The 132,233-nt window shown below is 42.4% G+C and overlaps 2 protein-coding genes across 6 annotated transcripts in view; both read right to left on the bottom strand.

The window, feature by feature from the left end:
- The window catches only part of LOC116839210 (putative ferric-chelate reductase 1), a 44,840-nt gene extending 10,593 nt beyond the window's left edge, over positions 1 to 34,247 (bottom strand). For 3 of the 4 annotated variants that reach the window (XM_032804972.2, XM_032804974.2, XM_032804975.2), the window contains exons 1-10: positions 33,929 to 34,247; positions 26,965 to 27,163; positions 25,899 to 26,035; positions 24,069 to 24,160; positions 23,531 to 23,615; positions 15,929 to 16,114; positions 13,347 to 13,448; positions 12,115 to 12,256; positions 9,656 to 9,769; positions 3,873 to 3,985 (exon numbers count right to left, since the gene is read on the bottom strand). In XM_032804972.2, the coding sequence (XP_032660863.1) occupies positions 3,873 to 3,985; positions 9,656 to 9,769; positions 12,115 to 12,256; positions 13,347 to 13,448; positions 15,929 to 16,114; positions 23,531 to 23,615; positions 24,069 to 24,160; positions 25,899 to 26,035; positions 26,965 to 27,163 (1,170 nt within the window). In that variant the 5' untranslated portion in view covers positions 33,929 to 34,247. Of the gene's footprint in view, positions 1 to 3,872; positions 3,986 to 9,655; positions 9,770 to 12,114; positions 12,257 to 13,346; positions 13,449 to 15,928; positions 16,115 to 23,530; positions 23,616 to 24,068; positions 24,161 to 25,898; positions 26,036 to 26,964; positions 27,164 to 33,910 lie in introns of all 4 variants that reach the window. The other variant, XM_032804973.2, reaches the window with a different exon arrangement.
- Positions 34,248 to 47,868: 13,621 nt separating this feature from the next.
- AGL (amylo-alpha-1,6-glucosidase and 4-alpha-glucanotransferase) lies at positions 47,869 to 115,325 on the bottom strand. Of its 2 annotated transcripts, none has more exons than XM_032804970.2 (34): positions 115,212 to 115,325; positions 114,741 to 114,890; positions 110,759 to 110,969; positions 109,396 to 109,562; positions 108,049 to 108,252; positions 102,090 to 102,271; positions 101,746 to 101,857; positions 100,727 to 100,847; positions 100,395 to 100,497; positions 100,195 to 100,292; positions 98,934 to 99,073; positions 96,222 to 96,409; positions 93,821 to 93,944; positions 92,549 to 92,712; positions 91,847 to 91,948; positions 91,414 to 91,569; positions 91,188 to 91,338; positions 89,427 to 89,551; positions 89,214 to 89,326; positions 88,918 to 89,052; positions 87,970 to 88,100; positions 85,718 to 85,854; positions 80,829 to 80,962; positions 79,382 to 79,557; positions 77,034 to 77,136; positions 75,302 to 75,527; positions 74,326 to 74,437; positions 73,885 to 74,020; positions 67,433 to 67,545; positions 56,469 to 56,680; positions 55,852 to 55,949; positions 50,884 to 50,971; positions 50,654 to 50,787; positions 47,869 to 48,652 (listed from the first exon to the last, which is right to left on the bottom strand). In XM_032804970.2, exons 2-34 carry the CDS (start codon positions 114,820 to 114,822, stop codon positions 48,535 to 48,537), a joined length of 4,596 nt encoding a protein of 1,531 aa, XP_032660861.1. In that variant the 5' UTR covers positions 114,823 to 114,890; positions 115,212 to 115,325; the 3' UTR covers positions 47,869 to 48,534. The 2 variants fall into 2 exon arrangements, with proteins under 2 accessions (XP_032660861.1, XP_074923925.1); XM_075067824.1 differs by lacking the exon at positions 93,821 to 93,944 and adding an exon at positions 93,331 to 93,454 and having other exon boundaries at positions 48,435 to 48,652.
- Between the last annotated feature and the right edge of the window lie 16,908 nt (positions 115,326 to 132,233).

The following is a 132,233-nucleotide window of genomic DNA, read 5'->3' as shown; positions in this document are numbered from 1 at the left end:
CAGATCCAGACTAACACGGCTACCCCTCTGAAAGTTGATTAAGGTTCACTTAAAGTGGTTAAAATATTGTTCTACTTTTGCCTTTCATTATCCATTGATTCATGCAGCTTCACATATCTGTGTGTCTTGTCTGAACATAGAATTTCTTTCATTTTTTTAATGGCACCACCAGAAGACAGTTTACTGGTTAGTGTTTGACAACTAGCTTCTTTATAAACAGTTTGCAAACTATCTGCAGGTCAGTGAATTAACTCCTTTTATTGTCAATATCTGAATTTCTAGAAAACTCCCATACAGCAGGTCACATGATTAAGTAGCAGAAATGGAATTCTTGGGTTCACCAGCCTATCCCAAACTATCAAAATAGCTGTAACTAGTATACTTATCAAACCAAGGGCTTACATTCAGTTAAGTAATAGTTTCAGAAATCTACATAAGGCAAAAGGAGAGAATTTTGCCTCTGAGGAGGAAGTAAAGACACCAAAAATGGTCAGCCTACTTTCTATGGAGACTTCCATTACGAGCAAAGGGGAAAAGAGAAAATAAAATGCTATGCTGTGGAGTATGTTACATTCAAAACTAAGGTCAACATTTTCATATCAATGGGAGTTGTGGAAGATCAATTTTGAACCTCTGAAAATTGGGTCAGTAATTATGCAATAGATCCCTAGCTGGTGTAAATTGTAGCAACTCCTTTGATTACAGTGGAGTGCTAATAATTTTCACCAGCTGAAGAACTGCCCCAAGATGTCCAACTTTGGGTACCAAAGGGCTCCAAGGATTGTATACCCTTATGCCGAAGTCACTGGGACCATCTGGGTTGGTGCTTTCCTGGGTGAGTAAGGGTTGTACAATCTAGCCCCAAATTAGAACATTTTGCTTTAAGTGATCTCTGTGAAACTAAAAACTTTAGAAACCAAACAGCTTAGTCCAGCTGGTGGGAAGATAATTCCCAGCTGCTGGGAGACAGGGAGGAATGGGGTACAGTTCAGCTACTATGGTACTTTTTGTAAATTTAATATATTCTCGGTCTCCATCTGCTGGTAGCACTACGTAACATCATTATCCTTGGTTAGCATATCAGGTTCTGAGGCAATTCAGTCTACTCAGCAAAAAACATAATTAATGACACTATACCTCAGGGGCGGGCAAACTTTTTGGCCTGAGGGCCACATCGGGTTTTGAAAATTGTATGGAGGGCCGGTTAAAGGAGGCAGTGCCTCCCCCAACAGCCAGGCGTGGCCTGCTCCCTGCCCCTTATCCCTCCCCCCATGCTTCTTGCCCCCTGAGGTATAGTCTCATGCCACCCCCCCCCACTCCCTGTTCCCTGACCGCCCTTGGAACCCTACCCCTGACTGCCCTGCGATCCAACCCTGCCCCCCCCGGGACCCCTGCCCCCATTCAACTCCCCTGGTCCCCGCTCTCTGACCACCCTGACCCATATCCACACCCCAAACTCCTCTGCCTCTATCCAATCCCCCTGTTCCCTGCCCCCTTACTGTGCTGCCTGGAGCACCGGTAGCTGGCGGCGCTACAGCCATACCACCTGGTTGGAGCCAGCCATACCACAGCGCAGCACAGAGCACTGGGTCAGGCTGGGCTCTCCAGCTGTGCTGCCCGGCCGCCCAGAGCATTGTGCTGGTGGTGCGGCAGGCTGAGGTTACAGGGGAGGGGAAACAGCGGGGGAGGAGCCGGAGGCTAGCCTCCCGGGCCAGGAACTCAGGGGCCGGGGAGGAGAGTCCCGCGGGCACGCCGTAGTTTGCCCACCTCTGCTATACAATGTTCAAATTATCATCTTCATTTCCCTGTTCATACCATGTCATACATATATACCCCAAGCAATGCACTGGGCACCTTTATGGTTTCAAGATGTGTATGGTTTTCTAACCAGAGAAACGCTTTTTGACTGCTATGTCAACTGCACGAAAATAAGTGTATTTCTGTCTGAGCCATTTTCCAAAAAAGGGAAAAATCTGGCTCCAATACACAGTAATAGCATGTAGAATGGGAGTGTCAAATTCATTATACAAAGAAAGCTGACTCATGTTTAACTGTGCTCCACAGCAAAAGCGTACAAATTTAGGGTGATATATTGGCTTTGACTCATGGCAGATCTCTCACTGATGACAACTGACCAACGGGGTGTGCAATCGCTCAATTTCTATGACAATCATGGTAACTACATGTCCAAATTAGGCATGAGATGGCATGGCTACATTTGAAAAACATAGCCCTTAAGTGCCATTATTAAGCTTCAGAATCATCATAAGTTAAATAAATAAGGCAGTTCATGCCTCTCTTAGCTGCCATTTCAGGCTGACTAGAACAGCACTACATTGTTCTGCATTGGAAAGGCTATCTTCTCAACCACATGGACTTGGGCTGGGACTTCCATAGATTCTTTTGAAAAATCCTAGGTTAGGAACTTTTTTTTTTTTAATGAAAGCTTCTATTCTCAGGAATCCGAATCTACCATGAACATCAAATAAATATATTAAATGGTGAAGAGTCTGAACAACACCCCTGGTATTAAGAGATCCTCCAGGATAACAGCTTCTTGTGAATCATGTAAGTAAATGCATCACTCTGAACACTCCAGGCAGCACAGTCACTGTGTATTAATTTTACTACACAGAGGTCTATTGCACTGAGGAGGATACTTTCAATAAGACTTCCCATAGAACTGTGTGACAATCTTTTGATAGCAGTACCTTCCATTGAACAGTTGTGAATAACTATAACTTAGACACATGGAATACAAAAGAACTTATAACAATTCAGCTAATAACTGTGGTTGAACCACTAAATTAAGGCAATAAATTCAGAGCTTGTTCTTAACTTCCATGCTTGTGATGAGACATTACAAGTCATGTGGTGTCTAAGATGACCCTCTTTAATTTCTTTAGTAATAGTGTGGAAATTCAAACAAAGTTTTCATTAACAGTGATTATTTTACAACTTCTTAGAGCCAAGCTTGGCACCACTGCAGGAAGGGGAGGCAAAGGTGGTTCTAAGCTACCTGTTATACCTTCTCTGACCCTGAGAGCATATGGGTGCAAAAATGGATCCCCAGCAAAAATTAGAGCAGCCATAGAGATGCTAGAGTGCACTGTCATCCAGCTCTATCCCCTCACACTATTGACATGCCTCTTCCTTACCCTACAAAAAGAGGAGAGCAAGAGGTATAAACTGGCATTCTTACATCATGCAAGAACTTTCCTATGTTGGCCTTTTATTTCCTAAAGTGTATTGATCTCATTTTCTCCTTCTTGTTGTTAACCAAAACAATGTCATTCATGATTGTGATGTTTTGTAGTATTCAACATTGTTTAAATACTCTCTTCAAACGTTAGAACTGGTCAAACTATTCATAATGAATCATATTTGCTACACATCTAGTCTTTTTGTAGGGTAGTGAATCATTCTATTTTGTTTTGGGTGTTACCAACCCTGTTTTTTGTTAATATAGTCATTGTTCATAACCATTTACTGAATATAAAAGTTCCAGATGTTTTTTCTAATAAATGGGATGACCTATGCATCTTGTGAGTGTGTGTGTACACATACTTCCCTTTGATCAGTTATTGTTTAGAAATGGGTTCTCCATTTCCACTGCAAAATCATAGAAGAAATAGAGAAAACAATCTTACCAAAGTTTTTCTTTTCACTCGTTCACCCATTGTATCATTTCATTTTGCCAGTGATGCTGTTATAGTCATTGATAAAAACAATGAGGTGTCCTTGTGGCACCTTAGACAAATTTATTTGGGCATAAGCTTTCGTGGGCTAGAACCCACTTCATCAGATGAATGAAGTGAAAAATACACTCTGAAACTAGTAATTGATAGTTTTTGTTCCATTTATTTACATACCTGAAACCAAATATCTTTGCCAAGGAGAGTTTTTCGGATAGCATTCTTCAAATACCTAGCAAATATCATTCCTATACTTCCTGTGGTCATCCAGGCTATAAGCATCAGGGCCCCTTATGAAAAACCAAGGCAATGAATAGATGATATGTTCAAATTCTAAACAGTAATTTCAGTCTACTCCTAATTTAAAAAAAATCAAAATCACGCCTTCAGGCAGTACTAAGCAAGCAGAAAACATGGGCAAGTGTATTTGTGTTTGCAAAACAATAATGCTGCACTTCAAGCTTGATCCTACAAGGTGCTGAGCACTCTGGCCACAATCCAGCAAAGCACGCAGGGTACATCTACACTACGGGATTATTCCGATTTTACATAAACCGGTTTTGTAAAACAGATTGTATAACGTCGAGTGCACGCAGCCACACTAAGCACATTAATTTGGTGGTGTGCGTCCATGTACCAAGGCTAGCGTCAATTTTGGACGTTGCCACTGGGGTACTATCCGTAGCTATCCATAGTTCCCATCTTCTCCCTCTCATTTGGAATCGTGGTTGATGATCCCAATGCATGATGGATGAAATGGATTTCGCGTGGTGATTCTGGAAATTTTATTCGTCATTCCTTTCCTCCATGAAGAACGGCACACAATCATTTCGCTGCTTCGTCAGGCAACGTCATAGCATGCAACCATGGAGCCTGTTTTGCCTTTTGTCACTGTCAGCGTATGTACTGGATGCCGCTGACGAGGCGGTTACTGTGCTACACAGCAGCATTCATTTGCCTTTGCAAGATAGCAGAGACGGTTATCAGTTGTTCTGTACCATCTGCCATGCCATTGTCAACTGGCGATGAGATGATGGTTATCAATCGTTCAATACCGTCTGCTGCTGTCATGGATGCTCCCGGCTGAGGTCGGCGGGGCGCAAAGACAAAATGACCTAAAATAGAGTCAGTCCTGCCTAGAATACGGGGCAAGTGTGCTAGAGAACCAGTGTTTAGAACGCACAGCCGCTCCCGTGTCAGATCCCGCAGAAATGATGAGCTGCATGCTATTACAGGGTGCCCCTGCAACAACACCACCTGTTGCTTCCCTGCTCCCCAACCCTCCTGAGCTACCGTTGCAGTGTCCCCCCCCATTTGCGTGATGATAAGTAATAAGAATGCAGGAATAAGAAAACACTGACTTGTTAGTGAGATAAAATGAGGGGAGGCAGCTCCTATGATAGTCCAGGCAGGACATTAAACGTGCAGGGGAGAGGAGCCAGCATCCCGCTGCTATGATAGTCCAGGTGGTACAGAATCTTTCTTTAGACATGAAAGAGGGGGCTGATGGAGCTCAGCCCAGTTGCTATGATGAAGACGGTTACCAGCCGTCTGTACCATCTATTTTCACCAGGAGCCCCTGGCCGACCTCACCTGAGGGCAGCCAGGAGCACTCACGGGCTGATGATGACGATGGATAGCAGTTATTGTACCATCTGCCATGGGGAGGGAGGGAGAGTGCTGCTGTTCAGTGTCGCAGCATCGCGTCTACCAGCAGCATGCAGTTAGACATAGCGGTGACATATAAAAGTCAAAAATGATTTTTTTCCCTTTTCTTTCACCGTGTGTTGTGTGGGTAAATTGACGAGCTATACCCTGAACCACGCCCGGACAGCATTGGAGCTCAGCATAATGCAATGCTTTCGGGGACTGTGGGATAGCTGGAGCCTCAGTACCCCTCCCTCCGTCCATGAGCATCCATTTGATTCTTTGGCTTCGTTACGCTTGTCACGCAGTACTATGCTGAGTCCCTGCTGTGGGCTCTGTCTGGAGATTTTTTTCAAATGCTTTGCATTTCGTCTTCTGGAATGGAGCTCTGATAGAACAGATTTGCCTCCCCATACAGCGATCAGATCCAGTATCTCCCGTACGGTCCATGCTGTGAGCTTTTTTGGATTTGGGACTGCATCGCCACCGTGCGATCAGAGCTCCACACTAGGCAATCAGGAAATGAAATTCAAAAGTTTGGGGCTTTTCCTGTCTACCTGGCCACTGCATCCGAGTTCTGAGGTTCGGTCATAATGGTGCACTTGGTTACCGCCCGCGAGGCAATACCTTATTGTTTGCCGGCACACTAACCTAAGTCAATATGGTAATACCATTTGGCCATTAGCCTGCTCGGTCGGGTGTGATTTGTCAGTCTAAAGAGCCCTTTATATCGATATAAAGGGCCTCGTTGTGTGGATGGGTGCAGCGTTAAATCGGTTTAATGCTGCTAAAATCGGTATAAACACGTAGTGTGGACCAGGCCTCAAGAACATGCTTAACTAGAAGCATGTGGGTAATTCGATTGACTTCAATGAGACTGATCAAGTGTTTCAAGTGCTTTGTTGGATAGAGGCCAGACTACTCAGGTCTTTCCAGGATTGATTCTTTCTTTTATTGTAATTAAGCTAGTGTGCTAACATTCCCTCTCGCTCTTTCTTTCAAACTAAATAATAAACACTTGTTTTTAATTGCTAAGAGGGAAGTTCCACATTTCTCTTTCTTCAAGCAATAACATGACAGTATCATGAAGGCTGTTAGAGAGAGGTGTGTAACAGAACAAATTTTATTTTAAATGTTAATAATATTCCTTTAACACTGAAACTCTCACACTAAGCATTGTCTACATAAACAATTAGACTTCAGAAAGCTGTGGTTTGATTCTAGCCCTCACTAATCTGCTACAGTGTAACTTTGTGTACCCTGGGGATGCATGTTAACAATTTGTTAGAGTACTTTGATCCAGTCTTCTTTGAAACGGGACTAAATCAAAGCACATAAGCAGACTGTTAGTTCACATCAGCAGCGTGCACGCAAACAGTTGCACTGCAGCAGGCTAGTGCAGCTAATGGCTCACCCCAGCTTAGAATGAACTAAACATTCGCATAGACAAGCCCGAGGTCAGAGGCAGATAAAAATGAGGCTTTACAAATTGTCAAAAACTCTAGATCTTTTAGGCTGCACTTGTAGCCAAATGGCTTATTTTGAAAAGGTGGAAACATGATTGGTCTCTAGAAATTAGAGACTGGTATAAAATTTATCAGAAATTGCAGCCCTTGAAAAACTCATACAAATAATGGCAAGAACTCAAAAAGTTGCAGGATTGATGCACTTTCTTTTAGTTATAGACTTTGCTATGTAATTGTATTTCATATACAAATCTTTACTCCTGGGGGAACTATGCGCCACTGCGCAATGCAGATTTTTTCAGAAATTAACACTGTGTGTGCAGAATTTCCTTTCCCCCACAGAAATAGGCTGCAGTGCTGCTGGCTGCCACTAGGGGACCCAGCAGACCCCAGCTCACACATAGAAGACAGTGCTGGGGAGAGGGGGAGGGAGCTAGAGGGTTCCTGGCAGCTGCAGTTCCTAGCACACCATGAGGGAAGGACACCGTGGTGTGCAGGAAACTCTGTGCAAGCCTGGGACTGAGCATCAGGCTGTTTCTCCCTCTGGATTCCTGGGCTCTGGAGGGTGGTGGTGAGGAGGGCGAGTGTCTGGGCAAGGGGGGGCATGGCTGGGCTCTGAGGGGGGAGAGGGTATGGGTATCTGGCCTGGGAGGCCCCCACTGCTGGGCTCTGGATGGGGAGGGGTTCGGGCGCAGGACCGGCTTTAGGATGTGCAGGGCCCAATTCGAAAGAGCTGCCACTGAAATGCCGCCAAAGACAGCAGCAGAGATTGAGCTGCCGCTGAAGATAGTGATGGCAATGTCGCTGTTTCTGGAGGCACTTCAGCGAAGAGTCCTTTCTCGGCAGCAGTTGTCTTCCAGGGCCTTACCTTGTGAGGCCCCTCTTCCGGACACTGCAGGGCCCTCTTAGGCGCAGGGCCCGATTCACAGGAATTGGGGGAATCGGCCTAAAGCCAGCCCTGTTCAGGTGTATTGGCTGGGGAAGAGGGGGTGTCCATGGCTGGGCTCTGGGGGGGAGGAGCTGTAGGTGTCTGGCCCCCTAGATGGGCTCTAGGGGTGGGGGTGGGATGAAGGGGGCAGAGAAACAGGAGTTGTCATAGGGGTTTCTTTAACTTACTACTCCTAGGGCAATTTTTGTGTGTTTCTGTATTGTTACAGACATACTTGTTGATAGGTATTTTGAAATAATTTACCAAGATAAATATTATGTAGCATTATTTTGAGAAATAAAATTTGCAGAATTTTAAATTTTTTGGCACAGAACTTTTAATTTTTTGGTGCAGAATGCCCCCAGGAGTAACAAGTGTAGTTGATAAAGTCACTCACTGAGTCATTATACATTTCTAACCTCTCTCTCTCGCACTCTCTCTCAGTTCTTTTCTCTAATCCTGTTTCTGAGCCTGAGTCTCTGTAGCGGGATCTCTCTCCTCTCCCTGGTACTCTCTTGTTTTCTAAGCCTCTCTCTTTATAGCCATCTTTTTTCCTACACTAGACACACACAGCAGTGATTTTTAACTTGACAATGTTACAAAATGTGTCTCTTTGTTACTCTGTAAAAATGGAGAGAGATTTAATAACAAAAATCTAGGTGATTAATATGACCAGATATATTATCATGAAAGAACCATGTACTTTTCCTGAATGTTAATCCAGCTGTACAATTAGTGTCTAGAACTGTGCCATTCCTAGGAAACAGTTAGATATCCTTTGTTGTAAATCTGTTATTGTCAATATTAACATACTGAAAATATTCTGTAAAGAAATCACAGTTGTCAAGATCAAAGCTCTCTGTGGAGCATAAACCAGAAAAAGCAAATGTTCAAACATAAGGATTTTAGATATTCCAAAATCTATTTCTATTCTGTATCTTTTAGTTAAAGATTAATCTTCTTTTTAGCTTTGATGATTGCAACTGATCTTCCTTGAAACAGACTGGAAGTGTATTATATACACCCTTTAAAAACTACTGTGATCTATATTACAAAATACTTCTCCTGGAACTAAAACTATCATATTATTTTCGAAAGATCACACAAGATAGATAAGATTATGAATGAGATCTGGAAAATTAAAGGTAATCTGTTGTGTTGTAGAAAATAAAATTTTTAATTTTTCTAGATCACTGTAAAATAACTCATAATTGATACAGAGGATTATCAACTGTATAATATGAATTCTCGTCTCTAAGTTTCTTGTATGAGTTCCTGCTCAACTTTATTTTATTATTATTTAGCCTTTTTTTACTGTGTCAGTTACAGAAGATAATTACTTCACATAATACAGACACAGACCTTCAATAAAGCCATACTGATTTACATCTGCTGAGGATCTGGTTCACTACATATGTGTGTGTGTGAAGTTTACACCCCTCCACCCCAAAACATGTGGAGATAAATACCCATGTGATAAATTAAAGAATCATATGTTCAGTTGCAGAACAATAAAATAAATAAATGCATCATGCACCTTTGGCTTCCTCTCCTTTCCCCTTCCTCCCAACTCAGTAATCTGTCTACTCTAGGACTTATTCTAGTAGTCCAATCCACTGAGCAACTTTAAAAAATGGCAGCTATTTGATGTCTTCCTTCTCCCAAATGTGGAATTTTCCCCTCCCACCCCTCTAAGATGGGTAAAATTTAGTGCAGTACCAGTGACCAATTTTCTATACAGGAAAAAAATGACTTTAAAGTCCAATATGATTTGAATCTGCAGGACTAGAAATAGAATCCTTATTTCATAAGAAAAGGATGCGAGTGTGAGCATATCTATAAAAACCATACACTTTCCCCCTTATAAGGAAGTAATGGATAGTTGATTCACCCAATTACTTTCTTTAAAATATTCTTACCGTGAGCCTTAATAATAGAAGGTGTAGAACTGGTGCTACCAATGGCTTCATAACTTGAAATGTTCACTTTCTGAGGAGTGATAAAGGGTGTCATAGGATGCTTCTGTATCTTTCCTGAAAACATTAAGCAACCATTATTCAAGCTATTGGGCTCTTTAAAACAAATAAAGAAATAAAAAAAAAAGATTATTCATTGGCCAAGAGTAAGCAGTAAGTATTGAATTTGCCACAATACACGCTGGCACATCCCAGGAACCAAGAACGTGTGGCACAACAGCAGCTTAATATTTTTGTTTTGGCATGTCTCCTACAATAGCTACCTCAGGATGAGGCTTTTTGTTTCAGGTTTAGATTTTCTTTTGAATGTTTGTCCACAGAATGCTAGGAGAGCCAGAAATCAGTTTCACGTCTACGGGTTCACCTCAGATGTGCTACTTCCAAAAAATAATAATTATTCAGACACTTACCATCATCTCTGGCATTTGCACAATATGGTGTCAGAATTGTTAAAACATTTTATCATTTGTTCTTTGCATATAGAGCACTTACACCAACATTTACAAACTTGGATGCTTAAAGTTAGGCTTCTAAATCCATATTTATGGAATTAAACAAATAGCTTAATTTACAGAGGTGCTGAGCCCCTGAAAATACCATTGTAGACTAGGGCACCGGCCACCCTGCAGGATCAGACCTTATATTCATATTCAAACTAAAGTACTTTGGACTGGATTTAATGTTGATTTAGGATGGCCAAATAAATGTCTATAGTAATCTTTTGGATTCACTGAGTCACAGTTTCTACCGCAAATGCAATGTCATTTGTTCTAATTTGTCACTATTTCTTGGGGTTTAACTACAAAATTACTTTTTATTTTAATACAAAAAGTAGAGATTTAATAGGACTACAGGAAGGCGAAAGGATCGATGTTGGCTGATTCACTTGCAGAGTTGGAATCTTAGGGCGCATCTACATGATGGGGTAACGTGCACTACAGGGGTGTGATTTCTGAAGCGCACTAATGTGTTGGGCATTAATTTGTCCACATAGTCTCTGCTGGTGTACACTGAATGGTCCCTATGGCACTTTGTGTTTCAAACAGCACTATGTTAAAGTGCATTACGAAACTTTTAGTGCACACCAGAAGGGTCTACACAGACAAGTGAGTGTGCAACATGTTAGTATGCTTTAGAAATCACACCCCCTGAAGTGCACATCACTGCACCAAATAGACAAGTGCACAGTGGCAAAGCTTAAACAGACTGTAACAAACCTTTTTCCAGTCCTCAGCACAAATATTTTAACAGGCTGTATTAATCATGATGGGAATAGAATGAGCCAAATCCTGGGCCATGCCAGAGCTGAATTTAGCACAGCTCGAGAAGGTGGGCACAAAAGGTGCCATAAAGCCTCCTTTACATCCCCTATTTCTGTCCTGTCCTGGTGCCAGGTTGTCACCTCAACACAGCAGCCTCCAAGCTGTTTTAAATTACACCTATCTTTGCAGGGTCTCAAAGGGGCATTCTATTATCTGTGCTAATAGAAGTGCAGGGCTCCTTTCCCCAGCCATGACCCTTATATGCCAAGGGGTAAAGAGGAAGGGAGCATAGAGTTACTATGGGAGCTCTAACCCACCTGGGGATTTTCCTGTACCCAAGAGGATTGCTGAGTGGAACCAGCTAAGCCAGCCTTCCAATTGCTTTGCGTTGCCTGAATGGCACAAGGTTGCTGGAGTGTAGGACAGGGTTGGGACAATATTTCTTTGTATTTTTGTAAGTATTTTAACTCAGTAGCATGACCCAGTATGTATGGCCATGGAATGGGACTTGAGAGTCCTGGGTTCTATTCCTAGCTCTGCCACTGATTTGCTGCATGACCTTTGGTAAGCTACCAACTTCTACTTCCTCTCCCAGCCTTTGTCTTGTTTATTTAGACTTAGGGTGACCAGACAGCAAATGTGAAAAATCAGGACAGGGGGTGGGGGATAATAGGAGCCTATATAAGAAAAAGGCCCCAAAATCGGAACTGTTCCTATAAAATCAGGACATCTGGTCACCTTATTTAGACTGTAAGCTTTTTGGTGCAGAGACTGTCTGTATGATGCCTATCACCATGGGGGCCTCATCTTGGAGGTGGCCTCTTTGTGTTGCTTGTACACAAGGAATAATAATAATAATAAAAAAATACACTTGGAAAGAAAAATATTCTTTCCAATAGCATAAGATTCACATGTATCAAGCTGCTGCCATCACATCAGCATGTTATCTTCTCAGACCAAAAAAGATCTGTTATCCTGATCACATTTCAAACCTCTCATTCTTTGTGCCGCCTCTCCTCCGCAAAATATATGTGTGTGTTTGTGTGCGCGCTCGCACACACACATATGTATGTATATATGCACACACCTCTGCAATTGTTAGTCTTCCATTTGGACCTTGCATGATAAGGTAACACTCACCAGCTGACGATGGCCCCTGGGCCAGAAATATGAAGTACAAATTGCTGGCAGCTTTTGACTGAGTCGATATGGGATTTCTTGAAATGAAAGAGCAGTTGATGATTCCATTGTTAAAGGAAGTCATTATGGTCTGAACATTACTCTAAAACAGAATATCTGTAATTATTATTACATAGAACATTCATCATACAGCAACAAACAAACAGTATTCTTGCCAGCAAGCTAAAGACGTATGGGCTGGATGAATGGACTATAAGGTGGATAGAAAGCTGGCTAGATCATCAGGCTCAATGGGTAGTGATCAATTGCTCCATGGGTTCCCAGCCAATGGGAGCTGCGGGAAGTGGCGTGGGCTGCAGGGAAATGCTGGTTACTGCTTCCCGCAGCTCCCATTGGCTGTGAATGGTGAACCGTGGCAAGTGGGAGCTGCGGGTGGCCAATGTAAACACACTGTCTCATGGCCCACTAGCAGATTACCATGACGGGCCATGTGCGGCCCATGGGCTGCCCACCACTGGCTTAAAGTCTCATTCCCCTGGACACTCATATCAATGTAAATAAGTAGTAACTAGAATGAAGTCAGTGGGGTCAACTAGAGTATAGTTAATAGTAGATATTCATAACTGATAGACAAAAGCACGAAATCTCTGATGTAGCATATTCCAGAAAATATATTGATTATTCCTTTACTAATAATTTTTTTTCTGATACAAGTACTAAAAAAGTAAAACCAACATGTATATACTTGTCTTAATTTTTTTTAAATGTACTTTTTCCCCCACTCTGCTGCAGGAGGTATAAACAACATGATTCTGTTTACTAGGCTTACATTTTTGATTGGTTAAATGTTTAGCAGCACATTACTTGATATAAGTTTTACTGCATAAATCAATGGCTGATCCACTTTTTTCCCTCTCCTGTCTATCTTGGTCTCTGTCTAGCTATTAGTCTTTGCTAATACCAACTTAGAGCAGAGCCAGGAGAAAAGCTAATATGGATGAAAATATGTAGATGGTCCAAATCAATTTTAAGGGATAAACTCTGTTCACAGCAAAGTTACACAGCTAGCTTTTGATACAATAGTTCACAGTTTGGTGCTCTTATCATTCTGTCTGGAATTCAGCACTGATACTGTAGCTCAGCAACAACCCTGGAATAAAAAGCATGCAACAGTAAAAAATACTAAAGTGTTATTCTACACATACGTACAACGTAATGTGGAATTAAATTACCAGAGTTAAAATGTTGGGACTAGTTCGTCCAGTAGAAAAGGCACGTTGAACTTCTATTTGTCCTGTTGCATTCTTACCACAGATATAAATGTCGTCATTCCCCTGGAAAAGCACAGATTTGCCCATGTCAGTGGTGACTGAGTAAAGCTGCATGCAGATCTTACAAAGGAAAATCTCACACAAACTTTGACTGGAGTTTCAGGTGCACCAGGACTATGGAACTGAACACCATAATAGTAATAAAATCAAAACTCAACTGATATTTGAGGGTACCGCTACATTAGAGACAATTGGCATATTGTCCAGTAACTTTGCACCTTAAATATAATCTTCCATTCAGTTTCTTGCAAAGGAGCAATAGTTAGAGCATGCGTATAGCATGTGCCACTCTCATCACACAAACCTTTTTTCCGCTGTAGCTCTAAAGAAGCCACTGCAACAACAATCTCCTTTTACAAATAACCTTTCATTCCAATCTAAGGCACCTATGCTTTAAAAGATCTCTGTAACTAAAGTAAGTCAGTGTACCTGGAGGAACTACATCATCAGCTTTTCATTTTGGGGAAAAAATGCCTAAAAGATGTTTTTATATTTTTTTCCACCACTTTTCACACATCTGTGCTAAAAATGCAATTTATTGATCAAGGCCAGATTTAACACCATGAGAGCTTAAAGTTAGGTTACTAAATCCATATGTTGGTACTTGTATAAATGGCTAAGCACTCAATAAATTCAATGGGAGGCAGCTCAGAACTTCTGAAAATTTGTCTACTCAGAACATGATTCAGCAAAACACTTGAGCATGTTAACTTAAGTGCTTTGCTAAATTGGAGTCATATTTAGGTGCGTAGCTTTAGACTTCTATTTTTGAAATCTTGTCCTGCAGCTGTTTGAGTTGCAGATGTCCATAACACTATACTTTAACAAAAAAAGGAAAAAAAAAGATTACTGAGATGTATCACTTAAAGGATGTAGTGCTACACAAAACACGACAAGCACAATGGTAATCCAGTTCCCTATTGGTAAAATATGAGTTATGTTTAAAGGCCAAATTCTGTATTGACTCAGACTGATACCCCATTCAAATTGACTTCAGAGTGTAAGTGCTGAATTGGGTGATAGAAAAAATATCAAGAAAAATGAAATCTCATAAACAATGCAAATTAACTGGAATTTGAATCTGGGTTGCACAGAACTGTAATATTATACCAGTGTTTGTTATTCAGGTAATGTGCTACGGTGCTTCATGATTTCTTAGAATTTTGAAATATTATAGATGACAACTTCCTAACTCAAAAAAAGTGATGCATCCAACATGGGGGAATTCTATACTAGACCTTATAATGACACCTAAAGAGGAATTGATCACAGATTTAAAAATTAATGGTATCATAGGTACAAATGATCATAAGTTGATCACATTAATAATGTGTAAAAAGAATAAAGTACAGACCAATAATATATACACTTGGTACTTTAAAAATGCCAATTTCACAAAGTTGAAAGCAAATATGGGCCAAATCAGCTAGGAGGAAGAATGTTATCAGAAAAAGGTAAATGATAATTGGGAATTATCTGGGTTAGAGGGGAAGTGAAGGCAGCTATAAGATCTAAAACAAATGGAAGAAAGGAGAAGTTGATAGCAATGCATATAAATCAGAAGCAAGGAATTACACAACACTGAAAAGAGAAACAAAGGGACACAAAGAAATATGTAGCCATTAGAGTTAAGGATAATAAGGTGTTCTGTAAGTGAATTAGGAACAAAAAGAATCCTAACAATGATATTTTCCCATTGCTAGATGGAAATGGTAGAATTATTATTAATAATGCAGAAAAGACAGAAGTATTCAATAAGTATTTCTGTTCTGTATTTGGGGAAAGAATAGAGGATGCAGTTATATTAGATGATGATGATGATAACAATAACACAATTTCCATTCCATTGAGGATGCTAACAGCAGCTACTAAAGTTATACATTTTAAAATCAGCATGCCCAGATAACTCGAACCCAAGAGTTTTAAAAGAGATGGCTGATTTTAATGTTGATTTTCAATAAGTCTTGGATCACTGGGAAGTTCCAGAAGACTGGACAAAAGCTGATGTTGTGCTAATATTTAAAAAATATAAATAGTATACTCCAGTAATTATAGGTCTTATCAGTCTGACGCAATCCAATGGCTGGAAGTTGAAGACTGGAAATAAAGTGTAAATTTTAGGTTAATTAACCACTGGAACAATTTACCAAGTGTCATGGCGGATCCTTCATCATTGACATCTTTTAAATCAAGATGGAATGTTTTTCTAAATGATAAGCTCTAGGAATTAATTTAAGGAAGTTCTATGGCCTGTGTTATACAGGAAGTCAGAAGAGATGATCAGGTAGGTCCATTTTGGCCTTGAAATCTGTGAATAATCAACACTCATACTAGCTTTGCTAAACATAGTGGAACTCTCCTGCCCTACAGGTCTCCCCTTTCTCTCCACTGTAATCACTGAATAGTTTCTTGTCAAGTTTCCGCAGTCTGCAAAACAGAACTTTGTTCTTGTTCCAGTAGTGTATTCAGTGATAGTATCTTACCATTTGTGTATCATCAGAAAAGCCAATGGCTATATATCCATCAGAAAGGCCACTCATTTCAAATTTAAAAGCGTCACCACCTAGTGACTCAGAAGACATGAAATAACAATTTGGATCATCCAGATTACACCCAGTGGGACTGATGAAACAAAACTTCTGTGTGCCACAGCCTTCACGTCCAGAGGTCTGTAATTTACAACAGCATGAAAAACTATTAGATAGTAAGTTAATTTACCAATATAAATTAGGCAATATTATCTAAATGAAGCAACAGTCTCCTATTTACCAAACAAAACCTCACTTTCAACTCTTTAGCTGTTAGGAGAAAGAAAATACATGGATCTATATGTAGAACTGTTGCCACCTTAAAGAACATTAAATACTAACATATCTCCCTATGCTTAGAATAGGGAGTAACTGTGTAGGTCAAATAATTTGTTATTGTAACTCTGGGGAGATGCTGGCTTCTGAATTGCCAGCAAGTCTGCAGCTGTTTAGAACATTTTCCTCTTTTTTATCCTCTTCTTCTTCCTTGCCACTTCCTTATTCAGGGTTGGCGTGACCATATCTACTGGACAAGCTCCATATGTTTTATGGAAATATATTTATGAGTGTGAATATAATGTAACTGGAATATGCTTTATGCAAAAGGTATCTTGTAAGGTATGATTACAAAGCTTATAATCTACCAAGTGTGTTCATCCTATTGGTAATTACGTATCATTCTTGTATCTGAAGCTAGAAATATGAAGTATAACTCTGAGTTCTATTGTAATCATGTAAAGTGTGGGCCATTAACGGTGGTTTGGAAGCTTGATAGCTCCCATTGACTAAGACAACTGGTTGTAAATGGCTCTGTTTACTTGCAAACCTCCCTGGGTATGTGGGGGCCAGCCCTGGAAGAATGAGATCTCACAGGATATGTGACCAGGTCACAGGATACCAGAAACCATCTTAAACCTGGTCCTTTTCCATTTAGAAGGAGTGGCAGGGATCCAGAGAAACAAAGGGTTCCTGCCTTGGGCCTCTCATAAACAGCTGGTTAAGGGTTAATGCCTCTTACCTGTAAAGGGTTAAAAAGTTCACCTAGCCTAGCTAACATCTGACTAGAGGAACCAATGGGGAAACAAGATGTTTCAAAAGGAAGGAGGGAAGTTTTTCCTTTGTTTGAGTTTCCAGTTTCCGCCGGAGTGAAAAGAGATAAGGACAGCCTACTGATCATAGTAGTAAGTTTTAGAAAGGGATAAATAGGTTTATGTTTATTTTTTTGTAACTTGTCTTGGCATTGGTTAACGCGAATTATAAAATTGGGTGTTTGGGTATTTTTTCTTTGTGTAACTAATTGTGCCCGGGGAACATCCTCCGTGTTTTGAATCTGTTGTCTGTGAGAGTAGCTGGTATGCTAATCTCTCCCAGAGGGTTTTCTTTCACCTTTCTTTTCTTTAATTAAAAGCTTTTTTTTCTTAATACCTGACTGATTTTTTCCTTGTTTTTTTTTTTTGATCCAAAGGGATTGGATCTGGACTCACCAGGGATTGGTGGGGGGGAAAGGAGAGGGGATGGTTAATTTCTCCTTGTTTTAAGATCCAAGGGGTTTGGATCAGTGTTTACCAGAGAATTGGTAAAGTCCCTCAAGGCAACCCAGGGAGGGGAAAGTTTTGGGGGGACAGAGAGTGCTCCAGACACTGAAATTCTGGATGGTGGCAGTGTTACCAGATCTAAGCTTAATTACAAGCTTAGAAGTGTCCATGCAGGTCCCCACATCTGTACCCTAAAGTTCAGAGTGGGGAAAGAACCTTGACAGGGCCAAAGCTATAAAAGGGGGTAGAGCAGAACAAGGGGGGCTGCCAGTCATGAGGAAACCCCCTAGTGATCACCTGAGCTGTAACTAACAAGGCCTGTACTGGGGAAAGAATTGGGCCCAGACAAGAAAGGGGTCTAGTCTGTGAAAGAAGCTTATTGGACCATGTCTGAGGGTGGGATTTACCTGTAACCAGTTTCTTAATGTATTAGTCTTAGACTTGCGTGTTTTTGCTTTATTTTGCTTGTGACTTACTTTGTTCTGTCTGTTATTACTTGAACCATTTAAATTCTACTTTTTATACTTAATAAAATAACTTTTGTTTATTAATTAACCCAGAGTAAGTGATAAATACCTAGGGGAGCAAACAGCTGTGCATATCTCTCTATCAGTGCTATAGAGGGTGGACAATTTATGAGTTTACTCTGTATAACTTTATACAGAGTAAAACAGATTTATTTGGGGTTAGATCCCATGGGGAACTGCGTGCCTGGGTGCTAGAGATAGGTGACCTGCTGAGCAGTTTTTATTTAAAGTCTTCAGTTTTGGGTGCATGGACTAGACCTGGATCTGTGTTGCAGCAGGCTAGTGTGTCTGGCTCAACAAGGCAGGTTTCCGGAGTCCCAAGCTGGCAGGGGAAACAGGCTCAGAGGTAACTTCAGCATGACAGGTGACAGTCCCAAGGGAGTCTCTGTACTGAATCCGTCACACAACTGTATCTTCCTATGCTTAGAACAGGGAGTAACTGTGTATCTCAGATATTTTGTTGTTGTAACTCTGGGGCGAGGCTGGCTTTTGGATTGCCTGCAACTCTGCAGCTGTTTGGAACATTTTCCTCTTTTTTATCCTCTTCTTCTTCCTTGCCACTTCCTCATTCAGGGTTGATATGACCATATCTATTGGACAAGCTTTCCAGGTTGGCTGTTCAAGCCTGACACCCTTGGTTTGAAACTGGAGTTTCCCTGCTCCTAGGTGAGCTGCCTACCGAATTCCACTTGCCCCAGCAAGACTTGTTTTCAGGCAGTCTTCATTTGCCTTGATGTCTTCATCATGGGGCCTCTGTGGCACTTTATAGAGGCAACGACGGCACCAGCCACCCCACCACACCCTGTTCAGAGATGCTGCCAGTTGGTCTGCAACTGCTTATTGGATATTTGCAGCTGTCCTGCATCTACAGGATGTTCCCCTAACTGCTACCTGGGGACATGTCTGATGGGAGATGATTGCTCCTTCACAGGTTCCTATATTCTATCCGTAGCCCACAAATTCTTGTCTAAAAATTATTTGTTTTAACACATGAGAAGTGGTTTTGATACACCTTTTAGTTTATGCTATAGATTTCAGTCTTGGCAAGGGGCAGACGTGTCAGAAGCAGGCTGTCACAGCCTGCCAAAGAGCAATGGAGGCTCAAGAGCACCTCTATGCCCAACACCTGCAGGATGGAAGGGTTTCCTGAAATAGAAGGCAGAGCCTACAGACCAGCTGCTAAGCCAGGCTCCATCTTCTGGAACCCATCTACCTCCTGCCCTGGTAGAGGGGATGGTTCTAGCCCTTCTTTAAAGGAGGAAGGCTAATGGTTCCAGGAGAGATGGTTCCTCGCCTCCCTTCTTTAATTTTTATTTTTTATTTTAAAAAGTATAAACATAAAAAGTTGTTAAATGGTAATGTGAATATTCACATTAGTTCTATTTGTCTGTTGTTCTTTAGGGCCTACAGTATTGCTAATCCCATATGTTCAAAAATCATGAGTCAGGCTCATCAAAAATCATGAGATTGGCTTTAAAATTACATGATTACATAAAATGATAGATTTGGAGTTCTTTTTATTTTCCTTCCCCTTTTTGAGTCTTTAGGGTGCACTGGGATCACATTTCTCCCTAGCCAAAAGAGCTAGAAGCTTACTTTTTCTTTAAGAATGAAGGCTGAAATCATCAGAGCTGGGGCTTTAAAGAAAATAATTATCATGAGACTTACGAAAAAATCTTGAGAGTTGGCAACATGGGGCCTAGAACACCATCTCCAACATAATTTCCCTCCATTACCAGAGTATGAAGATGGCTCTTAGCCACACACATTACAGCTCTGTGTGGCTTCCATGTATAAACAACATTGACGCCACATGGCTCATTTAGCGTCCTGCAGGGGCCTCCTTTCTGCTCCCTAACACTGTGTGATGATGCTGCTGACTCCTGACTACATACAGTATTCACTTGCATTGTGTGTGTGATATTACTCACACCATCAACTGTTACACTTTTCTTAGAGTCTTTTTCTCCTCCTTTGGCACATGGGTGCAGGTGTTCCCAATCCCTGCTCATCACTCCTTCATTATGCCCCCAAAACAACTTAATGAAACTGTTCTAGAGCCAGCCTGTCATTTTAAACACACTTTTGTTTTGTTTAGGAAACTAATTGCTAAAACAACAAATGGGAAATTTCAACCATAAATTCCACTATTGATCATGGGATCGTACAGGTGATCCCAAATCCTCCCAGTACACTCCACCCACCTACTCTGGGGTTTCTACCCTGAAATCAGTGCCAGACCAGATGAGAAAGAAATTAAAAAAAGATGTGCTGACTTGTTCTATGACATGCACTCACTGACGAATTAACAACTCTAATCTAGCGGGACCCCACCCATGCGTGGTTTTCACATTCACTTTGTTTTTTAAATACTGTGAAGTGGAGGAAAAGGAGCGTTTGCTCACACACTACCCCAACCCCCCAAAAAGGTCTTTTTTAAATTGCCCATAAACGATATAACAAAGGAAGAGACGATCAGAGAGGTACAGCAGACATAGGTGCGAGAAGTAGGAGTGCTGCAGTATCCCTAGGTTTTGCGCCCAGTGTCCTGGCTACTGGCCCTGAACCCCTGACACTGGCTGTGCACCCCTGCCACCCAGGGTTCCAGTCGCTGGCCCTGCTGCTGTCCGGGGCTCTGCAGCTGGCCTTGGATCCCGCTTGGCTGCAGGCCCTGGAGTCCCGCTCAGATGCTGGTCATACACCCAGGGGCTCCGCTGCTGGCTCCAGGGTCCCAGCTGCCGGCCCCATGCCTGGGGCTCCACACCCCCCCACCAGCTGTGGCTCCAGCCTCGCCACCTTATCCCTATCCACGTCTCCGCTCCTGGCCCCAGCTCTAGGGGGCGGTGAGGAGTGCAGACAGGTGTAAGGGGGGTGCAGCTCAGCATCCCTACTCCAAAAACTGTTCCAGCACCACTGACAGCAGGTGCTCTACAAGCACACTTCCCCCGAGACTCTCGATACAAACTGTCTCTCATTCCTGTACACATACAGCTGGCAGGCTGTTCCCTCTCTCTTTCTCTGTGAGGGTGCAGTGTGTAAAATAAATGACATTCCACATGATGGTACCAAGACTGGTGTCTGACTGTGTTGTTATCAAGTGCCCATTTGTGAGTCCCAACATAGACACTGAGGTAAGTCCCTCCACTTGCAGCATTTCACAAAGGAAGGGTCTAGGTTGGGTTCTCAGCAGTGTCCCCTCCTCTCCTGTTGTGGCCCCAGGGTCTTCCCATCAGGATGTGCTTCTGGGGAAGCCAGTTTCTATTCACTTGGATGTGCTTCTGGGGAAGTCAATTTCTATTCACTTAGATGAATGATAGTCTCTCCTCATTGCCTGTGGAGAGTCGTGTACTTGTCAGAGACTATACTGCCCAGTGCACTAAAGAGGTGCTCTAAATGCTGGCATATTGGTGGATAGGAGAGGTGGGCAACAGACAGCTGATGCAATGCTGGTTGCACATCCCTCTTCAACTGCCAGCAGTGAAGCGTGTCTGAGCATTCTGGTGGGGATGATGCTGTGGCCTATGTTTTGGAGAGCCACAAGCAATGACTTCAGCCACCATGCTTCCCAGCTGATTTTTAAAGTAGGTTATGGTTGCCTCAGCATCCCTGTTATCTGAGATGAAGGAAGCCATGGTGCTTTCAGATCAGGGGTTGAGACATGTTGCCATCAAATAGTGCTTCTTCTCCTTGATGGCTTGGAGAAGGCAATTACCTAGAAGAGCAGACAGCACGACTCCCCAGTGCTTTCGCTCTGTTGATGGAAGAGGGTCTCCATGTGTCAGTTCTCTCTCCGGCAGGCACAGCAATGGAATTTCTTGGCTGATTCCCACATCATTCTTTCTGACCAGCTTTATAGCCTCACGAAAATGCCATTGGATGCTGATTAGCTTCTACAGCAGTCAGCGGAAGGGTGACAAGTGGAGGCTGGTGTCTGTCTATGCTTGTGTGGTCCCATGGATGTACAACACTTGCACAGCTTCTCAGTGCTTAAAAGTTGGGGGAGGCCACAAGGGGTCAGTCCCTCGGCCAAAAATAAATAGGTAAATACAAATTGAGCCAGGCCACTTGAAGCACTGTCTTACCAAAACTGCTGCTCCCAGATTGTGATGACTCCCCACTTTTAGCATGGCTTTTCTCTCAGCCCATACAGACATTCCAACATGTAAAAGACAGAGTTCCATCTGGTCACCATCTCCTGCTTCATCTGGTGGCCTGGCAGAAAGAGTGAGCCTGTGGCTGTGTAAGGTTGTGTCACACTTCCCAGAATCGGTGGATGTGGCTGCAGATCTTCCTGGTTGTTGACAGCAATGCCTGGACTGGGCATCCCCTTTCAGAAATTCCCTTACAAATCAGACTGAGGCAGAGAGCAAGGCAAGGAACATGCTGGAAACCACAATTATGCACTGCCTTTGTGATATTTAATACACTGTTTGCTGTCACACCTTCAGCAGAGAGATCCAGGGGCCTAAGCCACTCCTCTGAGAGAGCACACAGGTTCTCCATGTCCCTGCAAGCGTGTGGCTGTTCAAAATCGCCCCCTTACAGTGAGGTATGCTGCTGACTGAAGGCATACCTGTTGCCTGTGCTGCTGCTGCTTTTGCTAACATAATCAGTTGCCTGAACACCGGTCCACATATCAATGGTGAGATGCAACCCCCTACGTTCAGAATTACTCAGGACATGCTGCACTAAAAAAAACCAATGGAGACAGATAACTTGTAGCTTTACAATTCAGATGGTGTGACTATATGGTCACACTAGGTCCTGTATGTTTAATTGCCTTCCAAGGATTAGATATAGAGCAGAGACAGAAGAGCCTTTAGCAGGGCCCACTAATCTAGTTCTGTATTGAATGGATGGCATTGGTAGAAATGGACTGGAGGTTCCGCACATCAGCTCCGAGTATTAAGGCAGCAGTTTAAAGAATAGACCCTCCAAGGTACTTTCCCTGGAAACACCATCAGTGCCACTCCTAGGCAGGTGGACTGTGACAGCAACAGAAATCTGAGGGAATGCCATGAGTGTAGACAGGAGGGTTTCTGTACATGAAAAGCTAATTTAATTGGTTTGAGATAGGTCTGGTTCAGACAGAGGCTATACAATCTTTCCCCATGTAGCTCTATCAAATCACCTCAATCCTGGCCTATAACATCTTTGCTATTCCCCTTCTCAGCCTCTCTTAAATTAAGACGGACAATTGCAGATTTTGCCCAAGAGGCAACTGCTATAATAGTTATATTTACAATCAAGTAAAACTACCATCACTATCATAAAGGTATTTAAAATGGACTAAAAGCAAATTAAACATCCAAATTTAAATTTAATTTACAGTATTTGATTAGAAAACATAATAATCATGGAAGGAATTTAGCTCTAATAAAACCTCTCACCAAAAGTTTCCTGGAAAAATTGTCCCAAATTCATTCATATGATTCACTGTTACGTATATTTGTGAAACAATATATTCACAATCATGTCAAAATGAAACAACTCACTGAGTCAACAGAGGAGCTGGAAGACACAAGAGTTTGACTTCTGACATCAGCCCAGAATACACTCACATTCTGAACAACAGTTGCTCTGGAAACAAAACAAAATGAATACCACAAACATCATTTTGAAGCATTATTTGGGGAAATGTTCTGATAAGGCACCGGGAATGTTTCTAGATATATGGTAGACATCTTGCTGGCAGTAATCAATACTGACTTTTTCAAATAGATAGAGGCATTTACCTTCAGAGATCAAAGTGGGATTTAATTTTAAGGGTGTCCATTGTTCGGGAAAACATTGTTCAGTAACTACTTATGATAAGGCAAAACTAAAAATGAAACCTCATCTTGACAGCATATCTTAAAAGTATTAGAAATGAAACATAAAGGCCAGGAGGTACTAAAAATGATGGGCAAATCTCAAATCACTGTCAGTACAATATTGCTAAGGGTAAGTCCTTTGCAAAATGTAACAGATTTTATTCCTTCTGCAAATTAATTTCTTTATGAAATGTTAGTATATTAGGAATCAAAAATGTACCTGAATTGTACATTTCCTGTGCCTGATGGTGCTACCCAAATTGCTGTTACATTTTGCTTGCTGTTGCGATTTGTGTGACTCGCTGAAGAATTCTGCAATTAAAAACCCAGGCAAATGCTCAAATGAAAGAAAGTAATGCACTTTTCCCCCTGAAATATCATGAGGCCTTCCTCTCATTGAAGCAGTGATCCAGGATATTAACTGGTTCAAGCTGGCTGACTTTTAGAGCTTCCACTCATCCTTTCATTCTGAGCCAACTATTCCCTTTGAACAATACAGCATTCTTCCCATAGGGTGACCAGACAGCAAGTCGATGGGTGGGGGTTGGGGGGAGGAGAGGAGGAAATAGGAGCCTATATAAGAAAAATACCCCAAAATTGGGACTGTCCCTATAAAATCAGGTCATCTGGTCACCCTATCTTCCCAGTCATCACCAGCAGCAAAGATAATTTCAATTACCCTGGAAATGAAAGTGCAGGCAGTTTCCTCTGACACCATTATATTTCTGAGTGACCAGCAACTATTGTGCTGGAAATAAAAATACAAAGTCCCCTGTCCAGTGGCTAGAGGGGCAAGAATCCTACAGTGGCTCCCAAACATTTACATGCGAGTCTCATCTTACGTGGGGGTTCCATTCTGCGGTTAGTGCGTAAAGCAAAAACTGCATATAGTCAAAATTACTTTGAGTTGAATGGCAGGCGGAATTGCCCGCACTACAGGTACAGTATTAAAATTGTTATTTTTTTTCTTTTTTGTTTTTGTTTTTGCCAACCGCGTAAAGCTGAAATGACGCATGTTAAATGCACCTAAGATGCGACAGACCTGTATCTCCTCCCTTGACAGCAAAACCATCTAACCCAAACTGCCTTCTCCTTGAAGATAATCCTTAAACTCTTTCAATTGCCTTTACCTGGTAGCTAAGTTCAAAGAAGCACTTTGAATCTGAATGGCCGTCATAGTCCTAGAAAACAAGACTAGCTACCTACCTAGTAATTGTGTTTTTTCAAAGAAATAGGAAATAACATGCATGATTTTAATATGCAATTGTTTACGCTCACTCTGAAACATGCCAAAAAAATACTCCACTTGGTTCTCTGGGCCCAGATGATTTGCAAAGTTGGCTGTTAGAACAAACTAGGCACATTTGAAGCGGAAATCACTGAGGCACAAATCTGGATCCCAAAGATGCAGTTCTCAGGGCATGTCTATATATGGAGTAATTATTCCTGAAAAACTCCATGGGTCAAGTTTTTTCAACAATGACAAAAGGCTTTTCAAAGGCAAATACCAAAAGAATTTTTTGATTAAATAAAAAAAATAGTTTTGTTTAAAATCAAATAATTTTTTACTTTGGTTTCATTTTTAACCCTCCCTCCATCAGTTTTTTTGTTAGTTTGTTTTCTCCCCTGTCCCCTTTTTTCCTCTTATAGGGGAACAACAAAGGGGGAGGGGGAACCAAAAAGAGGAGTGGGGGGCACTCAAACCCAGAAACTTTTCTGCTTTTCAAAAACTGATTTCTGTTTTAAAATTTTGAAATATTTTGAAAACGCTTAAAAAGTATTTCCCACAAAAACTGTTACCTTTGCCAACCTGCCCTATTTGTTATTACTTTCACAGACAGTCTGCCTCACAGAAAAACTAGCTTACATCTTTTATTTTTAGAGTGATTTTAGCACAATTCTAAACACTTTTTAGAAAACATGAAGCTGCCTCCAGATCACATTTAGTGTCACCTCTAATCCAAAAAGAAAATATTTATCATGCCTTTTACACAATGCAAGGCAAATAACTTATGAGTTCAACAAACTAGTTTAAAATGTGATCACATACCTGAACTTGGTTACACAAAAGACCTTGCGTGTTTGGATCTATGATTTGAAAAGTACCAACAATACCATCTCCACTAACTGCTCGGGCCTGCAGTAAAAATCTTTTAAAAGTAGAACCGTCAATTCCTTGTAGAGTCACTGAGGAAAGAAGATATGGAAGTTACTTAAAACAGTCAATTTAAATATTAGCTACTTGTCACTCACTCTCTTTCATGTCATTGTCTAATAATGATGATGACCTGAAGAAGAACTCTGTGTAAACTCAAAAGCATGTCTCTCTCACCAACAGAAATTGATCCAAAGATATTACCTCACCAACCTCGCCTTTCTAATATCGTGGGGCTGACATGGCTACAACAACAATGCATACAACATAAGAGAGTGACAGTAATAACCACTTATAGCATCGTTCAGCTTTGTATCACCTTTCTAAGAAATAGTATGGCTTTCTTCCACACCTCTTACCAGACAGACAGATGGTTTGATTCTAGCTGAATTGTGTATTGTTTGTGAAAATGTGTATTGCATTCTGAACATATGAACCTTGATAATGACGGAAATAAGAATTGAAGACTGAGGATTGGACTCCTTAATTCTGTATTATTAGTTACATACAATACCAGATTTCCTGCAAACAGAATGTTTGTAATTTTGTGATCCACAAATACAAATAACTATATATAAGAGCCAAGAGGGAGCTATGTGCTTTTACACCTAAAGACCACGAAAGGCACATTTTAAACCTATCTAAAACCAAAAGCAATAAGATAGGACACATGGCTAAATCAAACAGAGATTAACTAGAAGCTTGCAGGAGGTTGTTCCCCTGTGAACAGGACTCAGTCTTGTCTTATGCTGTTGGAATTCTGAAGGCTAGACTACTGGGGGAGAGCACGAGACGTTGTAAAAACTACAGTGGTATTCTGGTTCTGTACAGCACAATGTAATATCACTGAAATGGCCACAGTCAGTGAGCTGAAATAACGAGCCTCTGATATTTCTTTAAAAAAAATACGTTCATTTAAATCCCATTCAGACACTCCAAATTATTCAAAGTTCTAATTTACCTGTGATCTTGTTTCCTGGGTCAAATGAAGTACTGGATATGGAGATCCTGTAAGGTGCTGAGGTAGTTTGTGAAACAAAGTTACCATGATTAGGTAACATAGAATCACAAGCTGCACTGATTTTTCCATCTGGAAAACCAAGGACTCTTGCAGAAAACACCGCACAAAAAAAAGAGAGACAGTAAACCCAGTCTTCCATCTGTAGGGAAGAAGTAAACAATTAAAAAAAAACCCCACAGGTACTTGCTGAAAATCTATTTGCACACCAATAGTCGCATTGCAATCCATAGGAATTTTGCATGTGCATGACATGTAGGGTCTGGTTCACTTGCTTTTAATGGAAGTCATTAAGAGTTTCATATTAAGCAAAAAACCCAACTTAATAACATTTCATCAATTGTTCAGTCCTAGGTGGCTTCAGACTTCTGATCATACTTAAATAGGACAAACCTGGAAATACTTCCATCTCACAAGATGTGATTTATATAGGACAATATTTTTAAACGATTAAAAATCATTATTCTAGAAAGGAATACAATTACAATAATAATACAAATATAAACTTGTTGAAGCAAGACCTTTACACCAACTAGATATTTCATTTCCAAAGTAGGCTTGATAACACCCTTCAGTCTATATCCACATTCTCAAACAACCACTGAATACTATAATTGGTCCATCAGTTTGGTCAGAAACATTTTACAGAAAAAAACAAACAATCAACCAATATTCTGTAAGCAGTCCTAAGTGAAGCGGTTTTAAAGAGAAAAGAACACACTTGTAGTTAAATCAGCCCCACCAGGGGAGCAGATACATTACTGGATGTTTTGTTAGCAGCTTAATTCCAATGCAGATCACAGTGTCTTTGAAAAGACTGGTTTCAGTGGTAACCGTGTTCATCTGTATCAGAAAAAGAATGAGGCATCCTTGTAGCACCTCAGAGATTAACAGATTTATTTGGGCATAAAGCTTTTGTGGGCTAGAACCCACTTCATCAGATGTATGATGTAAAAAAGTATAGGAGCAGGTATAAATACATGGAAGGATGGGGGTGCCATTAATTTCACACCATCTGGGGCTCGTTCACCTGCACATCTACCAATGTGACATATGCCATCATGTGCCAGCAATGCTCCTCTGCCATGTACTTTGGCCAAACCAGACAGTCTCTATGCAAAAGAATAAACGGACACAAATCTGACATCAGGAATCATAACATTCAAAAACCAGCAGGAGAACACTTCAAATTCTCAGGTCACTCAATAACAGACCTCAAAGTGGTAATTCTTCAACAAAAAAACTTCAAAAACAGACTCCAACGTGAAGCTGCAGAACTGGAATAAAGACTGGGAGTGGTTGGTCATTACAAAACCTAAATTTAATTTCCCCAATACTAATTTCTCTCTACTGTTACTAGGATGACCAGATGAAAGGGAGAAAATCTCGGGAAATGGGGGGGGCGGTGTCCTTTGACGGAGGGAAAAAAAAATAGGCCGAGTGCTGCGGCAGAGCGAAAAATCGGGACAAATTGCATCCCGACCAAAGATTGGTTGGGACGTGGAACAAAACACCTAAATATCGGGAGTCTGGTCACCCTAACTGTTACTCGCACCTTCTTGTCAACTGTCTGTAATGAGCCATTCTCTTACCACTTCAAAAGTTGTTTTTCCTCTCTTGGTATCCTGCTGTTAATTGATTTATCTCATTAGACTGACCTAACACTTGGTAAAGCATCCCCACCCTTTCATGTATTTATAACTGCTCCTTTATTTTTTACTTCATACATCTGATGAAGTGGGTTTTAGCCCATGAAAGCTTATGCCCAAATAAATTTGTTAGTCTCTAAGGTGCCACACGGACTCCTCATTTTTTTTAAAAAAGACTGCTTCCTTCCCTTTTCGATTTTGGGAAGAGAAAAGAGAAAATTGAATTAAAAAATAAAATCTTCTCACAGTGCTAAGTAGTTTAAATTGTATGTGCATGCATTCTCTGCAAAACAAACACTGGCTGCAGTATTTTATTCATGGTTCAAGGAAGCAGAAATTTTAAAACAAAGGTGCAATATGCCTATCGAGCATGTTGTTGTACACTAAAACAACAGATAGCATGACCAGTTGCTGAAGAGTAATATAGGATTACTCTTCCACCTTCCCTTCACAGATCTGCATATTGTTACCGCAGTCCTGAAATTCCCAATCCAAGTATTGTCCCAGTGTCTGAAATTATTAGAGAATGTAAAACAGTGTTTGTACTTAATTTAAAAATATAAATGATTTATTAAATGTTCTTTTCTGTAAGGCTCCATTTCTCTAGGATACTGTCCACTACAATTTAAATGGGCTATTTACCTTATGATGGCACCGGTATAAGAACAGTTTGTCAAATTTTGTCTCCCTTGCTTTTCTTCCCACTGTCTCTCCTGACAGCCTAATATCTCCATTCTCAAATGTATTTCACTAGCTCTAGATTTCCTTATACTTCCTCTTCACAAAAAGATTAGAAGAACATATTCTGACATTCCTCCCAGGTTCCCAAATACCAGAGTCCTGCTCAATTTCACCTCCATTCTAGATTCAACCTGCAAATTATAACTCTCTCTCAGGTGCCAATTTCTCAGTAAAGCTTCTCCAAACTAGAATGTCAACTTACATGCTCTTTAGAACTGCTTTTCATTAGAAAATGTGAATTTTTCTGGATTAAAACAGTCTTAATGACAATACTCCACAAGTTCCTTTTTGATTTCATGATTTCTCAGTTCAGCCTAGCTAATCTTGCAACAAAGTTTGTAAGATATACATTTGTAATATACTCCACTATAATCCTAAACTGCTAGATAGGACACAAATACAGCCCATCGCACACACATCATACACAACTTAGACATGGCTTCACTCCTTGAGACTAAAGCAGTCATCACAAACTCAGGTCAATTATAGGGTGGAGGGGACAAAGAGTCAACTTCAACAATGACCTTCATCCCATGACCTACATTTACATTGCTATGTCTCAAAATAATTACTGAAATAACACAATAAACTAGAGGATCTCAACGTGTCACTTCTGCAGGCTGAGCTTATTGCACAAACCAGGGGCTCCTTGCACACCCCGCAAGCTGCATCCACATGTCTCCCATCCCCCTCTATTTCAGGGACTCCCTGCAGCTCCCCCATATCAGATGCTTTATTTCATTTCCCATTCTTCCCTCATCCCCTACCAGGGTCCCCCATTTTTGCCTGTATGCTAGTGGCTCAGTGTGCACACCCACAATTCCTTTGGTGCCCTCCATTTCCCTTTCCCGAATCCAAAAGAAGGAATTTTATGTTCCTTCCCACCTTCTCCCCCCATGCCAGGGGCTCTGTGTTGCCCCCCGTTACCTCTCCTGTCTATGAAGGTCCCCATTTCCTCTTACCATAAATATTTGTCTGGGAGATAAGTCATTCAAGGTGTTGACATGCTAAACTCTATTGGATGATGAACAGAGATATTGTTATGCTGGAAGGTGTCAATAAGTGCATTCAAGCAGTTGTTTATCTGTAGACAATTTCAGGAGTGCCTGAAGCTATGGCTGTGCTAAACAGATGGCAGAAGCTTCATATGCCAGCCCTCCCCGTTTTGCCTCTTTCAGTTTTCTGGTTTTCTTCAAAGTCAACAGAATTGTACACACTGATGCACAGAACATTCCCTGAAATTTTGCAGTTGATCAGATGCAGTGTTCAGAAGTTATTGCAATTACAGACAGAGAGAGAAATGCCAACAAGCTGAACATAAGCCAATAATTAAGCCTTATAGGTGTGCATGCATAAATATACTTCAAACTGATTACCGATCTGTGTTTTCATAAAACACTTTTGTAGTATGTATATTCTTAGCAATAATATGAATATTTAACTTGCTATATGTCTAGACTTGGAAGGATTAGAATTTTATTAGTAAATGTCAGGAAACATCAATTTCACCGTACATACACACAGTGATGAAAAAACATTTCTATCAGTAATAATCAAAATGTACATATAGATAAAGTAATGCTGCTTGAGAACTTACTAGAGTTTGATTTAAGGATATTTACGTTGTATATCTTGATATGGGATGTTGACAAGTTAGCTTTATAACTAGAAAAGTTTCTCTTTTTGAATCTCAATGTCTACTGTTAACTATTGTGTGATCCCCACAATTTTGCACAACTTGAAAATTTTAAATCAATAAAAATTAAAAATTTCTCAAAAGTAAACATTATTTATAATTTTGACTGATAATATAAAAAATTCAATTCTGCCAACCCCATATATTTCCTTGTGCTTTTGGTCTGTTTCCTTTTCCCCTGCACTTTTCCTTTCCCTTGTTTGTATATCTTTGGTAGCTTTTCCTACATCAGTGTCTATATTTCTGCTTTCTAGTTTATCTATTTTTAAAAATTGTTTCTTTCCCTACCATCATTGTCTTCAGAAAACGTTTGCCCCATTCAGTATCTCTCTATTTGCCTGATTTTCTTCTCTTCTTTCCCCCTCTTGAGTCTCATTGATCTCATTTCACTTCTTTTTCCAACCAACAAGCCAGAGGCCCCCTTTAGGGGGAAAAGGGGCCTTTAGCCCCTCCCAGAGTTTTGTACCTGAAGTCTGCTCACAGCACACACCCTAGCCCCAGCCAGAGCTCTTAACTAGGGCCACGTCTATACGACGCGCCATATTGGCACGTTACAATCGATTGCTCGGGGATCGATATATCGCGTCTCATCTAGACGTGATATATCGATCCCTGAGCGCGCTTACATCGATTCCGGAACTCCACCAAAACCAACGGAGTTCAGGAATCGACATGGCGAGCCACGCACATAGATCCCGCGAAGTGAAGACGGGTGAGAAAATCGATTTTAGATAATCGATTTCAGCTACGCTATTCTCGTAGCTGAAATTGCGTATCTAAAATCGATTTTCGCACGTCGTGTAGACCTGGCCTACAACACAGCTTGAGTGTGATATATGATGAGCTCTGTGCTGCTCCCAGCTTCAGCCTTTGGGACAGGGAGTTTGTTTATGAACAGGTTTCACATTAGTAGCTGTGTTAGTCTGTATCAGCAAAAAGAACAGGAGTACTTGTGACACCTTAGAGACTAACAAATTTATCTGAGCATAAGTTCTCCTCAGCTAAAATCCACTAACAAATTTATTTGAGCATAAGCTTTTGTGGGCTAAAACCCACTTCATCAGATGAAATGGGTTTAAGCTTATGCTCAAATAAATGTGTTAGTCTCTGGCCTGGTCTACACTACGCTGTTAAACCAATTTTAACAGCGTTAAATCGATTTAACGCTGCACCTGTCCACACTACACTGCTCTTGATATTGATTTAAAGGGCTCTTTAAATCGATTTCTGTACTCCTACAAAATGAGAGGAGTAATGCTAAAATCGATATTACTATATCGGAATAGTGTTAGTGTGGACGGAAATTGACATTATTGACCTCATTATTTTACAGTAGCTACCCACAGTGCACTGCTCCAGAAATCGATGCTAGCCTCGGACCATGGACGCACACCACCGAATTAATGTACCTAGTGTGGACGCACACAATCGACTTTATAATATCTGTTTTATAAGATCGGTTTAAGCTAATTCGAATTTATCCTGTAGTGTAGACGTAGCATCTGTCACAGGGTCCCATGTAGGCCCTCCCACTTTTGGGTCTGCACCCTGTGTTTCGGCTGGTATAATAAAGAGTGTTCACTCCTTCTTTTGTTGGATCACTTAAGTGTCTTTATTTACAGATCCCCCAACATTTAATGTCCCGCAGACCCTCCCCAGGGTATCCTAGCCCTTGAGGCTTCCTTGTTGGTAAGGAGACAGAGATACTGCCCTCCTGTCTCCTCCCAGGCTAGCCTGCTCCTACTCCAGCCCAGCTGTCACCACTTAGCTCAGTATGTTCCTCTGAGCCAGCCCTCCTTAGGGCTTGCAGCTGGGCTCCCTGCTGAGTACCTGCATCTCTACACCTGGCCTCCTGGCCAGAGCGCAGACTGCAGCCAGCATTTTGGCAGGGCTTTAAAGGGGGCTTTTACCCCTACCCTGCCACAGTTTCTAAGGTGCCACAAGTACTCCTCGGTCTTTTTGTTTATAAACAGAGGCAGAGTGATTAAGATAAAAAAAAAAGCTTGCCATTAAATTAAATTAAGGATCATTAGATGATCCTGAAAGCATTGCCAGGCACTCCAGTTAAAAGATAGGAAACAAAGGGTAGGAATACATGCTGAGAATGGAGAGAGGTAAATAGTGGTGTTCCTCAAGAGTCTATACTGGCACCAGTGCTGTTCAGCATATTCATAAATAGGATGACCATATTTCTCTATCCTGAATACCACACACCAGGTAAAATTACTCATATTCAAGCAAGTTCAACAGCAATCAATCAGAACTACGCAGTACAAATGTTCAAATTAATATCAAGTTGACTGAGCCCGTTAAAAAGAAATACACAGTGTGATGTTCCCCTGGTGTTATCTGGACCGGTGATCTGCCTTACCCTGCTCTGCTGTGAGAGCCCCCACTCCTAGGATGTTCATGCACAGCCTCTAGCATGTAAGCTGCTCCCAGCTACATGAGTGAGCACTTTTGGACAGCTGCTGCTTGGAGCAACCAAATGGCACTAGCCAATATCTCCAGTACCAGACACCCTAGGAACCTCTGTCTTGCAGCGTCCAGTTATGCCCACTGGACGCTGCAAGCTTATATGAGTTTGTCAATTTAACAAAGAAATTGATATGTTCCAAGCTTGTTATCTCAAGGGGAGTCTCTGACACACTTCAAACCAATGCACTGCTGCAAGTACAAAACAAATAAATTTATTAACTACAAAAGATAAAATTTAAGTGATTATAGGTCAAAGCACAACCAGTCACATGTGGTCAAATGAAATAAAAGCAAAACACATTCTTAACACTTTCAGTGCCCTTACAACTTAGATGCATCTCACCACAGGCTGGCTGGCTGCCCTTCAGTCAGGGTCTCCCCTTTGATCAGCGCTTCAGTCGCTTGGTGGTGATATCTGTAGACGGAAGAGAGAAAGAGCATGGTAAACGTCTCTCCCTTTTATCATGTTCTGTCTTCCCTCTTGGCTTTGCCCCCACCCCTTCAGAGTCAGGTGAGCATTACCTCATTGTAGTCCCAAACTGACCAACGGAAGGGGAGTGACTCACTCAAGAGTCCAACAGATCATTTATTGCTGTCTAGGCCAATGTCCTTTGTTCCTGTGAGGCTGGGCTGGGTTTGTCCCATACATGCCCTGATGAGGTGTGAACTGCCTCTCTGCTCCTGCAGAGTTTCGCCTGGGCTTGTTTTAAGCCATGAGGACACATTTTCAGCCTCATAATTTACATAAATTACCACCTATAGCATTACTATAACAGTGCATCATGAGCCTTCCAAAGACACCCGACATGACAAACTTTGCATTGGATACCACACAATCATATTATAAGAATGAACATGGAGGTGAAGGGTATTCCCCTAAAGTACAGAGTGTCACACTGAGTAGTTGGATTCTTTTTATTTACCTTATCTTTTTATCTTTAAGGTTTTAGGGTTCACACAGGGAGGGGTGACCAGGGCTGGTACCCTAGACGAAACTTCCACCTTGCGCCCCCCCTCTTCCAGCCCTCTCCCCAGAGCATCACTTATTATAAACTTTCAAAAATGAATACTGCATAATATGGCATTGTTCATTAGAATACACTGCCCCCATTGGATCCCTCCTCAAATCGCTGCCCTGGCCCCGCCTCTTTCCCAAGCACACCGCATTCCTCCTCCTCCCCCCTCCCTCCCAGGTTTGTGTTAATCAGCTGTATGGTGGCGCAAGGGCTGCGGGGAGGTGGAGATGGAGTGGAGGCAAATCGGGGGGGGGGGGCAGTGCGTGTTGCACCAGCGGCTGTTTTTTGGTTTTGTTTTTTTTGCTGGAGGGAGCGGGGAGGTGGAGACGGAGCAGAGGCAAGCTGGCGTGTGTGTGTGGTGGGGGTGGGGTGGGGCAGGGAACTCAGTTTTTTGTCTTTTTTTTTGCTCCCCCTACTTCCTCATATTTCACCTGTGTGATCTGGTCACCCTATGATCTGGCCTGTATCTTTGCAGAGCTCATCTCCTCTCCCCCCTCCCCGCCCACCCACACAGTGTGGAATGACAGCTAACACTTCCAGGCTACTGCTGGTCATCTCCTGTCCCTCAGCTATAGCATGGCCAGGAAAGGGTTATGCCCTAAGGATGCATTGTGCACCAGAGCTCAGGGAACCCGACTGCAGGGGCTTCAGTGAACCGGGCCAGAGATGGCTCAGGAGGTGAGGGTACCTAGGGAATGGAGCAGCCCCACGCTCCCTGGGGGGCAGGACCCAGGGCTGGTGGAGGGGGCGGGTGAAGAGGGTGCTAAGCCCCTGCCCCAAGACCTGCTGTGGAGCTTGCAAGTTTGGGGCATGAACAGGCTGGAAATCGACCCTCCCCATCAGTCACTCCAGAGCTTATCTGAGGGGCAGAGAGGCTTCTCCATGCCAGCACTATGTGAGGCTTTGGCACATGCAGGGCTCGCCTCCTCCTGGCCAGCACCCCAGGACGCAGGGTCTTGGGCTTTCCTGGGGTGTAAGCCCAGCCAGAGGCAGTGGGGGAAGGAAGGAGCATGCCAGCTAGGCTGTTGGTTAGCTGAGCACTCCAACCAGGGGCCGGTTCTCCGCACAGCACTGGGGGTGGGATATGCCCCACCGGAGGGGGAGGGAGAATATGGAGGAACAGCAGGGCTGGAAGGGGGAAAGGGCAAAACAGGGAAAGGACAGCGAGAAGGGGAGCATGCAGAGGGCCGATGAGTGGGCAGCAGAGGTGACATGTAACTGGCCCGCTGCCTGGCGCCTGCCTGCACTCATCAGCCACCGCAGCTCACAGCACGCAGCCAGTGCCGGCTGGAAACAGGAAGGTGGGCCGGGCCCTGCTGGCCAACAGCCGGCACGCTACAGGGGCTGCGCTGACAGACCAGCAAGGGGGAGTTGCCAGCCCTATGTGGTGCATCTTCGCCCCACTACTAGCCTTGCACACCCACCCCCATCAGCATCCACTGGATCCCCTCCCATTGCTAGTGGGCTGGTGAACAGGGATCCAGCCAGCAGCAGAATGCTCCAGTACTGATGAAGGGAGACAGAAAATACGGTACAAGTTGCCTGTTTTTAAGAAAGTCAGGACACCTGCAGGACGGCTTAAATAAAGGACAGTCCCTTTAAAAATGGGACATCTGGTCACCCCATTCATAAATGATCTGGAAAAAGGGGTAAACAGCGAACTGATAAAATTTGCAGATGATACAAAATTATTCAAAATAGTTTAATCCAAAACAGACTGCAAAGCGTTACAAAGGGATCTCACAAAACTGGGTGACTGGGCAACACAATGGGAGATGAAATTCAATGTTGAGAAATGCAAAGTAATGCACATTGGAAACTATAATCCCAACTATATATACAAAATGACAGGGTCTAAATTAGCGGTTACCAATCAAGAAAGAGATCTTGGAGTCATTGTGGATAGTTCTCTGAAAACATCTGCTCAATGTGCAGTGGCAATCAAAAAAGCTAACAGAATATTGGGAATCACTAGGAAAGGGATAGATAATAAGACAGAAAATATCATATATTGCCTCTATATAAATCCATGGTACGCCAACATATCAAACACTGCATGCAGATTTGGTCACCTCATCTCAGTTAAGATATATTGGATTTGGAAAACGTACAAAGAAGGGCAACACAAATGATTAGGGTTATGGAACACCTTCTGTATGAGGAAAGATTAAAAAGACTGGGACTTTTCAGCTTGGAAAAGAGATGACTAAGTAGGGGGATATGATAGAGGTCTATAAAATCATGAATGGCATGGAAAAATTGAACAGGGAAATGTTTACTTCTTCACATAACTCAACAAAATTAATAGGCAGCAGATTTAAAACAAACAAAAAAATTTCTTCGCAGTCAACCTGTGGAACTCTTTGCCAGGGGATGTCGTGCAGGTAAAAACTATAAGAGGGTTTCAGTAAGAACTGGATAAGTTCATGCAGGATAGGTCCATCAATGGCTATTAGCCAGGGTGGGCAGGGATGAAAAACCATGTTTTGTGCGTCCCTAGCCTCTGTTTGCCAGAAGCTGGGAGTGGGCGACAGGGGATGAATCATTTGATGATTACCTGCTCTGTTCTTTCCCTCTGAAGCATCTGGTATTAGCCACTGTTGGAAGACAGGATACTGGGCTAGATGGACTATTGGTCTTACCCAGTGTGGCCATTATGATGTTCTTATATAGAACCCAGATTTATCTGCCTCTCTCCCTGCCCCCAGCTGTAACCCATGAGACCCCACTCCTCTACCAGAGCTGAGATATACCCCAGGAGTCCTAATGGGGTCTCTCTCTCCATAGAGTTAACAACAAAGTAAGAATATACATTAACATTTTAAACCTAACCAGTGTCCCTTAGGTGACTTGCCACAAGATGTCAGAACATGGTAGTATTAGAGGTAAGTGGGTCTAATATTTATTTAATTTTCTTTCTTTTATATAGGAATTAGATACAGTGCTCCTGTCGGCTAATTGCTAAGTTATCTGCCAAAAAAACTAGAGTTTTCAAGTGCCTAAATATCCCCTAGAATCACAGTTAAAGTCTCCCTCCCCTCAAATCTGAAATGGTGTCCCTGCCACAAGCCCTCTCCACTTTCACCTTTCAAAAGAAACAGAGCCATGCATGGATTTGCAAAACTGCAAGTGACCCATGAAGAGACAGCATCAAAACAGCTCTTAGGGTCAATCCAACAACAACCACAGCTGCTCAGGAGCCAAGTTTTCCCCTCTCCATATTACTGCCACAGTGATTTTCCCATTTGCCATCAGCAAGTTTGCTTGCTTGCTTGTTCTGTTGTGTACTTGAACTTGCCTTGTGTGAGATCCTGGTTACTTAAGTGAATATAAAAGTTATAATTAGCCTGAAGAACCTGTATCTCACACCCAAGTAGTGTTTTAAAATTAATCTTTTTTTCTCTCCATTAGATGTGGACTTTGCCACATTGATAAAAGTTTATTCCTTTTATCTCTTACACACACAACTGCACTTTGATACAAACTTCTGGAGACTCAATTAATCCATCCACACACTTAAATTTTATTTTAGTGCGCACGGGCCTGATCCTGACTTAGTGGGCACACTCAAGTCCCACTAAAGTCAACAGGTAAGGAGCACCCTCACCTTCCAAGAGCCACTCAGGATCTCCCACGATAGAGCTCTCAAGCATTCAAAGGAAAAGCCCCCAAGCTCTGAAGCTGGCATCACAACACAAGACAAACCCAGCTCCCCATCCTCGAGGTTTAAACAAGACAAGCTGCACCTGCTTTCCTCACAGACCCGAAATGCGTCTCTGGCTGACAAGCAGGTAGCCCGCTGCTGCTGCCCAAACACAGAACGGGTACTCAGACCTACACCGGTTCATGGGCTTGCGTTCAAACCGGCCGCTCTGGATGCGAATCCAGATGTGTGGACCGCTACCCATTCAGATCCCTGCTCCCTTCAGCAGCCCTCAGACACCACCGCTGTGAGGGATGGACAGACAGCCCCCCCTGGGTCGTTAGCCGCCCCCCCGTGGTGCTGGACCTGCACTAACCGTCTGGGTTGCTACCAACCCCTCTCCTGCCCGGGGCTGGCCCCCTCACCGCGTCTCTCCTCTCGGCTGCCGCGGGCTGCAGACTGGCACTGCCTGTCTGGGGAGGACAGAGGAGGGGCCCAGGGCCGCGGGACCTCCCCGAGGGGACAGGCGCGGCAGGAGCCGCATTCCAGCCGGAGAGGCACTGCCCCGCCCGGCCGCAGGCAGCAGCCGCGCCTTGAGGCGCGCCGCTGGTACTTCGCCAGCAGCCGGCCCAGGGCAGCTCGTGGCGAAGGGTGCAGAGCATCGCGCTTTGCCGCAGCCCAGGGGAAGCGGGAACACCGGGCTGCTGGCGCAGCGTCACCCCCGCAGGCACAGCCGGCTCTAGCCATTTCGCGGCCCCAAGCACGGGGGCACGCTGCAGAGGGGCGCTCTGCCGCTCGCCGGTCCCGCGGCTTCGGTGGACCTCCCGCAGGCGTCCCTAAGGAGGGTCCGCTGGTTCCGCGGCTCCGGTGGACTTCCCGCAGGCAGAGCGCCCCCACCCCTACTGGCGCGCTGGGGTCTGGAGCCGGCCCTGCGGAGGGCAGGGGAAGACCCCTCCCTTTCCGCCAGGCAACGGGGCCGGGTATATAAGGGAAGGGCAGAGATGCCATGCACTAGTGCAACACGAACAAAAGGGATAACGCCTTAAGCTAAACTTGCCTCACAGTACAGTGTGCAACCTCGACGATAGACAAGAGAAACCAATGATTATAAAGGTCATTTCTTTGGTGAACTTGTTGAAACGTGTTAGAATTTACATGGACAAAATTGCTCAATACTAAACCTAGCCCTTATTCTGATGTTTATGACAAACTTAGCAGGAGCTGGACGATACAGAAATGATCTTTGCTCTGATGCCAGTTCCCCTCTTTCCTTCATCTGAGCCAAGTACTATTAAGATAATAGGCAAACACTTTGAAATAGCATAGGTGATTGATTAGTAGCTATGTGAGAACTATGCCAGATTTTTTTTCAGGCACCTAGTTTCAGATTGCTAGAAACCTGCAAAAGGTTTAGGAGTGCTGCTGCTAGTCAAGATATAGCCTACAATAACAAGAACTAGAGAGACGGTTTGCTGATGGAAGATATTTAAAAGGGTAAGCATTCCACTGGAACATGACAATTTTGTGAAAACCTGATGGGAACCAGGCAAGGTTTCCCTGAACATCTGCTTGGAGCCTGGGGTAGCACAGGTAGAGACTTAGAAACGTTTCAGAAAGGTCAAAAAGGGGGCTTTTTCCAAAACAAGACTTGAGATTTCATTGCAATTTAGTACTGTTTCTGAAATTTCAGAATTTCCCAAGGAACAGAAACTGGACTTCCTGTCTGCTCCATTAGTGACACTTTCTAATTTACAAAGGCAAACTCAGTTTGCTTAAAGCAATTGCTTCAGTACAGTTAGAAAGGACTGAAAAAAAAATCACCTTTATGAATTCACAATAAGGGGGAAGAGTCCAAATAAACATGAGATAGAGGCAGGCTCTACCTAAGTCAAAACTATACAGTATGACATTTCCCTTATCAAGACATGCAGGGGAATAAAATCTATTCCCACGTCTGTGTTTCAATGCAAAGGCCACAATTTTAGGGTGTAACACCCCTTCCCTTGGCCCCCCCACACAAAAAACCCCTGCAGCCATTACCCACTATCTGTAAAATGTGGGTAATGATACCTGTACTTTGAGATCTATTATTACACATACATAGGTCCACTGTGCTGTTAAAAGTCTCCATGTCAAATAACCAATCTTCAGGGTTGGCCTTTGAGCCTAACGCCAAAGATTGAGCCCAACACTACAAAGTTTTGGTGGCTGAGCAACACCACTGGAGAGGCGGTGGGAAGGAGAAATCACACTCTGAACTCAGAGAGGTATGCTGGCAAAAATCCTTATGTTGGCACAGCTTACAGCAGCAGGAATCATTTTGCTGGCATAACTTGTGGCAGTTGGAGAGACGGTTGAACTACACCAGCCAAATAATTCCTGCCGCTGGTATAAGCTGAATCTACGCTAAAAGGGGCATTGGCAGTATAGTTATACTGAAAACTAGTGATTGGTCAGACCCACAGCATCTTAGAAACAGCTCAAACTATGCCTCAATTATTCAAGTGGGAGAGTTGGGCAACCACCACAACAGAATGGCTGCTGCCTCCCCTGAGGGCATAATAATTAAGAATGGGGCAGGCATAGGGCCCTACCAAATTCACGGCCATGAAAAACATCACAGACAATGAAATCTAGTCTTTTGGGTACTTTTATCCTATACTATACAGATTTCACTGAGGGAGACCAGTGCTTCTCAAATTGGGGGTCCTGATCCAAAAGGGAATTGCAGGAGGGCCACAAGGTTATTTTAGGGGGTCACGGTCTTGCCATCCTTACTACTGTGCCAACTTCAGAGTTGGACGGCATACCATACCATGCTACCCTTACTTGTGTGCTGCTGCTGGCAATGGCTCTGCCTTCAAAGCTGCGCTCCTGGCCTGCAGCTGCCACTCTCCAGCTGTTCAGCTCTGAAGACAGTGTCAGCACCAGCAGCAGCACAGGAGTAGGAGTATGCACTTCCCCCCCCCCCAATAACCTTGTGACCCCCCCCCCACTCCTTTTTGGGTCAGGACCCATATAATTACAACACTGACATTTCAGATTTAAATAGGTGAAATCATGAAACTGACCATTTTAAAAATCCTTTGACAGTGAAATTGACCAAAACGGACCCTGAAGTTGGTAGGGCTCTAGGCATATCAGCTCTTCCCTTCCTCTTCCAACAGCCTCTTCATAGGAGGTCTTTCCCCTGCTGATCCAGCTGAAATGGGGGGAGACTGTATTGTCAAATGAAAGAGGGTTAAGTAAACCAGGTCACAGAAATAGTTTTCATAAAATTAACAAACAAACAAAGACTTTGAAAACTTTTCACTGAAACATCAAAAAGCTGGTTGAACCCGCCCAGCAAATTCAATTTGACTAGCTTTAACAGTAACAGGAATGTCACATTGACATTTAATTTTTGGTGTTTTATAAGTAAGATTTTGATGGACAGACTACTGAGTTCACCACCACCACAACAGCATCCAGTGCTTACTACAAGAAAAGACCTCACTATTTATAGGGAGATGAGAACATATTAAAGGCTGCACAGGGGTTCTGTGGGAAACTGTTTTCTTGACCTTTTTCAGGATGGGAGGCTTAGCTGAGTAGAATTACTTTTGCAGCGCTGAGTGTTTTCAAGATTCGTCATCCACTCATAAGTGATCCCATTCTTACATGAAGTTATTCCTTGCATATGTCCTGTTTAGACTGCAAAGTGATATTATTTATGAAACACTATTTTCCAACAGATATACTGTAGGTCTGTAGTGAATGCAATAATAAAACAGTTGTAATATGAAGCTGTCAGCACACTGGAATGAGTTGAGGCTGCCATAACCTTATTCTTATCCCTATTACTCTTGCCTTTGCAGCATGCTTGTATTTTGACTTTACAATGTATCCGTTTACACTGTCTCACTGCAAAGGTACACAATAAAATATTAATTTTAGTTGATTGGTTTCTATTAAGACAGATTTTCACAAGATAGGGATCTTAAAGATGTTCTCTCAGGGAGAGAAAGCACAGCAAACTACACCTATTGCCGTAGTCAGTGGATGTGGAGATACACAAAACATATACAAATGTTTCATCATGGAAAACAAAGTACTAACCCAGGTTTGTGTTTATGCTATAAGCGTGTAATCGCATGAGCATTTAAAGTGAACTACAGAGTGGCATATTTCACATTGCTTACTAACAGAACATGTAAACGAAAAAGATCTCTAGTGTTTCTAGCTGATACAAAACAAATTAGGTACCTATTTCTTTTGGAGAGGCAGAAAAAAAAAGTAAAGTACTCTCAAAGCTTTTGCCATGCCATACAATTTTTTTCCATCATTAAGGACCAAAGAATAATATTTTTAATATTTGGTTCTAAATATAGTCGCTTACATATTATGTATACTGTAAGCCACTCTCAATTATTACCTATATATTCAAATGTGCAATAAAAAGTTATCTGCCCTTATGAGTAGTATGCTCAAACTTTAGTCAACAATACAAAACTTACACATATAATCAATTGTACACATTGTCCTTTGCTTGAAGGGCACGCAGTAGATATTTTTCATATTACATATTCATATTTCAATCTAAATTCAAATTATAAAGTATTTAATAGTAGTGATTACTGATATTTACAAATAACTGGCATTTTCCAATATTTAATGTTTCATTTATACATGCGCTGTTTATCTGTAAATACATTGTATATCAGCAGTTATTCACTTATATACCAAGAAAGTAATTTATTTTTAAAAAATTGACCATTGAATTTTGTATTTCTCTTTCTCCTTTTTCCCCTCTTTGCCCCCTACACCCTTCAACAAAATATTCCCCTGCCCCTCAAAAAATAAAGAGAGAGGTAAATACTCTCAGCACAAATGACCATTTGCTTCTATCTTCCAGAAGAACTGCGAAATATATTAAAGAAACCAATGCACAGCATCTAGCAGGACACAGTTCACAGGTTGGGAAATATTCAAAAAAGGAAGTACATTTACTGGATAAAGGCGATACAATTAAGTCTGCATAGATGGCTCCAAAAATAAATAAATTAAAAAAAAAGAAAGGACAAAACACTCTTGATATTTAGTTTGTCAGAAACCAAAACTGTGAAGTTCTCATCAACCTTAAAAAGGAATTCTGGTTCCATTCCTTTGCCTCTCCCCTTCTCTTTTAAGAGTTTATCAAATGGAGATAGTGACTTTTACCTCACAAAGCTTTGGAAAACCATCTTTGTGATGGGCTGAGAAATAAGGCTGAAATGCAAGATAAACCAATGGCACATGTTTCATGTAGTGTTATTTCCATTTATTTGCGATTTAGGATTTGAATCCAAAGTTTGTACATATGAAAAAAACTAGTTAATAATTGTGCTCTGTTGAAAAACTATTAGTAACTGGACACAATTCGTACACAGTAACATGTTTTGACTTGGTATAAGCCTATTGTACAGTATTTCTTGGATTCTCACATTCTAGAAGTCGTCATAATATAAAATATAAAGAAAACTGTCTCCCAATTTAGCTTAATTACCTTACGGTAATCTTGCTTAGTTTTAGGGAAAGACCTCAGAAGGTTCATCTAACCCGTATCAGAATTAAAAATCCAAAGTGAAATTAGTTTTGACCAACCACACAATTCCTACACTTCATTTTAGTGGAAATCATCTTTTCTTTAGGTCAAAAGCTTATGTGACTGGGTATTTTCTTCCTTGGCAAAAGAAACTGAAGTTCAACACCTTCATTTACCACTTGAGACTTTACACAGCAAGTTATATCGTGAAGAGGTGTCCATTAAAGGGTTTTACAACAGTGTATGTTACAGATGGCTATCCTCATTGTTTTTTGGTAATTTGTAATAGTGTTGTTTCAACTTAATGCACTTAAGCACATAGGCATCATGGGTCATCATTAGCTAGATATTCATATGTAGCTATGCGTGAAAAAAGTGAACTACAGAATGATGCTTTATAGCTTCAGTTTAAACAATGGAAATAAGCGTTCATTTCTGCTGTTAAGCACGAGGATTTCGGAATTTTCAAACAGCAACAATTTTAAAAAAGATTTTCCATTAACAGTTTAAGATTTAAATTACTGTTGTGGCACTCCAGTGACAAAGTAAGAAAAAACACAACTTGATTAGATACTTTTATTTTATGCTGTTCACAGACAAATGAATTACATTTTTCTAAATTCAATAGCTGTTATGCTAGACTTGATCGTTTTATTTTATATTACAACATGCAGTACTATAATGATTCCTTGTTTTAAATATTTTCTCAAATTATCCATTTTTGATCAGTAAAGACTTATTAAATTAATGAAAACAGATGAGAAATAATGCACATTACTTGAATTGACAAAAAAGATCTGGTGAAGCAATGCCAGTAGGTCTCTGCTCCATAGCATACAGAGCAAGAAACGGATTGGTACATGGCAGAGGTACAAAGTTCACATTCAGTTTAGCTACAAAAATAAGTATTTTACTGACCGTAAGTTTGAGTGATTAAGTTTTACAGTATATTATACCATGGTGTTAGTGTCACTATGGTTCAGGATCAGTCAATATTTCTAAATTACAGCCAGCTATTTTTAAAGGTGTTTATAACTTGGTTGTATACAGTATCAGGGGGTAGCCGTGTTAGTCTGTATCCACAAAAAACAACAAGGAGTCCAGTGGCACCTTAAAGACTAACAGATTTATTTGGGCACGAGCTTTCGTGGGTAAAAAACCTCACTTCTTCAGATGTAATGAGGTTTTTTACCCATGAAAGCTTATGCCCAAATAAATCTGTTAGTCTTTAAGGTGCCATCGGACTCCTTGTTGTTTTTTGGGCTGTATACAGGTTACCTGGTGCTGAAGTCCAACATATATAATAAAATATTAGATCAACAGTTCTCTCTTCCCTCTACCCCCGTCCCAATTAAATATAAGTCATACACAAGTCATTTTTAATATGTTCAGAGGAAAATTCAAGACATGTTACCTATGACCTTCTCACTTCATTCTTAAGTTGTCCAGTCTGACCAAAAGCATCGAAAAGAGTTTGAGATCAAAGCAAGGAGGATTGAATAGAAATTTAAAATCTAAAATTTTCTTGTTTCCATGGGCAAAACTAGCCCATAATATATAATTTCCCTACTTTTAAGAATAAAGTATATATGTCATTAGAATTACATCAGTTAGTCAGTGCAGAAATAGCATTTTAAACATGCATCCATTTGCAAAATTCATAATTAGCATAAAATATATATATATATATANACATCAGTTAGTCAGTGCAGAAATAGCATTTTAAACATGCATCCATTTGCAAAATTCATAATTAGCATAAAATATATATATATATATATATATATATATATATATATATATATATCTGTGTACATCTGTGATTTCTCTTTTTAAATATTTTAATATTAAGTTAAAAATAAACTAGCGATGAGAAATGTATATTATGTTCATGTTAACAGTGAAATTCACTAAACTTTTTAAAGTTAGCCATGATAGAATGGAAAGTGTTCAAGCATCATTTCTCCCAGATTTCTTACATTTAGAGATTGTTATTGCAGTTACTATAATCCCAACCTATTTAGAACAATAATAGCTCTTCAAACTTTTCCAATTTCAAGACAGCCTTATTAAATAAATCCCCCTCCCCAAAGTTATCCCACTCCACACATAGTAATGAAGAGCTAAACTAGAAATAAACCCATAATTTAATAACTTCTTACGTTCCTTATGTATCATTATTAAATATTTCAATAATAAAACTGTCTGAATTTCCTCAAATGCACACAAACACGTAAAATAGCATGCTGATTTATGATTGCATATAAATGTTCTTTTACTGGGCTCTTGCTGACTTTTCAACAAATACAATTAGTCAAAAACTGTACTCGAGAATGAAAATAATCTGGATCCTAATTTTGAAATCCTGATTACAAAAGGTATAAAGAATGACATATTCTTAACATAACAGAACAATTAATCATTATCTTTTCAACTTATGTTTTTGTCTCATCTCTTATGCAATCTGTCAGGCTAGATGACAAAGTTTCCTAAAGAATCCATTTCAAACAGCTCACAACCTGAGCACAAAAGAAAATCTGAACGAGACAAATTTCCTTTAAGCATCACTTCCAATAATTTGAACCCATATTAAGGAAAATCAATTATATAAAAATTTAAGACCACACTAATAATACACAGTGACCTATAACCAATTACTAAACTATGAGTTCTATTCAACTAAACACTCTATTATCGGGAAAGCATGATATTGACTCATGTACCCAAACTACCACGTCACACAAATAAAAAACAGTGGTTAGATTAAAAAAGTGAATATGACAGGTGATCTGAGCAGTGCAACTATAACCAATGAAGTACCATAAATTTAACTGATAATCTGAACGAAATTAAACTCTGGCTTCTAGAAAATAAATCTCTGAAATCCATCACAAATAAAACTGCATTTGACTTTTATCTTTAATCCGCTTGCCTAAATGCTTCTCTCAGTAGTTTGTTCTTAAATACACCTCTACCCCAATATAACGCTGTCCTTGGGAGCCAAAAAATATCTTACCCCGTTATAGGTGAAAACGCATTATATCCAACTTGCTTTGATCTGCCGGAGCACGCAGCCCTGTCCCCCTCGAAGTGCTCCTTTACCACGTTATATCCAAATTCATGTTATATTGGGTCGCGTTATATCGGGGTAGAAGTGTATACCTATAACTGTATTTTCTCATGAAGTAAGCAGATATGTGCCAACACCACATTTTAAATGTGTTGTGTAAATTTTAAAACATGAATGTAAAATATATATGAACTACAGAACAATAAGTAGTATGGCAGGTTTGTATTTTCAATCTGTATTGGCAGTCCATTTCTTCTACAATGTAATGCTGTATTTCCTTCTGCGATTTTGAGGGCATTACTGGCCAATCTAGCTGTTGTCTATTCATTACTTTAGGGACCGACAGAAGATTCAAATGGATACATTTCCCACCCCACTCATGTACCCAAAGTTTTGAAAAGGTTGGGTTGAGATCAGGTAAAGCTATGTGTGTGTCTATATATTACAGAATAAATGCTTTTATGGAAGTAACATTCAAGGGAAGAAAAGAAACAGGCAGCTGGTTAGTACCCTTGCTCTTATTAGCATCACCTCCGAAGACTGTGGAATCAGACTGTCCCCTTTCTGCAACTGGGGTGGAACCCTGACCCTCCTGAAGTCAAAAGGAGTTTTTTAATTGACTTCAGTAGAGACAGAAATTCGCCCCCAGGGAAGAAGACTACTCGAAGCAAGGGCTGAAATAAATTTACTATTCTTTCAAATTCATCATTAAGTTAGTGGGCTCCCTGGATCCTTTGACCTCACCTGATATATGTACAGGGCATTGCATGATAAAGTGTTACTTCCGGTTTCCTCCTGGTGGAACAAATTTATTGACAGATGTACGTTATTTTAAACCAAATTAATTTCAAGAAATACAATTTGGCCATATGGTCCATAGCACAAAAAATAACCTATAAAAGTATCTTACACAGGATACATCCATGTCATTGTTCAGAATTACAGTCCTCAAATTTCATTTAAAGTTTGTGAAGATATTAATTTACTACAATTATCTGTAAAGAGTGAAAACTTTATTTTTTTAATGGAGTGTTCAGTTGAACATGGAAGAGAAGAAATTGTTAGGAAAAGCTACACAGTTCATCACAAAGGGACAAAACACTAATGAAAGTGCAATCTATGAAACGCACGACTGCAGCAGAAAACACATCATACTACCTATACCTGTACAATGTATTCTCCTCCATGATGAGCGTGCGCAGCATCTACTGACTAACAGAAAATATGGAAAAGAGAACTCCATGAGTTCTAACTCAGATTTTTAGAACCACTTGGCATTCATATCCTAATGTGGAACCAGACAATTCTTCTATCATCTTGTTATACAGGAAATAGTTTAATTTAGTATGTGTACAATTCAAAAGCTATTTTAAATGCATTTGCGTACATTTTCCAAGTTGCTGCTTTATAAGCTTTTCTGTAACAAGTGTATATATATTCATACTAATGGCTTGATTTTCAGAAGTGCTGAGCAGCACTCTTAAATACCTCTTCTGTGAATGGGAGATACAGACACTAAGCACCTTTGGAAAAAATCAGACCATAGTTATTTAAGTGACTGTGTGAAACATTTTCACTACAGTATGAGCAAACTGTTCATTTGTACCTTCTGAATACAAGTACATAGCAAATTTTACCAAGTAATCAAAGCCAACTTTTACAAGTCATAAAGAACTTCAAGGATAACAGCAATTGACCAGGCTTGTGATTCACAGCTGAATGGACAATATTGCCCGTTTTCATTTGTCAGCTCTGGAAGCCCCTTCCAGGATGACCTGGCCAAACAAACAAAAAATAAATAAAAAAATCCCAGTGTAAAATATGATTAATGCTATATTTTGTAACAAATTAAAAGAACATTTCTCTTGTATGATTATACTTCTAACATGTTTTAAAAGTATGAGTCAATTAAGCCTAGTGTACAAAAGAAGAAATGCTAAACACAATGAAATAAAAATAAGAGAGCATTAACATATGACAAGGTACATTGTAATACTAAAACACGTGCATGTTGCAGGAGCTTCCTGAGACTCCAGGCGGGGGAGCCTTCAATAACCTGAGAGGTACAGGTTATCTTTGCAGTGCAACTGAAATAATGCAATCAGCATGATTTTGTGCATGCACATAAGGTTCTTACTAGCCTGACTGGGTTTTTTTTAATCCATGCTATTTATGAAAGTGTATTTCAAGCTGTTATAAGATTTCCAAATTAAATGGGAAGTCTAGTTGTTTTAAATAAATGTCTATTTTTCACTTCTCGCTTCAGTTTTTCATTAACTGAATGAAACAAAGTATCTGGGAAGACAAGGGCAATGTTGAGAGCTGCTTTTAAACATTAACGATAACACAGGAAAATAAAAACGACAGATTGCCCATCATAGACCTCCCAAGGCCACAAGTTTCGGCACTGCCAATTCTACTTTTTGTTTGGTCATAGTATTTTGAGGTTGAGGATGGTGCTGGTCCTTTTGGCCTTTCATCTGCACTGGACACCAGCTGTAAACTAGATTAATTAACCATTTCTACAAATTCCTAATATTAGATTTTTTAGGTGCTATTCCTATGTAACCTAACTGCCATCACGATGCTATGAAAAAAACCTGCTAGACCTCAGCTAATTTGGCCCCAATGTGAAAAATTACTTAGGCAATTGGTCAGATCCACAGGATCCTCAAACACAGTTCTTATACTACTATATGCTTCTAAATAACTACAGGAAGGAAGAGTGGGTTCAACTAAAATGGAGTAAGAGGCTTGAGAAACCCCATGCAAGGGTTAAATTGATAATGGTGGGGAGCAAGGCATCAGTTAACTCCCATTTCCCTCTGACTGGCCAATGGGTGGCAGAGCACACATGGGGAGGCAGAACACTCTCCTCGTTTTATTCTAAAACTGTCCAGAATGTTGCAGGTCCAAACAAGTCTCCCACCCATTTAACTGGGTGGGTGGCATATTGAAGGATCTCTGTTTATCTAGAAATGCTTTGGGAGGGGTGAAAATGGGAATTATTCAGGATTATAGTGGAGAAGAACAAGCATATAGAGAAAAAATATTGCAAAAAGAACAGGGAAGGACTAAAGAGTAGACAAGAGAACAGAAGGCTGGGGGAAGATTAGGGAGGGCCATGTGCACTGTAGGAGAGTAAATGCTTCTGTTTTCTTAATGAAGTAATATTTCCATTGTGCAGTGAAGTGATGAGTTTCTGAAATGCAGTTCTATAGTTATGATTAATTGGCACATTCACGTGGCCTACCCAATCAACTTCAGAAGGTATGTAAACCCATTTTATACAATTTAATGGTTATTTCCTTACATATTTAACTGTTGCGATCAGCCCTCAGACTGCTGAAAAAAATACAGATCTTTAGCAATTTTGAAAGTACACATCCATATTTTTTCTTCTGCATCTTTTTTGTTAGTCTAGCAATTTAGACCTCAAATTCTGTTTTCTCTTAATAAATATTTTCTATTTATTCTTCTTCATGACTGATTTTAAAATTGCTCACTCGCTTTGTGATAGGACAGATATTTAATATTTCAGATAAAAAAAAGCAGTAATGTTTAGCCTATTTTGAAGGTTGATGTAGGACTTAAATGGCACTCTGTATAGTGGTGACTTTTACACTCAGAAAACACCAAATCACTGGTGTTTATTTTGTAGGTCTTAAATGCTCAAAAACACTTTTCGAAGAAAATGTGTGTGTCTATCTTTTATATGCAACTGGACATTGGACACCACTAGTTTGGATTAATATTTTAACTGTATGACGACCTACCTCTCAAGATGAACATAATGGTGAGAGAGAACATTCTTAATCAAAACCACCGTCTTTGCATACATCTCTGGACCAATTAACCTGGAAAAGTACAACTTTGCACGAAGAAAATATCCAATAGGCCAGAGCCATTCCTAAACAAAAAGATATGAGAGATAATATATTAGCTATCAATTTGAGATATCAACAGACTTTAATTTAAAATGAAACTTGGGAATTTTAGAGCTTACAGGTCCTTGATGGTAATTAAAACCTTTGGCAACATTGTAGTTGTCACTGTCCAGGGCATTATCATATACTCCACAGTAAACCATATCACTGTAAGAAAGTAAAGGATTTAGACGAAGCAACAAGTTAAATAAAATTTATGCAATGCATTAGAGAAATAACTCAAAAAAGATGGTTACTCACCTTTGCAACTATTGTTCTTCGAGACGTGTTACTCATATCCATTCCAATTAAGCGTGCGTGCACGATCGTTGGAAGATTTTTACCCTAGCAACACTCGGTGGCTTGGCGGAGGTGCCCCCTGGAGTGGCGCCCTTATGGCGCCAGATATATGCCCCTGCCGACTCAGAGCCCCCTCAGTTCCTTCTTGTTGGCTACTCCGACAGAAGGGAAGGAGGGAGGGTTTGAAATGGATATGAGCAACACATCTCGAAGAACAACAGTTACAAAGGTGAGTAACCATCTTTTCTTCTTCGAGTGCTTGCTCATATCTATTCCATTTAGGTGACTCCCAAGCCTTACCTAGGCAGTGGGGTCAGAGAGAGATGTCGCGTAGTGAAGGACCGCTGAACCAAATACAGCATCACCCCTGGACTGTTGCGCTATCGCATAGTGGGAGACGAAGGTTATGTACTGATGACCAAGTTGCTGCCCTACAGATCTCCTGTATGGGCACACAAGCCAGAAAGGCGGAGGATAAAGCCTGAGCCCAAGCTGAGTGGGCAGTAAAGTGTGTAGCTGGGGCGTCAGCCAAGTCATAGAACGCTTGGATACACTATGTAATCCAGGATGAGATATGCTGCATGGAGACCGGGAGACCCTTCATCTGGTCTGCCACTGCCACAAACAGCTGGACGTCTTATTGAAAGGTTTTGTTCGAGCAACGTAAAAGGCAAGGGCCCTGTGAACGTCCAGGGAGTGCAGCTGTTGTTCTATCCAAAGCCGCACGTTTCTTGTCGGGAAGACCGGAAGGAAAATGTCTTAGTTGACATGGAAGGCAGACACCACCTTAGGAAGGAAGGCGGGGCAGACGGTATCCACTTTCCACCATATGTAGGACCCAGCGGTCTGTTGTTACGTGGGACCACACAGGGAGGAAATAGGAGAGGCAGTTGGAGAAAGGTGGAAAAGGATCCCGTGAGGAGACTGGTGCTCCGCTCTCAGGCGCACCTTCAAAAGTTTTGCTTGGGCCCCACAGATGGTTTTTGGGGGCCCTGATTCTGGCCCATCTGAGGGCCAGACCTCCTCTTACCATCCCATCCACATCATTTGGAGAAGTCCTGTCTGGGTGAAGGGTCAGAGTAGGTGCACTGCGGTTGGGGCCGGAAGGGCCTACGCTGTGTCACCGAGGTATGCATGCCCAGTGAGCACACGATGGCCCGGTTATCCTTTAGACTCTGAAGTCTAGAGTCAGTCTTGTCCAAGAATAACCCTTGGCCATCGAAGGGCAGGTCCTGAATCGTCTGCAGCAGCTCTGGCAGAAGACCGGCCACCTGCAGCCACGAGATGCGGCACATAGCTACACCAGAAGCTAGAGTCCTTGCCACTGACTCTGCAGCATCTATCGAAGCCTGCAAGGAAGTCCTGGCTACTTTCCTGCCCTCTTCTAGCAAGGCCCCGAACTCCTACCTGGACTCCTGAGAAACCAGACCCTTGAACTTCCTCGTGGAGTTTCAGGGATTGTAATTATAACAGCTCAAGAGAACCTGCTGGTTAGCCACCCGAAGTTGTAGACTGCCAGTGGAGTATACCTTGAGGCCAAATAAATCCAGGCACCTAGCATCCTTGGATTAAGGGGTGGGTGCTTGTTGACCGTGCCTTTCCTTTCATTAACAGACTGTACAACCAGGGAGCATGGTTGGGGGTGAATGTACAAGTATTCATAGTCTTTGGAGGGAACTAAGTATTTCCTCTCAACCCCCTTGGCAGTGGGAGGGATAGACACCAGTGACAGCCAGATCGTATTAGCATTAGCCTGAATGGTCCAGATGAATGGCAAGGCTATGCGTGTGGAGGTATCAGCAGAGAAGATGTCCACCGCCGGATCTTCTAGCTCCACCACCTCCTCCACCTGGAGGTTCATGTTTTGTGCCACCCTACGCAGAAAGTCGTGGTGTGCACAGAGGTCTATAGGTGGTGGGCCAGAGGAGGTCGTGCCTGCAACTGCCTCATCAGGCAACGAAGAGGACGATAGCCCCGGGACTAATGGTTCCTGGAGTAAGTCTTCCTGGGGCAGGTCCACCTGTTCCAGGTTCTCCATACTAGGAGCATGTGCCTGAGTTGGTTGCAGGGCAGCAGACTACATGTCCCCTTGGGGGGGGGTGGCTAACTGTGGCCTCTGCGACTCGGGGTTCAGAATTAGCCGAACGAGAAGCCCTGGAGGGGATGCCTTAGGCTTGGTGGTATGCCCAAAGGGTCCAGAAGGACCATTGCAGTGGTCCCTGGGCAGGATTCTGTCCCTCGTCCTGCCATTGACCGTCTCCGTCCATGTGCTGGTCATGGGCGTGGTAGCCACTCTCTGTCTGGGATGACCTCAGGTTAGGGCGGGAAGGCCAAGGTGGGGCCGACCAGTTATGCTGTGTTGCACTATCCCGCATCGATGGACTGCATTGTAAGGACGGAGATAGGCGCCAAGACCTGGATCAGTACCGACGATCATAGCAGTACTGGGAGGGAGATCTGGACACTGATGAAGATCTGTGGGTGGAACGGTGCTGAGACCTACTCCACGGAGATTGGTGCCGACCGTACTGGGAAGGAGATCTTCTTGATGTGGAACAGTGCCGCGAGTACAACCGGTTCTGAGATGATGATCGGTGCTGGGACTGCGAGTGGTGCGGTGCATGGGACCAGCGTCTAGAGCGGGACCGTGATCTGAAGCGGTGCCGAGAAATCTCAGTCTGCGATGGATGATAGTGGGCTTCCCTATCGATGGGACAGACTGCACCGGTGGTGCTGGAGGCTGCAACGGCCCCGACTCAGTAAGGACAATTAAGTCGTGGGCCATACAGAAAGTCTCTGGGGTAGATGGCAGACCAACCTCGATCACGGTGCGCACCAGGGAGCTCATATGCACCAGACTCAACGGCACTGGAACTGATGGTGCCGGAGTTGGGGGGCAGTCCGGTACAGGACGTTGCTCCAAGGGGACACAGACGGTGCCTGTGACTGAACAGAAGCAGCAGGTTGGTTGTGCTGCTTCTTAGGCACTGGAGATAGTGAGTGGCGCTGGAGATGTCCAGTGCTGGGTTTTTCCAGTGCCGGAGGTGTGCTTCAGCCCGACGGCGCCGGGTCTCTGCTCGGGCCCGAGGGCACCAGGCTAAATGCCGCTTCCATGGAGGAGCTGCCTCAAATGAAAGTCCTGCTCCTTTTTTGTCCACAGCTTGAATGCCTTACACATGCGGCAATTATCTGTTTGATGGGATTCCCCTAGGCACTTCAGGCAGGAGTCGTGGGGGTCTCCCATAGGCATCAGCTTAAGACAGGTCAAGCAGGGCTTGAAACCCGGAGACCTAGGCATGAGCCCAGGTACCGGGAAAGAGGGAGGGGAGGAACTGCCTTTCCTCCCAACAACTACATACACTATCTACACAATTTACTATTAACTATGATAGATAGGATGCTTTAAAGTGGACCCGAAGGCCCACAAAATAGGCTGAGCAGGTGGATCACATGCTTGATGCATGAACAAGGGGGGCTCAGAAGGTGGGTAAATGAAGTCAGCAAGCAGGAGCTGGGTGGCTAAACGCCCCCTTGCTCTCAAGCTTGGGAAGTGCCGATAAAAAAATTCTCAGTACTGATGAGCAGTTCCTGGCGCACAAGCATCTTCCTTAAGGCCATGAATTTTGTAATCAAAAGCTTCATCAGGTGTTGTTAATTAACCGCAGGTAATTAAATGCTTTAACTGTGATGTAAACTTGCTTATATAAATTTGTGCTGTATTGAAGAAAGGGGGGTGCTGATTCTGGTTCTCTGTGGAGAACGGGCTTGTTCTTTGTTGCTCACGTGCATGCATCAATAAGAACTTGGTTTTGGACTTTGCTGGGTTGCCTGTCTCTCTTCCGGTCAGACAACGAACATGAAAAGTCTGGGATAAAGAAAACCCCGACAACTACAACTAGAAACTACTAACAACTATACTACAAAACTAACTAGAGAAAAATGAGTAAAGAGTTAGGGAGTGGAGATCAGCTATGCCACGCTCCACAGTTCCAATGACCATCATCGGTGGTAAGAAGGAACTGAGGGGGCACTGCGTCAGCAGGGGCATATATCCGGTGCCATAACGGCACCACTCCAGGGGGTGCCTCAGCCGAGCCACCGAGTGTTGCTAGGGTAAAAATCTTCCGATGATCATGCACGCAGCGTGTGCACACCTAATTGGAATCGATATGAGCAAGCACTAGAAGAATAATATGAATTCACATGGTTAGATGGTAGTCAGCACAGCACAAGGGAGACAGTAAGGAAGGACCATTATATCGTGGCCCTAACAAGATAATGATAGTATTAATATTCTTCAGTGGTTAGTTTATGCAAGACCTATTGCATTAATACTATGTATTACAGACCTACAAGTATAGAACTCTATGTTCAGTCCATAACTACAGTATGTTGGTCACAATTCTGTCATAACATGCTCAAATTGTATGTGCTGTCTTTTTTCAAATTAATACTAATACTGTATAACCAGTTTTATTAGAAGTTTTTGAAAATTTAATGACCAACTTCGAATGGGAGCAAAATAATAAATAAAATGGTGATTTTGTAAATAACTAAATGAATCTGAACTGGCTTTAGAACTGCTAAATAATCTTGACTAAAATAAATATTATATACTGTAATTAGCTAAAGCATTTCTTGAGGTATTCTTAATGAAACGAAACATATCAAAGTGAACTTCTTACTGTTAGTCTGGTAACATGATTAAAACTATGCAAACGCCACATAATGATCTCTAATATGCTTACTCTGGATCCAATGTTTTCATGCCCAGTGGACCAAGCAGCTTTTCCTCTGCTATCTCAAGAGCTTTCCAAGCTCTCTCAGGACTGAATATCTCAGGGGCCTGGCAGAATAACAGAGATTTAATCAACAAACTTTGCATTAAAAAAATAGTATTGTTTATGAAATCAACAAACTGCACAGTGCGCTTCAAACATTTCTATTACTTTTCAGTATACTCGGAGAAAACTACAGCCCTTTATAACAGATACAAAATGTATCAGGACTCCTCACAAATTCCATAAAGACATTAAACAAAACAAAACTAAACAAAAAAGGCAATTTTCATTTAGCGCCGTGCAAACACATCTTCAATACAGGAAGTTCCTTTTTAGGTTTATCCTAATGACACATTGGTTAGCAGGCCCAAACATAATTAGGCAAGTCCTTTGGAAGAGATTCTAGATAGGCTGATGCTGAAAGTTTATTAAAGAAAAACCCACTACTCCATTAAAGATACAAGTGTATTCCAAGCAATGGGTCCCTCCTGGTTTACCCCATGCAAATGAACCCCCTCAAGTTTAGTTCAATTCAATCAAAATAGTTAAAGAAGCTGTGACTACGAACATGTTTTCCCACTCACCACAACCATTGCTATAGTAAAATTTGGCCGGAGCTGGTAATCACACCAGGGACTTGAAGCTCCACAGCTGTCCTTGTATATGCCACGCTTGTGAACCAGATTTGGATGTTTTTCATTAGGATCTGTTGGGTTCTCAGAGACAAAGAACAGCTTTTCAAAGTGTCCTTGAATCTTCCCGTTCCACTCATCATATGTGATGGTTTCTTTTTTTCCTGAAAAATGTTAATATGCAGGATTTGTTTTCTAGTAATAAGTCTGCTCCTCTCCTTAGTTTTGTAAATATTACTGACTCTTGCATACTTGAAGTCTTAAGAAACTTCTACAGCTGCTAATAAAATAAGGAATGGCCATTATAACATGTAGATTAGTATAAAAGTGAAAAAACAAGGTTACTCACCTTTGTAACTGTTGTTCTTCGAGATGTGTTGCTCATATCCATTCTAGTAGGTGTGCGCGCGCCGCGTTCACGTTCGTCGGATACTCTTTACCCTAGCAACACTAGGTGGGCCGGCTGGGCGCCCCCTGGAGTGGCGCCGCCATGGCGGCTGATATATAGCCCTGCCGGCCCAACCGCTCCTCAGTTCCTTCTTGCCGGCTACTCCGACAGAGGGGAAGGAGGGCGGGTGTGGAATGGATATGAGCAACACATCTCGAAGAACAACAGTTACAAAGGTGAGTAACCTTGTTTTCTTCTTCGAGTGCTTGCTCATATCCATTCCATTCTAGTAGGTGATTCCCAAGCCTACTAGGCGTGGGGTCGAGTGAGACGTTGCCGAAAGCAGACTGCTGTACCGAAGGCGGCATCATCTCGAGATTGTCAACCAGCGCATAGTGCGATGTAAAGTGTGCACGGACGACAGGTAGCCGCCCGGCATATGTCTGGATGGGACTTGGGCCAGGAAAGCAGCCGAAGAGCCTGAGCCCGAGTAGAATGGGGTGATGCGACCAAGCGGACGGAGCCATTTCATAGCACGTCGATACACGAGGTAACCCATGATGAAATCCCTGGGAAGTTAGCAGGAGACCTTTCATACGCTCTGCCACTGCTATGAAAACTGAGGCGAGCGCTGAAGGCTTTAGTTCTGCTGATGTAGAATGCCAGGGACCGGCGGACATCTAAGGTGTGCAGCTGCTGGTCCCGGCGCAGGTGTGCGGCTTCGGAAAGAAGACGGGAGGAAATATCTGGTTAAGAATTGGTAGATGGAATGGTGAGACAACCTTGGAAGGAAGCTGGTGTGTCGTAGTTCACTTATCTTGTGAAGATGGTGTAGGGTGGCACGACCAGCGCAGAGCTCGATACTCGTTGGCAGAGGTATAGCTACAGGAAGGACGTTCATGACAGATATAGTTAGGAGCAGTCGCTAAGGCTTCAAAGGGGGCCCATGAGTTAGGAGAGACCAGTTCAGATCCCACGTAGGGGAAGGAGGCTTACCGGAGGGTAAGTCTTCCAATCCTTAAGGAACCTGAGAACGATGGGGGTGAAAACGTGGAATACAAACCTCGCAGATGGAAAGGGGAGATTGGCTGAATGGACCTAATGGAGAGGTAGGCTGGCCCTTGAGATGGAGCAAGTAGTCAGGACTACAGAGATGGAACGGCAGTCGTGACCATGGCACACGTGCACCCAGAATAGAATCGCTTCCATTCGCGAGAATAGGGCCCGCGTAGAGCGTTTCCTGTCTAAAAAGCTTGTTGGACTCAGACTGAGCACCGACGCTCAACTCGTTCACAGACAGAGCCATGCTGAGGTGGGGACGGAGGTCTGGGTGACAGAAGCTGCCGAAGTCCTGTTTATAAGGTCCGGGTAGCGAGGAGGATGGAGGGGCAGGACAGGTCGAGTAGATGGTGGACGCAATACATGCGTCGCAGCGGGCGATCAAATCATCGGGTTGTGACTGGCCGTCCGGTAGATGAGGGGACAGGTCGAGCAGCATGGTGTACCAATACTGCCTCGGCCATGCCGGAGCGATCAGAATCATCCTGGCCTTGTCCCTGCGCAGTTTGAGCAGGACCTGTGGACTAACGGGAACGGGGGAAACGCATACAGGAGGCCCTTCGTCCATGGAATGAGAAAGGCGTCCGAGAGGGAGCCCGGGGAGCGGCCCTGTAGGAGCAGAACATCTGACACTTCCTGTTGTCCTTGGAGGCGAACAGGTCTATCTGGGGAAAGCCCCACCTCCGGAAGACAGAAAACAGGACGTCCGACGGATGGACCATTCGTGTGTCAGGAACGATCTGCTCAGTCGGTCCGCTAGAGTATTCCGGACCCCTGGGAGGAAAGAGGCTATCAAGTCGATCGACTGGGCTATGCAAAATTCCCACAGTTTCAGAGCCTCTTGGCAAAGGGGGGAAGATCGTGTTTCCTTGTTTGTTTATATAATACGGCCTCGTGTTGTACCGTGAAAATGGCAACACAACGGCCCTGTAACTGCTCGCGAAATGCCTGGCATGCCAAGCGGACCGCCCTTAGCTCCGGACATTGATGTGGAGGTGGAGCTCTGGTAAGACAAGCCCTTGGGTCTGCAGATGGCCAGGTGCGCGCCCCATCCCAGAGCAGAAGCATCCGTCGTCAGCGATAGCGAGGGTTGAGTCAGATGAAATGGTCGACCGGCGCACACTAGGGCGGGGTCCAGCCACCAGTTGAGGAGCCCAGCACGTGAGACGGTATTGTGACTACCATGTCCAGGCATCCCTTCGTGGCCGAAAGACTGAACGAGCCAGAGTTGTAGAGGCGCATGCGTAGCCTCGCGTGCTTCGTGACAAAGGTGCACGCAGCCATGTGACCGAGGAGGCCGAGGACGTACGGGCAGTGGTAGTGGGAAGCATGGAACCCTGAACGAGAGAACTATTGCTCTGAACCGTTGAGAGGTAAGCTGGCTGTTGCTCGATTCGAGTCCAGCAGTGCTCCTATGAATTCTATTTCCTGTGTTGGGAGTAGGATGGATTTCTCGAGATTGATGATCAATCCGAGACGAGAGAAACAGATCTCTGAGAAACTGTCCATGCCCGGCACCTTGGCCTCGGAAGACCCCCGAATCAGCCAGTCGTCGAGGTAGGAAAACATGGATGTGACGACGACGGAGGTAGGCCGCTACTACTGCCATAACCTTGTAAAAAACTCGAGGGGCCGAGGAGAGCCGAAGCAGAACTGAAAACTGGTAGTGACGACGGTTCACTACGAAACGAAGAAACCTCCTGTGCGGTGGGTAGATCGCAATATGAAAATATGCGTCCCTCATGTCGAGAGCAGCGTACCAATCTCCGGGATCGAGGGAAGGAATGATGTTTCCAGGCCTACCATGCGGAACTTGAGCTTCCTGAGATATTTGTTCAGAGCTCGCAGGTCCAAGATGGGACGCAGGCGCCTTTTCGCCTTGGAATCAGGAAGTACCTGGAATAGAACCCTCTGCCTCTCATGGCTCTGGAACCCTCTCTATGGCTCCCAATGCGAGAGACTTTGAAACTTCCTGTAGGAGGAGTTGCTCGTGAGAGGGTCCCTGAAGAGGGACGAGGAGGGAGGGTGGAAGGCGGGGTCGAAAGAAACTGGAGACGTAGCCACCTTCCACCGTGCTGAGGACCCAGCGGTCTGATGTTAGCTGGGACCAAGCAGGGAAGAAAGCGGCGAGGCGGTTGGAAAACTGAGGTGGATCTGGGAGGAAATCGGTACGGTGCTCTCGAGCGCACCTTCAAAAGCTGGGTTTCGGTCCGCAGGTGGTTTGGTGGACCGGAGCTGTTACCCCCTTGTGGCCAGACTGGCGTCTACAAGAGGTCTGCTCTGCGCCTGGAAGAAGTCTTGTCTCGGCCGAGGTGGGGGTAGAACCGTCGGGGCTGGGACGGAAGGGCCGTCTTTGCGTCTGCGGCGTGTGCATCCCAGCGAGCGCATATGACGCGATTGACTTTAAGACTTTGGAGGCGAGGGCCGTCTTTTGAGAGAAGAGACCCTGGCCGTCAAAGGGGAGGTCCTGTATAGTGTATTGGACCTCGGGGTAAGCCGGACCTTGCAGCATGAAATGCGCCTCATAGCGACCCCTGATGCAGAGTTCTAGCTCGCGAGTCTCCGCATCTATAGAGGCTGAAGGAGGTGCGCGCACCTTCTTCCCTCCGCATGAGCGCCAGAACTCTTTGCGAGAGTCCTGTGGAGAAGGTCAGTAAATTTCCCACTGACTCCCAAGTGTTAAACTGTAACGGCTCAGTAGGGCTGTTGATTGGCGATTCGGCTGGAGGCCCCAGCGAGTAAATCTTCCTGCAGGAGTTTGCCTTGCTCTCTAGACTTGGCGCAGGTCTTCCTGACGTGCCGCTCTCGCTCGTTGACTGAACCACAACGAGGCAAGGCGAGGATGAACATACAGGTACTTGTACCCTGTGGAGGGGACCTGTATTTGCGCTCAACCCTTTTGCCGTGGCCAGCACCGAAGCCGGGGGTCCAGATGATCGGCTCGTGCCTGGATGGTACGATAAAGGGGAGCGCTACGCGGGTCGGGGCCTCGCTGAGAGGAATGTGACACCGGTCGTCCACCTCGGGACTTCCCACTGGCAGTTTATGTTCAGAGCAACCCGCCGTAGAAGGTCCTGGTGCCCCTGAGGTCGATAGGCGGTGGCCCTGATGTGGATTCCTCACAGCCTCGTCCGGGAAGAAGAGGACGAGACTCGACCAAAGGGTCTTGAAGGGGCTCTTGGTCCGGTGGGGCATCTGCGGCTTGATCAGGGTGAGGTGCGCCTGTTCCATATCCGACGGTGTCTGCTCACCGTGGAATCGGGTGCCCTCTGGTAAAGCAGAAGGCGAGGCTGGTGGTGGCCCTGGCTCTGATGTACGCCCAGTAAAAGGGCACTGCTGAGGGCCTTGAGTTTCCGAATCCCATAAGACGCCGAGTCGCATGGGAGGAAGCGATGGCTGGCGGGTTGGCCAGTGGAGCTGAGAGTGGGAGACGATAGTCTCTACGGCCAGTGAGTCACGTGCACGGTGTGCTGGGGACGTAGTTGAGTCCGGTGCGTGATGAGACCGGGATCACTAACCACTCGGTGCGGGAGATCGACCGGTGCCGGGAGCCGCCGTGCCGAGATCGGCTGATGTGTGTCGATCGGTGCTGGGCACGCTCCATGCCGGGCACGGCTCCGTGACGTGCGGTGCGGAACGTGCCAAGATCGAGAACGCGCCGGTAAAGCCGCGACGGCGATCGGACCGTGAGCGGTACGCGAGTACGTCCGGTACCGTGAAGGGAACGGTGCCGGGACTGCGAGCGGCCGGGGATCCGGAGCGATGGTGAGACCGAGAGCGTCTGCGAACCTCGATCTGGAACGAAGTCCCACGGTGCCGGGTGAAGAAGTCTCACGAGAGCCGGCTTGCCTAGAGATTGTGGGACCCGCACCGGCAGTGCCGGGGTCGAGGCGGCTCGGCTCCGTCATCGCAATAAGGTCCGTGCGGCCGAGAATGTTCCGGGGTTGAAGCACAATGAGCTCAACCGCGGACGCGCCGGGAGCCAATAGGCACCGGACTCGACGGCCTGTCCGGGGCCGGAATCAACGGTGCGACAGACCTGGATGCCACGGCAGGAGTCGGTGCCGGGCGGTCTGTTGACGCAAGCGCTCTGACTGCGGGGCTGGTGTAGCGGCCGCAGGAGGCTTACCTTCTTGCCTTTCGGAAAGCGGGAGCAGTGCCGACCAGGATTGAGCTGGAGACTGGTGAGGATCTTTTTAGGGCGAGGGTGCGTGCCGAGGAGGCGCTTGTTCCGGTGCCGCTGGCGGTGCCGAGGACGGTGGAGTGAGTGCTGCCTCCATAAGTAACTGTTTAAGGCGAACGTCCTCTCTTTCGAGTTCGGGGCTTGAACGCCTTGCAAATTTTACATCTGTCTGTCAGGTGGGAGTCGCCCAGACACTTTAGACGGAATCGTGCGGATCGCCTGTGGGCATCGGGTGATGACAGGCCACCCACGGTTTGAAGCCCGGCGACCCGGGCATGGGCCCGGTGCCGGGGTAGGGGACGGGCTAACCCACGATCCCAAACTAATTTACAACAACTAAACAACAAAACTATCTACTAACTATTATTTAAAGATTAACTATAACAATTCAAGAGAAAACGAGTGAATGCTAGGGAGGTGAGAACAGATAAGCTGAGCTCACAGTTCCAGACCGACACGGGCGGTAAGAAGGAACTGAGGAGCGGTTGGGCCGGCAGGGCTATATATCAGCCGCCATGGCGGCGCCACTCCGGGGGCGCCCACCGCCCGGCCCACCTAGTGTTGCTAGGGTAAAAAGTATCCGACGAACGTGCACGCGGCGCGCGCACACCTACTAGAATGGATATGAGCAAGCACTCGAAGAAGAACTGAAGGTTATGCCAATGGCCCCCAAAATGCTTTCAAGGATATCCAAGTTATCTAGATTCAAAAGCCGGTGTGCGAAATTCTTTTCCCTTTTCCCGAGATAGTGTGGGTTGAAATCTTATCAATATTGGGAATAAAACAGTATTAGGGGAGTAGAGTTTAAACGTAGCTTAATACTGGTTCAAACCCAAAGGGTTTGCCTGGCTAGTCTGGATGGGGAGTAGCCATTTTAAGAAATGGTGTAGTTAAACCAGGCTCTACTAGTTAGCTTGCAGTCTAGCACATGGTTATACCTCATTCAGACTAACCAGAAAATAGTGTTTAAACTGTTATTATGAACTAGTTTTTAAACAGAATTTAAAAATTACAGTTTAGATTTTTTTTAAACTGTTGCATCAAGATGGACAAAAGCTAAGTAAATCCAAGGCCAGCGGCTGGGAGGGGGTAAATGTTGTATTCTCTGCTGAAAAATGAGATGTAGAAGATGATCGTGTTTTATATCGGTTTATGCCTAGTCTGTCTTCCTCTGGGGCGTGATTTAAACATAGACCAACTATGAATGCATCAGATCTGCTTTGTTTTTTAGGTTGGGTTTTCTCCTTAGGTGAAAACTAATAGTAGTAGCCTCTGCTATATATAACAATTGTTAAAAGGCTCTGAATAAATTTCTAGTTTTTCAGGACACATTTTAACAGGGCCAGTGCTGCCCCGAGGGTGTGGGTGGGAGGCAAAAGTGGATCCTTCACTTGCTCCGGAGGCCCCGGAAAACTCTCACGGGGCCCTGGCCCCCGGAGCTTCTTCCGCTCTGGGTCTTCGGTGGCAATTCGGCGGTTGGGGGGGTCCTTCCATCCCTGGACCTGCTGCCGAAGTGCTGGGCCCCCACTGCTGAGGACCCCAGGCCCCCTGAATCCTCTGGGCGGCCCTGGACAGGGCAACTGAATACTTCTTTTACAACAACTAGCATAGATACCTGTTAATATTTAAGAGACTCCTTCAGGTTAAGTATTCATCATTTTCCCACCCTTGTCCCTCTAAAAAGCTCAGGTCAATGAAGCTAAAAGGTGTTCCTATTTCCACAAATATCCCTTTTAAAACCTTTCAGTGCTGACTGGAACCCACCGCAAACTGACTAAAGGATAGATTATCTGGTCTGCTTGGTGTTCAGTGCAAAAGGTGTGGACAAGGCCACAACTTTCCACTTGGAGATTCTCCTGAGGTAAGGGGAAACAGTTTTGCTGAAGTAAGTACTACTGAATTTGGTTCAATGTCACTTTGACCATGTCACCCCTCTCTTTGCATCTCTCCACTGGGTCTCTCTTCTCTATTGTATCAAACATAAGATACTTGTTTTCATTTTTTGGGCCCTTCGCAGCCAACTCCCACCCAATCATCTCTCATTCAGTATTGAAAGGTCAACTCCAATCAGCCCCAGAATACCAGCCTCTGTCACCCACTTGTCAAATTTTCAAACAAGTATTTTTATGTTTTCTCCCATGCTGCCCTTTATGCTTGGGAGGAGGCTCCCTGTAATCATCTGTAAATCCACTTCACTGTTCTTCTTCAAATATCTTTTCTTTATCCTCCTGATCTCCTCGGTGCATAGGGCATCCACCAGTTTCCACCACTTAATCTAATCTTTGCTGGCCTATTCCGAGATTCATGCTGATGGATTTGGCTTCTCTCGCCATTGTTCCATGTAACATTTCTCTAGGCTGCCCTCTTTCCAGATAGGATCTATGTCAAGTGATAATATGGACACTGTGTTGGTGGCATCCTTAAAGCTTGTCCTAAATATGCCCATCACTGTCTTATCATCACATTTGATACTTTACATTAGAAATTCTAAGGAGAACAAATTCAATGTTGTGAGAAATTCTTTTCACGGAACTCTGAAGATAAACAAAGTAAATGTCTGTGAAAGGAGATGATCTGATCATCAATTTCTATTGTAGATTTCCATAACTGCTCCATAAAGGAGGACAGACATGAAGCCAGTGTTAAAAAATTGTATTTTCCTGTTAGTGGCAATCATGCTGCTTTCCCAAATCTTTTCAAGTTTATGAAAATTGTCTGCTGCTCTTAAGATTCAATGCTTGACATCTAGCACGATGCCACCATCACTGAACATCTTACTCCCTAGACATGTAAAATGACTTACTTCTAGTGTTACCTTATCTACTCTGGTTGCTTTTGGGACATGGATAGCCATTTATTTTCTGTTCCCCTTTTGCTGAACAAACCAACTTGCTTTTTGCTGTATCTGCCAAAAGCTAGGCCTTTTCTTTCTTTAAGCAATGTATCGAACTAAGCAGGACGATGTCATCAGCAAAACCAGCGTCATTCAATTGTACTTTATCATTTGTCCTTTATCATTTGTCCATAAAACTCCTCAATTGCTTTCTCTGGCTACTTTCCACATAACATTGTCAATTATCAGTGCAAACAGTGTGGATATAATATACTCTTGTTTTACTCCAGTTGTCACTGAAAACCATTGGCTGATGATGTCACCATCTCTGATGACACATCATAGATCCTTGATTATTCTAATTATTTTTGCTGGTATTTCATAGTATGCCATAATTTTCCAAAGACTGCCTCTCTGGATGCTATCAAAATCCTTCTAGAAATCTATAAAAAATTTATTACGAGGTGCCTGCCACTCCACACTTGTTCTATAATATGTCTGAGAACAACAATATGATTTGCACATCATCTCAATGGTCTAAAATCTTCATGTTCTTCTCCAAGTTGGAATATGTTTGTTTTTTGATACATTCCAATAGGATGTTCAAATTCCTCCTTGAAACTCTTCTTTGCCATGGTACCTACGAAAGCCTTCAAACTGTTAGGCTGCTGAAGTGCAGAAACTACAAACCATCATGCTAACTAATATTGTCTCATTGTTTTCTTGTACTCTGCCATCTATCTGGGATGGTTTGGGGTGCAGGTTGGCCCAGGGCTATGGCAAGGAGAGAAGACTTCCCCTAGTTCTCTTTCCCTGCAGCAGCACCTGGACTGGGTAGGGGTGGGGAAGAGGCGCCTCTCCCGCAGCTGCAGCAGGTCTGGGCGGGGGCATCTCTCCCCTTGCCATGGCAGGTCAGGACCGGGGCCAGCCTGGGGCACCTCTCCCCTGGCTGCAGCAAGTACGGGGCTGGGGGAGGGGTGCTTCTCCCATCCGTGGCAGGTCCAGGGCTGGAGGAAGATGCATCTCTCCCTGCCGCAGCCCTGAGCGCCTGCACGGCACTTAATAGGCTGCTGCGCAGCTTAGAGGGACTTAGAATGTAACATCAATAAAAAACTTTTCCCCCCCAACTATATGGTTTATCAAAAGCATGTTACGAATATAGTTCGTTGTTGTGTAGAAGATATCTTTTACTTGTAAGAAATCAGCCAAAAGAAAGCAAAAAAACCAGAAGGGTAACTGAAGCCATATGTTAGATTCCATCTGCAATATTTCTATTTTTGTAGTATTATGTTGTAGGCAATTTCTAGAAACTAACCCTTGACATGAATTAAACAAGCAGATAGGTCAGAGATTGTGGATAGAAATTAAGGCTAATTTTAAAATAAATTTGTAGGTCATCAGGCGCTGCATGCACTTTAAGCTTTTGTCAGTGTTTCAAGTTACCTACAGTAGGGTGAAGCGTACAAATTAAACAAACTGGGCTCTAGGAACACAGCTATGTGTGGTACCTGAGGCAGCAAATCAGGGGAGGAGCTGCAGACATCATAAATATTGCTTACAATTTTGCTTTATCAAGTACTGAATCATAAACGGTCCCACTCAAACCATGGATTAAAAAGTTTAAAAGAAAAACAAGTCGTTAATTCCATGATACAATAAAAATGAAATATCTAGGATGACAGATGCTGATGGCAGTGTTCTTTCTGTATTTTGTAGTACTACATAAAGGAACAGTTAAAACAGTTGCTTCCCAGGGTTAATAATTATTTTGTTAAGAGGTTTTAAACAGCTTACATATTCAGTCTCAGTAATATGTACTGAATTCTCCACAGAAACTATCGTAAGAAGAGCATGCAGTACAAACAACTAAAAATTAATCTTTCACTTCACTCTTAAGAGGTCTTATAACTCCTGTCATAATCAGCTCAAACTAACAAGTGAATTCATAGCCATATTGGTACCCCACAGAAGGAGACAGCTGGGCAGAGAGGTTTAGTTATATACTCTACAAAAAAAGTGTGTTTTGTAGGCTTTGTATAGATTTTGCTACTTAGATGCAAAACAACAATTAGCCTGAGCTCAGCACACAGTCCCATGAAAGTGGCTTTTCTCATCCGAAAGTTCTGCAGCCACTGCTCATCATCACAGACTTCCATGACAATGTGATCCCACCAGTCAGTGTTGTTTCCCGAGCCCAAAAACAGCATTCCATGGTGCTGAGCATGTCCGTGAATGCCACAAACAATTTTGTGTCGTACGCATTACGCGACTCGCTATCATCGTCGGACTCCTCACTGTCACTTTGGATCTTAAGGAATAGCATTATCAACATCCATTCCCCAAACATAATGTTTAATAAAATGTTCACAAGGTAGACTGCAAGACAATATTGACCCTGGTCCAATTATCATGGTTCTACACCGATCACACATTTGTGAGATAAGCCTGCTTACCATGCCTTTTTATGGTGACTCCCTGATAAGGAAACACTTTTTTCTTTGACAACTCCAGCAGCCAACGAATAGTTGATTTACAAAGGCCAACAATTTCCACAGCAGATCCATCTCTAAGACAAAAAAAGAACAGCTACTCATTTTAAGAAGAAATGTAAATGAAGATATTAGGGCACAGACATTTTATGCAGATAACCCCCCATGAATATATTCAAACCTCTAAAAAACAGATTCATTACTGTCAGTTTAAACTCACATTTGACGCTCTAGAAAGTGAAACTTTTGACAAATCATTAATATATCTCCCGTCCATATACAGAGGCAGATATCATTTCTGATGCCCTCCCCAGACACTTTCCATTACCTCCCAGCATCTGTGATGAGCCCAACCCAACTTGCTCAAACTGAATACTTCAATCTTCAATTTCTGCCAAGAAACTGGAAACACAAATGACTATTGTGAGCAAAAAGGAGATTTAGTTGCCAGTCATCCAAATACTGACAGCACCATATCACTTTTGGATCTCTCCTAGTGGCCTCATGTACATATTAAAATAAGGTGGGATGAGAAGGGCAACAGTCTCACTAGACAGGCCTGAGGAAGATAAACAAAATGTCCAACATGATTCTCTGAAAAGCAGAGAGCTACTCAAATGGCATCCTATCTAACTCAGCGAGGGTCCATCCGTGGACGGGCTTGATGCGCTCCAGGTAGAAAGCCAGGCCGTGCCTGACATCTAGAGTGTGCAGCCGCCTCTCCTCATTGGTCGTGTGAGGCTTTGGACAGAACATCGGAAAGAAGATATCCTGGTTGACATGGATGTGCGACACCACCTTTGGCAGGAAGGCCAGAAAGGGCCGCAGCTGGACCTTGTCATTGTAGAATACTGTGAATGGGAGCTCTGAAGTGAGGGCTTGAATTTCAGACACACATCTCTCTGATGTCACAGATACAAGGAATCCAACCTTCCATGACAAATGAGAAAGAGCAGACCCGTGAGCCTGGGGAAGACCAGGTTGAGGTCCCATTGCGGAACCGGGTCTTGGATCAGCGGAAAGAGTCTTCCAAAGATTTTCAGAAACTTGATCGACATCTTATGCGAGAACACCGATCTACCATGGATGCGAGGATGAAAGGCTGATATGGCAACCAGGTGCATCTTGACCGAAGAGAAGGTGAGAAACCCTGATGCTTTTAGTGAAGCAGGTAATGCAGGATGGACTGCAGAGATGACTGGGTCGGGGAAATATTCCACTCCGACTCCCAGGAGAAGAAATATTTCCACTTTGCCGGGTAAGTTGCTCTAGTGGAAGACTTTCTACTCTCCAAGAAAACCTGCTGTACCTGACCAGAGCAAGCTTGTTCCTCTGCATTCAGCCACGCAGCATCCAAGCTGTGAGGTGGTGAGAGATGAGGTTTGGGCGCAGGAGTCGACCGTGATCCTGCGAGAGTAGGTCTGGGAGGCTGGGAAGTCGTCCATGAGCACGCCGAACCAATGCTGGTGAGGCCATGCTGGGATGACCATAATGATGACCTGTGCCTTATCCATCTTGATTTTTCGAGAGGACTTTGCTGATGATCAGAATTGGCAGGAAGATGATCATCAGGTCTCCTGACCAAGACAGGAGAAAGACATCAGAGAGTGATCCTCTGCCGAGGCCTTGGAGAAAAAACTGATGACACTTTCTGTTTTATTTGGTGGCAAACAGGCCCATGCGGGAAGTTCCCTACTTCTGAAAGAGCATTCTGATGACCTCTGAACACCTGCACCACCTGACTGGACAGCTGGGGCAGTGTACCGAGATGCACTCCCCAATCGAGGTCAGATGCATATGAAAATAAAGGAGACAGTGGGCCGCAAATGGCACACCTTCCAACACCAGAATTGGGTCAGACCACCCGAGAGGCAGAAAGGTAAGTACTCCTGGGAGGATCGTGATGACCTTGTCTACGTGATGTCTGGCTGGGGAATAGAGCAATGCCAGCCACAACTGGATGAGACGCAGCCTGAGTCTCCCACGTTGGACAATGTACGTGCATGCTGTCATGTGCCCTCTGAGTCAGACCCTGACCATGGTGAGAGGATGGGCGGTGATGCTGGCAAGCAGATTTGACATTGCCCCTGAACCTGGCCTCTGGCAGGAATGCTCTGGCTCGGATAGAGTTGAGCACCACTCCGATAAAATCTATCTGTTGGACCAGGACCAATGTTGATTTTTGTTTATCAATAGGCCGAGAGCTTGAAAAGTAACGTCTCGATGCTGCGCTGGACCTGGACCCTGAAGCGGCCCTGGATGAGCCAGTCAGTCATCAACATATGGGTAGATCTGGATACCCTGATGTCTAAAGTAGGCCTCCACCACCGACATGCATTTCATAAAACACCCTTGGCACTGTTGCTAGGCCAAAAGGTAACAGTCCAAATTGGTAGTGGGTGGTCCCCAACTACGAAACGCAGGAACAATGTGTGTCTGTGAAATATCAATATGTGGAAGTAAGTGTCTTTCAGGTCAAGAGCAGCGTGCCACTCTCCCAGATCCAGGAAAAGAATGATGGAGACCAAGGAGAATATACGGAAGTTCAATTTCTTAAGATACTTGAGGCTCCACAGGTCGAAGATGGGGTGTAGACATCCCTGGGCTTTTGGGATCAAAAAATAGTGCGAGTAAAACCCTTTCCCCCTCAAGTGCAGAGGGACTTTCTCCACAGCTCCCATCTGCAGAAAACTCTGCACCTCCTGAGCGAGCAGATGCTCATGAGAATGGCCCCTGAAGAGGGACGGGGAGGAAGGGTGGGATAGAAATAAACTGAAGGACATATCCCCCTGCAACTGTGCTGAAGACCCACTCGTCCAATGTTAGAGAGGATCAGGCAGGGAGGAAGAGGGACAAACAGAAAACAACAGGGAAGCGGGATCCAGGACACAGGCAGGAAGGTCACCCTCATGCGCACCCTCAAAATGCCTGCTTGTTACCCGGTTGGTTACAGGTGAAGCTCAAGTGAGCTGAGGGTGTCAGCTGATGGCCTTGCCAATGCTTATAGCTTTTTCCTTCTTGCAGAAGGGTACTGACCAACGTTGGCTCCTGAACCTGTGCAGCTCTTGCAGCTTAAACCACTTCCTTGCTGGCCCTGGCATGAAAAGGCCCAGGGAATGCAAGGTAACCCTCGAATCTTTCAGGCCATGTATTTACTATCTGTTTGCTCTGAAAACAGTGCCAGGCCATCGAAAGGGAGGACCTGGATGGATTGTTGAACCTCCATTGATAGGCCTGATGACTGCAACCAGGATGCACGCCTCACAGAAATGGCTGAAGCTACGGTCCAGGCCGCAGAGTCTGCCACATCTGAGGCTGTTTAGAGGGCTGCCCTGGCCAGAGCTCTGCCCTCGTCTAGGATAACCATAAATTCCTTCCCGGGCTCCTCTGGCAGCAAACCTGCAAACTTGGCCATACTATTTGGCAGGCCATAATCATAACGGCCAAGTAAAGTCTGATGGTTGGCCACTCTCAGCTGGAGACCAGACATAGAATAAATTTTTCAACCAAAAAGATCGAGCCTCTTTGCCCCCTTGTTCTTAGGTGTCAATCCTGGTTCTCCCTGTCCATCATGTTCATTGGCTGCCAACACAAACAGTGAGTTTGGAGCAGGATGGGTATAAAAATACTACATCCCTGCTAAGGGGTATGAGTATTTTCTTTCCAACTGCTTGGAAATGGGGGGCAGGGAGGAGGGTGTCTGCCACAAGGCCTTAGTGCACTGGCAATGCCACCTTGGAGAGGGCAGCTGCACTTAGCACATTGAACAGGTAGTCTGAGAACTCCACCAGTTCCTGAACTTCCAGCCCTAAATTTGAGGTGACCCTCCTCAAAAGCTCCTTGTGGGCCCTTGCATCATCCGAACTGAGTGAGAGGGCCCTGCTATCGCCTCATCAGGTGAAGATGATCAGGAAGCAGGTATAGATGGGTCTGCCAACTCCACCACTTCTGCTAGGGGAGCCTCGGCCGAGGCTGGTTGACCCCGACTCTGCATCTGAATCAGGACAGAAGACTGTTGCAGACTGTCTCTCAGATGTCCCCAAGACCGGCCCAAGCCCTGTGATGGGTTAGGAAACCCCCAGGGGTTCCACAGTTGCAGGGGGCTGGCCACTGGCATTGGGGCCATGCTGCTACTGGTGGCCCAGAGGGGAATGCCGATGGTCTGGGTGGGTGGCTGTGGCCTGTGGGCAGGTTCTCCTCCTTGCTGTCCAAGGGAGAGACTTGTCTGGGGGACTAGGACAGTACGGGGACCACCTGTTTACCTCGAGCACATCGGCTCTGGCCACAGACCTCCACTGAGGACCCGTATGGGGGCAAATGCTCTCGGTGCCATGAGCCTGGTGATTGGTGGCTCATCCTTAGAGAGTGATGCCGCTCCATAGATCGTGAGTAGGAATGGGAGCGAGAAGACCGACGGCATTTCCTCAGTGAACCATATCAGTGATCTGGTGACTAGTGACGGGGCGCCAGGACCAATGTCTTGACCCTCCAGAATGGTGCCGTGAGAGCGGCTTGGGTACTCCTGGTACCAGGCCTCTGGGGGTGTCATTCCTCTGTGGGTCTGCGCCAGACCACTGGCAACTGACACCTACAGTCTGAGGAACGCTGCCTAAAGTCTAGGGTCAGAAACTGGCAGGTAAGCCAACCTCGTGGCACTATTCCAGTGAGCGCTGGCTGGGCACCCCCTGCAGCGAGGAACAGTGCCGCAGTAATGGTGACCTCTAGAAGGGTCCCAAGGCAGGTTTACCCCTTGAATGGGGTATCTCAGTGGCTGGTGTGGGCAGCACCGGAAGGGACAGATGTCCTTAGCGGCCTGAAAGGCCTCTGGTGTAGACAGCACTGCCATGTGCCAAGTGCCTCTGCCCCTTCCAAGGTGGTAAGTGGGTCTTGAATTGGGATCGACAGCTCAGTGGGAGTCTGAGCCTGGCCACCATCTGGAGGGGAAGAGCTGCCCCGCACATGTCTTTGCTCTCCTCCAGATCTTTTTCCCTTTACAGGACATAGGAGAACACACCCCCCCCCCCCCCCCTTTCTTTCCTTTTAAGCTGGTAACGGGGATGGGGATTGGTGCCCATCAGAGGTCGCTGCTGGCAGCATGTTCCACACCAAGGCCACAGTGCTTGGAGCAGAGGCCAATCTTGTCGGCCCTGAGGCCGGTGCAAGGGCCGACTCCGTAAGGAACACTCGGAGACGAATTTCCCGCTCCTTTCTGGTCTGTGGCCTGAAGATCTTGCTAATATGACACTTGTCGCTCACGTGGGTTTCCCCTAAACACTTGCAGCCTCTATGGGGATCACTGACTGGCATGGGCTTTTTGCAAGTCACAAAGTTTGAAGCCTGGGGACCGCGGCATGCCCCATCCCTAGGCTGAGTCCCATATGGGACTAATTATTTCTAATTTAACACTAAGGGAATTATTAACTGTACAACTTTAAGCAACTATATACAACAAATTCACTACTAGACACAATAGTGACAGGAAATCGTGCCGAAGCAAGGAGACGTTTCAGCATCATCACTGGTGGAAAGAAGGAATTGAAGAAGGAGGGAGCCGGTGGTGCTTCTTATTACTGGTGCAAATGTGTGCCACTCCAGAGGGTGCCAGAGCTGGTCCCCTACGGATACTACTGCGGGAAAAATATCTGGCACCAATCCATGTAGCGAGCTCACACACCGACAGCGTAATGGACATGAGCAAGGACTCAAAGAGCCACCAAACAGATTTTGGTATTCGATTTTGTGGAAAGACATTGAACTATTATTGCAAAGCTTTCAAATACCTTTCCTTTCCTTGCACAACTGCAACTGATCTGAGCAAACTTATTTCTCCTGTCCTGTGTCAAAGCCAGAGAGTCTGCACCAGTTTACAGGCATATAGTACATTTTTAAAAAAAATGTTTCTTCTATCTAAAATTGAATAGATGTCAGCAGAATACAGAGCTTTCACTGACAACATTTTAATATTAGCATTAGGGAAGAAGGGTAAGAAAGAAACCTTTGCAAATATTTCAAGTTCTACATACGGTAGCACTCAAATCCCACAATAAGCATCAATATAGAATATTACTGAGTATTTTCTCAACAACATCTAAATAGTTAACTTTTCTAATTTAGTGCTACAGCAGTGTAATTTACATCAGACATGAAGAGTTAACATTATATTTGAATAGCATATTGAACGAAGTATGTCAAGAGATTATGTTTTGCAATGTGCTTTTCCTCTGAATCTGCATGGTACACAGAAGGTTTCTGTTAATGTTTTATAATAGTCAAACAGAATTCAGAAGGGTTCGGAATATTTCACATATCACTCATGTTTTATTACTGGTGGCATGGTGGAGAGCAAGGATCTCACTATGCAAGAAGCTAAACTTTGACTTATTCTAAAGTTATACAATACAGCTTATAGTTTGTACCTTGGAGTAGCTGGAATTCCTTTGTTGCGAGCTCTATCACTCTCTCCCATTTTATCCATCCACGTGCCACAATTAAAGCGGTTCCCTCCAAAGACAAAACCAGTTTCATGGTCGACACCTACAGTCACATTAAAACCTACCCAGCAAGAAAATCAGAATGAAGTCAGCTTGTTTCTAAAGAACCACTGAAAGAAAAAGGTGAAGGTCTTCCTAGAACAACCACATACATTTTTGTAATGGATATGCTAATATTATTTACAGAGTACTCATGCCAGAATAGCTGAAATTAAAGTGTTAACATGTATATTTATAACATTACCATTGTTAGATGCACTGAATGTAAAAATAAATAGTTTTGCAGAAATTAGCTTAACTAAAAGAAAAAATCTGTACAACAATTTTTCTCACATATAAGCAAGTTAAGTAACACGAGTTACTTACCTTCATCCCTCATATTTCGATCTAACTGTGGACCAGCATTCCTTTCTCGGAATTCTATGCCTTGCATGTGTTGTTGCATAACTTCCTGTATTACTTCATACAGTGGTTGGTCCTGGTTTGTTTGTGACAAAGGAGAAAGACAAAAAGGATATATGTAATATTCAGATAAGTACTTTAACTTTTCAGATTACTATACTTTACAGGCAATCCAACAGAAATCCAATCAATGAGTTGGCTTTTTTTTTTTTTTAAATTGAAATGTCAAATGTTAAAAAAAATGGAGAAAACTAGAAATAAAACTGGAGACTTTTTTTGCCCTTGTTTCAAAAAGTTTTATTTTCCACCACCCAATGTGTGCTTGATATGAGTCATTTAACTGTGTGGCAAATAATCAAAATGTGGAACATCCCTGTTTTACTGCACATTCCACCATAAATGACAGATAATTTTATAGCTATAAAACAGGGGTAGGCAACCTACGGCATGCATGCCGAAGGCGGCACACGAGCTGATTTTCAGTGGCACTCATACTGCCTGGGTCCTGGCCACAGGTCTCGGGGGCTCTGCATTTTAATTTAATTTTTAAATGATGCTTCTTAAACCTTTAAAAATGTATTTGCTTTACATACAACAATAGTTTAGTTGTATATTATAGACTCAGAGAGACCTTCTAAAAACATTAAAATGTATTACTAGCATGCAAAACCTTAAATTAGAGTGAATAAATGAACACTTGGCACACCACTTCTGAAAGATTACCGACCCCTGCTATAAAATCTTCCATGAAGCCCTCCATTAATAAGCAAACACTGTCCCTCAAAATACTACGAATACTGTCCCCAGTAAAAGCTGACCTCTGCAAAAATATTTCTTTAAGTAGAACGTGCTGAACAGTGATTCTTTTGTTTTTTTAGGATTTAATTTACTTACAATTATGTTTGTAGTATGTAAACAGCTTATTAGAAATTATCTTTACCAATGTGCCTGCAGGCTGAGCAGGAGAATCATCTGTAGGATACATTCTGGAAACAGGACACTTGAGAATGTCTGTGCCATTTGGAACAATTTTACAGTAATCCTGTATACACTGAAGCCACCACCACACAGCATCACGGCAATTGAATCTGGCATGGGTCCCTTGGCCAAGCAGATTGGGAATAAGACCATGTCTCATGGTACTAGCAAATGCTAAAATTATGTTCCTTTAAAAACAAAAAAAAAATTATCCAATATACATTGTATTGGTTTTCAAGTTAGCGAAAGTTCCAAGTAGGAAACTAAAAAATACAATATAATTTTTATGCCAAGATATGTTAGGGAAAAATTAGGATTGAATGGCAAATGTCAACATTCTGGTGTTTCATGGTACAAAGGTGACTACACATAATACAAGCTTTTTTAAAAAATAACCGTCCATATACTCTGTAATGTCTACCAATGCAAACATGGAAGGATATATTTAAAGGTGTATGCTCAACCTTTCACCCCCGCCCCCATGATATAGCAGAGTTCTAAACAGAACTGTGTTTTGGAATGCTTAACATTTCAGCTGCATTTTACATCGACTTTAAAATTAATATTGAGTCCTTGATCATAAATGAATTTTTCCTGTATTCGTAAAAAACAACAGATTAGGAATCTTATAACTGAATAAAACCAAGTGCCTTAGCAAAGTTCAAAAGGAATGCCTGATCATGTACATTACACTCTTAAATGGTATTGTCTTCTGATCCTTCCAAAAAGAGAAAGGAGGCAGTGGGGGGAAGATAATTTATCATACATATGAGATAATTTCTGAATAAGGGATCAGTCTCGGACTCTTTACATCAGGCAAAACCTCCATGGACTTTAATGGGAGTTTTACCTAAAGTGTAATGGCATTCAATACTACAGACCCTTATATTACTGGAATCCTATTGTCTTTAAGAGGAATTACAGGCTGGTATAAGGGACCATACTAGTAGATCCTTTTGCAACAACAGAATCTAAGAGAGTGCTGCAGAGTGAGGTTAGCAGTTACTTGACCCTTTCATTGGTTTTATATTTCCATAACCACAAGTAAATACATACACAAGTTTAATTGAGAATTAGTTAATTTGAGAAATCCACACTTTCATTCTCAGATCACTTCAGTACCAATTTTTCATGGCAAAAAAATTAAAACTGACTAGTAGAAAAAACATGTCCACAAACTTCATTTATTTATTTGTAAGGTTTTAGCCTTACATTGTACATAGAAAATTTAGCTTGCAATGAAAAAAAAAAAAAAACTGACTTCCAGCTTTGATAACTGTATTAGGGATCACCACAAAACACCTCCTCACACCTCAAATCTGATTGCAAAGAGATTCTCAAACCTGCTGTTTTCCCAATACTGATACAAATTTTTTATATTGAAATAAAAACCTGTAGCAGATACATTTCATTCAAATGTAGTATGAGCACTATAATGTACTGGAGAAGAAGTTATGCATATAAAAAAATGGAATAGGCGCTTCACACCAACATTTAAAAACAACTGAGATGCATGGTAAATATTTTGTAGTTCTATCTGCTAAGAATTCACAGAAGGCCTGGTGCCACAGTAAATAAGAGTATTTCAATTGTTTCAGAAAAAGAAGTAAGCTTTCTTCCAGTTATATATAGAAAGGGAGAAATCTTTCAAGATGGATTAATACCTATGAAGACTGTTACACATTCATTCTTACCTTGCTTCTAAATAACGCCCAGTAATCAACATTAGACCTCTCAGTGCAATAAAGGTATCCCTTCCCCAGCAGCGGAAAATGCCAGATGAAAAATGTGGTAAACCTAAAGAGTAAACATGATAAACTAAGTCATTAGACTGTTTAATACAAAAATTCTACACATGTGCGCGCGCACACACACACCCACCCACCCCGGGCCAGCAGCAGCAGTTTGGGTGTGTGCTCAGGACTAGAGGTTGGGAGATGTAAGGGGGATGCTTACCTAAGGGGGGAGGGGCTCCCCAGCTCCCATTGGCATGGTCCTGTAGCTCCTAGGTGGAGGGGCCACAGGGATCCCTCGGCCCCTCCACTGCCACGGAGCTGCACAGACACACGGGGTAGGGAGCCCCTGTCAAACCCCATCCCCCCAGCACCAGCAGGGGTCCTGGGACACCTCTCCCAGCACCTGTATCACGCTGGACCGCCTCCACCCCTAGAGCATCCATGGGCTTCCACCCAAGTTTTAGTTAGGGGTATATAATAAAAGTCAGGGACAGGTCACAGGCTGTGAATTTTTGTTTACTGCACATGACCTGCCCATGACTTTTACTAAAAATACCAGTGACTAAAAGGTAGCCTTATTTATGACATACAATACACACTGTACAGTATGTGCTCACTTTCTAAATAATGTACTTTAAATCTATGTGTAAACCACTTGGGATCAAAAATTCTTTAAAGAAAATTCACCTGCAGAACATTACAAAAATATATGCTAGGTACAGTTTCATTACATGCAGAGTCCCCTGCTTTTTAAAACTGCCCTACCGAACGCTGGAGGTGGAGAGAGTGTTCCCTTTGCTGCAGGCACTTAGGGGCCCCCCCATTTCAAAAGCAAATGGAAGAACAGTTGGGTAGAATTATGTTGACATGGAATTTTCCGTTCACCGAAAACAATTCAGGGATCATTTGCCACAGAAGTCATGGGAGCTTGCTATAGAATTAAGCTCAGCATGAAGCAGGATACAAAGTTCTGAATATATCTTTGCTAGAAACAACGCATTTTGAGTCTTAAAAGTATAATGGTCATACTTTTGTTTTAACTTAATTAGGAAAAAAAATCTTTCCTTACTTGTCCTTCTAAAAGGAAGAAAAACCCGTAGAGAGATGTAAAAAAGAAAATCCCAAACACTTTTATAACAGAGGTGAAACTGTTATTGAAAGAAACAAAGACAAAAATATTTCCCAGAATAACTGTCTTTATATTTAGAAAAATGGTCACATTTTAGACATTCTAAAATATACTAGACAGACAAATATATCTGGAAATACGTAAATTAAGTTCATTCAGAAATCGCACATGCTACTTTATGGTTTATTCTTCTGAACACGTATATTTTTTAAGACTGCTTATTACTGCAGCAAAGAGTGATCTGAAATCAGAACAGTTAATCTCTATTTAGTAGAAATTGCACTAAACAATCTGCCTCTGTCATTCAACCCAGGTCCTCTCTCTCTCAATTCCTTTCTAGGCAGATAACTAACCTAATTAGTTTGCAAGCCACATAATTACTATCTCCTCCTAAAACCAGGGTTACTGTCTTGTTGAATGAGTTTTCTGGAGCCAAATGCTGGATTCTGCCATGCTCAACTTCTAATTTTGTTTTCCCTCCAGAGACCTGCAATTTCTGCATGACAATTTATGGAGCTATATTACCAAGAATTTCCATTTCTATTTCATGTTCAGCTGGGGAAAGTCAGTGCTCTAGATATTTGGTGGAATTAGTGACCACTTGAAGTCAAGATCAAGTGCAGCATTTTTTTAACAACAAAAGCAAATAAAGATTATACTGTTAGCAAGAATGTTTTTAGTTCAACAGGGGTTTAAAAAAAACGTTCAAGAGGTGACAGTTGAGGAAAATAAAAACATCGTTAAAGCGATAAACTAGAAGTCTTATGGGACATGCTCCACAACGTATTTCAATTGCTGAAGAGTTACAGGGAAAGAGAACATAATTCTGGAGCTCAAAAGGTCTCAGAATATGACAGAGTAGCTCAAGTTATAGCAAAAGTGAAATTCTTCACAAGCCTTTCTTCAACAGCAATAGCAGAAACATTGCCTGGTTATGATTCTCTGAGACACAAACAAAACAAACCCAAGAATAAAAAAACCTTCACATTAAACAGAGCAGATTAAGACAGTGGAAAGTAAACAGCTACTGACAAAGAAATAGTATTTTTTATTTTGTATTTGGTCTCTAAACACCACGGTCTGGGCACATTGATCTTGCTGTCTACACATTGCTAAGCAATTGAATTGTTTTGTAAGACAACCTGCTTCAACAATCATGGAATCAGCCCTTACTTACCAGCTGCTAAGGAAACACAGCACTGTTCTTTCTCTTTTGTGATTTCATTCATTCTGTAGGGGACATCATGTAAAGTAGGAGACAGATTTGGCAGAGAAGGATATTTTCCTATCCCACACATCTGGACTGAACCCAAGGAAAGGTGTTTAACAAATGTTGATCCATTCTGAACAAAGCTGTAATCAAAGTAGTTGAATTGAGAAAAAACAAAACAAAACAAAAAAACCCTCTTATTTCAAATTCAGCAACTTCACAGTTAAAAGTTCACCCATTTCCCCACTTGCCATAGTTTAAAAACCCACTTCATAAGGGTGCTCCAGTTGCAAAATACTGTAATATTTTCAAAAGTGAATTCCTAAAATTAAGTCATAAATTATTAATGCAAATGGGAGCTGCTGAGTTCATAGCACTTGAAAATCAGGCCATTTATTTAGGTGCCTAAAGATAAATCCGAGCCCCTAATTTCAGGTACCCATTTGTTTTCCCAAATCGTGGCCTTTATTTTTATGTTAATATTAAAAAAAAAGATTTATATTGAAAGGAGACGATAAAACATTCTGGTATTTTCTTACCTAGTTGATCTTAAAGCAAAGAAAAATCTCAACTCTACACAAAGTATTTTAAAATTCAATTACTATATTTAAAAAGATGACACATTTAAATGATTTTTATTAATTTGTGCCTGAGTCTACATGTTTGACTAGTACAACAACCCCCGCCCCCCCCCCCCCACCCAACAAACAAAAACAAAAAAACCCGATATCAGATACCCTGTCCATCTTGGAACAGTTTTGATATCTGTTTTTACAGGAAATAAATATTAGCCATATTTAAAACCAGAAAAGAATAGAAACAAAACAAAAACGAGAAAAGGGATAATTACAAAAAATGAAGAAAAGGCAGCCTTTGAAGACTGGAAGACGGACATTTGTTTAATATCTCGTTCCCTATTATTGCACTGCCAGCATTAGCTGCAAATCCAAGTCCTGGAGCAACAATAAATTACTGACCTTCTAGTCTAATGTTCATAATTTTCCCTAGGTGAAAACTATATTCACCTTCTATCAGCTTTATGCTTTTCCATTGACCAACATGAATATTTATTTTTGCCTTACACCAGTGTATCTTTTTGTACTTCAGTACTACTATGCAGGCAGCCATACAGTTTAGGAATAGTGTTAGGCAGCTGAGATAGACCTAACAGAAGACATTGCATTTGTGCATTTAACATTTGCAATGGATTGAAAGATTAATAAGTAGAGCACCTTCTTTTGGATTCTAATCAGATTATTGCAGTTTCAAGGAAGACAAAATTCTGGCCAGAAATCTTTTAGTGCTTTTTAAGTAAGCATATGTAAAGTGATTAAACGACTACCCTGATGCACAAATGATAATACAACACAATGTAAATATACACATACATTTCTTTCCACACTATTGGACATACCTAGACATCTGACTCCATGCCAGATCTAGAAGAGTTGTGTATGCACCCACTAATATGGCATCAAAGTAACATGGGATAAGGTAACGTGGAATCTGCTTTAGGTAGACGAACATGGCCTTCAACCATTTACCGACCTATTAGAATAATATTTTTGTAAGTTAGCAACTCCTGAATGCAGCAAAGGCTACTTTCAGGGAATTAATACTATGGCAATCATGTTTTGCACTGGAAAACAGGCAGAATTCCTGTTACGGTTTGCCTACACTTTGTAGGCTCCTATTATGTTTTTTGTATTATAGGCAGGACTGGTAGCACCACCTATTCCAGTTGGCAGAAACTTCCCATTATAAACCCTACTTTCAGTTGCTTGTAATTTTGCCACACTTTAACCATTCACACTGAAGTTTTTCATGCCACATGTCTTCCTCAGAATAAAAATTATTTTTTTTTTGTAAGTTTCAGCCAAAATGGTTCAGCCGTTTCAGAGAATGAGGTTAGGAAAAATTGTTGCTTTGTAATGATTAAAAAAATTCTGGACACCTTTTATTTGAGCCGTTTTAGAGACTATGCTTTGGAGCAGGGACTTGAAATTTGGCAGGGAGTGGCCTTTCTGTCAGGGATGTGCCCTTTGCTGTTCCTGTGAAAAACTGCCCAAATTTGGCCAAATTATAAACCGTTGAAAAAAAAAATCTCAGTTTGTACATGCGCACTAGAGACTAAGAATTTAGCAGTGCATCCACAATGAAGTATGCTCAGGCCCCTCACAGGTCCTAGTGCTGACCAAACTGCGCATTCACCAGCCCACAGGAGTGACTGAGAATGTTCCACAGCAGGTGTAGAGAGGTTCACTTTCCTTGTAATTGCTGCTCTGGTTCAGGTCAGGGCACTAGAACCAAGAGAAGGGAGTTTCTCTCTCCAGTGCTCTCAATGAAATCAGTTTAACTTCAGTATCCAGAAAGATTATGAAGCAAATAATCAACCAATTTGTAAACACCTATAAGACAATAAGGTGATAAGTAAGTTAACATAGATTTGTCAAGAACAAATCATGTCATACCAACCCAATGACTCTAGAGTAACAAGCCATATGGATGGGGGGGAAGCGATAGATGTGGTATATCTTGACTTTAGTAAGGTTTTTTATATTGACCTGCATGATCTGCTCATAAAGAAACTAGGAAAATATCACCTAGATGGAGCTACTATAAGGTGGGCACATAACTGGTTGGAAAACCATTTCCAGAGAGTAATCATCAGTGTTTCACAGTCAAGCTGGAAGGGAATTGAGTGAGGTCCTGCAGGGATTGTTCCTGGTTATGGTTCTGTTCAATATCTTCATCAAAGATTTAGATAATGTCAGAGAGTAAACTTATAAAGTTTGTGGACAATACCAAGCTGAGAGGAGTTGCAAGTGCTTTGGAAGACAGGATTAAAAATCAAAGTGACCTGGACAAACTGAAGAAATGGTCTGAAGTAAACAGGATGAAATTCAATAGGACTAATGCAAAGTATTCCACTTGGGAAGGAACAACCCACTGCACTCATACACCATGGGAATTTCCTAGGGAGTCATGAGTACTGTGGAAAGGGATCTGGAGGTCATAGTGGATCACAAGCTAAATATGAGGTCAACAGAATTACTGCTGCAAAAAAAGCGATCATCGTTCTGGGATGTATTAGCAGGAGTGTTGTTAGCCAGACATGAAAAGTAATTCTTCCACTCTACTTCATGCTGATAAGGCCTCAGTTGGAATATTGTGTCCAATTCTGGGCATCACATTTCAGGAAAGATGTGGACAAATTGCAGAAAGTCCAGAGGAGAGCAACAAAAATGATTAAAGGTCTAGAAAATATGACCTATGAGGAAAGACTGAAAAAGTTGGGTTTAGTCTAGAGAAGAGAAGACTGAGGGGCAATATAACAGGTTTCAAGTACATAAAAGGTTTTACAAGGAAAAGGGTGAAAAATTGTTCATTAATCTCTGAGGGTAGGACAAGAAGCAATAGATTTAAATTGCAGCAAGGGAGGTTTAGGTTGGACATTAGAAAAAATTCCTAAACATCCATGTAGTTAAGCACAAAATTGTCAAGGGAGGTTGTGGAACCTCCGTCATTTGAGATTTTTAAGAACAAGGCAGACAAACAACAGTCAGGAATTGTCCGGTTATCACACAGTCCTGCCTTGAATGCAGGGGATTGAACTAGATGACCTATTGAGGTCCCTTCCAGTTCTCCACTTTGATAATCCCCCTGCTGGTGCCCAGGCAGCATGGCAGAGGAAGAAGCAGATGAGGACAAGAAACGAACCTGGGGGAAGAGCCAAAGGGAGTAGATTGGGACAAGGAGCCTGGTAGAACTGGGACTGAAGACTGGGAAGGAGGAGAGAAACCGTGACCTGAAGCGGGCAGGGGAGGGGGAGGAGGGCTGATTGGGCAAGGACACCGAAAGCCAGTCGGGAAAATGGGGTTGGGGAGAGGAAACAAGACTGGTGAATGAGCTTGTGGGGATGATCAAGGTCAGTGTAATGGGGACAAAGGAGCTGGGGTTTGAGGAGAGAACTGGACTGACTGAGCAAAGAGACTGGGCCTAACTGGGTGACATGCCTGGAATTGAGAGTCAGTGTGTGGGGGCAGAGGAGACACAGACTGGATAAAGGGCCGGGAATGTGGGGGAAATAGATTGGGATAAGAACCCTGAGGACTGGAGACTAGGACTGGGTAGGCAAAGAGACTAGGACTGGGACGGGGAAAGATTGGAGGGGATGGGTCAGATGAGGCAGAGAGAGGGAGTCAATCTTGTAATGGTGCAGAAGGGGCTGTCATCACAAAAAGCATGCTCTTTTTTAAGAGCCTGGACTGGAGCCCAAGATTCCTGGGGCTCATTATTCCTCTGCAGTCAGCAAGTATCTGTGAAACCCACTAGCAGAGTGTCTCTCTCACCCCACCCCTCCGCTAATGCTGGTCAATATAGAGGATGACAACCTACTACTGCTATTAGTTACTCCATGAGCTCAAGTGGCAGAGGTTTGTGAAGTAGATCTAAAGGTTCCAGCCTTGTAGATAAAAAACACGTTGGTATCAATATGATGCACATAATGGAATTTGTTTTTTCAGTTGGCTTTTATAAAAGTTTGGCTATTAGGCATAACAAACCCTATGATAAAACAACATTAAGGTTACAAAATCAAGCACTCAAAAGTTATGCCAGAATTAGGGTTGTATGCATGCATGATTATAGTCTTCAATTATATGATCAGGTACTACTTTTTCAATGAAGTAAAGTGAAGGCTAGGGACTATAAAACAGGGTTTAAAAGAGAACTAGATAAATTCATGGGAGGTTAATTCCTTAATGGTTATTAGCCAGGATGGGTAAGGAATGGTGTCCCTTACCTGTGTTTGTCAGAGGGTGGAGATGGATGGCAGGAGAGAAATCACTTGATCATTACCTGTTAGCTTCACTCCCTCTGGGGCACCTGGCATTGGCCACTGTCGGTAGACAGGATACTGGGCTGGATGGACCATTGGTTTGACCAGTATGGCCATCCTTCTGTTCTTATGTTAGTGCGGACCACTAACTCATTCGATGCATAGGATGGATAGTGGTCAGTTAACGAGCAGCTATTCAATTTCATTTTCTCCTCATTGTTGAGTGAGTTGCCCTATGCCTGATTTACTGCACACTATTCAACCTTGTTCTGAAAACAGATTTATTAATTTCCACTTGACCTTTTAATGATGCTCATCAATATGGTATCTGAGTACATCACAAAATTATTTTCACAACACTTGTGTGAAATGAGGGGGATAGTATTATGAATTGAGTAACAGATTAAGGTAAAAAATAATATCCACTAATTTTGGGCATCCAGTGGGAGACACCTTAAATCTGATTTTTTCAGAGTACCTAGCATTATAATACTTTATATATTCAAAGCACAAGGGTCCAAATCAGACCCTAGGGTCTGAAGTCTGGAAACCAGAAAATGAGGCACACAGTTGTGACCACTTGTTTGGTTTAAGTGGCTTGACTAGCACCACATAGCAACTCTGTGGCAGAGACAGACTCCAATTCCTCTGGACAATATTTAACTTTCCTAACCATCCCTTTTCTTACTGCAATCCCCTGCCTCATTCACTACAATACTTTCAAATTTTGCCAACAAATGAAGAAGGGATCCTACAGACGGCAACCTCCTTTCACTTCACAGATTCGTTCACTGATTCATCCTCAAAGCAGGTCCCCTGTGTAACCTTCATTCTGACATTTCTTATCCGTTGAGTGATTGACTTTGTAGTGTTCTTTTAACATTGCTTGTTTGTGTGAGATATTTATATATTTAGGCCCTAACTCTGCAGATACTTCCCTTTAAGCTTATGTTTAAATTTATTTTGAGACAGAAGGGGTGTGGGAGAAACTTTCAGGCCTTCTTTATACAATAATAAAATGGAACAAACATTTTCCACTCCCTCTTCGAAGATTTCCTTTAACTTGAATGGGAGTGACATATCAGTGTTCCATCTCCTCTGCAGTCTAAATGGCTACCTAAATGAAGATGCCTGCACCAGAAGTAGTTTTTAGATAAGTATGATTGGTATCAGAACTGGCCAAACCCTGGCTCACGAACTGCACATGACTCTTTTACTGTTAAAGTGCAGCTCGCAGAAACACTCCCCCAACCAAACTGGGGTGGGGGGGAGAGCTTGGGACCTTTGCCTTGCAGCAGGGTGGTGGGGTAGTGCCTTTTGCCCAGTGGTGAGGGGACTCTCGGGGCTTCAGCACATGTCATATGCGGCTCAGAGGGTCAGTAAGTTTGGTCACTCCGATCTATATGGTAACAGTTACCTATCAATAAGTGAAAGGAAAATTATCACTTAATAAATTTACTTACTTCTGCACAGGTTCCTGCACGTGAAATTAGACGGTCACTGACGTAGTCAATCATCCAATCCCCAGATCTCAAATTACCACAAAAAGGATGACCCAAATCATTCTTTGGTCTAATGTCTGCCATGACTGACATAAATCCTGAAAATCAAAACAAACAGCACACAGTATTACTGGCCACATGATTATCACAACCTGGAATTCTAGTTTCAAGGAGTAAATCCAACACTGCAGGTCTGAAAAATTATGAACCAGAGCTGGACCAGCAATACATTTTTTCAACCTGATGTCATTTCTCTTCATATGTTCTTCTAAAGGCAAGATGGAGTTTTAGGGCCCAATTCAGCAAAACACTTAAGCATGTGCTTAACTAGCTTTAGGCATGAAGTCCCACTGGAGTTCAAGAATATTCAAGTCTATGACGAAGTATTTTGAAGAACTAAGTTTGTAAGCTGCTGTGCACTGCTTGCAGAGATAGAGTGGGTGAGGTGGTATCTTTTACTAGACCAAATTCTGTTGGTAAAAGAGACAAGCTTTTGAGCTACACAGAGTTCTTCTTCACGTCTGAGAAAGGTACGCTGAATATCGCAGCTAAATACAAGGTGGAACAGATTGTTTAGCATAAATTGTTAACACATTTTCTAAGGCACCATACTGCAAACTGTGGGGTGCACGCCCCTGGTGGGGGACACAGAGGAACATTCAGGGGGGTGAGCAGTGATGCCAGATGGCTCATGCAGCCCCACAGGGCAGGGCCCAGCCCCCCCGGGGGGGATAGGGAGGGAGAGTCACCACCACACCAACTCAGCTCAGGGGGCTACCCAGCATGCGGGTCAGTGTGCTGTGCTGATTAACACTCCTGGCAGCCTTCACGCCCAACACTGGCTCTGTTCCCAGAGACCAACACACGCATCTTCCCCTCCCCTGAAAACCTAAGGGGGAGAAGGGGCAGGTATTGGCCCTGTCCTACTGGTGCAGCCTGGCTGTAAGATTCAAGTGGCCCACTGCTGAGGAAGCCTTGGCTGTGCAGTAATGGAGGGAGAACATAGATAGATTGCATTAACGGTGGTGGTAGTGAGGCGCGAACAGATTCCATTAATGATGGGCGGGGGCGCTTCTGGGAACATTTGTGCACCACTGTTCTAAAGGACCATTTAAGGTGAAGTGGCTAGATAACACCCCTACAGTCACAGGGCAAAAAATAGAGGGGAGTTAGTGCGATACAGATTGTTGTAATGAGCCATAAACACAGTTTCTTTACTAAGAACTGGAGTTTTAGTTATGGATTAAAGCTCCAAGGCCCGTTAGCAGAAACAGAACATTCTGAGACAGGAAATAGATTGGTGGGCTCCTTCAGCTGTGCTGTAGTGACTTGCAGCTCTAGCCTGATTGTATAATGAGAAAGAGCTATGGCTCAGTGGACCTACAGTAAGTTTGAGACAAAACACTGTGTAATCACAGAGCCCATGCTTCTTTATGGCTGAAAATCTAACTCAGATAATTATAAAAATACGTCACACAATGGCATTCAGATGTTAAAACAACAGCTATTACTGACACTGCATGTAACAGGTAATATTTGTGGATTTTAGATAAGGTCATTTCTGACTGGAGGCGTACTTAAACAGGTTTTATTGTATTCCCAAAAGGTCAGATTACCACAGTTTGACTGTAAAGTAAATTCATCCTCTACCCCAATATTAAAAGATGTTTCTTGATTCAGTATCTTGCCTCCATTTGCTTGTTAATCTCTTTCAAGTACATACTGCATAGGCCAGGGTTTCTCAAAACAGGGGTCGCCGCTTGTGTAGGGAAAGCCCCTGGTGGGTCGGACTGGTGTGTTTACCTGCCCCGTCCGCAGGGCCTGCCGATCACGGCTCCAACTGGCTGTGGATTGCTGCTCCGGGCCAGTGGGGGCTGCTGAAGCGGCGGCCAGTAAGTCCCTTGGCCCTCGCCGCTTCCAGCAGCTCCCACTGGGCCAGAGCAGCGATCTGCGGCCAGTGGGAGCCGCGATCGGATGGCCCTGTGGACAGGGCAGGTAAACATACCGGGCTGGCCTGCCAGGGGCTTTCCCGGCACAAACAGCGACCCTTTTTGAGAAACCCTGGCATAGACTAAGAAGAAGCAACTTGGTCTTTTCTATTTGAAAAGCAAACAGTGCACAAAATCTAACACTATTTGACCTTTTAGATCTAGATTGAGATGATTCATTGTCTTCTTTTTCCTCCACCCAAGAAAGCACCCATGACTTTTTACCTTGCAAGCCAGCATATTTAAGGGGTGACCAGTTTGGTATGTTGTAACATCCTCCACCATCCTCTTGTTCCTCAGCATCACACCGATACAGTACTTGATTCAAATCAGCCAACGTTAATTTAGATGCAATACTGGGAAAGAGAAAAAACCCAACACTGATAACTAACTGTATAATGGACATCAATTTCATGAAGAATTCTGGTTTTGGTCTAGGCCAAGCTATTTTTAAAAAGGGATGCTTACAGTTAGACTCCATGTTTAGGCTCCTGAAAACAAGGCCTGATTTTCAAGGGTGCCAAGCACCATGCAGCTATCAGTGACTTTAAAAATCTGGCCACTTATTTAGCAACCATAGCATGGATTTAAGAGTAACTATGGGCTCCTTTTAAAAAGAAACAAAAAACAAAACACTCCCCCTCTTTTGTCCTTATTCTTTTACAAGATTTAAAATTAGCTTATTTCTTTCCACAATGTTAAAAAGAGATCTAGTGTGTAGTTATCATTGCAAATAAGTACAGAAAACACTAAGTAAATGATCACAGATTTCAATATTATTTCAACTAAAAATGATAAATCTTTTCTCCACAAAAGCATAATGTAGTATCCACTGGTTTTTGAACAGCTATGATTCTTTTAAAGAAAGCCATTTAGATGGAATTGGTAATCTACGTATCACATTGACAACAAAGTGATCTGAACACCTTGCTGCAGGATGTACTATTTCCTAGTATAAAATCTACTGCCAGCAGCAAACACACAGAACTACTCATGTGAAAGAGGCGAGGACTTTTTAAAGTATGAAGCAGTAAGATGGCTAAACAGTTGTTCATACATTAATCAAAACAGATCCAGAATTTGGCAAAGAATTGTCACTCATTAGCATTTGCAGGCTGATTCCTGCCTCTAATCCTGCCCTCTACTGAATGTATTCTAACAAGACATACTTACGAAGAAAAAAGATTTTTTAATATAGGCGCTGAACAGTCATCGGGAAGACTTCCAGCTTTAAAATGAGGACTGAATTGGATCAGGTGATTACGGAGCACACCGACAGCCTCTTGTGCCTTTGGGTCGAGACTAACTCTGTAAATATCCATGCATAAATTGTAGAAGTTAGCACCAACCACTATTTTTTGAAGTAACAGAATTAACAGACTGAAAAAACCCCACCCCTCCAGTGTTTTTAATCTAGTGCAGCCAATTGACACACATTTAGTATGTTGATCACCACCACCACCACATACCTGAATACTATCACACTTCCTGGTGTTAAGTTTTCAAATTCTATTTCTTGAACAAATTCATTGCGACCTTTTATGGCAGTTCCAGCTTGCTTTATAATTTTACTTTCTCGAATCTTAGAAAGGAAGAAATAGTTGAAACTATAATGAATTCAGTTTTCCTTCTCTGATAAATTGTTGCATCTACTCGTATAGAGAAAAAAAGACTGTAGTTACCTGGATGTGTTCTCTGATCTCTACTGTGTAATTAGGTAATCCGTTGATAAAATGCTCATCTTTTTTATAAGGACTAACATTTCTCTCAATAGTTCTAGCCTCAAGCACTACCTCTTCAATTTTGCCTATAAACAGTTAATCACATATCATAACTCATAAAATACATACACACAAAACTACTGACAGTGAATATTATATAAATAAAGGCATTCTTGGTTTTAAAATAAGTTTAAATCTTCCTTGAAATACAAATTAAACAAGATTTTTGGGTTTAGTTATAGTAAATGCATGTCTCAATTGCACAGTTAAATTACTAAATATGTTTGACAGATCTGAAAGGTGTCAAGTATCGGAGGGGTAGCCGTGTTAGTCTGGATCTGTAAAAGCAGCAAAGAATCCTGTGGCACCTTATAGACTAACAGACGTTTTGGAGCATGAGCTTTCGTGGGTGAATACCCACTTCGTCAGATGCAGTGAATACCCACTTCGTCAGACCCCTGATGAAGTGGGTATTCACCCACGAAAGCTCATGCTCCAAAACGTCTGTTAGTCTATAAGGTGCCACAGGATTCTTTGCTGCTTCTACAGATCTGAAAGGGATTTTATATACTTAACGTACAGAGCAGATCGAGAAAGAAAGTGACTCAATCAAGATTGATTAAACATGTCCACTACACACTTATTGGCCATAGTGTAATCTAAGGTAGAACTTTCCTAACTCACAATGAGTTATGCGGATATCAGTCATGGAATTACAAATAAGGGCTTGACCCTGCACCATTAAACCCAACAGGTGACTTGCCAGATGTGATCATCTATTTGAGGGTTCTGAATTGGGCAAAGCTCTGCACCAGTTCCCAAACAGCAGTCACAGATCTTATTTTAAACAGAGGACATCAGTTTTTAAATACATAGAGCAACCACATTGACATTCAAGACCTTATTTGCTCTATCCATTCTATGATCTAAAAACTAAGCCTTCAATGCTGCAACCACTTACACGTGCTTAACTTTAAGCATTTTAGCAGTTCCATTGACTTCAGTGGAACTACCATGTGAGAAAAGTCAAGCAAGTGAAGAATTGTTTGCAGATTTGGATCCTTATTAAAGGTTAATACGAAAAATTGCAATGGCTCCTTCAGAAATGTTACGGCCAAGTCAGATCAAATATCCACTTCAATGCAGAATGCTCAATTATCTAATGCTGTCTACACTGTAAGTCTTATGGACCTGCAAAAATACATATGTACAAGTTATTGTGCCAGTTCTTACTCACTTTGATGCTTCTTTTTAAACTACCACTTTCAACCAACTTAAACCCACACATTGGAAAATTTTACCTATAACTACTAGTAACACTTAAGAATACTGTAAAATGAGATATTAAGATTGCTGTATATGGACAAAAAAGAAAAAAAAGACTTTTCATATAGTCAGCTCCAGTGGTTTTCTGTTAGAATAAGCTAGTTTCCCGTTTGTTTAGCTCATTCGCAAACAGCAAGAAAGGAAAGGAAACCACAACATTTCCATGGGGATATTGGGGCAGATGACGTATCTTTTCAAGTTGGTGTCCCTTTAACTATTTTGATGCATAGATATTAAAAGCATATAAAAAAGGTACCTAATGTTGCATACTAATCACATAACTTTCAATAATCAGACTCATCCTGACAAGAATGGAGTATGTCAAATCACTCAGTTTCAGCTTTAAACTTAAAATTTCCTTGATATTGTCAACTCTTCAAAAACAGGTTTGAATACCTGGGATGCACATTTGAGGTACTTCTTTGCTGTAGGAAGAAGTTTTAGGATCTCTGAAAGCAGTACGAGACACAGCCACTACAGATTGGTGTGTGTTAGGACAATGCCTAGTCACTGCTACTATATCTTCATCAACTTGATCCACATACACCTACAAAATAGATAAATTAACACATATTCCTATTCTGAGAATAAATGAGTGAAACATTTTACTTCAATTTCTTGCCTGAATGAAGCCTTGGGCTCCCAGCTCTTGGTGCAGCCTGTTCATGGCCAGCCTCCCTGCTATAATTCCAGTTTGGAAATTAACTTCACCAGGAGTAGAGGGTGTCGCTGCTGGATTCCATTTAGTATAAAACCTCTCTTCAGAGACTACAGAAATCTGCAAACAAATTAAATTTTAGCCATACATCAACTATTCTGAAAAATAATTGGAAATGCCATATTTTACTTACACACACACAGCCAATATTACAAATTCATTTTTCACTGATATAGTGAAATAGCTAATAAGCTATCTACTTGAAATTTTAAATAAGTAAATCACTCAAGTTACTGTATACGCTTTAATACGTGTTCCACTATTATAGTAGTGATGAATTATTATTATTATTATTTTTTTAAAAGTGAGTCAACTGAAGTTTTAAAGAGAGACAGACCTGGTGTGGTACTAGCTCATCATAGCCTTTGGTGCTTCCTGTAGCACAGCATGCCATGGACACAATCATTGAGCTGGGAAGAGCATCATACTCAGATCGGTGCTATTGATAAGAATAAAAAATAATAAAATGAACCTAGTCTATGATCTTCTTATTTCCTTCCAAAGCACATAGAAAACCCAGTTTTACAGAAAAACTCCTTGTTTATCGATGTGCTTAATCACACTGTAATCACAGATTAAAACTTCCACAGGCTTTTATTTAAAACAAACAAGCAAATAAAATCATCACATCAAGCTTAAAAGAGCAGAGCTCCTAATAATGTCATCCCAACTTCCCAGCAGTCTTCCTCTGATCCTCCCACTATTACCTACTCTATCCTTCCCAGGATAAGTTTGAGAGAACAGGTGAACAGGCAAACATTATTAGGTTCATAATAGTTGGACATGCAAGAGTCAAAACAGGACATATTTAGTAGCTTTTATGCTTCTCCCCCAAAAGGGACAGAAGATTGAAAGGCAGTGGAAACGACTGTACAATTCCACTTATTTCATGCAACCTTTTAACTACAGTCATGTCTTTCCAAAACACCAATCAATAGTAATTTCATTTTACATAACCCTTATGAATTGGCATGACTGAATAACAGTACAAAGGTATGTATTTAATATGAAAAAAATCTAACATAACTTAAGTGCTCACCTGAATAGGACATTCATTATCATGTGTAACATCCATAAACAATGCATGTGCAATAGCTGGCATTAAAGGTCTCAAACGCGGCTGAACAAAAGACCCAACTGGTTCTCCTCCAAAGCGGTAAACTAATCTTCCCTCTTCATGACTGTTATATGCACTCATAGCCTCTACAGAACAAAACTTGCATGAGTGTTTACAGGAGGAGAATTACTACTATAACTAAAGGATATTCAATAAAGAGATCATAAATGGTTTTACATTTGGCATGTTAAATAATCAAATATATTAATAAATAATATGAATAGAACATTACACTTTAATTATAGGCAGTCTGTTCATAATTTGAGGGCATCCACTATGTAGTTTATCATCGTATGCTAGGGTGGAAGAGGGGGGGGAAAAAAAAAATTTTAGGATCCCCTTTCCAAGGTCCACCAGGCTTCAGAGGAGGTGATTAACTAATTTAAAAAAGAATAAAACACAATCAGCAGGAAGTATGGGAAAGCTATGCCACAAATATTCCTACCCTTCCAGATTGAGATAAATATTATGAATCCTTTTAGACCTCTTGCACTTGGGATGCATCTCTCAGTTTATGATGCAATAACATACTTAAATAGATAAATATAAAACAAACCATAATACTAAATGCATCTTTGAGCACTTGTTAAATACATGAAATATGATAAATTGTGCACATCTAACATATGATATTTTCTTCATAAATGTCACACCATACATGCAGTCTCAGAGGTGATGGGGAACAACACACACAACAAGCCTACCTCTTATTAAGGAGCTAAGGCCCAATCTAGTCACAAAGATATTGTCCAACTCCTCACTTCCTGTGAACAGCTCAGCCACTACATACAAATCAGCACGCAGTTTTCTAGCTGTGTCCAGCATGTACTGCAAAAAGCACAGCCAAGGAAGCCACAGAAAAGGGAAAGCCAGAACAGAAAAAAAAAGATACAAGGCTAGGCATGGATTGGGCAGCAGGGAAATGCCATGCAGCACAAACAAAATGGAAAGCCAAAATAGGAAGAAACCAAACAAGTTTAATTGTACAAAAGTTAACAAATTGACAAAGCCGAATCAGGAACAGAAGGATACAACAGATGGAGGAGTTAAAAGGAAAATGGAAGAAGGAAAGATGTTTGAATTTGCGAAGGACAAACACACAAGAAGAATAAAAAACAAACCAATGTTAGTTTCACATTAAAAACTTTGAACCATATATAGCAATCCTATATGGCTTTCAGGTGTCTATTGTACCTCTAATAAGACTGGTAATTCCCAAGCGGTTGACAAAGACATTGTCAATGTGCTCACTGCCCGTGAAGAGTTCAGCTATCACATACAGATTAGGTCTGACTGACCTGGCTGCTGCTAGCATCGCCTATAGATCATAACAAACTTTTTAATTATCTTCATCAAAACCTCCTTGAAACTTAGGCATATACCATAGTATATTAATATGCATGCTAACCCCACATAGTTGAGTTCTTAAACAATTTTGTTCAAGAAAACAAAAATATACTGAATTCAATAAATATACAGTATTTATTGCAAAAAAGCTAGACTCACACGGTGTGCTTGTGAACATTTACAAGATCTGATATGGTTTTGATAAAGATTATTTGGAAAGCCTCCTGAATAATTCGAAAACTGTCACAGGATTTTTAGTCAAACTACTTCAAACTTGGGTGGGGGGGTTGCTTGTTTTTCTCAATACTTTTTAAACTCAATTGCATGAACAAACAGTTGGGAGGAAAGATCTCTGTTTAAGATACAACACCAATACTTAAATTAAGAGTAAGAAAGTTCCCATTCTAGTCCTTGGCACCTTCAAGGACCAAAAGCAGAGAAAATGAGACTTCATATTTCTAAGGCCCAGTCTACAGCTAGAAACTGTGCTGATTTAATTTAATCAATTTCTAAACTGATTTAAATATGTGCCATACCTGTCTGTGGACTCTCTGAAATCAGTTTAAGAGGGCCTCATATTAGTTTAGCTTAACTTAATAAGAAACTGCATTAAGATCTAAGCATGTCACACAAAGAGGTTGCATCTGCTTAACTACATTGATTTAGAAACTAATTTTGTTATATTGGTGCAGCTGTTTGTGTAGCAAAGTCCTAAGGTAAAAAAGAAAAAACAAGCAGAACCCTTAAAAATAAGGCTTTCAAAACTATACTGTTGTAGGTTATACTTTACCAATTGTCATATGCTACGATGAAATACAGTTTAGGTCAGCAACAAGAGTTTACATGATAGGAAACACTAGCATTTTCAATAATATAGTAATTATGAAAAGTTGCTGAAAACCAATTCATGGTCATTTGCATCCACGGTTGCTGGTGATGCTGATGAAAAATGACATTTGTGACACTCAGTACTGGACTTGATATATCCATGTCTACTCTGGAGAAATGTGCAAAAAAAATTCTCATCAGTTCTACCATCATTTCAGCTAAACCAGAGGTAGGCCTGGTCTATGCTAGAAAATTAGTTCAGCATAACTACGTTGTTCAGGGGTGTGAAAAATTCACATTTCTGAGCAGTGCAGTTAAGTCAGCCTAACCCGGACTAGATAGCACTAGCTTGATGGAAGACTTCTTCTGTTGATCTAGGTACTGCCTCTTGGATGTGGAATTAACTACACTGATGAGAGAACTCCTCCTGTTGGTGTAGGCACAGTCCACAGAGAAGTGCTACAGTAGCGTAGCTGTGCCATTGTAGTATTTTAAGAGTACACATACTCTCAGACAGGAGTCTCATGGCTATGCCCTCTTTTATGAGCAGTTCAGTTAAACCTGCTGAAAAGCAGATCTAATTCAAATGGTAGTAACAGCACGTCTAGCTGTGGAGGCTTGTCTGCACTATGGCTCCCAGGGGGGCTAGAACTGGTTTAACCGAATCAATATTTTGTTTCCCCAAATGCAGAAAAGACTTTTAAATCTGCAATTAGTTTAAATCCTGCTTTGATTCAGTCATCAGAAAAATAACTATTGTGTAAATATTCATTAACTAGACTTAAATTGGAAAAAAATGCATCTTGGAGAACTAGTTGGATAGTCACTCACACCATGTTTGATCAGACACAGCTTTGAAAAAATAAAAAATCTTTTCCATGGTAATCTAAAACAAAATTAGATTCAAGTGTCCAAAATATTAGTTCATAAAGGACAACACCAATTACAATGAGTTAGACAGGAGCAGCCTATATTAAGAGTGACTTTGTCTTGAGGAGAGAAGGCGCTCATCAGAAAGTTGAAAAAAATAGACTTAACCTTCAAAGAATTTCATACCACACATAAAACAATATTCTCTCACATAAAGCTCTGTGACAGGAGATACAGAGGGTATGGCTCTACAACACTTGAATCCAGCTAGCACAAGTAACAACAGTGAAGACAATACAAGCATAGGTTTCAGCACAGGTAGTTCAAGCCTGGCATGGCCCCTAGTTATGCATTCAGTTCACTAGCCTGTTGTGAACCCTGTGCTGGCTTTCACTGCTATTGTTATCTGCATTACCTGGATTCAAGCTAGCTCGGATAGGCTAATGCATGAGCAATTTTTGCTCTGCGAACATACGCAGGCTTCTATTACAAACGGCATTATTTCACAGAAGAAAACAACTTCATGATAAAAATGCCTATTGTTCCACACCTCAGCTACATGAAGAGGGGTTGAGTGACAGTTGTCAAGACGTATTCCATGGAAATATTTGGCAGTAATTTCAGTGTATTTTTTCATATGCGCCCACAGATAAGGGCAGTCTTCTGGTTTATTTCCATAGCGCAGTTTGACACTGTCTCCCCAGCAAATAAGTTCTCTTCTTAGGTAAACATTTGAACCTGTAAGGAAAAGAAATTCATTTAGCTACAATACACCACTGGTAGCAAGTGCATGTGACACATTGAATTTATGGCTAGAGTAGTTAAAAAAAAAAAAAAAAAAGAATATTAAAACAAGATTCCTAACTATACCATATCAACTCCCAAATTATGTACTGTACACTAAATTACAGCTCCCCATATCAGATTATGTTAAAGGTGCATTAAGATCTCTACTGATATTAATATAGTTCTATAAACAAACCAATTTGTATTTTAAGCCTCAAATAAGGTACAATGGTACATTAAATGGAATAAAAAAAACAGTGCACTGGGCATTAAAATTAATAGCACTTCAAACTCCATGAAAGGTCTCCCTTTCTCTACAATCTTTTCCATATTTTCAGTTATCTACAAAATAATAATTCAAATACTGACAGCAAATATTGACAGCGAACAGGTTCATACTGGAATCTTTGTGCGTAATATAAACAGCCTCAACTTTAAAATGTAATCTATTTTAGCAGCAGTTTCTATTCCTATTAATCTAGGGTTACATTCTGAAAAAGCATCTAAGTCACTGAGATGACTTTGAAAATTGTATTCCTAATCTGTTTGTTTCATTTATTGCAGTCTTTTAGATGTGATCAGTATAAATTTTAAAATCACAATGTATCTGTAAATGATGCCCCACTCCGCCACAAAACATGAGATTTTCTACTATTTTAACAAGGCACAGTCCTTGAAGATTTAAAGTATTTTGTCAGAGTCAGACGAAGAAAAAGGTGTTCATGATCTATTGAAGACATCCAAGAAGGCTGCAGAAGCTACTCTGATATTCAGTATTGGCTGTCAAGTCGCAGTTGGGTAATTGCTTACAATCATGCACAGGGAACATATTGTTTGTCAAATGCAGAGTCATTTGAAATAAGGAGTTCTGATGATCGCTTTCATTCTATAACCACCTCTTCTTATTCTCACTGTTCTACTCAGTGAAGTAAAAAAATGTTGAGTCAGGAACTATAAGGAAAACTTTCTGCACACACTTGAGAAACTAATGCTGCACCACTTCAAACATCTCCTTCTGCTATTTTTGTGGTTGTCCCTCGCTGTGAATTTTTTCTCTCCAAACATTTCAGTCCTAGCAAGTACCTGTTAATGGCTATCACAGAAAAAGAGGAGCTATGATACACTGACAACCTCCACTGCAGTTACCTGTGCATCACCACACAATGGCTGATCAATGGAAGTGTGCAAGTCATGGGGTTAGTGGCCCCTTAAGGCAAACTGGTTTAATGGAGAATACAAAGGATTGTCATATATTGAGATACAAGTATCTTCAAACACCCAGGTGAAATCTTAGCACTCCCAAATTCAATGGTAAAACTCCCACTGATTCCAAATGAGGCCAAGATTTCACCCATTTAGTGAAAACTAGACAATGGGAGACAACTGTACTAGCCAAATACATGTATATTTGCCAACAGGAAAGGTCAGCCAACTGAAGGATGAGTTCAAAAATTAATTCCACACTGGACAAACCTGTATTATCTTCAGCTATGCCTTGACTTTTAAAAATATAATATACAGAAAAAAAGGAAGTCAATTATTCTGCAACAATTAAAAGCCACATACTGAAAGTGCCTATTGGCAGAGCTCTGACAGGCACCCAGTAAATTTATGAGTCTCCTTTTAAGAGTGAACAGTTGCTGTGATGTTTTCCATCAGCTAGATTTATGGAGCTTCTCCCCTCCTTCCTTCAGCACTGACATCAATGTTCTCAGTTTAGTCGTTAGCAAAAAACTTCCAGTCTAGAGGGGGTAGGGAATAAGAGAATCCAAAACCAGAGACCAGGCTGTGCAGGTGAAGATACAGTTTAGTTCCTGAATTGGAATTAAAACTCCATTGTATTAGACAAAAAACTTTCTCTGCTCTGAGTTTTACCCAAATAAATTCTCAGATCACCTGTAGCTTTTATTTTAAGACAACTGTAGGGTGGAGGGTACCTTGAAGGCAAAATTGAGGATCTGGCCCTCAAAGTTCGAATGTATTTGAACTATCTATATAGAAAAATGCAGTCAGAATAAAAAAAAAAGTGGAGGAAAATATGTTCAGTTCTCCTAACTCAAATGCCAGGAAAGATATGTCTAAACTTAAATTGCATCCCTTCAAGTAAAGGCACTAAACATAGAAAATTTCATTTTAAAAAAGCGCAAGTCTCAGAAAATTACGATCATAACATAAGGCCATTCTTACCTATTCAGAAAGTAAAGTGTTTGGCAGCTTAAACTATAGTAGGTATTACCACTGTTTGCTATAAACATGGAAAAATAAGTCAACAGCACCCAGAGAATGAAAAGTTATCTACATTGAAAGACTCTCTAAATCTGGATGTATTTTTAGTGTCACTAGCATACTGAATGGGAACACAAATGCTATATACTGGCACAATTTTCAATTAAAATTTGGAACTGTGTTGAGATAGATCCAGAAAAATGCCCTTTTTGTTTTGTTTATAAAGTGATTTGAAGTTTAGTTCACAAACCTGGTTCAGCAAAGTTTCTCAGAGGATCATCTCCCATTACCCAACCGTTATGAGCCAAGAAATGACAAGCTTTATCAGGCTGATACATCAGAAGTTCTTCCTCTTCCAAGGTCATCTCTTTAAATGGGTAAGTAAAGTATCTAGAGATTGCACAAATACTTAATTTTAAAGTGTATTTTAGTTTGTCTTAATTTTTGAAGACAATTGAAATACCTTCTGCCTTACATCAACCAATAAGCTGCATAAAGACCTACTTTTTACAATGAATAAAAACTATCTGCTATTGCTAGAACATAAATGAAGGGCTGTTTTCTGTTTTGCAACACAGCTGGATAACTTGGGATGACAAAATAAACTGCTGAAATGTGAGAGTTCACTGGCATTTTGAAGACTGAGGCCTGCATTTTTAAAAGTATGCAGGTGTTTACAGTCAAGGTGTTACAACTCCCGCAGGCACCGTGTTGGGGACCCCTGCTACAATGTGTTCTATAGAGCCATCTGATGACCACTATTTGGGGGTAGGAATTTATCCAAAATGCTTATCAAGTTCAGTCATTGCTAAGAAAGTTGCTAACAAAGCATTATCAGTGCTTAGTCTTACTAAGTGACCATTTGTCCATCTGTATGCGTAAGGGAGGATGGGAAAAGAGCTGCAAAGGCTTACAGAGTAGCTCAGAATGTGAACTACTGGCCTACAAAATTTCATTTTCAAAACATAAGATTTTAGTCTTAAAATTATAGTAGCCATAAAGCCAATTACTATAAGTAAGGCACCCCCATGTGGTTATGATAAAAAGATGAGCTTTATATAGTTTCGTTTTACTGAATTTTGCATTCACCTCAGCAGAGATCGTCTCTCTTCCGTAAGTGCAACTTGCACAAGCAGTTTACAAAAGAAACACTAACCCTCGTTGAAGTAAAGCTGAAGTTCCAAATTCATACTTCCTCAATTAAAATAAGTTCCACAGTTTGGTTTCTAAGATATAAGGCCTGATTCTTCTCTTCTTACACAGTTGTTACTCCATTGACCTAAGGAGAGTTACTCCTAACTTATAGCAGCGTAAAGATCAAATCTTGCAAGGTGCTCAGCAGGACTGCTGAAGTTCATGACAGTGATCAATTCCTTGTAGGACCTGGCCTTAAAGATCAGAGTCAGGCCAATAATATCGTACGTAACATCAAATCTAGACGTTCCAGTCAATCCAAGAAAGCAGAAAAAATTTTAAATGGGTTTTTGAGAGGAAGACAAAAGACATAATACCTGGCAACTAAAGGGTATTTTCTACTAACAGGACCCTGTTTAGGACCATGGTCAGCCAGTCTCTCATAAACCACAGTCTCCAGAAGACAAGTGACTGCCTGGAAGTACATTAAATTAAGTGTTATTTCAATAAAATATAATTTTTTTTTATTTATAATAGAAAGCAAGAATTCAACATTTAAATGTAACATTAAGAAGACCTGCTCTTGATGGTAGGTAGTTTGCTGGAACTGCTCAGCATTCAATTCTTCAATTCTCTTTTGGAACCAGTTACAGCATTCTTCTATTGCAGCTGGCCCATTGCTAAACAAGAGAAAAACAGCAATTAAAAGCCATTAGGTTCAGATATCACTATACACCTGTCTAAAGCTCCTAAATTTTAAAAATACGTACATTTATAATCAAAGATAACACAAATATTGATAAATAAACATTCTAATTCCCTCCCCTACCCAGAGCATATCACCATATTAGAATTTTCAGTTTAAAGTTAAGGTTCAGTTTCTCTTGGACAAACCCAATAATACAGTACCTATGTGGTACGAATGTTGCCAAAGCGATATTCATGTCTACAGTACAGCCAAGTCGCTTATATTCAGGATCCTGTATTATTTGAAGATGTTGGTTTGGATCAGATTTAGTTTTCCTGGAACCTAAAGTAAAAAAATTGAAAACAAAAATGTTGTAGAGTGAAAGTTTACAACACACAGAATAAATCTTAAACAAAGAATACAGTTTTTGCTGTTCACCTAGAAACTGAAATATAGACAATAAGGGAGAAAAACCAGGTCTACTGAAGTTAATTGCAAAAACGCCCATTGACTTCAGTCAGGTCAGGATTTCAGCTCAATTCTTAGACAAAGTAGTCTTTAAAGTACTTGTCAATTGTGAATATTGATGAAAGGATACAAAAATAAAGTTTGTCAGAATTGATAGTGTTCAAGATGAATGCACGCTCAGATGCAAACCAAACAGAAAATGAACACCAAAAAAACCTCCCCACACACCAACAAACCAAAACCCACTATACTCTGTGGAGTATCAGAGAGGTAGCCGTGTTAGTCTGGATCTGTAATAAGCAACAAAGAGTCCTGTGGCACCTTATAGACTAACAGAAGTATTGGAGCAAATGCTTTTCTGGGTGAATATCCACTTCGTCAGATACATGACTATGATTTTCTTGCAATATGTCCACTAACTATTACTAACCTGTCTCAGATGTTGTACTATTTTAGATCTTCTCCATATTACAATAAAAATATTTCAGAAGAATTATATATCTAATTTTCCATGCTCTAGCATGAATTAAATTGTGGCACACATATACATTCACATTTTCAATTCCTACTTTTTTCTACCAAAGCTTTTTCCATAGATGAATGAGCTGGCAAACTATTGCTTTCGACACATCGTCTAAGACAAGACTTCCCACACTGGGGTAGCAAGGAATAAAACACTGTTTATTGTTTACATACAAGGTTTGCCCAACAGCAGATAAACATAACACACTGAAATATAAGGATTACTTATGTGTAACAGGTATGTTTTTACCTTGAGTCACAAGGGTTTTAAATTGGTGCACAGCTTTGTTAACATCTACTTGGAAAAATTCCCATAGTTTTATCTTGGGATAAATATCCTCCCAAATTATTTTACGGATACACTGTAAAAAAAAAAAAAAAAAAATTACTGTCACAATACACAAGTCTTATAAAACTATGAAATGTTGCCATTAAAAAATAAGTTCTTCAGGGCAGGAACTGTCTTCCTATATGTTTGAAAAACATCAGCACAGTTTAAGCACTACTAATATATAAATAACTAAACATTTCTTCACCCAGTTACATTGTTTATTATTATTACAATGTAAAATGCTATATTTCTCATTTACTTACATTCAGGTGATGGTCATTTTCAATTGAAGAAGGCAGCCCCTTATCTCTGTATTTCCCTTCAGCCACACTACAGCTTAAATGACAGAGAGCCCTGTCTAAGATCCAGGCTGGTTTCAGATGGGGAGAATTTACAAGATTATAACCACATTCTGGATGCACCCTAATCCATTCGCTGTTAGCAGCTTATTTAAGAAGAGGAGAAAAAAATAATTAAACAAGCTGAATTATTTAACTGTTTCATATAAACATCTTAGGACCAAAACATTAGGTTAGCACAGGAAGTAAAATCATTTCCTTTTCCAATGGAAGGTTGAACTTCAGTCAACGCAGATTCAGGCCATGTGAAAGCTTGCATTCTACTAACATCTTTGATATGACTATAGAAAGTCAGTACACAAACAGGTATCACTTCTAGTACAGCAGAGAGAATTTTACATTTTTTGGTGCAAAACAGAACAACTCACACACTGGTTGCTGAGCATTATTTCTCTCAGAATAGCCCCCTTGATATGTTTAAGGTAAAAAATATCATTTCTTACCAAGTATTGAGCTAAAAAATGGCCTAAAGATACAAGATGTTCCAAAGAAACAGAACCTTTAGAGTAGTGATTTGGATGGCTGGGAGGGCAGAGGAGAGGTGAACCCTATACTGTAAATAAACTTATCAGGCTACTGGTGATGGGGAGGCAAATCATAAATCTTCATTACAGAGCACTGCTACAGAGTAATAAGCACATCCTTCCCTCTGGTGCATGCAGCAGGCTGAATGACAGTTCAAGACAGACCCCTTCACCACCATTCCTGTTTTCTAAGACAAAGCTATGCAGTAGCATTCTGTGGCAGCCTAGAGGAAAACACTGATTTTTGTTTTAATTAAAAATGAACACAATACAGAAATCAAGGAGCCCTTATCCCAGAATTTGAGTGCGACCCGCTGCAGTATACACAGGACTATGCCTTTAGTAACAGTGGGTACACCTAAAGGGTGGAAGAGATTATAGATCACTGGGGGAATATGGAAAAGGAGAAAAGAAAGCATCCATCTCCCATTTCTTCATTTCTCTTTCCTCATGGAAAAGTCGTAGACTGAGTTTCATAGAAAACAATTATTTTCATGGGATCTTTTGAACTAGTCTATGTAATTTAATAGAGCATTATAACTGCTATAGAATGGCTCAACAACCAAACAAAAATGATCGGTATTAAATTCTATAGGGTTTTTCTGGGAGCAATTTCATTCAACATTATTGATTTCACCTCTGTATAATTCTTACAGAACTTTTAGATGTGGCTTTTCTTAGCACTGAATTGTTTTAGTGGAGTCATTGGAGATCGAAGTAAAGCAAATGTGGAACCTAACTCAAAGAAAGAGGAAAAAGGGATTGTGTCAGTTACTATCCACAAGGAATTTTCTAACCTTGGTAAACAAGTGGAATAAATATTAAGGAAGAGTCAAAATCCCCTACATCACAATGGACCACAAACATGGGCTGATTAATAAATACAACTAACTGTTTTTGAGGACTTGTTGGGGGAGGGGGGTTGTGTGTGTGTGTGTGGGGGGGACCTTCCACCCCATAATGCTTTATAGAAATACGCTTATGAATGTAAATAGGACATCACTGGAATGTGCTTTTTAATGCTAGATATGCCATGTAACATATCTTTCCAAAGATTAGTATCTACTGATATATTCATCCTATTTGTATGCATGTATCATTTTTATATTTGAAGTTATGAATATTGGTTATGTATTTGTTTAATTCTAAGTAGTCTCAGTGAAGCATCTGGTCAGCTTCTTGAGAAAGAACTATTCTCAGTAAGTGCCCAGTCAAGAAACAATTAACTGACAATGGACTTTGGGAGATGTCAATCTATAGCTAAGCTTCCTGGGAATATTCAAACTAACACCATTGTTTACATGTCGACCTGCAAAAAGCTGAATCATTCATACACGTGTGACTTGCCCAGGTGGCTACAGACTTCATCCTCCTACTGTGATTTAGCACTGGAGTACAACGGGGTTTCTGCCCACAAGAGATAGAATATAAAAGGCCCTGGAAACTCCTTCATTTTATCTTCAGCTGGCTCAAAAAATAGCCTCCTAACCCCAAAGAGATGCTTGAAAGAAACTGGAACAAAGGACAGTAACTACAGTGGGGGAGGAGTGATTGTTGAACCCAGACTAGAAGGAGTCTACTCTGTGAAAGAAGCTTATTGGAACATCTGAGGATGAGATTTACCTGCATTTAGTTTCCTACCGTATTAGACTCAGACTTGCATTTTTTGTTTTATTTTGCTTGGCAATTTACTTTGTTGCATCTGTTATTACTTGGAACCACTTAAATCCTACTTTTTATACTTAAGCAAAATGTGATATTATTAATTAACCCAGAGCAAGTAATTAATACCTGGGGGAGCAAACAGCTGTGCATCTCTCTCTCTATCAGTGTTATAGAGGGCAAATCATTTATGAGTTTACCCTGTATAAGCTTTATACAGAGTAAAATAGATTTATCTGGGGTTTGGATCCCATTGGGAACTGGGTGTCTGGGTGCTAGAGACAGGAGCACTCCTTAAGCTGTTTTAAGTTAAGTCTGCAGCTTTAGGGGAACGTGGTTCAGACCTGGGTCCATGTTTGCAGCACGCTAGCATGTCTGGCTCAACACGACAGGGTACTGAAGTCCCAAGCTGCCAGGGAAAATGGGCTCCGAGGTAGTCTCAGCACATCAGGTGGCAGTCCCAAGGGGGTTTCTGTGACCGAACCCATCACAGGGGGTTAGTTTCTTTTTTATATCAAAGGAAAAGAAACAGTACTACTGCTCACCCTATAGTATGTAAAGTTTTTTCTTGTTCAAAGTGATCTCTACCATTTCATCTCAATATCATTTAGAACTTGGCATTGACTGTTTGACCTTTATAAATATGGAACTCTGCCATCCACAACTAAAAGCAGCCTGCTCATTTGAAAGTACCACAAAGCAACATTACCGCAGGCCTTTAAAAACTTCACTTGCAAATATTTTATTCAACATACATACGCTACCTCAGACATCTGTATGAAAAATATTTTTTCTTTAAAAAGCAAAGTTATCCTATTCTGCACAGATGAGCAGGAAGCATGATAGATGCTTCCAAGAAAGACTTCTTTTGCCTCAGAAATGATTGATTTTGTCCAACAAAATATAAGGCAGCAAAAAGACAACTTTTCACTTGATTCTGAGAAACTGCCTTTCTAGCCTACAGAGGGGAGATGAAAACATTTCTAATCATTGCAATAAAGGAATTGCTTTGAAGATTAATCCCCTCAATAATTGGAATTTAGTGAGAGAAACTTATTTCTAGAGAAACACTAGACACACAGCATTATGCTTGACAAACTATTCTTGTTAATGAAATAGACGGGAAAATACATGCATATCTGATTAGAAAAATTCATAGATGTAGGAATTTTCAGCAAATAATATCACCATAATACAAGCTTCATTTGAAAAAAGGAAGGAAGAAGAGATAAGCGGAAGGAAGAAGTTTACTAGCCCATTCTGTTGTGAAGATTCGTTTCAAAACTGAAATTAATGCAATGTTATCTTTTTGGGTATGCAGCCAGATGCACAAACAATAGCACTCAGACTTTTCCCTTTCATCTCAAATAAGTGTTGACTCAGATGACTAGTTTGATTTACCAAAAACCTTTAAGTGCTACTGAAGACTAAAATATTTCTGGCTATAAGGAAATAGGAAAAATTTCCCTAAACTGCAATGCACATACACGCTAGGCAGAGAAAGATGACAGAAGAGATAAACAGAGCTGGTAGCTAGAGTTTGGTGCAGGAGAACTGTGGTTACAGCTGTTAAAATATAAAATTCTCATCTGGTGTTGTGAGGACATTATAAGACCCCAGTTCTGCAAACACAGAAGTTATACACATGCATGAGAAGTTGTAGAATCAGGGCCCAAGTTTTTAATCAATATTTGTAAAAAAGCTTATTGTGGCAAAAATACCAGTAGTGTTTGTTGCGTGCAAGGATAGCTAGCTCAAAAGAAATAAACTGCAAGTTTTGTTTGCTTTACACAAAGCTGCATTTCATTTAAAGAAATGATTGTGACACTAACATGTTTAATCATTTTATTGCTGATCTTGTTATCAGACATTCAATTATTTGAGTGTACTGCATGAAACTAAGCCTGTTTTTTTTTGAATATGTAAATTGCTAAATATCCTATCAATTATTTTAATTAGTCAAATAATTAAGAAGCTTCCCAAAAGAGGCTCAGAATTAAAATATTCCAACTGAAATATTTTTCACCAACTTATATAAAAAAAGAACCACCACCAATATCAGTTTATCAGCGGCAAACAAAATAAAATCATGGAACCTTTTAAAGTGCATGTATAGCTAACCAAGAAAAGCTTTTAATGGCTGTCTTCACTTGCCTCTTCTTGGCCTTCCACTCCTACACTGCTTGCTGTTATGACTTACGTTATGTCCAAACTTGGATCCTTGTTTTCCAAACACGTGTTCATGTGAATAGCTCTTACTCTTGTGACTAAGTGTGCAGGCTTCAGCCCTTCCATTTTACAGCTACTGGAGCAGGGATCATCTATTATTTAGCTATAAAATGCCATAAGCTACACCAGTGGTCCCCGAAGGACCGTGGCGGCGGTGGAGCATCCACCGAAGTGCCGCCGAATTTCTGCAGCATTTCGGCGGCGGCGCCTCTCGATGACATCACTTGCCAACAAGTGACGTCATCGAGAGGCGTTGCCGCCGAAACGCCGCAGAAATTCGGCAGCTGCTCCACCGCTGGCCAGGACACGGGTGCATTTAGATGCCCCTGCAGGCGTCACGGCACCCGCGGGCACCACATTGGGGACCCCTGAGCTACATTAACGGTGCCATAGAAATATTACATACTGAACTATTACTTAGATATTAGACCCCTACAAAAAATAAGATGTAAAGAGTTGGTACCAAGGACACACATGACTTTTGGAAATGGGCACAGGTGTGTGTGTGTGCGCACGTGCACATGGGGGTTCCCTTGGTACATTGTGGAAATGCACAGTCATTCATGGGATCTGGGAGAATGTATATGATGACAGAATTCATCTTACTCTTTTAAATATTCATCTTATTCCTAATCTGTTTTTGTTAGGAGAAATCCCTAAATCATTGCTCAATGAGTCAAATAAATGGTTTTTAAAAGCTTCTTTGATGTCTAATTAAACAGCACTCCAACACTAGAAAGCATCAAAAGTTCCAAAAATAGAGGGGTGCAGTGAGCTATGAGTAGCAGCTCCACAGAGTAGGTTATACAAGAAACTGGACTGAGAAGATATGATCTATTTTTGCACTATTATGTGGAATAATTAGACTTCATAATTATTGGGATACAAAACTGATCCTGTTACTCATGTCGAGATCATGTTCCCAAACATCTCTTCTTTTAAAAAGTATTATATGGACCTGTTCCATACCTTCTCTCACCATCACCCCCACTTCTGCTTTTCTTACTTCCTCCCTGATAATAGTATCCTAAAATTGGTGTGATTTTTTTAAACAGTGAAGAACATTACACTTGTTACACAGTGTAATCTAGTGAATTTATACCTGAACAATGCTCTGCAGCATATATAAATACAGTTAGTATTATGAAAATATTGGTGTTCTATAGATAGAAACAATGTATGAGGATCTCCTTAGATTTTTAGTGCTTTAAGCACCGATAAAGAATTCTCATTTTGCCATTTTAATAGACAACTCTCCCTGACAGACAAGAGATGCTCTAGATTTAAGGGGTTCAGAAGGCAAATAAAGAAGAACAAGTTCCTTAAAAAGCCTTTTAAAAGTCTATTCAAGGGGAAAAATCATGGAATAGTGGAATAACCAGAACAGCTTTGACCATGTTACTGAGTTGGCAACAAAAAGCATCAAGATAGTATAACAAAAATCATACCAGTATGATTGTAGACTACATCCGTTATACAAAGCATATTCCACTCATTTTTCATTTTTTCTACTAGGTTTCCTATATTGCTCCAACTACACTTTTTATTTGGGCTTGAAAAGTCAGGATTTACTTCTAACTGATCAGCCAGAGAGTAGCATGATCTAGATAATCCAAGTTTTTGCAATGGCGTAAAATGAATCATGTTGTAACCTACAAAAATGACAAGGAAACCATTTGTTAATACAAGAAAAATTTTACAATGAAGATGAGGAAATTCTATGATAAAAATTGTATAATCATAATATGTACTGAAAACAAAACTTTTCACATAAAGGAGAAGTCCGTGGCCAAACTACAGCTCGCGGAACTGTCCTGCCCAGTCTCCAAGCTCCTGGGCCTGGGAGGCTCGTCCCTGGCCCCTCTCCTGCTGTCCCCACCTTGCCTGCAGCCTCAGCTTGCTCGGCCACTGGCACAATGCTCTGGGTGACGGGGCTGTGAGCTCTTGGGGCAGTGCAGCTGAAGAGCCCAGCCTGACCCGGTGCTTTGTGGTGGCGGAGGCGGCGGCAGCAGCAGCGTGGCCTGGCTCCAGTCGGGCAGTGCAGTTGTAGTCCTGCCAGCCACCAGTGCTCCAGGCAGCACGGTAAGGGGGCAAGGAGGTTGGATGGGGGCAGGGATCCCAGGGGGCAGTGATTGCAGGGAGAAGGGGTGGTTGGATGGGGCAGGGGTCCCGGGGGCGGCTGTCAGGATTGAGAGGAGGGGTTGGATGGGGCGGCAGAGGTCCAGGGGCAGTCAGGGGATAGGGAGTAGGGGCGTGTGGATGAGGCAGGGGTCCCAGAGGGGCCCATCAGGGAACAGGGGGGGTTGGATGGGGCAGGGGTCCGGGGGGGGGTGCAGATAAGGAGGTGGGGGCTGGGCCACGACCCCTCCCTTAACCGGCCCTCCATACAATTTATGAAACCTGATGCGGATCTCAGACCAAAAAGTTTGCCTGCCCCTGTTTTAAGGTAAGATTTAAACCACTCTTCCCATCTCAGATTTATGCCCACCTCTTGTGAAGTTTGTAGAATTGATTGGAATGGTGAACATCTATGTGAAACAAAATCAAACAATCTAATAATTTAGATCACTTTTTAAAGGTGATTCCCAAATACTTGTCTTTCAAAGCAAATATTTTAATAATCAGACTGGTTTGTTCTATTATATGTTAACACTGAATTCAGTTTCATAAAACAAACTGCAAACTATAAACTACAAAAAGATATATGAACTGTGTAACAGACACTGGTAAAACGAACAGTATAAATATAAGCTGTATCCCTTAAAAATTACCTTTACAGAGCATATCGTTATTACCTGATTCTTTTGCAACTTTAAGACGATCTTCCCATTCTTCAAATGGTCCCAGACACTTAGCTAGGAATGTCTGGAGTGTAACACAGTCCAAATGCAATACTTGATTATCAGCTCCAACACGCAAAATAGGATCCACAACTATGTAACCTCCACCACTTTTCTCATTTCTAGAATAAATCGAGTCTATTAAACACTGGAAAAGCAAATGCCCATTGCACCAGCCATTTCTAACATCAGAAGCCAATCCACAATCTGGTAGTTTAAAATCATCCCATTTTAGCCACAAAACAGTCACCGATCTTTCAAACTCAGAGTAGTTTCCACCATTTCGTCAATTTATGGATGCATTTAGACTCAAATGTAAATTTCAGAGGCAGAACATGAAGTACAACAAGGCCTTTTTCTGGAGAAAGACATACAGAAGACCTCAGTCCTACAGTTGGATCCATGTGAGTAGACTTTTAGGACTGTTTGAAGTCCTATGGATTTCAATGTGGCTTTGTGAAGATATGCGAATCAGCCTGCTCAGACTGGATTGGGGTCAAAAACAGTGACTGAACCTATGAGGCACCAAGTATTCTTAACCACCTCCCCCATTCCTCTACTCAGCAATTTTTTAATAGAATGAACATGAGTATTCTCAAAACATGATCATTAGAGGAAATATAGCTGATGGTGAAAAATTATAAACAGGGATCAAATTTTTTCCTCTGATTACTGGTCCAGGCTGAGAACCTGGAAGATTTTTATGGTCCTGATCAGCCACAAAGGTCCCAAAGCTATCAGCTCTTAAACAATGGTAATAGGTGAGGTACAATACACTACAGATTGATTGGTTGCATTAGACTTTATAAAAAAAACTGAATTCTGATTAGCATCTTACTTTTATTCTTACACTATCTCAAGACCCCCCCCCCCAAAAAAATCACTGACATTCAAGATGAATGGGTTAACGTTTCATAGGTTTTGAACATGATTTCTAGCTCTGGTAGCAGCTATAGGTCAGAACTGAGTGGAACAAAACCTAAAGATATTTAAGAAAGACTACTTATTTTAATGTCTGATCTCTCACAACCTTCCAAGTCTATTAATTAATTATTTGTACGATTAGAATGCTGACTTTGAAACCTTGCACGCATGGATTGCCTTTCCAAAATTCATAAACAAATAGATTAAATTTGTTCTGAGTATTCCTCAAAATACTGCAGCATCAAAAACCACATCATGCATCCTTTGTGAAATGACTGCACTGATATGGAAACTGAATTACTGTCTTACACCTCATAGTTCTAGGTCAAGACTGAGATACATGGAGTAGTGAGGGGAAGATTGCAGTTTTTCATATGCAGAAAACTCCACTTACTCATGACTGAAATAATACTGGTATGATCCAGAAATTTGGAGATCCACTTTACAATATTTGTCAGAATCATCTTCTCTTCCTGTTGGGTTGTGCCATGACAGTGCCCTGAACTTGCAGCGACAGAATACTTCTCCAGAAGCTGGGTAGTTAGTGTACACTGTAACATGCTTGCCTTGTAATGTTGGGCCCAGTCGGAATTGCAGTTCAAAACCTCAACAGAAAAGAGAATGAGTTTAAAAAAAAACCTCATTTATTAAAATTAAAGACTAAATCTTTTGGTTTATTATTGTGATTCACAGTATGAAGATTTTACATTAACAGGCAGGTGCCATAATTCTAAATAGGTATATTGGGTGTAAAATTAAGAGAATGTTTTTATTTTACTGCCATTTCTCATCAACAGATAATGATGCTGTAATAATTATTTCTGTTTGTGTTACCATTCAAAACCAACCAGAACCCTGAAATGGGAACAAATGATCCCTCTTCAGAGCACTTTATTTCTATTTCTGCTCAAATACAATACAGTAACAAAAAATGCCTGGAAAAAGTTATTTATTGCAGTTTTGGAAGAATTGTGAGATGACAGAAGTATTACTGTCTAAACAGTCACCTCATTGTTAATACATAATATATAGAGAGATGGAGTACACATTTTTTATTTAATTTAAATGTCAACTTAAAACTCATATTTTACCTATTTTTGTTACGTGTAACACCCAACATTACTATAATTGACATGAAAAACAGAGTGGGGGAAAAAAGCTATTTTTCTCTAGTCTGTTTCTCGTTGTGCACTTGGAAGTATTTTCTGTCCAGTCAGTTTCTCATATTTATGTGAATCTTTCACATAACAGAGAAAGAAAATAACTCAAATATAAAAGCACAACAGGAAAATATGACTCAAACCACATACACTGGCACAAGAACTTGGGAATACGTAGCACCTGAATTTACTTTTTACCTTTTTTTTTCTTTTTTTTTTTTTAAACTGACAAGGTTCTAAGTTGACACTCATTCGTTAAATTTAACTGAACTGGGAAGATAGGTATTTGTGAAAAACAGAAGACTAAACTTGAAAATTAAAATATTTTAGATATGTTTACATTTCATGGAGTATTCAACTAAACAAATCCAAAAACCTTTACATTTTTTGAAAATACAAATGAAGTTACAGACCGAGGCCCCACTCTTGCAATTTACAGCTTGGACAGCTATATTTGCATGGAGCCCTAGTGACTTCCATGGGACTCTTCTTGGATGCAACTGCTCATCCACAAATCGTAAATTGCAAGTTTGAAACCTTAATACCCTAAAATGGAAACATTTGTCCCCAATTCTATAATCTAATCCACTTGTTCACATGGAATTTCATTTAAGCCAACAGGTCTCAGTGCATGTGTGTGCCTGAATGAATCGGACTGTAGTATCACGGCCTTCAAAGCCTCCTCTGCTCACATGAGTAAAACTAGACAGATGCTTAAGCACTTGCAAGGCAACAACCATTACTGATTGAGGCCTCAGTCTTGCAACTGACTACACCCATACACAGTCATACACCCTGCAGGGCCACAGTGACTTCAATGGACAGTTAACTGCAGGACCAGGATCTTAGAATCCATGATTTATTTATTTTTTTAAAAAAAGGTGTTTATTCATTCCTCAGTTAAAAAGCAAAAGACTCTCAGCTGTCTTGTCTTCCTGGTAAGAAAGTTCTACGTGTAGTCTAAAGAACAGACAAACCAGTCATATATTAGAAAGAGTTTAAAATTGTGGTGTAACATGTAAAAAAGTTAAAACAGCTGAATCACACTATCCTGATTAAATAAAAAAAGTTGCTCAACAAATGGAATTGTGTCAGCACAACCAAATATCAGAGTCCAGCTATCCAAGTACATTTAAATAGCCCATGCCAATGAAGTTTACCCTATCATCCACTAAACGTTAAAAAAAAAAAAAAAAAAAAAAAAAGAGAGAGAGAGAGAGAGAGAGAAAAACCACCCTCCAAGCACATAATAGTGCAAAGGCTGAACAATAGTTTCAGGATTTGGGTGCCTATCAACGAAAAACACAGCTAACTTGGTTGTAAAAACTGTACACAAAAATCACTCTTGGGGCTTGTCTACACTGTCATTTTACAGTGCTGCAACTTTCTCACTCAGGAGTGTGAAAAAACACTCCCCTGAGCGCTGCAAGTTTTAGTGCTGTGAAGTGCCAGTGTAGACAGTGCACCTGCGCTAGAAGCCGCACCCCCAGCACTGGCAGCTATTCCTCTTATGGAGGTGGGTTTTTTATACCTGCGACTACACAAGCCACATTAGTGGCAGCTCTTTAATGTTGCTACTGAAGACGTGCCCTCAGAAAGTTCAGGCAATTTCTCCTCACTATAGTCTTGACATTTCTTTATTGAGTCTGCTAAAATTAGATTATGGTACAGGGTTATATGCCTTAGAGCTCTTACTCCCTTACAGTAACAGTACTGATTCCAGGAATGCTTTGCCTAAATTAGCTACTCTCTCCCTCAACTAGCTATCAACTTAGGGTATGGCTACTCAGGGGTGAAAAAACACCCCCCTGAGCGCTGCAAGATGCAGCGTTGTAAAGCCTCAGAGTAATCAGTGCAGCAGCGCTGGATACATGGCTCCCAGCGCTGCACGCTACACCCATACAGGATGTGATTTACATGCAGCGCTGGGAGAGCTCTCTCCCAGCGCTGGCACTCCGACCACACTCACACTTCAAAGAGCTGCCGCGGCAGCGCTTTGAAATGTCAAGTGTAGCCATACCCTTAGGCAATTTCAAAAGTATGGCTTTCAAATCTTCAGAGGCCTCCAAACAAAGCTTACATAGCCTGAAGAAAAGTTAATAAGGAGGTCAGAACCGACTCTGCACTTTGTTCATTAATGATAAAAGTTTCTGGTAAATTCACATACTAATCATTCAGCAAATTCTGAAATCTAAATATTTAAGCACACTTCTAGTTTTATAGAAGGGTAAAAAAAACGTGCTGTTCTGAAAGTATTTTAAAACTATGGTAAATTCATAAATCAACCATTCTTAAAAATCTTTCTGGTGACAGTTAAAACTTTTACTGTTGCCCCTTTAAAAAAAAAAAGTATGTAAGAAAGAATAAAGACCTCAGATAACATTTTGATCTTAAACAGTTCATGGATGGGCTGAGATTGCTGACCAAGATGATACCGGTCCAAATATATCTTTCACTAACAGGTTGATGGGTATACTTAAAAATAATTACAACTATTTACTAACATCAGAAATAATTGCAAATTACAGCATTGCTGTAAAGCATTTAGCACACAAACATGTCTTTTCAAATCTTACCTGTGACCCAAAAAAAGGATTGAAGACATAAATATAATTCATATTCCTACAACTAAGACATGGGATATGCACGTAATATATTTAGTACTGCACAAAAAAAGTTGGATTATGAAAACTTTTATAAATAGCAAAGACAGGGACTGAAGTCATGATGGATATGGGAGTGCTATAGTTATACCATCCTTCAGGCGCGGTCAAACTAGGCTCTTATTTAATTGGAATAGTGATTTTGCTTTTTACATACAATTTCCCTTTCAGCCTGAAAGTGTTTTACAACTCACACTGACAGGGTGACCAGACAGCAGGCAAGAAAAATCGGGATGGGGGTGGGGGGTAATAGAAGCCTATATAAGAAAAAGCCCAAATATCAGGACTGTCCCTATAAAATCGGGACATCTAGTCACCCACTGATCGATCCATGATTGTGGTCTCTAACGCTATCACCACACAAAGGACACCAACTAACCTAAACACACTGAGAGTGTGTGAGAGAGATGATGGGTGAAGGAAAAACTACAGCTCTCCACGATCATTTTCATTAATGAATTTCAGTGCTGGCTTACTTAAGAGCTGCCTAGAATCTCCCTTCGGTTACTAACCAGCGCTGCGCACAGCAGAGCCGCTACCTGCCAGCACTGACCTTGCTCAAGCCTGAAGAGGGTCTTCTCCTGCTTTTCCATGGCGTTGAGAAGCAAAACTCGAGTCTGGTTACTGGGGGGCATTTTCGCTGCCCGGTGACTTGGCCTCTTTCAAGGGCAGACACTTGATGTCGGAAATACAGGAGCGACCCCTACAAAAAACAAACAAACAAACCACCCCTCACAAGTCAACAGCCAGGAAAGCAGGAAAGAGCCCCAGCCCCGCGGGAGCCAGACTTACATCGCCCAGCCTGCAGAGCGCCCAGGGGAGAAGCGGGGAGGGAGGCCCAGTCCCGGCGCGCAGGGCCGAGCCGCAGGCAGGCAGACGACAGCGGCGGCCGGAGGGGCTGCTCCTGTCAGTCTCCCTGTACAATGCGCCCTCGGCCCGGGGCGCGCAGGGGGCGGGGGAGTCGCCTGGCATCGCGTCCCACCCCCGGGGCTATATAAATAGCTGTCGGCGCGGGGCTACTCACTGGCGGCTCCTCCGCACCGAGCCGGCTGCGAGCACTGGGGCCTCCGCTTGCTACAGGCCGGGCGGCTCCTCACCAGAACGAACCGCCCCGAGCCGCCACCCTCGCACCAACTTTATTGGTTCCGCCGCGGCCAGACACTGACAGGGCGGGAGGTGGCGGAGCTCCCGCGAGAGGAGCGGCTGAGGGTGGCTGGAGGGAGGAGAGGAGGTTGTGCGGGGCAGGGGGTAGGAGCTGGGAGATGGGCTTTGAACTGGACAATTTTAAATTCTGTGCAGCCAGCTATTGTATTTATTTATACACGGACGCCTGTGGCTGTAGTATCCCCGCCCAGCAGTGCGGGAGGGAGATCGAATAGGTCAAGCCAGGGCTCATCAGCTTCCACTCACTCCTAGAGGAGAAATTACCCCAGCCCTGGAGTTTTAATCACCTGTCTGTCCTAACAGCTGTACCCCTTGCACCTTTTGTCTTCTTCCACTGTATGTAATTCACGCTAAGGTCCCTGTACACTAAAAGCTTTCAGAGATAGGGGAAGGTCGTGTTACTGTTATTCAGTTTTTTCTAATGGCTACTTTGCTACTAACTGTGCCAATGAATTTAAGAGGTTGTAGGTATATGCATATTATACAAATAACTCACCACAGATTATGTAGCAGCTATAATTAAAGAAGCGTTTCTGGTAATATCTCCTGTTTAATAGCACAATAGACACAAATTTAAAGATGACAATTTTTTTAAACCTGTTTCAAAACTACATGACAGTTGTCTCTTACCAAAGGCCTAATCATTCGGTGTTCTGCACATTACCAATTCTCCACAATTTATTTATTTATTTTTACTGAAAGAGGGGGCAGCATACACTACACACAGATAAAAATGACAGTGGAAAGCAGCTGTGGTAAATAGGCACACTGCTCCTTCCTTCCCGTGGACAAAACCATCCATAGGTTCCAATTCTTCTGCTATATTCTACTGTAAAAAGGTGATATGTCAGCTGGTGTATATATCACCACTGAATAAGATAAAAGGATCTATACTGAGCCAAAATGTAAGGAAGGAAAGAAACCTTAAATGTCTACTACATGTAGTAGACACAATGTTGCCTTTGTAAACCAAACAACTTTGTTAGGCACTTTCATGCTTTTCTTAATACTGTAATCCAAAATATTGTTACCTAGCCTCTCTGACCACTGCCTTAGCAGCCTAATATTGCAACAAACTAGAACAGTTGCTACAAGCATCTCACCACTAATCATTAACTGACACCACCAAAAAGGTCAAGCTTGCAGCTAGGGAAGGTCAGTCTATTTTCATTACCTAGGACTATAAAAAACACACTTCTCAATTTACAGTCACTGTCTGGTTATTGCTTTTTATGTTTGCACAGGCAGCATGTTGCTGAGTGAAATGAGTAATAAGTAAAAAGCTAGTGAGAATAGAAAATTGAGAATTGTTGAAAGGTTTCTTCCTTTTCTACAGAGACTGTACCTCACAGAGCACACAAAGCAGCAGAGCAAACAACTCCTCTTGCAGTAATTAAAGCAGTTTGAATGCTTTCACCATTACAGGAAAGTAAAGGTTTGTGTGTTGGGAGTAGGGTGAACAGACAGCAAATGTGAAAAATTGGGATGGGGAGATAATAGGAGCCTATACAAGACCCAAAAATCAGGACTGTCCCTATGAAATTGGGACATCTGGTCACCCTAGTTGAGTGAGAGTATAAATAATATGAATTCTAAAAATGCACTTAATTCTATTATTCAAATGTTTATTTCTGTAAACAAACTAGTATCCTATTAAGTTAAAAGGATAAATATTACTGTCTCCTAAAGTTCACCAAGATGACTCTTAAACATGGTGAATAAAGGAAAAATATTAAGTCTTAAAGCTTTCAAATTTTAAAGATTTTATTAACAATCTATAAAACCACCATGAGAATAATTTTTCCCCGTAAGCACCCCCAAAAGAGCAGAAGGAAAATCATACAAGAGAGACATTGAATCCTAAAAAGGATTAGGACATAAGCAGATAACATTAACACATTTTTCAAGTCAAAAAAATGTCAGTAATACAGCATCTGGAAAGATATACTGATGGAAAAACTACCCTGTTCATCTAGCACATGTTCAGTGAATGACAGAAGGCAAAGCAGCTAGCCATTACTGGACATACAGCAAAAAAAAAAAAAAAAAAAAAAAGCAAGATACCAAGCATCTTTGAAAGGTGATGACCGTCCTCAAATTCTAAAATCTGTTTTGCAGGATTGGCCCCATAGTCCACATCTGTAACATTTAAAATAAAGTCCATAAATAAAAGTGTGGAGTTACTTAATGTAAAACTACAAGCACTGTAAGCTTGCATGAATACAGAACCAGATTCTTCCCTTGGGTACACCTTCTGGTACATTAAAAGTCAACAGGACTTGCTGGGAAAATTTTTTCCAAGCCTGTATGGGGTTTAGGAGTATAACTCTTGATCTGTTTCTCTGACATCATCCGGTGCATGTCTGATTGAGCTTGAGCTGACTATGTGGCTAAAACAGTGCTCTCACCAAAAAAAAACCTCCCCCCGCCAACTTCCCATGAGCATCATGACTGTCTCTCAGGCCCATAACCCGCGTGTCATCTTTGGCACAGACCTCTTTGCAAGTTCATATCCAGGTTTGTCTTAGTCGTGCATATTCTTTCTACACTGCATCTATAAAGGAAGGGCTTGTCTACCCATCGACAGCAAAAACTCTTGTCCAGGCTCTCAGCTTGTGTCTTGATTACTGCAACGTCTTTCTCTCTGGCCTTGACAAATATACTCTTGCCCTGTTCTTACACATTCAGAATGCTGCTGTGAAGATCATTCTTCTGAGCAATTCCTTTAACCATCTCACACCCTTATTTGCAACTGCCCACTAGCTCCCTCTTCTCTGCCATATCAAACAAGCTACTTGAATTCATTTTTCACTTATCCCGATCCTACCTATCATCACTCCTTCAGTACAAAGAGGTTGACTCATGCTTCTGATTGGCTCATGATGTAATTCTCTCTCAGAAAAAATCTGATAAAGGTTCAACAAGGACAAGTACAGAGTCCTGCACTTAGGACAGAGGAATCCCATGCACTGCTACAGACTAGGGATCAGCCAAGTGGCTAGGCGGCAGTTCTGCAGAAAAGGACTTAAGGGTTACAGTGGCCAAGAAGCTGGATATGAGCCACTGTGCTCTTGTTGCCAAGAAGGCTAACAGCATTTTGGGCTGTATAAGTAGGGGCATTGCCAGCAGATCAAGGGGCATGATCATTCTCTATTCAGCATTAGTGAGACCTCATCTGGAGTACTGTGTCCAGTTTTGGGCCCCACACTACAAGAAGGATGTGGAAAATTGGTAAGAGTCCAGTGGAGGGCAACAAAAATGATTAGGGGGCTGGAGCACATGATTTATGAGGTGAAGCTGAGGGAACTGGGATTATTTAGTCTGCAGAAGAGAAGAATGAGGGGGATTTGATAGCAGCTGTCAACTACCTGAAAGGGGGTTCCAAATAGTCTGGGTCTAGACTGTTCAGTGGTACCAGATGATACAACAAGTAATGGTCTCAAGTTGCAATGGGGGAGGTTTAGGTTGGATATTAAGTCTTATTCTCTATGCACCCCTAGCAGGTGGTTCTCTTATATTTGCACTTGCCAGTTCTTTAGGGAAGGAACTCTGTTTGGGTTTGTATGATATCTAGTACAGTAGGATCCTGATCCATGATTAGGACTCTTAGGTATTGCAATACAAATTAATAAATCCATGGGATTTTGCTCCTAAATCCCTTAGACTAGTGGCTCTCAACCCTTCCAGATTATTGTACCCCTCTCAGAAGTCTCATCTACACTCCTCGCTTAACTATTTTTACATCGGACATGAAAATGCTAGAGTGTCTCGGTACTTGCTCCTGAAAACTTGCTTACTTTTTCATTTACCATATTATAAATGGTAATCTACTGTACTTATATTTCACTGCATAATACATAAAGCAGTAAAACTAAGTCATTGTCAACACGAAGTTTAGTGACTTCGCTTGTGCTTTTTATGTAGCCTGTTGTAACACTATGTACTGCCGGTTGAGATCCACTGCCTTAGGCTATTAGCAAATCTCCTGTGCATGCTTGTATCCAAAGACTTTATTTGGCCTTAGTGTCCAGGTTAACATGAGAATTAGGCTGAAATGAAGCCCTTTTGTGGAGGCTGATGTAGACTCTAATGGCATGTAATTTGAGTCTCTTTTGATACATGCTACTAGTTAAATCGGTGTTAAGACATATTCCCTTGAAACCTTTCACAACAACATCTACAGGATTGTCTCTCAACATGCTTTACCAACCAAGATAGTGTTTCTCCTGGTGTCCCCCATACCAGCTTCTTCTTCCACGCCCCCCGCCCCACACCCTGACTTGTTTGAGGCCTTTCTTACCCCCACCCCAAATGTTGCAAAGTTTCCTTTGCCTTTGAGCACTTAGAATGTAGTACCTTGACTGCAATATTAAGGGATAGTAACAGCGGAGATTAACAGTGAACACTTCCAATCTGAAAGAAATCAAGCTTATTTAGCATACAAAATAAAGAGAAAATAAAACTTAAGCTTAATATAAATGTAAGTAGTCTAACATGGTGAAAAATTTAGCTAACTAGACTGGATCTTTTAGTTACAGCACATTGATATGTTAACTTTTGTATAACCAAAATCCCACTGCTCTCTCATGTACTGTGTGTATGTATGAGAGACAGAGGGTTTTCTGCTATGGCAGCTTTTATCTTGCATGCACGCATAAGAAATAAAGTCACCTGAACGAACCATGTTTTCCATGTCAGTTCCAGTCTCTTGGAGAGTCTCCTGTCTCATGGCTTCCTCTCAGATAAAGCCTGTGTACCCCAAGAGCACCTTTAGAATTCTTTAAGCTGTGCAATAACCAGGTATAAAAAGTCTTTCATTACCTTGTTAGAGGTTTATTACAGACATCAATGCATGATTAATCAGATGGCCTTAAATACATGGTGACAACTGCAAGCATGTTAAACTCAGATAGAGTGACCAGATAGCAAGGGTTAAAAAAAAAGATCAGGATGTTGGTGGGGGGGGGTGGTAAGTCTATATAAAGACCCACCCAAAAATCAGGACTGTCCCTTTGAAATTGGGACATCTGGTCACCCTAAACTCAGAGTCTGATCTTAAAACTTGTTGATGGAAAGAATCCCACTGACTTCTGGGGTTTTGGACCAGACTCCAAGCTTATTACCCCTAGTTAATTAATCTCTCCTCATTTACACATACTGAACATGTCAGAGTCCTTATGCGCCTACATTATGCTTATCCAAGCAAATATCCATGTCCCTCTCACATATTGAGAGAGAGGGGAAGGCATTTCAGGTAGATAATATTCAAGAAGAGAGGGGAGTTGAAACCCTGCAGCTACTCTGAGCTGCATGCCAGGGAAGGGAGGCCAGTTTGCTGTGTTAAAGTTATCTTACCTTTAGCTGGGAATCTCCATGGCCTGGTTCACACTACGCCATTAAATCGATTTTAACAGCATTAAATCGATTTAACGCTGCACCCGTCCACACTACAGTGCTCTTTAAATCGATTTCTGTACTCCTCCCCAATGAGAGGAGTAACCCTAAAATCGATATTATTAAATCGGAATAGTGTTAGTGTGGACGGAATTCAATGTTATTGGCCTCTGGGAGGTATCCCACAGTGCACCACTGACCGCTCTGGACAGCAATCAGAACTCAGAGGCACTGGCCAAGTAAACAGGGAAAGCCCCCACCCCGCGAACTTTTGAATTCAATTTCCTGTTTGGCCAGCGTGGAGCTCTGATCAGCACAGGTGACCAGGCAGAGCTCATCAGCACAGGTAACAATGCAGTCTCCTGAGAATACTAGAATTGAGAAAAGAGAGAGCCACAGCCTATGACCACACGAGAGGGCGGTGAATAACTGGAATACTGATCGCTATATGGGAGAGGATTCTTGCCCTAAAACAGAAACTTCCGTTCGAGAAAAAACGAAATGGAAAAAAATATTTGAAAAAAAATTTCAAGGGCTATGATGGGAGGGAAAAGACCACAGCAGGGACTCAGTTTCTGTAAGTGCCAGTAGTGAAAGTTAAGGAGCTTCAGACAAGCATATCCAGTACCACCCAAAGCCAGGCAAACAGAAAGATTCAGGCGTCAAGGGCCAAAAACGTGGCCGCTTCTATGCTGAGAGGGCCTGCATTGCACATTTTTAGGGGGAGGGCTTTGCCACCACCTACCCCCGCCCCTTGTTTCCTCTGTGGGATTTCTAAGGTGGGGTCAAATCTCAAACCAATGCGGGAGGATTCAGCGGATAGGGTGCGGAAGATGAGGATGGAAAGAAGGCAGAAACCTTGCAGGAGAGCACACAGCCACTCCATTAGTCCAAACAGCCAGGAGGCTTTTGGGACCCAGACGGAAATTACCGTCCCCTTCAGCCCTCCCAGCCACTTAGCCCAGGACAGTGAAGGCCATGGAAAGTTGATCCCTCTCGGTGAGCTGTATTTGTAAATATCAAACTATGGTTTTAAAAGCAAGAAATTTTTTTAATGATTGATTTGTCATCAGGCGCTCGGGGATGCATTTGTGTAGCCAGTAAAGTTACTAGGAAAATGTTTGTGTAGCATGTCTGCGGAATGGATTATGCGGAAAAATCCTTTTAAGGAGAATTGCTCCTCTTAAATGGAATCGGGCTCTGGTGTTGGAAGTTTGTACTGCCAAAAAGCCTTTGTCAGAAGGTATGTCGGGCAAGCCAGCCTTGTTTCCAGATCACACCAAGGTGATAGGCCACTCCTGCCTCGTACCATTGCATGTTGTAGCAAAGTCAATTGGGCGTATTCAGTTGGTTCGTGACAAAGCTCACAGTCTGGTGCTGTGATGCGTTGGTCTTTGGATGAACTAGCTGGATTCAAGAACATCCCATTCCTTCATTCTTGCGCTATTTTGTGGTTGGGGAAGGGTGATGCTCAAGGAGAGTTATATTTCATTGTTAAACCTGGTTGCTTGAAATTCACGGGGAAATTTAATTAAGGGGACAGGAGAGATGGGACGCGCGTATTTTTCCTACTGCGGCTGTTGTTGGTTCTGTTACATCAAATCCTTCCCTTTGCATTGTTTTTTGTAGCAGAAGCGTGAGTGGGGCAGGTGGTAGGAAGGATTAGTGCTGGCTTTTCTGCATTGTCGGCAGTGGAAATTTATCTTCCCAGGCTAACCAGCCAGTGCGGTTGGGGGGGGGGGCGGAGGGAGTGTCGGTTGATTACCAGCTTGATAGCAGTCCATTGCTGGTGGCGTGGGGTAGGAATATAGCAATGCCTCCTTGCTAGGGAAAGAGAAAAGGGGTTGGTGTCTGCTGCTGGCCGAGATAATTAAACGGAAAAAAAGGCAACATAAGGGCGCCTATTGTTTGTATATGAAGCTGCTGGAGAAGTAAAAGAGAAAAGCGCTTACCATGGCCCACGCATGTAAAGCTGAAGTATGAATATGCCCGGACCTGCGATCTGTGAGATCTGCAAACACCAGAGCCACAGGGGAGCACCCAAGATTAAAAGATCCAAAATGCGACCTTGTAGCGAAATCACCATGTGTGTGTAAGGTGGATAGTGTTCTTCACTGTGAAAGATTGTAATCAGTTCTAAAAATGTATCTTTTTACGATACTTCTCTCCCTGTCTTTTCCCTCCCCCATGCAGCTGCCACAGTTCTTCAGCCTCCCTACTCCATCACCAGCCGAAGGCTTAGCCCTCACATAAGGGGAGGAAGAAGGAGGACGCGAGATGAAATGTTCTCTAAAAATCACTGGAAAACAGTAACCCCGCAATGAAAAGAGCTCATCAGATATGAGTGCTGGAAGGACATTGCTACGCAATAAGTACAGGGAAAGGGGGGGGGGATGCCAGTGAATGTAGGAGACAGAGGAATGCTCAGAGTATGAGAGTGGCGCCAGGAAGATCAGAGTGTAGAGGGGGGGCAGGAAGATCAGCGGTCGGTGGCATGACAGGATGCAAATTGCTTGGAGCTGCTCTGCGTGAATTCAAACTGATATCCCACTGAACGTCTGGTGGATCTTCAGGCAAAGAGCAGCCGGGGTTAGGAGTGCCACTTGCAGCCATGTTAACCACCTCAAGTACTCACCAATGTGCCATTCTTCCTCACCCAGATGTGTATAGAACGCGTGGGGGAAGGCTTCTGCGCCAACCCGCACCACTCCCACCCCCATGGACAGGCCAACCAAAAGGCCTGTCCATTACATTGACATGTGCTTAATGCACTTTTCCTTTCCCTCCTATCCTCCTCCCAAACGCAACACCCAGTATACCTTGAGAATTCTCTTGCCCCTTCTTTTTGTAATTACTGTTTAATAAAGAAACATGCAAAGGGGAGGGAGGGTGTGGTTGTTGGCCTACAAGGAAGGAGTCAATGAAGGGTGTGGGCGGTTCTTGAAGGGGAAGCAAACAGCAGTCACACTGTACCCCTGGCGTGATGAAACTGTTTTCAGGGCTTCTCTGACTGCGCACTGGCTTCCTGGTGGCTGCTCTTCTAATCCACCCTGGTGGCTCTGGCTGCTTCGTTAGTCAGTGGGCCATGCAGGTGATTTGCCCTGCCCTCAGGACCCTCCCACCACCCATAAAAGGTCTCCCCGCTACTCGCCTCCACCAGAGATTTGGAGCACACAGCAAGCCAGCAATAACAAAACGGGACATTGTTTGGCGCCTGAAGGGGGGGGGGGGTCTTTGGGGGTTTGGGCTGAGTCTTATCTTGGACCGCGAGTAATGTCCGTAATGCTGTGCATAGCGCGAGCTCTTTGAATGGACCAAATGCACATTCTACCAGCCATTCCTTTGGGGCCCCCCCCACTTGCTGCAGCCCTGTAGTTTGAACAGCTCCTATCCACTGTTCGAGAGGAGGCTTGCCTGTTTGTAGGGCTTTCATGAGCCGTGGCATCAAGGGTACGTTCGGATGGAGATTGTCCGGGCCCTCCGATTTTGTCCCATTAAGCTGTTCAAGTTTGGCCTCTACCTCAGATGCGGTAATATCCACCTCCATATCCACATTCCCGTTTATCATCCCTCCATCATCCCTAAACTCCTCACTAGTCTTTTTAAAGACCGAGGCAAAGTACTTATTTAGATATTGGGCCATGCCTAGGTTATCCTTAACCTCCGTTCCATCCTCAGTGTATAGCGGCCCCACTTCTTCTTTCTTTTGTTTTCTTCTTATTTATGTGGCTGTAGAACCTTTTACTATTGGTTTTGATTCCCTTTGCAAGGTCCAGTTCTACGCGGCTTTTAGCCTTCCTCACTTTATCCCTACATGTTCTGACCTCACTAAGGTAGCTTCCCTTGCTAATCCCGCCTTTCTTCCACTCCCTGTAAGCTTTCTGCTTTTTCCTAATCCCCTCTCTGAGTTGCTTGCTCATCCAGCTTGGCCTACAAACGTACCCTTGATGCCACGGCTCATGAAAGCCCTACAAACAGGCAAGCCTCCTCTCGAACAGTGGATAGGAGCTGTTCAAACTACAGGGCTGCAGCAAGTGGGGGGGGCCCCAAAGGAATGGCTGGTAGAATGTGCATTTGGTCCATTCAAAGAGCTCGCGCTATGCACAGCATTACGGACATTACTCGCGGTCCAAGATAAGACTCAGCCCAAACCCCCAAAGACCCCCCCCCCCCTTCAGGCGCCAAACAATGTCCCGTTTTGTTATTGCTGGCTTGCTGTGTGCTCCAAATCTCTGGTGGAGGCGAGTAGCGGGGAGACCTTTTATGGGTGGTGGGAGGGTCCTGAGGGCAGGGCAAATCACCTGCATGGCCCACTGACTAACGAAGCAGCCAGAGCCACCAGGGTGGATTAGAAGAGCAGCCACCAGGAAGCCAGTGCGCAGTCAGAGAAGCCCTGAAAACAGTTTCATCACGCCAGGGGTACAGTGTGACTGCTGTTTGCTTCCCCTTCAAGAACCGCCCACACCCTTCATTGACTCCTTCCTTGTAGGCCAACAACCACACCCTCCCTCCCCTTTGCATGTTTCTTTATTAAACAGTAATTACAAAAAGAAGGGGCAAGAGAATTCTCAAGGTATACTGGGTGTTGCGTTTGGGAGGAGGATAGGAGGGAAAGGAAAAGTGCATTAAGCACATGTCAATGTAATGGACAGGCCTTTTGGTTGGCCTGTCCATGGGGGTGGGAGTGGTGCGGGTTGGCGCAGAAGCCTTCCCCCACGCGTTCTATACACATCTGGGTGAGGAAGAATGGCACATTGGTGAGTACTTGAGGTGGTTAACATGGCTGCAAGTGGCACTCCTAACCCCGGCTGCTCTTTGCCTGAAGATCCACCAGACGTTCAGTGGGATATCAGTTTGAATTCACGCAGAGCAGCTCCAAGCAATTTGCATCCTGTCATGCCACCGACCGCTGATCTTCCTGCCCCCCCTCTACACTCTGATCTTCCTGGCGCCACTCTCATACTCTGAGCATTCCTCTGTCTCCTACATTCACTGGCATCCCCCCCCCCTTTCCCTGTACTTATTGCGTAGCAATGTCCTTCCAGCACTCATATCTGATGAGCTCTTTTCATTGCGGGGTTACTGTTTTCCAGTGATTTTTAGAGAACATTTCATCTCGCGTCCTCCTTCTTCCTCCCCTTATGTGAGGGCTAAGCCTTCGGCTGGTGATGGAGTAGGGAGGCTGAAGAACTGTGGCAGCTGCATGGGGGAGGGAAAAGACAGGGAGAGAAGTATCGTAAAAAGATACATTTTTAGAACTGATTACAATCTTTCACAGTGAAGAACACTATCCACCTTACACACACATGGTGATTTCGCTACAAGGTCGCATTTTGGATCTTTTAATCTTGGGTGCTCCCCTGTGGCTCTGGTGTTTGCAGATCTCACAGATCGCAGGTCCGGGCATATTCATACTTCAGCTTTACATGCGTGGGCCATGGTAAGCGCTTTTCTCTTTTACTTCTCCAGCAGCTTCATATACAAACAATAGGCGCCCTTATGTTGCCTTTTTTTCCGTTTAATTATCTCGGCCAGCAGCAGACACCAACCCCTTTTCTCTTTCCCTAGCAAGGAGGCATTGCTATATTCCTACCCCACGCCACCAGCAATGGACTGCTATCAAGCTGGTAATCAACCGACACTCCCTCCGCCCCCCCCCCCAACCGCACTGGCTGGTTAGCCTGGGAAGATAAATTTCCACTGCCGACAATGCAGAAAAGCCAGCACTAATCCTTCCTACCACCTGCCCCACTCACGCTTCTGCTACAAAAAACAATGCAAAGGGAAGGATTTGATGTAACAGAACCAACAACAGCCGCAGTAGGAAAAATACGCGCGTCCCATCTCTCCTGTCCCCTTAATTAAATTTCCCCGTGAATTTCAAGCAACCAGGTTTAACAATGAAATATAACTCTCCTTGAGCATCACCCTTCCCCAACCACAAAATAGCGCAAGAATGAAGGAATGGGATGTTCTTGAATCCAGCTAGTTCATCCAAAGACCAACGCATCACAGCACCAGACTGTGAGCTTTGTCACGAACCAACTGAATACGCCCAATTGACTTTGCTACAACATGCAATGGTACGAGGCAGGAGTGGCCTATCACCTTGGTGTGATCTGGAAACAAGGCTGGCTTGCCCGACATACCTTCTGACAAAGGCTTTTTGGCAGTACAAACTTCCAACACCAGAGCCCGATTCCATTTAAGAGGAGCAATTCTCCTTAAAAGGATTTTTCCGCATAATCCATTCCGCAGACATGCTACACAAACATTTTCCTAGTAACTTTACTGGCTACACAAATGCATCCCCGAGCGCCTGATGACAAATCAATCATTAAAAAAATTTCTTGCTTTTAAAACCATAGTTTGATATTTACAAATACAGCTCACCGAGAGGGATCAACTTTCCATGGCCTTCACTGTCCTGGGCTAAGTGGCTGGGAGGGCTGAAGGGGACGGTAATTTCCGTCTGGGTCCCAAAAGCCTCCTGGCTGTTTGGACTAATGGAGTGGCTGTGTGCTCTCCTGCAAGGTTTCTGCCTTCTTTCCATCCTCATCTTCCGCACCCTATCCGCTGAATCCTCCCGCATTGGTTTGAGATTTGACCCCACCTTAGAAATCCCACAGAGGAAACAAGGGGCGGGGGTAGGTGGTGGCAAAGCCCTCCCCCTAAAAATGTGCAATGCAGGCCCTCTCAGCATAGAAGCGGCCACGTTTTTGGCCCTTGACGCCTGAATCTTTCTGTTTGCCTGGCTTTGGGTGGTACTGGATATGCTTGTCTGAAGCTCCTTAACTTTCACTACTGGCACTTACAGAAACTGAGTCCCTGCTGTGGTCTTTTCCCTCCCATCATAGCCCTTGAAATTTTTTTTCAAATATTTTTTTCCATTTCGTTTTTTCTCGAACGGAAGTTTCTGTTTTAGGGCAAGAATCCTCTCCCATATAGCGATCAGTATTCCAGTTATTCACCGCCCTCTCGTGTGGTCATAGGCTGTGGCTCTCTCTTTTCTCAATTCTAGTCAAAGTTCAAAGAAAGTGTTCTTACGCATGCGAAAGTTTTGCAGCCACTGCGAATCATCCCACACCTGCAAAATATGCGGTCCCACCAGTCTGTGCTTGTTTCCCGCGCCCAAAATAGGTGTTCAATGGGTAGAACCTGCCCCATTACCAGCAGTAGCTTGAAAACGCCGGGGCCCGCGGTTAGGGAGAATTCAGTGTCCCCGTCCTCACTCTCGTTGCCGCAGCTGCCTCCTCCTCACCTGCCTTTGCAGTTCATGGTTCACCATAGACAGCATGAGAATGCGCGAGGTGTTTACAACGTCCATGATTGCATTACTGATCTCAGCAGGGTCCATGCTTGCTGTTCTATGGCGTTTGCTCAGTTCATCCAGGAAAAAAAGGCGCGAAATGGTAGTCTGCTGCTTTCACAAAGGAAGGGGTGAGGCTGTACCCAGAACCACCCGCGACAATGATTTTTGCCCTATCAGCCACTGGGCTCTCAACTCGGAATTCCAAGGGAGACTGAGGGAACTATGGGATAGCTACGGAACAGCTACCCACAGTGCACCGCTCCAGAAATCGACGCTAGCCTCAGACCATGGACGCACACTGTCGAATTGATGTGCCTAGTGTGGATGCGCACAATTGATGTTATAATATCTGTTTAATAAAACCGGTTTTAGCTAATTCGAAATTATCCCGTAGTGTAGACATAGCCCATGGGTCCAGAAGGACGACAACATGCACCACTCCCCACCATCCTGCCTGTTTCTTAGCCCAACCCAGTAGTCTGTATGCTCCGATATAGAAGGCACACTTGAGTCCTTGCTTGGTGTAATTCAACGTGCAAAATTTCTCACCCTGGGGTGAGAAATTTTACACATGCTTAAGTTCTAGGAGTTAAAAGGGGCTTTGACCAGAGTGCAGAAAGCCATACAATTTTGTCATACTATGTGTTTAAGCAGTACTGAGTGTGATGCTGCTCAACAGTGACACGAGCATGACTACCAACCTCTAGGTAAACTGTTAGAAGTCAGGGCAGAATCTCCAAATTGGCTGGGAGTTCTAAACTTACATTTCACCAACCAGCTGCACCAAGCGCAAACTCCTGAGTTGCCTTAACACATATTCCAGTCTATCTTGCCACCCAGGTGAATGCATCTCTATGACAGATGACCCTTTATACCAAGATTCACAGCAATACTCAGGTTACTTCTAATCCCAAAGGGTCAGTCACTCACCCCAGGTCAATTATGTTTTAGGTCTCACACCAAAGACAAAGCTTGTAGCCAATCTTATAATAAGCTACATGAAGATTTATTGAATGGGAAAAGGAAGTTAGAGAGTTATTTACTAAAGTAAAGCCAGCAAACAGACCTGCATAAGTTACAATTTTGTGTTGCCAAAGGTACTGTATCAGAGGCGTAGCCGTGTTAGTCTGGATCTGTAAAAGCAGCAAAGAATCCTGTGGCACCTTATAGGCTAACAGACGTTTTGGAGCATGAGTTTTCATGGGTGAATACCCACTTCATCAGATGCATGTAGTGGAAATTTCCAGGGGCAAGCATATATATGCGCAAGATTTTTATGGCTGACTTGGAACAATACTTCCTCAGCTTTCGTCCACTCACGCCCCTTCTCTACCTACACTACATTGATGACATCATCATCTGGACCCAGGGGAAGGAAATGCTGGAAAAATTCCACCACGATTTCAACAGCTTCCACCCCACCATCAACCTCAGCCTGGACCAATCTACACGGGAGGTCCACTTCCTAGACACCATGGTGCAAATAAGTGACGGTCACATTGGTCATTACACACCCTATACGAAAACCTACCGACCGCTATCCTACCTTCATGCCTTCCAGCTTTCCATCCGGGCACATTTGCACACAATCCAATTGTCTACAGACCCAAGCATTGAGTACAACCGCATCTGCTCTAACCCTCAAGAACAGAAGGCCAAAACCTACAAAATTTCCATCCAAGCATTCTCAAAACTACAATACCCACACAAGGAAATAGGAGAGATCAACAGAGCAGACGTGTACCCAGAAGCACTCCTACTGCAAGAAACCCAGAACAGAAACCAACAGGACCCATGGCCATCACATACAGTCCCCAGCTAAAACCTCCAACTCATCAGGGATCCTACAACCATCCTGGACAATGATCCCAATGCTTGCACAGTCACAGGCTTGGGTGGCAGGCCGTCTCGCCCACAGACAAGCCTGCCAACCTGAAACATATTCTCCCGTAACTGCACACGCACAACCATAGTAACTCTAGCTCAAGGAACCAATCCATCAACAAACCTCGATGCAACTCTGCTCACATATCTACACAAATGACACCATCACAGGACCTAAAACCAGATCAGCCACAACCATCACTGGTTCATTCACCTGCACGTTCCACCAGTGTAATATATGCCAGCCAAGCCCCTCTGCTATGTACATTGGCACCTGGCCAGTCACTACAAGAAAAGGATAAATGGACACAAAATCAGATATAAGGAATGAATATAACAAGAAACCTGTAGGAGAACACTTCAACATCCCTGGACACCACAAATAGCAGACCTAAGGTAGGCCATCCTGCAGCCAAAAAAACTTCAGACCAGACTCTAAAGAGAAACTGCTGGCGCTTCAGTTCATCTGCTATTTGACACCATCAGCTCAGGATTAAACAGAGACTGTGAATGGCTTGTCCAACTACAAACCAGTTTCTCCTCCCTTGGTTTCACACCTTCAACTGCGAGAACAGGGCCTCATCCTGCCTGATTGAGCTAACCTTGTTATTCTCCTAGCATTGGCTTGGCATATATATGCCTGCCCTGGAAATTTCGCTACACGCATCTGACGAAGTGGGTATTGACACAAAAGCTCATGATCCAAATGTTCTGTCAGTCTATAAGGTGGCCACAGGTTCTTTGCCTGCCTTTTAAAGGTACGTAGGCTTTATAATCAGCAACTCTGATTGTCCTTTAAGGCTTACCCAGCCAAGCATCTGGGATCCTCTGCTTATGCCTGAGAAACATTCCCTCTTTCTCTCAAATAGCCTGAGTCCAGGCAGCATAGAGATCCTTATTCTTTGGTTTGGAGTTTTATCTCCCTTCCTGCTTATGCTCTGAGCTGCACATTCACTGATGGAAGAGTCCATTGCTGAACTCTCTCCACAGGAAGCAAACAAATAATAAGTCTTTAGTCCTTTTGCTGTGGTTGTCTACTTGTGAGATCCAAGTATACTCATGTAGGATTCATGGGTTTCCTCTTCTAGGGGACTATTCTGTAGATAAGCAGCTCTCCATACTATTGTCGCTCCCTGTTGGCGTTTGGACAGTCAGAGGCTCAGAATTATGCATATGGATATCTCCACAAAAGATAGTTTAAGCAGCAAACTCAAACAAGCCTAAACATTTCGGTATAATTCTTATACGGTCCTACCATATCAACCCACAAATGAAGCCAAATAACACATAGCTAGCAATCTGTCAGTTTCTGGTTGGGACACAGGGACCTAGTACAGTGCAACTTAGCCTGCAGTAGTCAAAACATAGGTACTTTTAGTATAGATTTCTCTATTACATTTTATGTTTTCAAACAAAGCACTCTGCATTCACCTAGCGTGACAGACCTTGTTTTAAAAACACCTTTCGCCCACTGTGACAAGGTTTCCCTCACCAATCATTACACTCCCTACTAAGCCATCCTGGATATTATTCTGCCAGTTACTGTACCTCCAAACACACCTTCTTCTCTCAGTCTGCTGTTTTCTTACTCACAGATGGCAGCAGCTTCCAATTCATCTCTTCAGTCCTCTGGCCAGGTACTATAGTTCTCCATTCAGAAGACACCACAGTCTTTCCAGGACCAAGCTGCCTGCTAACACACTAATGGCCCTGTGCTATTATTCCAGGGGCTGGCAGGGGAAGACAGAACCATCTTTACACTGGTTCTGCCCAGGATCCCATATTAACATTACACCAAAACTTGTATCTCCTAACATTACTGCTATTTGCCTAGGTATCTTCCACCATAACTAGTTTAGCACCAACTGCCTGCCTCCTTTGGGTTTGTAGTCACTCACCTACCTCATAGGATAACAGCTACAGGACTCCTCCCCTGCACCCAAACTACTGGTGGCTCCCTGGCTTTATACAGGTGCTGTCTGTCCGCTCCAGCTGAGCCTGTAATCTAATTATGGCCTGCCTTGTAGCCTATACTCTCCCCAAACCTGCTGCTTAATTGGGCCCATCTGGCCTAATTTTGTTAAAAAACCCTTTTTTCATTGCGGGGGAGATCACCTTACACTCAAGCATTAAGGGTAATCTTTTTTTCCACCAGTATTGGATTGCTATTTCAGGAAACAGGCATTAATTTGCTTATTTGAAACTAGTTAAAAGCAATTTCAGTATTTTATCTAAAGTACAGTTGAACAGAAGTGGTGTCTCAGGGCCCTCTCTAATAGAACGAGTTAAGCT

Source organism: Chelonoidis abingdonii, chromosome 7 (assembly GCF_003597395.2).
Source record: "Chelonoidis abingdonii isolate Lonesome George chromosome 7, CheloAbing_2.0, whole genome shotgun sequence".
Taxonomy (NCBI): Eukaryota; Metazoa; Chordata; order Testudines; family Testudinidae; genus Chelonoidis; species Chelonoidis abingdonii.
Note: the sequence above shows the minus strand (reverse complement) of the source record. Positions and strands in the feature narration are given on the sequence as shown.

Coding starts and splice junctions, on each gene's coding strand:
- AGL (XM_032804970.2), bottom strand. CDS start 114,822: ATGCCCCCCAGTAACCAGACTCGAGTTTTGCTTCTCAACGCCATGGAA. Junction 100,293..100,394: donor CTACCTACCATCAAGAGCAG/GTCTTCTTAATG, acceptor ATGTACTTCCAG/GCAGTCACTTGTCTTCTGGA. Junction 91,570..91,846: donor ATGAGCTAGTACCACACCAG/GTCTGTCTCTCT, acceptor ATTTGTTTGCAG/ATTTCTGTAGTCTCTGAAGA.